A 144,179-nucleotide genomic window follows, 5' to 3' on the forward strand; every position below is an offset into this window, starting at 1 on the left:
TACATAAGTGCACCAGTGTGCCTTCCGTCCCCTGTCCAATTGTTTTTTTTATCTCATTTATCTTTTCTTCCTTTCAAATTTGTTCACCTATACTTTTATATCTTTTCTTCTATTCGTTTCTTTAGTTATATTACTACATATTTATTCTCTTCAATGTGTATTATGTATTGGAATGAATAAATAAATAAATAAATAAATAAATAGGTAGGTAGGTAGGTGTTGTGATTCTGTCTGAGGCTCCTCAGGGAACGGCTGAACCTCTGCCGGCTCCATGCTCAGAGGGGGAGGATGAGGAACAGGAGGAGGAGGCCCAGGCAGACGGGGAGGAGGAATATCAGGCCGAGGGAGAGGGAGAACAGCCTGAGTCCCCCAGGGTGGAGCTCTCCCCAGCAAGCAGCCTGGAGTCCTTGGATGAAAATGCACAAGCCATCATCGATCTCAGGCAGAGAAGAGCAACACAACGAAGGGGACAATTAGGCAGGTATTTCCAGCCCTAAATAGGCAACAGCTGGGTTTGGGTGTAGTTCTCCCCAGAAAGGCTGAAAAGGCAGACCCACCCTTCTTGTATTGTGGAGTATTATCTTTGGGAGTCCTGGGACCTAGCTGTAATCTTTGGCGTTTCTGGCTTGTGGCCCTGAAGGCTGAAACCTTGGGGGGAAAGACGTGGGTCTTATTCTCTACAGTGGTGTGTGTGCCAGCAAGAAGTCTGCTGTATTGTCTGGCCGTCATGACTCTGCTGTGAAGCCTCCTAGCCTGTCTGTTGGGAAGAACAGGTTTTTCTCTGTGTTTGTTTTTCCAACGATAAAGTGCCTTTGCTTTTACCAGCGTGTCTGGCTGCTTTTTTCAGTTGGTGTTGAAGTCTGGGGGCACCCAGACAGAACAGTAGGTAAGTAAGTAAGTAAGTAAGTAAGTAAGTAAGTAAGTAAGTAAGTAAGTAAGTAAGTAAGTAAGTAAGTAAGTAAATAAATAAATAAATAAATAACAGAGGAATAGAAACAAGAGCACATGATGTGATAATACTACTTTATAATGCTTTGTAGGACCACGCTTGGATTACTGCAGTGGTTCTCAACCTGGGGGTCAGGACCCCTTTGGGAGTCAAATGAACGTTTCACAGGGGTCGCCTAAGATCATGGGCAAAAGACAAATTTCCCTTGGTGCTACGAACTAAAGCTTCTCTTCTGGCGCCTTAGAACATATTTTTACAACCGACCAATCAGGAATTTACAATGGGGGCGTCCCTCCGACCTTCCTGCCAGTGCTGTTTCCACACATGACTTCTGCTTGTGCCTCAAGCAGGAGGTGGCCGCGTGAGGCTGGAGGGGACCTGGGCAGGAGAGAGGGAAGCTCGTCCGAGGCCAGGAAGGAGGAAAGAGGAAAAAAGCAAGGAGCGCAGACGCAGCAGCAGCATCAGGGACTGAGACCGGTAATCCAGGAAGTGACAGCTGCCAATCAGCTGGAGATGCGCACGCATCTTCATTTCCACTCTTGGAACTGTGTTCCACTCTATCCTGTCTGCTGCCCACCCCTGATCTCACCCCTTCAAGGACTGAATGGTAAAGACTATAATGATGAAACAGTTGAATCTCTGTACAAGTAGCAAAGGCAAGTGAAACTCATTACTGGAGTGAACCTCTTCTCCAAAGCACTTGAGCGTAGGACAAGAAGCAATGGGTGGAAACTAATCAAGGAGAGAAGCAACCTAGAACTAAGGAGAAATTTCCTGACAGTGCAAACAATAGATCCATTGTTTGGTCCCGTCAACCAAACAATGTTGCTTGGCGGGACCCAGAGGAAGAGCCTTCTCTGTGGCCGTCCTGGCCCTCTGGAACCAACTCCCCCCAGAGATTAGAATTGCCCCCACCCTCCTTGCCTTTCGAAAGCTGCTTAAAACGCACCTCTGCCGCCAGGCATGGGGGAACTGAGATACACTTCTCCCTAGGCCTTTACAATTTTATGCATGGTATGTCTGTATGTATGTTTGGTTTTTATATAATGGGTTTTTAACTGTTTTTAGTATTGGATTTTGTTATATACTGTTTTATTGCTGTTGTTAGCCGCCCTGAGTCTGCGGAGAGGGGCGGCATACAAATAAATAGATAGATAGATAGATAGATAGATAGATAGATAGATAGATAGATAGATAGATAGATAAATAAATAAATAAATAAATAAAATAAAATATAAATAAACAAACAAACAAACAAACAAACAAACAAACAAACAAACAAACAAACAAACAAACTACCTGCCTCCAGAAGTTGTGAATGTTCCAGCACTGTAAAGTTTTAAGAAGAGATTGGACCACCATTTGTCTGAAATGATATAAGGGTTCTTGTCTCAGCAGTGGGTTGGACTATAAGACCTCCAAGGTCCCTTCCAAATCTTGCTATTCTCTTATTCTGTTAATGTGCTTATCAGTCCTCCCCCCCTTTGTTGATCAACAATGAAATGCTTTAATTACTTGTTTTAAAACAGCATTGTGTTGATGGATTAGCAATAAACAGGTATATTTAACCATTTGAAGGGAGTTTATTTGCATGTATTAACAGGGGTAAGAAAATGTGCCAGAGAATAAGATGGAACACTGATTGGATGTTTTCTGAAAATCATTAAAAACAAAAGGCTCTCAATTGCAGAGACCCCCCCTTACAACAGAACCCATTCTTATAGCATCTAAGCCATTTGCGAACAAATTCCTCCGCTGAATTTTATGATGTGTGAAGAATTGCTGTATTTTTTTTTAATCTGGCTTGAATTTCCCACTAGGGTTGATGGATGGTTGGTTAATTCATATTCTGGGAGACAGGGAGGGAGGGAGGAGGAATGATCTCTACCCATTGCTATTACACCATTCATAATTTTTTGGAGCTCGATCATCGCATTCATTGTTATCTCCTGCAAATCCGTCTCAAATAATGGATCTCTTTTTCTCCTCGGGGAAATGAATGAGAGTTTAAACGAAGGAGAGCCATTCTGATTTAGTGGTTACGGAGCTAGTTTAGAAACCAGGAGACTCAATTCTGTCTTAGGTATGAAAACTAAGCTGGGTTACTTTGGACCAACCAGGGAAGTCTTAATACCACTCTACTACGCCCTGGTCCGACCACACCTGGAGTACTGTGTTCAGTTCTGGTCACCACACTTCAAAAAAGACATTGAAACTCTGGAGAAGGTGCAGAAAAGAGCAACCAAAATGATCAGGGGTCTAGAAACCAAGACTTACGAAGAGAGACTGTGGGAACTGGGCATGGATAGCCTAGAGAAAAGGAGGGCCAGAGCGGACATGATAGCAGTCTACAGGTATACGAGGGGTTGCCACAGAGAGGAGGGGATCACTTTATTCTCCAGGGCACCGGAGGGCCGGACAAGGAACAACGGCTGGAAGCTGACCAAGGAGAGATTCAACCTGGAAATAAGGAAGAACTTCCTGACGGTCAGAACGATCAACCAGTGGAACAACCTACCAGTGGACGTTGTGAACTCCAATATTCTGGACATTTTTAAGAGGAAATTGGACTGCCATTTGGCTGGGATGCTATAGGGTTCCTGCTTAGGCAGGGGGTTGGACTTGATGACCTGCATGGTCCCTTCCAACTCTAACAATCAATCAATCAATCAATCAATCAATCAATCAATAAATAAATAAATAAATAAATAAATAAATAAATAAATAAATAAATAAATAAATAAATAAATAAATAAATAAATAAATAAATAAATAAATAAACAAACAAACAAACAATCAATCAATCAATCAATCAATCAATCAATAAACTACCAGGAGACTCTAGTCCCACCTTAGTTCTGAAAACCTGCTTGATGGGTGGGGAATTCTGGGAGTTGAAGTCCACAGGGCTTAATGTTCCAAGATTGGATGCCCCTAGTTTATAACCTTTAGTATGGACCAGGGTTAGGCAAAGTTGGCTCTTCTATGACTTGTGGACCTCAACTCCCAAAATTCCTGAGACAATCATGCTAGCTGAGGAATTCTGGGATTTGAAGTCCACATGTCATAGAAAAGCCAACTTTGCCTAACCCTTGTCTAGACCAGAGGTGTCAAACTGGTGTTGTCATGGTGGCATATATGATGTATTGTCAATATATAAGAAATTATGAACTGGGATGGTCATAACAAGTCAACCAATAGAACTGTTGGGTGACTAAGAAACAGGATTTGTTGTGAGCCATGTGAGACAGTCCAGAGCCTGGGCATAGCTTAGCTTAACTAGTTATATGATTTGGAGGTGGGCCTGTAGCACAGAGGTTAATATCCTACTTTGCATGGAGCACGCTATGGGTTCAAATTCCAGTAAGGGTATGTCTAGCTGACAAGACCATAACAAGATCGAAATAGATCTATACTAGGCTCCTTTCCTTTTCACTTATCAGCAAAAATATGTAAATATATACATATATACACTGTGCTTCTGGGTTCTGGTCATTCTGGTTCTGGCTTCTGCTTCTACATTGCAAAAGCTGCATGGGTATGTATGTATGTATGTATGTATGTATGTACGTACGTACGTACTTACTTACTTACTTACTTACTTACTTACTTACTTACTTACTTACTTATTGGATTTGTATGCCGCCCCTCTCCGTAGACTCAGGGCGGCTAACAACAATGATAAAAACAGCATGTAATAATCCAATTAATAAAACAATTAAAACCCTTATTATAAAACCAAACATACACACAAACATACTATGCATAACTTGTAATGGCCTAGGGGGAAGGAATATCTTAACTCCTCCATGCCTGGCGGCATAAATGAGTCTTGAGTAGTTTACGAAAGACAGGGAGGGTGGGGGCAGTTCTAATCTCCAGGGGGAGTAGGTTCCAGAGGGCCGGGGCCACCACAGAGAAGGCTCTTCCCCTGGGGCCCGCCAAACGACATTGTTTAGTCGACGGGACCCGGAGATTACCAGAGGTAATCTGGTCCAATGCTATGTAGGGCTTTAAAGGTCATGACCAACACTTTGAATTGTGACCAGAAACTGATCGGCAGCCAATGCAAGCCACGGAGTGTTGAGGAAACGTGGGCGAATCTTGGAAGCCCCACGATGGCTCTCGTGGCTGCGTTCTGCATGATCTGAAGTTTCCGAACACTTTTCAAAGGTATTGTATAAACACATCATTTTTTTATATTATTGCATATGAATAAGTTTCTTCTGTAAATGAATCCTGCTGAATTATTGGTGCTGGTTGGATTGATGCAAACAACTCTGATACGTACCACGACCCCCCCCCCCCCCTTTGCTAAACTGAGCATGATGTTGCCAGCATGTGATACATCTGGTCCTTGGGCTGTGAATTTGATCTAAATCACTGTTTTTCAACCTTGGCCACTTTAAGATGTGTGCATGTCAAGTCCCAGAATTCCCCAGCCACCCAGCTGGCTTTCATATCTAAAATGGGACTAAACTCCCAGTCTCCTGGTGATTGGCTCAAAGTCACCCAGCACGTTTTCAAGCCTAAGACAGGGAATTCTGGGACTTGAAGTCCTAAAGTGGCCAAAGTTGAGAAATACTCTCCTAGAAGGTTACATTGACTAAAAGGTGAAGAAAACATAGAATGGCGCTGGTGATCAGTTAATATAAGAGGAAGGAAACCAATTGACTTCTTTTTAATAGCTTAAAATTATTCGTCAATAGGCTTACTGCATTCTCCAGTGTATCCGTAGCCAATCAATACTTGCCTATTTTGAATTTTGATTTTGAGCAAGCTCAGTTACTTCAACGGAGTATCTATAATACTATTGATGCTTTCATTCTCTGGCCTCAAATTGTTCCTAATCCTATTTCTCAGACAGATGGAAGTTTCTACTAAACCAAATGTGGTCTCACCAGCGCTCTATACAGTGGGATCACAATCTCCCTCTTCCTGCTTGTTATACCTCTGGCTATGCAGCCAAGCATTCTACTCGCTTTCCCTGCCGCCTGACTGCAATTAGTCCGTGGAACAGCTTGCCTCCAGAAGTTGTGAATGCTCCAACACTGGAAGTTTTAAAGAAGATATTGGATGACCATCTGTCTGAAGTAGTGTAGAGCCTCTTGTCTTTTCTTCTCTCTTTCTTTGTTTCTTTGTTTCTCTCTTTGTTTCTTTCTTACTTTGTTTGTTTGTTTCTTTGTTTCTCTCTCTCTTTCTTTATTTGTTTCTTTGTTTGTTTGTTTCTTCTTCCTTCCTTCTTTCTTTCCTTTTCCCTTCCTTCCTTTCCTTCTTTTTCTCTCTCTCCTTCCTTCCTTCCTTCTTTCCTTCCTTCCTTCCTTCCTCTTTTTCTTTTTCTTTCTTTCTTTCTTTCTTTTCATCTCCCACATCTTGTTTTCCAACAGCCAGATTACAAGGGCCCTTCCAACTCTGTTGTTGTTATTATTATTATTGTTGTTGTTGTTGTTGTTATTATTATTATTATTATTATTATTATTATTATTATTATTATTACCTGTTGTGATTCCGTCTGAGGCCCCTCAGGGAACGGCTGATCCTCTGCCGGCTTCCTGCTCAGAGGGGGAGGATGAGGAACAGGAGGTTCAGGCAGACGGGGAGGAGGAATCTCAGGCTGAGGGAGAGGGAGGACAGCCAGAGTCCCCCGAGAGGGAGCTCTCCCCAGCAAGCAGCCTGGATTCCTTAGATGAAAATGCACAAGCAATAATCGATCTCCGGCAGAGAAGAGCAACACAACGAAGGGGACAATTAGCCAGGTACTTTCAGCACTAAAGAGGCAACAGCTGGGTTTGGGTGTGGTGCTCTCTGGAAAGGCTGAAAAGGCAGACCCACCCTTCCTGGCTTGTGGAGTATTATCTTTGGGAGTCCTGGGACCTGGCTGTGATCTTTGGTGTCTTGGAATTCTGGTTTGTGACTTTGAATACTGAAACCTTGGGGGAAAAAGGTGTGGGTCTTATTCTCTACAGTGGTGGGTGTGCCAGCAAGAAGTCTGCTGTATTGTCTGGCCATCAGGACTCTGCTGTGAAGTCTCATAGCCTGCCTGTTGGGAAGAACAAGTTTTTCTCTGTGTTTATTTTTCAAACTATAAAGTGCTTTGATTTTACCAGCGTGTCTGGCTGCTTTTTCCAGTTGGTGTTGAAGTCTGGGGGCACCCAGACAGAACATTACCCCACTGCTTACTTCCCTCCATTTAAAAGAAACCCATACAAATTTCTTATGAGAGTAATTGTGGATTAAGGCTTTGGCAAGAAGCTCTGCTGAAATGGCTAAAGTTGTGAGCATTTGTGTGTCCACTCGAATGGAGAAGATTGAGATGATCTGTTCATCCCCAGGTATTGTATCGTAGAACAGTTTTCAGTCTGTTTTCCCGCGCATGAATTGCTAGGGGAGCAAGATGCAAATGCAGAGCCGTGTTAGTTGCATCCCTGCGTTACATACCCCATTGACTGCAGGCGATGTTTAACGAGTCATTGCATGTTAAACACACCTACACACATGCACAATCATTCAGGTTGGGGTACACAAAGAAGGGGGAGTCCGCAAATGTCAAATGAATTTCTTTAGAATGGAGACTCGGCGTCACTTTTCCAAGCTGGCGAAACAGAAATTTCCACCAGTTCTGTGGACATGGCTGGGGAGGGGGCATGTGACTGAGTGGGTGTGGGTGCGAGTGACATGACCCAGTCACATGACCATCAAACCACACCCACAAAACAAGCCACGCCCACATAACCATTAGTAAAAAAAAATAGAACCCACCCCTGCCTGAGACAGGTAAGTCTGGTAAGATGATAAAATAAAATAGGTCAACTCTTTTTAAGTTTCCCTGTTAAAAGGGATTTAATGATTCTGTTTTAATTTCAAATCCCCCGAAGCACATTTAACATTGTGAAAGATGTTCTGCTATTGGAGGTTCCAGTTCTTTAATCCATGAATCATAAACATCCTTAATGTCAACTTTAAAATGTTCATACAAAAAGGATGTAATTTCAAACATTGACTTTTCCAAGTACAGTATATTACAACCTCAAGTTCCTCGGATGCAGCCAAAGTAGGTTGAATTGATTATATTGCCATTGCTGTGAATTAGGGAGACAAAATTCCACTTGAAGTTGAGAAAAATTAGAATAGAAATAAGAAAGTAATTGAGTTATTAGCCCTTTTATCACATCTTCATTCACTTGTGTTTGCACTAATAAATTCTGTAGATAAACTCCACTATCCATAATCATAGGTGAGAGAAATCTTCCTCTCTCTTCTCTCCCTTTCCCCTCCTTTCCCTTCCTCTTTCTTTCTTTCTTTCTTTTTCTTTCTTTCTATTTCTTTCTTTTTCTTTCTCTTTCTTTCTTTTCTCTTTCTTTCTTTCTTTCTTTCATTCTTTCATTCATTCTTTCTTTCTTTTTGTTTCTTTTTTTCTCTTTCCTTCCGTCCACCCTTCCATCCCTTCCTTCTTTTCTCTCTACTTCCTTCCTTCCTTTTTTCTTTCTTTCTTCTCTCCCTCCCTCCCTCCTTTACTTCTTTCTTCTTTTTCTCTTTCTTTCTTTTTTCTTTTTTCTCTTTCTTTCTTTCTTTCTTTCTTCTTTTTCTTTCATTCTTCCTTTTTTTGTTTCTTTATTTCTCTTTCCTTCCTTCCTTCCATCCTTCCATCCCTTCCTTCTTTTCTCTCTCCTTCCTTCCTTCCTTTTTTCTTTCTTTCTTCTCTCCCTCCCTCCTTTACGTCTTTCTTTCTTTCTTTCTTTCTTTCTTTCTTTCTTTCTTTCTTCTTTCTTCTCTTTCTTTCTTTCTTTCTTTTTTGTTTCTTTCTTTCTCTTTCCTTCCTTCCATCCTTCCATCCATTCCTTCTTTTCTCTCTCTCTCCTTCCTTCCTTCCTTCCTTCCTTTTTTCTTTCTTTCTTCTCTCCCTCCCTCCTTTCTTCCTTTCTTCCTTCCTTCCTTCCTTCCTTTCTTTCCATCTCCCACATCTTGTTTTCCAACAGCCAGATTAATCTTAACCTGGAAGGTGAGTTGTATATTCCTGGAACGTGAGTTGTATGCACTTCCACAAAATATAGGGATGAGGAATTCGCCCCTGCAAAGAGTTTACGCAGTTTAAGATTGTGGGAACTATAGACTAGCATTTCACAGTACTTGGCATCAGTTGGATAAAACGGCAGTGAAGCTGCAATGCATGTAATACTCTGCTTGCAATCGCTGATGAAAAATTTAGAACAAAAAGGAAGCCAAGTAGTTTCTGATGGTCATCTAAAGTCAATTGATGGTTCAGATATTCAGCATTTTTCAAAGTCCATTCTAAAACAGCCGCTGCTTGCTAATGTAACTGTGCCGTGTTTTATGGCAAGATACCAACGAGGTGCATTAAATAGAATCTCTGGCAAGGTGAGTCTTGTCTATATTCTGCAGCATGGCAATCAATAAAAGAGATTCGGCCATATCTGGATTTGATGGAGGTCGAACTTCCACTGATGCCCCTAAGTTGTTTGCATTAAATCTGCAACATCATTTTTCCCATAGCAAGCCAACCAACTTGTGATATGGTCAAAGGAAGCATCAGCTGGCTTGCAACCCTGGATCAGAATAATAGAATCAGGGAATTCAATTCAATTCAATTCAATTTATTAGATTTGTATGCCGCCCCTCTGCGAAGACTCGGGGCGGCTCACAACAATGGTAAAAATAATATTATAGTGGCACAAATCTAATATTAAAAGAAATAACTAAAACCCTATCATATTAAAACCAGACAACATATACATACCAAACATAAATTATAAGGAGCCTGGGGGAAAGATGTCTCAAATTCCTCATGCCTGGCGGTATAGGTGGGTCTTGAGTAGTTTACAGAAGACAAGGAGGGTGGGAGCAGTTCTAATCTCCGGGGGGAGTTGGTTCCAGAGGGCCCAGGCCGCCACAGAGAAGGCTCTTCCCCTGGGGCCCGCCAGATGACATTGTTTAGTCAATGGGACTCGGAGAAGGCCAACTCTGTGGGACCTTATTGGTCGCTGGGATTCGTGCGGTAGCAGGCGGTTCCGGAGGTACTCTGGTCCAATGCCATGTAGGGCTTTAAAGGTCATAACCAATGGAAGGGACCTTGGAGGTCTTCTAGTCCAACCCCCTGCTTGGGCAGAAGACCGTACACTACTTCAGAAAAATGGTTATCCAACATCTTCTTAAAAACTTCCAGTGTTGGAGCATTCAGAAATTCTGGAGGCAGGTTTATTTATTATTTATTTAGTGGATTTGTATGCCACCCCTCTGCATAGACTCGGGGTGGCTAACAACAGTAATAAAAACAGCATATAAACAATCCAATATTAAAACAGTTTAAAACCCTTATTATAAAACCAAACATACATACAGACATACCATGCATAAAATTGTAGGGGGAAAGAGTATCTCAGTTCCCCCATGCCTGATGGCAGAGGTGGGTTTTAAGAAGCTTACGAAAGGCAAGGAGGGTGGGGGCTATTCTAATCTCTGGAGGGAGTTGGTTCCAGAGGGCTGGGGCCGCCACAGAGAAGTCTCTTTCCCTAGGTCCTGCTAAATGACATTGTCTAGTTGGATCTGGAGAAGGCTGATTCTGTGGGACCTGACCAGGCGCTGGGATTCATGTGGCAGAAGGCAGTCCTGCAAGTATTCTAGCCCGATGCCTGTAGGGCTTTATAAGTCATAATTAGTGATGGGCGAACTGAACCCGCACAATTCGGGTCCATACCGAATTTTGAGGTGTTCGGTATGCCGAACACGAACACAAAATTTTTTCAAAGTTCGGGGTCATGTTCGGCATTCGGAGCTTTGACGTCATCGGCAGGTTGCTAAGGACGCCAAGGCGATCACTTCCTGGATTCCATGGAATCCAGGAAGTGATCACCTTGGCGTCCTTAGCAACCTGCCGGTGACGTCAAAGCTCCACCCCCGGAATCTCTTTGTGGGAGGGATTCCCAAGCTCCTTCAAAGGGAGGTCTTCACGTAAAAATAGTTATTTTTATGAAAAAGGATGCCGCAGTGGCACTGCAGGCAAAGGGCGGTCCTTTCACGTAAAAATAAACATGACGTCAAAGCTCCACCCCGGAATCTCTTTGTGGGAGGGATTCCCCATTCGGGTTTGAGTTCAGGTTCGGTTCGGGTTCAGCCGAATTTTGCGTAAAGTTCGTCCAAACTTGCCGAACCTGAACACCGTTGGGTTCACCCATCACTAGTCATAACCAACACTTTGAATTGAGTCTGAAAACCAATTGACAGCCAGTACAGACCGCGGAGTGTTGGCAAGAGATGTGTGTGTCTGGGGAAGCCCATGATTGCTCGTTCGGCTGCATTCTGTACAATTTGCAGTTTCCAAGAGCTCCTCAAAGGAAGCCCCATGTAGAGAGCATTGCAGTAGTCGAACCTCGAGGTGGTAAGTGCATGAGTGACCGTTTTTAGACTTGATTTCCTGGAAATCCAATGTCCTCCTACGCTGGCATCCTCCAGAAATGTGAATTGGACTATAACTCCCAGAATTCTCAGCAAAATTCATGCTCCTGAGGAATTATGGGAGTTAAAGTCCATCATTTCCAGATGCTCAGTTAAAGAATGCTATTCTTGGTATTTTTAAAAGATGGCTTAGATCCAAGAAGTATGATAGCTCCCACGTCATAGAGACAGAATTTCGTGTCTCCTTAGAGAACACTGTGGTCTGCATTCCTCCAAACTTTTTTCTTCATCTTTTATCCTCGTGTTCTTAAATTTATGACCTATAAAGCCCTTCATGGCACCGGACCAGAATATCTTTGGGACCGCCTCCTGCCGCACGAATCCCAGCAACCGGTTAGGTCCCACAGAGTTGGCCTTCTTCGGGTCCCGTCGACTAAACAATGTCGTCTGGCGGGACCCAGGGGAAGAGCCTTCTCTGTGGGGGCTCTGACCCTCTGGAACCAGCTCCCCCCTGAGATTAGGATTGCCCCCACACTCCCTGCCTTTTGTAAACTCCTTAAAACCCACCTCTGTCGTCAAGCATGGGGGAACTAAAACATCTCCCCCTTGCCCATGTTGTTTTGCCATTTGATTGACTGACTGCGTGCCTGTTTTTTATATATATTGGGACTGTTTTATGAATTTATGAATTTTAAATTGTAATTAGATTGGTGGGAATTGGATTTGTTACTATGTACTGTTTTTATTATTGTTGTGAGCCGCCCCGAGTTTGCGGAGAGGGGCGGCATATAAATCCAATAAATCTAATCTAATCTAATCTTTATACATCTCCTTTCAATTTATATTTCCTTACATATTTAACAATGAATCAGAGACTGAAATAAAGGGGGAAAAATAAATAGTTCCTGGCAAGGTTATTAATATCAACAATATTTGACGCAAATGCAGATGTAGCACAACTGGCTCGCAGAATTTTAAACATGAACATGAATAAAACATTTCTAAAAATGAAGAAAGGATTTTTTAAAAAAGTATTAATGTAAATATTGCAAACTAAAAATTAAAATAAAAAACCCCTCTCAAAATGTAATCCTGGGATCTAAAGCAAAGCTCAGTTAAAAAATATTTTGAGCAGCTTAAGAAAAAAATCCCCCTCCCTTCTTAAAAAAAAAAAATCAGTGATTGCTTTGAAAGGATTTAAAATATTTGATTATTCAGGTTGATTATTCTCATTCTGAATTGTATTTGTTTGTCCTTGGTGACATCGGCATTCAATCAAAAGTGATCGGCTATGCATTATCAATATGTCTTAAGGGCCAATCTATTTTGTGATTTTTCAGTTATTATTATGCATATAATCTGTATACGTGCATACAATATATTGCTATGTATTATAGAACTATATAGGACCTCGGGATACTAATAACTAAAGATCTAAGTACCAAAGCCCACTGCAACAACGTCGCTAAGAAGGTCTCAAGAGTTGTTAATCTAATACTACGTAGCTTCTGCTCTGGAAATCTCACCCTACTTACCAGAGCTTACAAAACTTTCGCCAGACCCATCCTCGAATACAGCTCATCTGTTTGGAACCCATATCGCATCTCAGACATTAACACCCTTGAAAATGTCCAAAGATACTTCACAAGAAGAGCCCTTCATTCCTCCACTCGAAACAGAATACCCTATGAAACCAGACTCACAATCCTGGGTCTTGAAAGCTTAGAACTACGACGCCTTAAACATGATCTAAGTATTGCCCACAAGATCATATGTTGCAATGTCCTGCCTGTCAAAGACTACTTCAGCTTCAACCACAACAACACAAGAGCACACAACAGATTCAAGCTTAACATTAACCGCTCCAAACTTGACTGTAAAAAAATATGTTGAAGCGTGGAACTCATTACCAGACTCTGTAGTGTCATCCCCTAACCCCCAACATTTTACCCTTAGACTATCCATGGTTGACCTCTCCAGATTCCTAAGAGGTCAGTAAGGGGCGTACATAAGCGCACTAGAGTGCCTTCCGTCCCCTGTCCTATAGTCTCTCCTATATTTTGTATTTCTTCTCTACTATATCCTCTATAACCTTCATTGTGTATTATTGTGTATTGGACTGACTAACTAACTAACTAACTAACTAACTAACTAACTAACTAACTAACTAACTAAATAAATAAATAAATAAATAAATAAATAAATAAATAAATAAATAAATAAATAAATAAAATTAAAAACCTAATATATAGCAGTGCATATTAAATGCTGCTTTTGTGTGTGTTTGTATTAGGCTTCATTATAGGCATATGATTAATTTACTATTACTATGTGGCAGATATTGAATCTTTCATGAGGACTATGTCAAAATCATGGGGGGGGGGGGGGGAAATGCCATGAAAGAAAAGGTGCTTCTTCCAAAAGTAAACTGGACTTGTTTGGGTTTTTTGAAAACATTTTGTTTCTTATCCAAGAGGCTTCTTCATGGCTGGCTGATGGATTCTGAGTTTTAGTCATAGTAATAGCTGTTCTGTCGGGCTCTCTGGTAGAATCCCCCCAAAATTCACAGATACAAATTTCAGACACACACACGTTTGAAAATTCAAAACAATGTTCTTTATAAGGAAAATTCAAATAAACTAAGCCCTCTTTTTGTATAGCAAAGAGCACTCGTCTCCAAACAAACTGGTAATTTGTACAACTCGATTATCAGTTCTGAGATACTTAGCTTGCAGCTATGAGGTTATTCACAGTCCTTCTTCTTTCACAAAGTGAAACACACTTTGCTCTGGTTTAGTTTCAAAGCGGGGGAAAATCAGCACACAAAGGTCAAAGTCAGCAAGGCAGGCACGAAACACAACGATCAGATAATCCTCCACAATGGCCAAACCCACAGGCTGCTATTTATAGCAGCCTCATTAATTACCACAGCCCCACTCCACTACAGATGGCCTCATTTTCTTTGATAATAATCTCTCAGTTGTTGTTGCTTGTGCATCGCTCTCCGCATGCGTGGCTGTATCATTAACTCTTGTTCTGAATCCAAGGAGGAGCTAGATAATTGATCTCCTTCTGAGCTGTCTGCCACACTCTCCTCCTCCCTGTCACTCATGTCATCCTGATCAGAGGAGTCATCATCAGCAGATTCCACTGGGAGCAAAACAGGCCTGCGGCATGTGGATGGCTCCCCCACATCCACAGTCCTTGGGGCAGGAGCTGGGCCAGAGCCAACCACAACAAATAGCAATAGGATTTAGACATATATTCCACTTCATAGTGCTTTTACAGCCCTCTCTAAGCAGTTTACAGAATCAGCGTATTGCCCCCAACAATCTGGGTCCTCATTTGACCCATCTCGGAAGGATAGAAGGTTGGGTCAACCTTGAGGCGGTGGTGAGATTTGAACTGCTGAACTACAGCTAGTAGCTTGTAGTGATGCACTCTAAACACTGTGCCACCCCCTGCCTTAGTCATGAAAGCTAACCAGGTGACTTTGAGCCAATCACCAAGAGAATGGGATTCTAGTCCCATCTTAGGCAATCAAGCCAACTGGGTGACTTTGGGCCAATCACCAGAAGACTGTGAGTTTTAGTCCCGCCTTAGGCAGGAAAGCCGACTGGGCGACTTTGAGCCCATCACCAGAAGACTGGGAGTTCTTGACCCGACTTAGGCAGAAAAATGGACTGGGCAACTTTGGGCCAATTACCAACTGGGATACTAGTCCTGCCTTAGGCATGAAAGCTAACTGGGTGACTTTGGGCCAATCACCAGCAAACAGTGAGTTCTGGTCCTGCCTTAGGTAGGAAAACTGACTGGGTGACTTTGGACCAATCACCAGGAGACTGGGAGTTCTAGTCCCGCCTCAGGTATGAAAGGTGGCTGGGTGACTGGGCCAATCACCAGGGGACTGGGACTTTTAGTCCCACCTTAGGCATGCAAGCCAATTGCCAGAATATTGTGAGTTTTAGTCCCGCCTTAGGCAAGAAAGCCAACTGTGTGACTTTGGCCCAATCACCAGGGGACTGGGAGTTCTAGTCCCGCCTTAGGCACGAAAGATGGCTGGGTGACTGGGCCAATCACTGCTAGTCCCATCTTAGGCAGACAAGCCAATTGCGTGATTTTGGACCAATCGCTCTCTCTCTCTCAGCCCAGCCCAGCCCACCTCCCCTCACAGGATTGTTATTGCAGAGAAAAAAATAGAAGTTGGAGGATTAGTTATGTTTCTTGCCTTTCATTATAAAAATAATAAAAATAAATAATAATAAATAATAAAGACGGGATAGAAATAGATAAATAAAAGTGGAGAACTGTGCTTTCTTACATCCAGTATGAAAAAGAAACATCAGAGTTTTGTGCCTAAAATGGCCGCAGACGAAGCGCCAGTTGCCGCGCCCCGATCTTGGCTCTTCAGGGAATAAGTCTAAATGTGAACAAACGCTCATTCATCTGGGTGATTTTCCTACTGGAAACACTGATACCATCTTAATAGGGTGCAGCACACAAAACACATTTGCTAGATGAAGCTGTTCTCAGAAACAGAGCTATTGACCAGATTCCCCACAAGTGTGAAAAATTGTATTTGCCAGGAAACGGTAAATCATGATCGTTAGAACATGACAAGCCATTCCCTCAACCATTTGCTGTGTGGAAACGGCATCGGTGGGTAGTTGTGTCGCATTATGATACAAGAAAAGGGTCACCACAGAACAGAGGCAGGTCGACTCCAGCAATTCAGAGGGCAGAACGGATCGTTTCTGTTTTCTCCTGCATACATTTACTCACAACTCCGAGCTAATCTTTACTTCTGTTTTGTAAAATTTCTCTCAAAACATTATATAAATAAGGCCAGTTATTCTAGTGCAGAGGTAGGCAAAGTTGGCTCTCCTATGACATGTGGACTTCAACTCCCAGAATTCCTGAGCTAGCATGATTGGCTCAGGAATTCTGGGAGTTGAAGTCCACGTGTCATAGAAGAGCCAACTTTGCCTACTTCTGGTCTAGTGGTTAAGGCATCAGATTAGAAATGGAAGAGAATGAGTTCTAGTTGTCCCACATTAGGCATCAAAGCCAGCTGGGTGATTTGGGGCCAATGAGTTCTAGTCCCACTATAGCAGGGATGGGTTCGATCTTACCTCGCTGCCTGTTTGCTTCCTCCTATTCCTTGTGGCTGTGCCTTGTGGCTGTGCATGCACTTTGTGCACAAACACACTTGTGCAGTGGCAAAAAAAGATTTTTTTTAAAAAAAAAGCCAAAAACAAGATGGCAATCACATGCACACTTCTGGGAACTCGGCGTGTGCAGGTGCAGAAGGAAAAAAATCCCAGAAAAAAAATAGAAAAATAAAATAAAATTCAGAAAAAATACCCACCCACCCCCAAAAAACCAAGATGGCGACTGTTCTGCAGGCGTGTCCCAACTACCCGTAATTACAGGGTAATTAGTCCAAAAAGACAAACACCACATGATAGAAGGGGAAAAAAAGGTCTTTATCAACAGAAAAGCAGAAAAAACTCCCTTTTTAAATGTCAAAGGGATTTTCTGGTACACACAAGACACAGGTTAAATGCAATCCAATTGCTCACCCAGTAACTGGGAAATTGAGTCCAATTCCAAAGTCCAGAAATTACACACACAGTCTTGAACAGGGAAACAGCAAACCACGATCTTGACAAAACTATGAATCAGATAAACTTCCACCAGGCTAAACCAGCACGCTGCTCTTTTTATTTGTAGCATTAATTACAGCGGCCCCACCCAACCACAGGTGGCCTCACTTATCTCCTGTAATAATCCTTCAGTTGTTCTCTCCTATGCATCACTCTACGCATGCGTGGATCTGTCATAACATAAGTTCTTGTTCAGAATCCAGGGATGATAAGGATGATTGATCTCCTCCTGGGCTGTCTGCCAAACTCCCCTCTTCCCTGTCACTCACGCCTCCTTCGTCAGAGGAGACTTCGTCGGCAGATTCTATTGGGAGCAAAACAGGCCTGGGGCAGGAGCTGGGCCAGAGCTAACCACAACAGCGACCACATGCACTGTGCCAGAAACTCAACTTCTGTGCATGTGCAGAAGGAAAAAAATACCAGGAAAAAATTACCCCCTCAAAATTAATTATTATTATTATTATTATTATTATTATTATTATTATTATTATTATTTTTAAAAAAGAGATGGTGGTGCCCACAGACCAGCACCAACCAAAACTGGCTCTGTGACATAATCATGATGTCACCAGTGGGTCGCTACCAGTTCATACAAATCTGCACTATAGGCCTGAAAGTGGCTACTAGGTGATTGAGGACCAACCCACAGGAGGTTATGAATTCTAGACCTGCCTTAGATATGAAAACTGACTGACCTGCTTTGGGCCACTCCCTTCTTTTCAGCCCAACCTACCTCACATGGTTGTTGTAGGGAAAAGAGGAGGAAGGAGGTGTGTAGGATAGTTTCACTGCCTTGAATTATTTGTTAAAGTAATTAAGTCAGGATACAAACAAACGAATTATGCAACCCTATGTGAGGTCTTAGGACCTCACATTCAGGCGGTCAGACCCTGCAGTCAGGCGGTAGGGAAAGCAAGTAGGATGCTTGGCAGCATAGCTAGAGGTATAACAAGCAGGAAGAGGGAGATTGTGATCCCGCTGCATAGAGTGCTGGTGAGACCACATTTGGAATACTGTGTTCAGTTCTGGAGACCTCACCTACAAAAAGATATTGACAAAATTGAACGGGTCCAAAGACGGGCTACAAGAATGGTGGAAGGTCTTAAGCATAAAATGTATCAGGAAAGACTTAATGAACTCAATCTGTATAGTCTGGAGGACAGAAGGGAAAGGGGGGACATGATTGAAAATTTAAATATGTTAAAGGGTTAAATAAGATCCAGGAGGGAAGTGTTTTTAATAGGAAACTCAAAAGAAACATCGAAATAAAATATCAAGAAATCTAAACGTAATTAGAAGACAATGTCGATAGGAATGTATATATGATGTAGATTCATCTGTAAATATGATTATGTACTTTTTTTAAAAAATAGAAAAATTTAATAAATATATATGGGGGGGGGGGGAAAGGTCCAGGAGGGAAGTGTTTTTAATAGGAAAGTGAACACAAGAACAAGGGGACACAATCTGAAGTTAGTTGGGGGAAAGATCAAAAGCAACATGAGAAAATATTATTTTACTGAAAGAGTAGTAGATCCTTGGAAAAAACATCCAGCAGACATGATAGATAAATCCACAGTAAGTGAATTTAAACATGCCTGGGATAAACATATCCATCCTAAGATAAAATACAGGAAATAGTATAAGGGCAGACTAGATGGACCATGAGGTCTTTTTCTGCCGTCGGACGTCTATGTTTCTATGTCTTCAGACATAACTGGGACAACAAGGCTTAGCACTGGCTAGGAATTTCAATCCGATACATGAAATTCAATATTTTTCCCTACCAGTTCTGTGGGCATGGTTTGGTGGGTGTTAAGTCGGGATTTGAACATATATGAAGTCCATGTTTCATTTTCAGAGTTGAAGAAATCGGGAGCTTGAGCCATAGATGATTGCATGGTGAGTCTGGTCTTGCAAGAGTCGGAACACCCTCGTTGCCATTGTTAAGTCGGGACCACAAGAGATTGTTGTAGTTCTGTGAATATTGAAAGCAGGAACTGGAACGGTAACACACACCAATTACACTAGAGCCCAACAAAGGCAACGGCTCCTCCGTTGCCTTATTTATAGTCTTGCAAAATGGCGGCAAAACGGCAGACAGCCCTTTAATTTTGGCGGCTTCTTTCTGCTTGCCGCATGGGAACCAATCGCAACAAACCTTTCATTTGAATTGATGGACATAACAGTGGGTGTGACCGGGGAAGGACACTGCAAAATCTCCATTCCCACCCCACTATGGGGCCAACCAGAGGTGATATTTGTCAGTTCTCTGAACTACTCAAAATTTCCACTACTGGTTCTCCAGAACTGGTCAGAACCTGCTCAATTTCACTGCTGGGTTTGAGGGTCCTAAGTCTGATCCTGCACCTAGGCAAAAAAAACCCAAAACATGAATACAAATTAGGCGAAACCACACTCACCATAAGTGACTGTGAAAGGGATCTTGGAGTCTTGGTGGATAACCAGCTAAACATGGGCCAGCAATGTGCAGCAGTGGCTAAAAAAGCCAACACAATCCTAAGCTGCATGAACAGGGGGATACACTCCAAGACCAGAGAGGTAATAATACCACTCTATAAGGCCCTGGTCAGACAGCACCTGGAGTATTGCATCCAGTTCTGGTCACCACACTTCAAAAAAGATATAGAGACTCTGGAAAGGGTGCAGAAAAGAGCAACTAAAATGATAAGGGGACTAGAGACCAGGTCATACGAGGAAAGGTTGCTGGAACTGGGCATGGATAGTCTAGTAAAAAGAAGGGCTAGTGGGGACATGATAGCTGTATACAGGTACTTAAGGGGTTGCCACGGAGAGGAGGGGGACACACTGTTTTCCAGGGCCACCAGAGGGCTGGACAAGGAACAACGGTTGGAAACTGACCAAGGAAAGATTCAACCTGGAGATAAGAAAGAATTTCCTGACAGTGAGAGCGATCAACCAGTGGAACGGCCTGCCAGCGGAGGTTGTGGACTCCCCAACTTTGGACATTTTCAAGAGGAGATTGGACTGCCATTTGGCTGGGGTGCCGTAGGATTTCCTGCTCAGGCAGGGGGTTGAACTCGATGACCTGGAAGGACCCTTTCAACTATAATAATAATAATAATAATAATAATAATAATAATAATAATAATAATAATCTCTCCATCCAAGGAATTTCAGAATTGCTGTTGAAAAACAATATGCCAGTTCCATGACAAAGCTTTCTTCTAAAGAGCAGTGGCCAATCCCTGAAACAGGTTTCAGTACAAACTACAACTCACTGCCCCCAAATGAGAACATCTGGGGCATAATACATGAAGTTTAAAAAGCAAGACGGGAAGAAAATCAACTCGTTGGAGCTGTGGTGTTGTAAAAGGCTGCTGTGTATTCCTTGGATATCAAAGGTGACTAACTGGCAAGTCGCATTGCTTGTTAGCGCATAACACCAGGCATGTTACTGGAAGGCAAACTCACCAAGCAACAGTGTCACTATTTTGGCCATGTCGTGCAGGGGAATTCACTAAAGAAAGCAATTATGTTTGGAAGAGTTAGCGGTAAAAAGAAACCAGGCTACTCAAAAAAACCCATGTTGACTGGACATCATCAAAGCTAGTTCTCGATTTACAATGGTTCATTTAGTCACTGTTTGAAGTTATAATGGCACTGAAAAAGTAAGATATGTGTAGGAGATGACCAGACTGAGCTCAAGGGAAGGTTCAAAGGCATCATAAGCAATGAGGAGTCCCTGCAATGCCAATAAGAGATCTAGGTCCAGCCCACTTCATTCATTCATTCACTCACTCACTCACTCACTCACTCACTCACTCACTCACTCACTCACTCATGTTGAAAGGGACCTTGCAGGTCATCTAGTCCAACCCCCTACTCAAGCATCGTTCAAGTGAACTGTTAAGTCCTCAACTTACAACCTCACCAGTGTCACTTTCTGGGGTGACAATTTGCTTTGCGTTTACCCCGCTCTCCTTCCTGGGTCGACCCCCGCATCAGGCTGGGTAGCTAGGTGAATGGGTGCTGGTCAGCTGTTGAGAAAAGAAGGCGGAGGAAATGGTCCCCCTGCTACTTCTACCGGTGCTGGTCTCCCTGCCGTTTTCCGAGGAGGAGGAGGAGGATGGGACAGGAGGATAGAAACATAGAAACATAGAAGTCTGACGGCAGAAAAAGACCTCATGGTCCATCTAGTCTGTCTTTATACTATTTTCTGTATTTTATCTTAGGATGGATCTATGTTTATCCCAGGCATGTTTAAATTCAGTTACTGTGGATTTACCAACCACGTCTGCTGGAAGTTTGTTCCAAGGATCTACTACTCTTTCAGTAAAATAATATTTTCTCATGTTGCTTTTGATCTTTCCCCCAACTAACTTCAGATTTTGTCCCCTTGATCTTGTGTTCACTTTCCTATTAAAAACACTTCCCTCCTGGACCTTATTTATTTATTTATTTATTATTTAGATTTGTATGCCGCCCCTCTCCGTGAACTCGGGGCGGCATACCCTTTAACATATTTAAATGTTTCGATCATGTCCCTCCTTTTCCTTCTGTCCTCCAGACTATACTGATTGAGTTCATGAAGTCTTTCCTGATACGTTTTATGCTTAAGACCTTCCACCATTCTTGTAGCCTGTCTTTGGACCCGTTCAATTTGATCCATATCTTTTTGTAGGTGAGGTCTCCAGAACTGAACACAGTATTCCAAATATGGTCTTACCAGCGCTCTATATAAGGGGATCATAATCTCCCTCTTCCTGCTTGTTATACATCTAGCTATGCAGCCAAGCATCCTATCTGCTTTCCCTACCGCCTGACTGCACTAGTTAGCTGGAGCTGCGCACACAGTTTCATTTCTCCACCTCGTCCTGCTTGCTGCCCACCCCTGCCTGTAACCTCCCCAACTCTGGTGGATTATTGACTGTGGTTCCCTGAAAACCAGAGCCGGCTTGATGAAAAGAGTTGGGTGGGTTTTTTTTCTTTCCAGTGAGTCTCTTTGCTGCCTCAGCAAGTAAATTATAGAGTTGGAAAGAGGCAGTGTCACCCAGTGGGAAAAATGCAAATCGTCCCAGCCTCGTAGCAAGATTTATAACCTTCCTCTAAGTGGGATATTTATTATTTAACCTAACGCGGAGACCATGAAAAGAAGTTTGCAAAGGCTGGCAGTCCGGCAGCCAAACAGGCGATTCCGGTGGTGGTAGGAGTGTTAAAAACCACCAGTGCCGAGAAGATCACTTGTGTGATCAGCCCTATCATCGCATTAGTGATGAATGCTCCCCGAGGAACCACAATTCAACCCCATTATATTTATGTTTTTTTCCCTTTCTGGGTTTTTGCGCCAACCGAAGCCAGCAGAAGCTGCCTTACACCGAGGAACTACCGAGGCCCATCTGTAGCTTGCATGCATAGACGTCACAGTAAATACCTGTGCACCTTCTCTACGGTTTCTCGGGTTATGTATATTTCATGCCCTCCTTCTTTGAAACATCTCAGGCTACAGAGCTTCAGTTGCAGGCTCAGCAGAAACCATGCTTTGCCCAATGCAGGCATCTCTCTCTCTTTTCTCCCTCCTCTCTGCTTGTCTCTGTCATCTCTCTCTCTCTCTCCTCGCTTCCTCTCTCTCTCTATTCCCTCCCTCTCCTCTCTCTCTCCTCCTCTCCTCTCCTCCCTCCCTCTCTCTTCCTCTCTCCCCTGGCTCTTTATGTCTCTCCTCTCTGTCTGTCTCTATCATCTGTCATCCCTCCTCCCTCCACCCTCTCTCCTTCCTCTCTTTCCTCCCCCTCTCTGTCATGTCATCTCCCTCTCTGACCCTTTCTGTTTCATCTCCTCTCCCTCTCCTACCTCCCTCTCTCCTCCTTCTCTCTTCCCTCCTCTGTCTCTCTTCTCCCCCTCTCTCCTCCCTCTCCCCTGTCTCTCTCCTTCCCCCTCTCTGTCATGTCTTCTGTTTCCCCCTCCCTCCTCCCTCTCCCTCTCTCTCCTCCTCCTTTCTCTCTGACATGTTGTCTCTCTCCCTTTCTCTCTTCTTCCCCGTCTCCTCCCTGTCTCTCTCCTGTCATGTCCTCTGTCTCTCTCCCTCTCTCTCTCCCCCCTCTCTGTCTCTGTCTCTCTTCCTCCTCTGTCATCATATATCTCTCTCCCTTTCCTCCCTCTCTCCTCTATGTCTCTTCCTCTCTCTCCTGTCTCTCTCTGTCTCTCCTCTCTTCCTCTCTTCCTCTTTCCTCCCTCCTCCTTTCTCCTCTCCTCCTCCTCTTTGTCTCTCTCCTCAGCCTCTCTCCCTCTCCTTCCTCCACTCCCTCCTCCTCCCTCCCTCCTCCTCCCCCTCTCCTCCCTCCCCTCTCTCCCTGTCTATCCTCCCTTTCTCCTCCCTCCCCTTCTCTCTCCTCTCTGTCTCTGTCTCTCTCCTCCCCCTCTCTCTGTCATCATGTCTCTCCTCCTCCCCTCTGTCTCTCTTCTCAGCCTCTCTCCTCCTCTCTCCTCCCTCCTCCTCCCAACTCCTCCCTCTGTGTCTCTCCTCCCTCTCTCCCTCCCTCTCTCTCCCTTTCTTCCTGCAACTTACACAAGTAAGTCTTCTATCATTTTTCAAATGTCCTTAATTCTCTTTTAAGTATGCTCACTGAGAGGCCCTTCCAGCCATGGGCCTCCTTGGCAGGCGTGAGTAAGTGAAAAAGCCTCTGCTTTAGCTGTAGCGACTTTAGTTTTCTTTGGAATCCCCCTTTTCCATTGTTGAATGAATGGGGTTTCCCTAAAAGAAATCAGCATGCATGGACAGGCTTGGATGTTGTCTTTCCTGAGACACCCAAAGGCACTTTTTTTTCTTTAAAAAAAAGGGGGGGTGGTACTTAAGCAATGCATCGGAATTAAATCACTGCAAAATTGCTGCAACAGAGAGGGTGGGGAGAAGGGAAGAAGGGGGAGAAGGACAGATTGGAAAAGGGAGAGGGAGGAAGAGGGGGGAGGATGAGAGAGGAGGAAAGAGATGGAGAGAGGGAGGGGAGGAAAAAAGGGGGAGAGGGAAAGAGAGGGGGAGAGAAAGAAAGGGGGAGAGGGAAAGAGATGGAGAGAGGGAAGGGAAAGAGAAAGAGGGAAAGGGAGAGGGAAAGGGAAAGAGAAGAGAGAGAGAAAGAAAGGGGGAGAGAGAAAGAGAGGGAGAGAGGGAGGGGAAAGAGAAAGGGGGAGAGGGAAAGAGAAAGAGAGGGGAGAGAGAAAGAAAGGGGAGAGAGAAAGAGAGGGAGGGGGAAGAGAAAGGGGGAGAGGGACAGGGAAAGAGAGAGGAGTGAGAAAGAAAGGGGGAGAGAGAAAGAAAGGGGGAGAGAGAAAGAGAGGGAGAGGGAGGGGAAAGAGAAAGGGGGACAGGGAGAAAGAGAAGGAGGGGGGAAGGAAAGGGGGAGAGGGAGAGAGAAAGAGAGAGTGGGGATGGGTGGTGGAGGAGAAAGAGAGGGGGAAGCTATAGTGATGCTTTCAGATTTTTAGGGTCTCTACCTGTTATCCTGGAAACATACCACCTGTCAGGCTGAAACCATGGTTTGAGTTGGAGACTTTGGCCTGCCACAAGTAGTATTGGGGACGGGTGGTTGCATGAGATACTAGCCACAACAAATTCTTTCCAGTGATTCAAGGTCATTCTTTGTTCAGCACCAGCCAGAAGTACAAGGGAGGATCGTGGATGTTGAGATAACCAGGGTAGTCCATGTAATGAACTTGTAGCTATGGGGACGAGAAATGAACCTTAACCTGGGTGGAGAACTGTAGGGAAAGTTAGTATCAGGTTGACTACAGTTCGTAACCAACGTGGCTATGTTAATAAATTGGAACTTGGAAGGCGGCCAAGGTTTGGACTCTGATTTATTTCTTGGATGTTGTTTGGAACGCTGAACATGATCAGATCCACAGGTAATCCTTGATTTACAACCATTTGTAAATTCATCCCAACTTTTCTGTAGCTAAACGACGCAAGTTGTAAAATGAGCTTTGCCCCATTTGCTGACAACTCTTGCTGCAGTGAATTACTGCAGTTATTAAAGTTAACAACACGGGTTGTTAAGTGAATCTGGCTGCTCAAGAGACTTTTGCTTCTCAGAAGGTTGCAAAAGGTTCCATGATTCCGGGACCCAGCAACCGTCACAAATGTGAGTCAGTGAGTCAAGCATCTGAATGTAAAATCACATGACAAAGAGATGCCACAATGTTTGTATGAAAAACGGTCGTAAGTCACTTTTTTTCAGTATTGTAAGTTTGAGCCCCATGGGATAGGGTGGCATAGAAGTCAATTAAATTAAATCAAATCAAATCAAATTTTAAATTAAATTAAATTTTAATTAAATTAAATTTTAATTGAATTAAATTTTAATTAAATTAAATTAAATTAAATTAATTTTTTAATTAAATTAAATTTTTAATTAAATTAAATTATTTTTTAATTAAATTAAATTAAATTTTTAATTAAATTAAATTAATTTTTAATTAAATTGAATTAATTTTTTAATTAAATTAAATTAATTTTAATTAAATTAAATTAAATTTTAAATAAATTAAATTTTTAATTAAATTAAATTAAATTTTTAATTTAATTAAATTATTTTTTAATTTAATTAAATTACTTTTTAATTAAATTAAATTACTTTTTAATTAAATTAAATTAAATTAAAATTTTAATTAAATTAAATTAATTTTTTAATTAAATTAAATTAATTTTTTAATTAAATTAAATTAAATTTTTAATTAAATTAAATTAAATTTTTAATTAAATTAAATTAAATTTTTAATTAAATTAAACCAAATTTTAAATTAAATTAAATTAAATTTTTAATTAAATTAAATTAAATTTTTAATTAAATTAAACCAAATTTTAAATTAAATTAAATTAAATTTTTAATTAAATTAAATTAAATTAAAATTAAATTAAAGTGTCACTAAAAGGATGGCTCTAAAGTTGAGGACCACCTGCAATCAAGTGTAAGAAAAATCTTTGATAGGAATTCCTTGATGGAATTCAGTGCACAGTGCAACTCCTTTGGAAGAAAAGCAGCATAAAATTGCACATATGTAGATATAAATACATAAATAAATGCAGATGCCTTTCTAGCTCAGAATTGCCTGGAAAAGTAGCAGGTAGAAAAGGGCAGAGATTCAGAGCCCAGAACTGTGCCTTAAACTGCCCATCAATTGCCACTGTGAGGAAAATGAGGAAGGGAACCCTCAGATTACTATCACAATTCAGCCCAAAATTTATGTTGTTAAGTGAGTTTTCCTCCATTTTGTGATATTTCTTGCCATTAAATGTATCACTGCAAGTGTTACATAGAAACATAGAAACATAGAAGTCTGACGGCAGAAAAAGACCTCATGGTCCATCTAGTCTGCCCTTATACTATTTTCTGTATTTTATCTTAGGATGGATATATGTTTATCCCAGGCATGTTTAAATTCAGTTACTGTGGATTTATCTACCATGTCTGCTGGAAGTTTGTTCCAAGGATCTACTACTCTTTCAGTAAAATAATATTTTCTCACGTTGCTTTTGATCTTACCCCCAACTAACTTCAGATTGTGTCCCCTTGTTCTTGTGTTCACTTTCCTATTAAAAACACTTCCCTCTTGGACCTTATTTAACCCTTTAATATATTTAAATGTTTCGATCATGTCCCCCCCTTTTCCTTCTGTCCTCCAGACTATACAGATTGAGTTCATTAAGTCTTTCCTGATATGTTTTATGCTTAAGACCTTCGACCATTCTTGTAGCCCATCTTTGGACCCGTTCAATTTTGTCAATATCTTTTTGTAGGTGAGGTCTCCAGAATTGAACACAGTATTCCAAATGTGGTCTCACCAGCATTCTATATAGCGGGATCATAATCTCCCTCTTCCTGCTTGTTATACCTCTAGCTATGCAGCCAAGCATCCTACTTGCTTTCCCTACCGCCTGACTGCACTGTTCACCCATTTTGAGACTGTCAGAAATCACTACCCCTAAATCCTTTTCTTTTGAAGTATTTGCTAACACAGAACTGCCAATACAATACTCAGATTGAGGATTCCTTTTCCCCAAGTGCATTATTTTACATTTGGAAACATTAAACTGCAGTTTCCATTGCTTTGACCATTTATCTAGTAAAGCTAAATCATTTACCATATTACAGACGCCTCCAGGAATATCAACCCTATTGCACACTTTAGAGTCATCGGCAAATAGGCAAACCTTCCCTACCAAACCTTCCCCTATGTCACTCACAAACATATTAAAAAGAATAGGACCCAGAACAGACCCTTGTGGCACACCGCTTGTAACCTGACTCTGCTCAGAATACTCGCCATTAACAATAACTCTCTGATGTCTATGCTTCAGCCAGCTGCAAATCCATTGAACTATCCAGGGATTAAGTCCAATCTTCACTAATTTATCTATCAGCTCTTTATGTGGAACCGTATCAAAGGCTTTGCTGAAGTCCAGGTAGGCAATATCCACGGCACCACCTTCATCCAACACCTTTGTGACATAGTCAAAGAAATCAATGAGATTAGTCTGACATGATTTGCCTTCAGTAAAGCCATGCTGATTTGGGTCCAATAAGTTATTGTTTTTTAGGTGCTGATTTATCCTCTTTTTGAGTAGAGTCTCCATCATTTTAACTACAACTGTTGTTAAGTGAATCAAGTTTTCCCCTTGACTTTGCTTGTCAGAAGGTTGCCCAAGGGCAAGGAGATCACATGACCTTGGGACACAGCAACCATCATAAGACAACAAGCCTGTGAGGTGGGATGGCCTGGTGTGATTGGCCCACAGTTGCTCATGTGTTGCTTTTATGCCGAAGGCGGGACTAGAACTCACTGTCTCCTGGTGATTGGCTGGTCACCCAGCCTGAGTTTCATGCCTAAGGAGGGACTAGAACTCACCGTCTCTTGGTGATTGGCAAGTCACCTAGCCTGCTTTCATGCCAAAGGTGGGACTAGAACTCACCATCTCCTGGTGATTGGCCCAAAGTTAATCAGTCTGGTTTCATGTCAAAAGCGGGACTAGAACACACTGTGTCCTCGTGATTGGTCCGAAGTCAGTTTTCAAGATGGGATGGGACTTGATATTATGGTCTCCTGCTTTCTAACCTTAAGATACTGACTAGGTCAATATTCACAGCAATATCTTCTAAAAGTAGAATTAATGCATTTTTTACACGGTTGGTGGATAGAACCTTTCATCCGAAAAAAGCAAACTCTTACAATTCCGTATGACTCTTCATTAGCGGGATGATTGAATTAATTTTAATTCATCACTAAATATTTTAATGTCTTGCAGGATTAGCTTGGCCTTCCTCTCCAAAATGTGCTCTGGTTTAGTCATTATATCCCCTCCAATTTTCAGAAGCAGAATTCTTTAATCCATATACAGTGGTACCTCATGATACGAAATCCTCGTGATACGAACCCCTCGAGATACGAACCCCTCGTGATACGAACTCGGGGCTTTGACGTCACAAAGACATCCTTCCTGGAGGCCGAAACGTGGCCTCCAGGAAGGACGTCTTCATGACGTCAAAGCTCTGCCCATGGAATTCCCTATTGGGATTCTCCACCTCCTTTCCAGCCTCCAGATCGGCTGAAAACGCCACCACCGATTGTAAAAACGGTGCTCCGCTGGGCGGCGCTGCCCGTCTGTAACCTTCTGAAACAGCCGAGCGCTTCTCGGTGGCCTCCGGAACCCGAACCTGAACCCGAACTTCTGGGTTTGGCATTTGGGAGAACGCCAAGAAGCCCCCCGGCTGTTTTAAAAGGTGACAGCTGGGTGGCGGGATCCAGCGGAGCGGCATTTTGCGAATTTTTTTCCCCTTTGCACGCATTAATCCCATAGGAAACAATGTTTCATCTTACGAACTTTTCACCTTACGAACCTACTTCCAGAACCAATTAATAGCGAGAGCTATTATGGGCTTCTCTAAGTATGCCGATATTACTCCAACACTCCGCAGTCTGCATTGGTTGCCGATCAGTTTCCGGTCACAATTCAAAGTGTTGGTTATGACCTATAAAGCCCTTCATGGCACCGGACCAGAATATCTTCGGGACCGCCTCCTGCCGCATGAATCCCAGCGACCGGTTAGGTCCCACAGAGTCGGCCTTCTTCGGGTCCTGTCGACTAAACAATGCCATCTGGTGGGACCCAGGGGAAGAGCCTTCTCTGTGGGGGCCCCGACCCTCTGGAACCAGCTCCCCCCTGAGATTAGGATTGCCCCCACACTCCCTGCCTTTCGTAAACTCCTTAAGACCCACCTCTGCCGTCAGGCATGGGGGAACTAAAACATCTCCCCCTTGCCCATGTTGTTTTTGCCATTTGACTGATTGACTGTGTGCCTGTTTTTTATATTTATTGGGACTGTTTTTATGAATTTATTAATTTTAAATTGTAATTAGATTGGTGGGCATTGGATTTGTTATTATGTACTGTTTTTTATTATTGTTGTGAGCCGCCCAGAGTTTGCGGAGAGGGTCGGCATATAAATCCAATAAATCTAATCTCATCTAATCTAAGTTCGTAAGACGAGGTATTACTGTATTAAAAAACTGATTTCTGCTAGGCTTATTATTTACTCATAAACGCAGGCTGAAGTTTGGTAGTGAATGCGGTTGCAGGTAGAAGTGCTTTGCTTAAGCACACAAGCAGAGGATTTTTTTTTTAAAAAAATATTTTCATCTAGATAGGAGCATCCTGAAGGAGGTTGCTGAAGGAGCTGCAGGTGTGCAGACTGCAGAAAAAATTAGGGCAGTTCTTGATGGCTAAATATAGGCATGGAGTGCTCTAATTTAGGGACCTCAGTGAAAGCAAGACGTCAGGTTTTATGATATCGTACATATTTTACTTAAGGGTTTTTGTGTGTGCCTTACTAAACTTAGATAAACGATTCTGGAAGTGTAGGCATGATGGCCTTGTCTACAGAATTAGTAACGATATTAGGACAATTCAATATTCTCTGCTTCCCACTGTTTGTAGCTGAGCTGAATCCAGTTTTGGATTTAAAAGATTATGAGAGTTCAAAGTGCAAAAAAGAGCGACTAAGACCGTCAGGCGGTAGGGAAAGCGAGTAGAATGCTTGGCTGCATAGCTGGAGGTATAACAAGCAGAAAGGGGGAGATTGTGATCCTGCTGTATGAAGAGCTGGTGAGACCACATTTGGAATACTGTGTTCAGTTCTGGAGACCTCACCTACAAAAAGATATGGATAAAATTCAATGGGTCCAAAGACGGGCTATAAAAATGGTGGAAGGTCTTAAGCATAAAACGTATCAGCAAAGACTTCATGAACTCAATCTGTATAGTCTGGAGGACAGAAGGAAAAGGGGGGACATGATCGAAACATTTAAATATATTAAAGGGTTAAATAAGGTTCAGGAGGGAAGTGTTTTTAATAGGAAAGTGAGCACAAGAACAAGGGGGCACAATCTGAGGTTAGTTGGGGGAAAGATCAGAAGCAAAGTGAGAAAATATTAGTAGTAGATGCTTGGAAAAAACTTTCAGCAGACGTGGTTGGTCAATCCACAGCAACTGAATTTAAACATGCCTGGGATAAACATATATCCATCCTAAGATAAAATACAGGGAATAGTATAAGGGCAGATTAGATGGACCATGAGTTCTTTCTCTGTCGTCAATCTTCTATGTTTCTATGATTAAAGGCTGGAAAGTAAAAAATATGAAGAATAGTGGCAGGATTTGGGTTTGGCCCAGGGAAGAGCCGCTCATCTTTGCGGCTACCGGTGTGCCTCTGAGGCCGTTGCGAGTAGGCACGCATCTGGTGGGCGCACACACGCCCGCCTGTGCAAAATTTGGCTTCTGTGCATGTGCAGAAAGAAAAATTGGATATCTCATACAAGGATGCATATATAAGCGAGATTTTTGCAATTTACGTTATGACTGCTTCCACGTATGCGCAGAAACATAAAATTGGCAAAAATCCCCCAAATCTCACTCACACGAGTGTCCTGACACAAGATTTCACTTCCTGCGCATGCACAGAAGTCAAATCTCATGCAGGGTTGCATGGGGGCGCATTGAGGACATGCAGATGTGTGCGCATCGTGGAATTTCCTACTGGGACTGTGTACCAGACCGTGTAACCAGCAGCCCATTACTGGTTTGGCCAGTCTAGAAAAAAGAATGACCAGAGGTGAAACGATAGCAGTATTTCAATATTTGAGGGGCTGCCAGAAAGAAAGGGTCAACTCAGGGGTGGGCAGCAGGCAGGATGGAGTGGAATGTAGTTCCACTGGCGGAAATGAAGATGTGTGTGCAGCTCCAGCTGATTGGTGGCTGTCACTTCCTGGATTACTGGTCTCGGCTCGGCTCTCCTTTTTTCCCCTGCTGCTGTTGCTGAGTCTGAGCTCCTTGCTTTTTTCCTCTTTCCTCCTTCCTGGCCTCGGACGAGCTTCCCTCTCTCCTGCCTGGCTCCCCTCCAGCCTCATACAGCCACCTCCTGCCTGAAGTGCAAGCAGAAGACATGGGTGGAAGCGGTGCTGGCAGCATTTAACGGGACTTAACAATTCACTTGAACTATGATCATACAAGCCACTCCCACCAGATCACATGGCCGGCAATCATTCCTACCCAGTCACGTGACCATTAAGCCACACCCACAAAATAAGCTGCACCCACAGCAGTGTTCCCTCTAATTTTTTTTTGGGGGGGGGGCGGAAAAGTATAGTGTCTGAGCGGCAGTCCCTTTGGGACTGGGCGGCACAGAAATAATAAATAAACAAACAAACAAACAAACAAACAAATAAATTAAAAACCCACCCTGTTTTGCCTCAGAGAATTTCAAAATAAAATACTGTACTGTGTGTCTATAACAGTGAGCTCATAATAGGGCAACTCTATCAATATCAAAATGCCACTTAAATAGTTGAGCTAGTTTCAAACTAGATTTTGATTTTCTTTCTCTCTTCCTTACTCCCATTCTTTTTCTTTCTCTTTTCCTTCCTCTCTTTTTTCTCTCTGTTTCTCTCTGTTCCTCTCTCTCTCCTTCCCTCTCACTCTTTCCCTCTCGGCTTCTGGGCAGGTTTGGAAAACTCTGAGTTGATGATGATTTTTAAGTGAGCGATTGCTCAGTGCTCAGCTTAGAGGGAACTATGACCCACAGTGGCAGTAAAAATTTTGTCTGCCCATTACTGGGTCAACCTATTTTCCAAAGCACCAGAAGGCCAGACCAGAGTCAATAGATGCGTCCTTCAATGACATCAAGTTTGACACCCCTGAGCTATATGGACTTCAGCTCCCAGCATTCACATAATTTCTTCATAGGACCGGGAATTCTGGGAGTTGAAGTCCCCACCTCATAAAATGGCCAAGGTTAAAAAAACAACAACGCTGTGTCATTAAGTTTCTGGCGATGAGCTGTGATGCAGCCAATGACCTCCTCCTCAGAAATGAGCTATTCCCAGGGGTAGGCAAAGTTGGCTCTTCTATGACTTGTGGACTTCAACACCCAGAATTCCTGAGCTAGCAAAATTGGCTCAGGAATTCTGGGAGTTGAAGTCCACAAGTCATAGAAGAGCCAACTTTTCCTACCCCTGGTTATTCCACAATCAATAAATGATAAATAAGATCTCTGTGGGTATTCCAAAGGATTGGTATTATACCAACAAGCATTTGTAGCTTGTGATACGTATATAGATTTACAATAAAGTTAAGAAAAGATGACACTCGGTTTACTTTCCCCCAATCATTATAACATGGGAAAGCGAGTGATTTTCTTTAAGCCATTAACATAACATCAATGCTTATTACAGCCAAACGGAGTGGGGGACTTTTGCCAAGATCCTTTTATAGAATGAAGAGCGGGGTATCAAGCATGATTTCATGGAGGGCCACATCAGGGTTGTGTTTGACCTTGGAGGGCCAGGGGTGGGTGTGGCCAGCATGGGTGTGGCCAGCTCGATGTCACTCCTGTCAGGAGCAACTGAGATGGCCTAGGTGCGGCTGCAGGAAATCCTCCTGTAGTCCTCTGCCAGCGAAAAATGGAGCTTGGGAGGTGTTGTGGTTAGCTCTGGCCCAGCTCCTGCCCCAAGGACTGTGGATGTGGGGGAGACAGCCACATGCTGCAGGCCTGTTTTGCCCCTGGTGGAATCTGATGATGAAGGCTCCTCTGACCAAGAAGACATGAGTGACAGGGAGGAAGAGAGTGGGGCAGACAGCTCAGAAGGAGATCAATTATCTAGCTCCTCCTTGGATTCAGAACAAGAGTTAATGATACAGCCACACATGCGGAGAGCGATGCATAGGCAACAACAACTGAGAGATTATTATCAAAGAAAATGAGGCCACCTGTGGTTGGGTGGGGCTGTGGTAATTAGTGAGGCTGCTATAAATAGCAGCCTGTGGGTTTGGCCATTGTGGAGGATTATCTGATCGTTGTGTTTCGTGACTGCTTTTCTGACTTTGATCTTTTGTGTGCTGATTTTTCCCCGCTTTGAAACTAAACCAGGGCAAAGTGTGTTTCACTTTGTGAAAGAAGAAGGACTGTGAATTGCCTCACAGCTGCAAGCTAAGTATCACAGAACTGATAAGGGACTTGTACAAATTACCAGTTTGTTTGGAGACGAGGGCTCTTTGCTATACCAAAAGAGGGCTTGGTTTAAGTGAATTTTCATTATAAAGAACATTGTTTTGAATTTTCAAATGTGTGTGTGTGTCTGAAGTTTGTACCTGTGAATTTTTGGGAGGATTCTACCAGAGAGCCCGACAGAACAGGAGGGGGTTCCATTTTCTCCTGCAGAGCACCTTCCTTGCTCTTAACTTGCAGGTTCTTTCATTGTTACTCTTTGCAAAGAATGTTTTCCAAGCCCTAAGTCTTTGCAGGTTTTTTTTTTCATTGCTCTACTTGCTCAGAATGTTTCTTTCCAGCCCTAACCAGGTGCTAATGATTTTCCCAGCTCTTACTGGCTTGCAAGCTCTTTCATTGTTGCTCTCTCTGAATAAGGTTTTTTTAAAAGCCCTAACCAGGGGATAAAATAATATGCTGAAGCTGACCAGACTAAGGACGCTAGCCAGATGAATATTATTTTCCCTATTTTCCTTCACAAAAACTAAGGCGTGTCTTATACTCTAAAAAATACAATAGATGGATGGATGGATGGATGGATGGATGATAGATAGAGAGAGAGAGAGAGAGAGAGAGAGAGAGATGATAGATAGATAGATAGATAGATAGATGATAGATAGATGATAGATAGATAGATGATAGATAGAGAGAGAGAGATGATAGATAGATAGATAGATGATAGATAGATAAATAGAAGATAGATAGATAGATAGATAGATAGATATATAGATAGATATAGATAGATAGATGATAGATAGAGATAGAGAGAGAGAGATGATAGATAGATGGATAGATAGATAGATAGATAGATAGATAGATAGAGAGAGAGAGAGAGAGAGAGACAGACAGACAGACAGACAGACAGACAGACAGACAGACAGACAGACAGACAGACAGACAGACAGACAGACAGACAGCATGAAGTTTGTGACTGGGAAGATATTTTCTTTAGCTGCATCATCACTCTGCAACCCATTAATTCATTGGTCCAAGTAAAGAGTGGTCCTAAAACCAGCCCAAGATATTTTGAGAGAGATATTTAATCCTGGGTCATTAGAAAAACACAAATTCTGCAGAGATCTATCTATCTCACTGTGATCCATGGAAGATAGGAAGTAGCTTATAGATGCTTCAAGCAAGCCACCTAATATATAGAATAATGAGAGCTGAAACAGACCTTGGAAGTCTTCTAGTCTCTTGCTGGAGCAGGAGACCCTACATCATTCCAGACAAATGATTGTCCCACCACTTCTGAAGGCAAGTTGTTCTTCCATTGGTTGATTGTTCTCATTCTCATGAAATCTGACCTTAGTTCTAGGTTGCTTCTCTCTTTAGGTTAATTTCCAACCCTTGTTTCTTATCTTATATTTTGGTGCTTTGGAAAATAATTTTTAGGAGCCCCTCAAATAATTTATTTATTTATTAGAGTTGGAAGGGACCTTGTAGGCCATCTGGTCTGACCCTCTGCTCAAGCAGGAGATCCTATACCATTTCGGAATGCTGGCTGGAGAATTCTGAGAGTTGAAGTCCAGATACCTTCAAGTTGCCAAGGTTGGGAAACACTGCTTCAAACAACTCAAAGTTTCCACTACCGGTTCTCCAGAACCTGTTGAATTTCACCCAGTGAAGAGATACCAAAATTTTTACTACCACACTGTGGGTGTGGCTTATGCAAGACACCCTACATTTTCTTTCAGTGCAAATTGGGTGCTCTGGGGTGGAGCTCCATTTTTACTACCCCATTGTGTCCCCACCCCCCACCCCCCATTGTGTCCCCACCCGATTTCACCCCTGCACGGCTGGTACCTTTTTACTGCCCCCACATCTGGTTCCATCTCTGAACATGGGAGTTAGAAGGTAACCAGTTTGTAAGATGAGCAGCTGCTGCTGATCACCAATCTTCATTAAGTGGAATGAAGATTTTAAAGACAGTGATGCCAAGTTTAGAGGGGCAAGTTTAGAGATGCCCTGGGGTGCTGCAGTCATTAGTTTGCAGCATTGTAGGCAAACTCTGCCCAGAATATCTCCGGGACTGCCTTCTGCCGCATGAATCCCAGCGACTGGTTAGGTCCCACAGAGTTGGCCTTCTCCAGGTCCCGTCGACTAAACAATGTTGTTTGGCGGGACCCAGGAGAAGAGCCTTCTCTGTGACGGCCCTGACCCTCTGGAACCAGCTCCCCCCAGAGATCAGAACTGCCCCCACCCTCCTTGCCTTTCGTAAAGTTCTTAAGACCTATCTCTGCCGTCAGGCATGGGGGAACTGAGACATCTCCTCCGGGCCTATACATTTTATACATGGTATGTTTGTGTGTATGCTTGCTTTTAATAATGGGGTTTTTAGTGTTTTTTAAATTATTAGATTTGTTCTTACATTGTACTTGTTATTGTTGTGAGCCGCCCCGAGTCTACGGAGAGGGGCGGCATACAAATCTAATAAATGAATGAATGAATGAATGAATGAATGAATAAACAAACAAACAAACAAACAAACAAACAAATAAATAAATAAATAAATAGATAGCCTGGAGTGGGATCCTGACAGCGCTCGATGTTGACTCAGTCGTCCATTCTTCCAATGTTGGTAAAATGAGAACCCAGGTTGTTGGGGGGTGATATGCAAATAATGCTTTGACGTTGCAAACTACCCAGGGAGTGCTGTAAAACACTTTGTGGCAGTATATATATATAAGAACTGTGGTGGTGCAGTGCGGAGTGTGCAGTTCTGCAGGTTCTTTCTGCTGATTGCCAGCCGACTGCAGTTTGACAGTTCAAATCTCACCAGGCTCAAGGTTGACTCTGCCTTCCATCCTTCCAAGGTTGATAAAATGAGGACGCAGATTGTTGGGGTCCATAGGCTGACTCTGAAAACCACTTAGGGAGGCCTGGAAAGCACTGTGAAGTGGTATATAAATCTAAATGCTATTGCGATATAAGTCTGAATCCTAAATGCTATTTCCCTTTTTTTTTAAAAAAATCTAAATATCCAAAACAGGGAGACTGATTGGTTGAGTTAAATAATTCAAAGCCTGGGTTTAATTTCTAGTGTAAATGGTGTTTTGGGTTTTTTTAGCGTAAAAGTGAATGGAGCTCAAAATCTCTGCTTTTTTCTGTGTTTCTCTGTTTTTCTATCTCTCTCAATCATGTTTTGTTTAGTTTTGGTAAAATGAACTTGTTAAGTTCTCTTTAAAAAAAAAATCCTAATATCCAAGAAATGGAAACTGATAGCCTAAATGAAATAATTCAAAGTTTTAATTTTTACTGTAAAAAGCGAATTGAATCTGTACCTCTCTCTCCCACCCCCCTCTGTAAGTTATAATCTTGGTCACCCGTCCCCATTGTTTGAGTGGTGTTTTTGTTTTTATTTCATTTTGGTAAGATCCAACACAGCCCTGTTATTCTGCAGCTAAAAATTGGGAACTTACAGATCTTGATTTACTGTGTGCAAGGTAAATTCCTTGCAGATCCAAAGAACGGTCCAAATGAATCCTTGTGATTACAATTTTGGGCAATGAATTTTCCCTGTGCATGCTGGGAAGTTAATTTACTGGCAAGTTAATTATTGCATGCTTTGTGGAAGTAGAAACATTTCTTCTTCTTCTTCTTTTTTTGTCCATAAAATAGACTTTCCTCTTAAATAATTACTCCTCAACGAAAACTTTCTAAACCCAATTGGCTCTTGAAATGGGATTCTGCTTGTAACTGCTCCTTTGTGTTGTGGTTAGCTCTGGCCCAGCTCCTGCCACAAGGACTGTGGATGTGGGGGAGACAGCCACATGCTGCAGGCCTGTTTTGCCCCCCCCCCCGTGGAATCTGCTGATGAAGGATCCTCTGACCAAGAAGACATGAGTGACAGGGAGGAGGAGAGTGGGGCAGACAGCTCAGAAGGAGATCAATTATCTAGCTCCTCCTCGGATTCAGAACAAGAGTTAATGATACAGCCACGCATGCGGAGAGCGATGCATAGGCAACAACAACTGAGAGATTATTATCAAAGAAAATGAGGCCACCTGTGGTTGGGTGGGGCTGTGGTAATTAGTGAGGCTGCTATAAATAGCAGCCTGTGGGTTTGGCCATTGTGGAGGATTATCTGATTGTGTTTCGTGACTGCTTTACTGACTTTGACCTTTTGTGTGCTGATTTTTCCCCACTTTGAAACTAAACCAGAGCAAAGGGTGTTTCACTTTGTGAAAGAAGGACTGTGAATTGCCTCACAGCTGCAAGCTACAGAACTAATAAGGGACTTGTACCAATTACCAGTTTGTTTGGAGATGAGTGCTCTTTGCTATACCAAAAGAGGGCTTAGGTTAAGGGAATTTTCCTTATAAAGAACATTGTTTTGAATTTTCAAACGTGTGTGTGTCTGAAATTTGTAGCTGTGAATTTTGGGGAGGATTCTACCAGAGAGCCCGACAGAACACTTTGTATATACCATTTCTAGCTCAATCCGTTTTTCAACACTGCAGATGCCCTGTATAGGTTTTGCAATACTTGCTGTTTTAAAATTGTCTCCTTTCCAGCATGACGTTTGTACGTTTTCTGGCATGGTCACAAAGTTTATTTAAGAAAATAACAGCTAAGGAGAACACTCTACCCTTATTGAAGTACTTTCCCTGTAAATTTCACTCTGTCAATTTAGGTCCTTGTCAGTTATCGGAGTAAAGTCAGTTTTGTTTTATTCCGCATCTCATGGTACTTCCGCAGAACCTCTTCAGTGGAATTGCTGGTCTCGAAGCAAAGGGCTTTATTGTTTTGCTTTTCAAAATAAATAAATAAAACAAAACCAGTTTGCAGAAAAGAGAGCACTGAATGAAAAGTGTTTCTTTATTAATCACTGCAACAGACATAGACAACAATGCAGGGCCCTCTTCGGAGAAGAGCTTCATAGAAACTTGCAAGCTTCTGAGGTAAAATATACAGTTCTAAATTACCACTTAGATCAATAAGAGTAAGGAAGATGGAGATTATCAATCCTGGAGTATACCGAGAATTGACTGGCAAGCACATAATGACTTTGGGCCCAGCCCACCAGTTTAAAGCCGGGGCGATAGATCTCCAGGTGTCAATCATTATAATTTCTTTATCGACAATGTCCAGAGGGCTATTTGTCTTCCCGAAGTCTTGGTCCACTTGGAGCATTTATCCTTCAGGGCCGTCTCTGGGAGTGCGATCAATGCACAGCTACAGCTGGTTGAAGGGGACCAAATCCATTGAACACTTGATTTGGTTCCATTTTACCAGCTTTAGCAAAGCATTTTAGGCCTCGTCACTGTTGGCAGAAAGCTACAGAGGAGAGCAAAAAAGCAAGATGGCCCCCATGCCGGCAACCAAGATTGGGTGAGGAGAAAATAGGCCTCCTATAGTCAGAAATAACATACATTGTGCATATATATGTATATAGACTAGCCTAGTTTCCCTTAATTTTCAAATTCAGCAAAAGCATGTTACACATACAGAATATATTGTGTTGGCTATTAACAAATTAATTAACTGTTTTGGAAATGGCCCTGGTTTGGGCTGTGAGGCCAAAGGAAGCATTGAGCTCCTCCCATAATTGATTATACCAGGGTGATTCGACAGAATAAACATATAACCCTTCCCTGGTACAAATAGAATAGAATAGAATAGAATTTTTTATTGGCCAAGTGTGATTGGACACACAAGGAATTTGTCTTGGTGCATATGCTCTCAGTGTACATAAAATAAAATATACATTTGTCAAGAATCATGTGGTACAACACTTAATGATTGTCATAGGGGTCAAATAAGCAATGAAGAAGCAATATTAATAAAAATCTTAGGATATAAGCAACAAGTTACAGTCATACAGTCAACATGGGAGGAAATGGATGAAAGGAATGATGAGAAAAACTAGTAGAAGAGAAGTGCAGATTTAGTAGAAAGTCTGACAGTGTTGAGGGAATTATTTGTTTAGTAGAGTGATGGCGTTCGGAAAAAAATGATTAAATACTATAGCCTATAGGTTAATTCTCTGCCTTAAAAGGCAAGGGCTGCTAGTTCAAATCCCAGTGAGGGTATGGCTAGCTGATGAGGCCACAACAAGGCCAAAATAAATCTATCCTAATTCATTTAATTTTCAAATTCAGCAAAAACATGTTACACGTACACACATCAAGAATTGTCCTAAAAATGTGAGTTCCAGGTGTATTTATAAATGAAGAGGCAACAGCCATCACGATCTCCAGAACATTTAAAATGTATTTGGAAACTACTAAAATTACTAAGCTTTCGTTAGTCCTCTACTAACGTCGTCAGAGTATTAAAATTCCCATTGAAGGTGTAGTTGGCTTATATCATGTTGCTCAATTTGCTCATTGCTAGTGATGGACAAACCCAACGGTGTTCGGGTTCGGCAAGTTTGGACAAACTTTACGCAAAATTCAGCCGAATCCGAACCGAACCCGAACGGTGAATCCCACCAAGAGATTCAGGGGGCAGAGCTTTGACGTCACGTATACCGGCAGGTTGCTAAGGACACCAAACTGATCACTTCCTGGATTTCATGGAATCCAGGAAGTGATCACCTTGGCATCCTTAGCAACTTGCCGGTGACGTCAAGGCTCCGCCCCCGGAATCTCTTCGTGGGAGGGATTCCCCAGCTCCTTCAAAGGGAGGTCATCACGTAAAAATAAACATTGTTATTTTTATGAAAAAGGACGCCGCAGCGGCACTGCAAGCAAAGGGCGGTCCTTTCACATAAAAATAAACATGTTTATTCCATGGAATCTAGGAAGTGATCACCTTGGCGTCCTTAGCAACCTGCCGGTGGCGTCAAAGATCTGAACGCCAAACGCGACCCTGAACTTTGCCCGAAGTTTCAAAAAATTTCGGGTTCGGGTTTGGCATACCGAACAACGCAAAATTCGGTATGGACCCGAATTGTGTGGGTTCGGTTCGCCCATCACTCCTCATTGCCCGTGTGTGGCAAGGGTGTGGACCTGTGATGCGGGCAATGGGCAAATTGAACAGCATTATATAAGCCAACTACGTCTTCAATGGGGATTTTAATATTCTAACAATGTTAGTAATTTCGGTAAGATATTTGTTGAGAACCCGGCCAATTTAGAACATAAGTCATTCTGTTATAGATCATCCTGTTGATTGTTCAACTGTTATTAGAGTCAATTCCAGCTCTACTTCTTAAAAAATTAGTATAACTCAAGATGCTACTTCAAAAGGCTCCTTTCCCAGTTCCAGTTTAGCTGCGGCAGTACAAGATGTTCCAACAAAATTCCATTATATTTATTAATAAGACCGAAATGCCAACAATGATTTAGAACAAACTCAGCTTTGTAGGTGGGTAATTTTGCAATACTCCAGAAATCAACCGAGGATGATATCACTAGAAGATGGTTTTGCTTGAGGTCATTTCAAAATATTTATGTGTTTGTAGGTAAGATGGATAAATTCACCACTTCTGCATTCGTTCAGTTTCTTATTTTATAGATTACATGTAATAATTTGTTCCGATTTTGCAATTTGGGAGGGACAAATAAGGTAGCATTTATATATTATTTCATAGACATTTCTTTTCAAATAGAGAATGTGTAAAATTCCAGGTTTTAGGCTATTTGTATGTTCTGGTTTACATACAGATTCATAAAATATAAATTAGACATATCTGGGTACAATGTTGGGTGCAACAAACATGATAGGTATTTGGGATTTTTGACTTCTTCTGACACTGAGAACATAGTCATGTTTAAAAATAAAAAGGGTATTAGAAAACAGAGCAGAAATGGCAAAGAGAAAGAGAAATTTCTACTCTAAGGGGAGTAGATAATACAGCTGACCAAGGCAAAGTGCTTTGAATCTAAATTGACATTCGTTTGGCCATAGGTTAACATTCATCCTATCATCAGTATTGATTATTGTGATTGTGAAGATATGAGTATGTCATACAATCATAATCTGATGTTGTAATCATTAGGTAATAAACCTGAAATGCTTTTCTCCACTGAACCTTGGATGATAGTCGTTCTTACTTAATTTAACTATTGCCAAATGGATTATTTATAAAATTACACCCACATTTTAACTGAATATTTGTGATAGATGGTAGTTTGCCTTCTATAGACCTAGTAAGGCAAAGGAGAATAACGATGGAAGGAAGGAAGGAAGGAATGAAGGGAGGGAGGGAGAGAGATTTTTATGAGGAAGAAAGGGAGGGGAAAAGATTTTTTTATGAAGGAAGGGAAGGGAGGGAGGGAGGAAGGAAGGACATTTTTTATGAGGAAGAAAGATGATTTTTATGAGGAAGAGAGAGAGGGAGGAAGTAAGAAAGAAATATTTTTATGAGGGAGGGAGGAAGAAAGGGAGAAATATTTTTATGAAAGAAGGGAGGGAGGGAGGAAGGAAGGAAGGATTTTAAGAGGAAGAAAGGGAGAAATATTTTTCGGAGGGAGGAAGGAAGGAAGGAAGGAAGGAAGGAAGGAAGGTTTTTATGAGGGAGGAAGGAAGGGAGAAATATTTTTATGAAAGAAGGGAGGGAGGGAAAGGAGGGAGGGAGGGAGGGAGGATTTTAAGAGAAAGGGAGAAATATTTTTAGGAGGAAGGAAGGAAGGAAGATTTTTATGAGGGAGGAAGGAAGGGAGAAATATTTTTATGAAAGAAGGGAGGGAGGGAAGGGAGGGAGGGAGGAAGGAAGGATTTTAAGAGGAAGAAATGGAGAAATATCTTTAGGAGGAAGGAAGGAAGGAAGGAAACCAGCTGAATCTTGACATCAACCTCTTCCTTTCTCTGTTGTATCTCCAAGGGACATGAGAAGGAATCAAGATGTGATTAATCATACATAAATCACAGATGTTTAAAATGTAAGATACATGAGCTGCCCTAAGCACAATATGATACATTGCACATTACTCAGTTCAAGCTTCTGAAACTGCAGTCAGGGCAGGTTTCTATTGTCTTTCATTCCTTGCTACTTGAAGAAAAACTTCCGTCTCAGAGCTCCGTCTAGTTAAACCCCATTACTGGAAGTCAACCTCTCCATCATCTCTTCCATATCCCTCTTCCACACTCCAGCACACACAAAAACGCAAAACCAGCAACTCATCATTTCAGTCATGATGTTCAATTAAAATCAGTCTTAGTTTATTCGGTACTGTCAACACTCAGGTGATGGGATTCTTAGGAGCTCAAGCACAGGAAGAAAACGATGGCTTAACATAATACAGTGGTACCTCTACTTACGAACTTAATTCATTCCATGACCAGGTTCTTAAGTTGAAAAGTTTGTAAGAAGAAGCAATTTTCCCCATAGGAATCGATTTAAAAGCAAATAATGTGTGCAATTGGGGAAACCACAGGGAGCGTGGAGGCCCTGTTTCCTCCCAGGAGATTCCTAGAGAGGCCCCACAGAGGCTTCTCCTCATCTTTTCCGACACTGTTTCCTCCCAGGAGATTCCTAGAGAGGCCCCACGAAGGCTTCTCCCTGCCTTTTCTAGCCCTGTTTCCTCCCAGAAGATTCCTAGAAAGGCCTCACGGAGGCTTCTCCCTGCCTTTTCCGGTTAGAGTTTCGGAGGCTTGGGTTTATAAATGGAAATTGGTTCCTGAGAAGAGGCAAAAAAAATCTTGAACATTCGATTCTAATCTAGAAAAGTTTGTTAAGTAGAGGCGTTCTTAGGTAGAGCTACCACTGTATAACCAGAAGGGGAAATCATTTTCAAGATGGTAATTGGATGGAACATAAGATTTATAAAGCTGGAAGGGACTTCAGAGGTCTTCTAGTCCAACCCCCGGCTTAAGGAAGTTATACCATCCCAATGGTTGTCTAGTCTATTTTTGAAAACCTCCAGTGTTGGAGCAGGAGCCACTGACGGGTAGCAACTGGAGCGCCTAGGTGAGCAGTTCCGGTAGGAAAATCCCAGATGCGTTTGCAGCTGTGCGCCCCTAACATGCCCCCATGCGAGATTTGGCTTCTGTATATGCACAGCAAGCCAAATCTCATGCGAGGATGCAAGAGAGAGTGAGATTTCGGCTACTTTTACCCAATTTTTGCTTCTGCGCATGTGCAGAAGCAAAAATGTTGGCAAAAATAGCCAAAATCTGTGCACCCTGACCCTTATTTATTTATTTTTTGATTTGATTTGATTTGATTTGATTTGATTTGATTTGATTTGATTTGATTTGAGTTGATTTGAGTTGATTTGAGTTGAGTTGATTTGTATGCCGCCCCTCTCCAAAGACTCGGAGCAGCTCACAAAAGGAATGCAAAATACAAATCCAATGATTAAAAAAGCAGAACAGTTAAAAATCCTTGATTAAAAGCACTCATACAACCCAAACAAACCATACATAAAACGGAGCAGCCGAGGAGAATCAATTTCCCCATGAAAAATGGAAGGCTGAGTCAACCTTGAAGTGGTCAGGATTGAACTCCTGGCAGTGGGCCGAGACAGCCTGCATTCTAAACACTGTACCGCCACCATACAACTCAAGTTGGTATTCTTCAAACTTTGAATATGTTAGTTAGGGATTCAGGAAGCAGCACTCCAAATAATAATAATAATAATAATAATTATTATTATTATTATTATTATTATTATTATTATTATTATTATTATTTATTAGATTTGTATGCCGCCTCTCTCCGAAGACTCGGGGTGGCTCACAACAGTAATACAAAAACAATATAACAGTGAGACAAATCTAATATTAAAATAAAACATATCTAAAATCCCAACAATTTAAAACCATACAACACATACATATCAAACATAAAATATAAAAGCCTGGGGGAGGATGTCTCAGTTCCCCCATGCCTGGCGATATAGGTGGGTCTTGAGTAATTTACAAAAGACAAGGAGAATAGAAGCAGTTCTGATCTCCGGGGGGAGTTGATTCCAGAGGGCCGGGGCCGCCACAGAGAAGGCTCTTCCCCTGGGGCCCGCCAAACGACATTGTTTTGTCAACAGAACCCAGAGAAGGCCAACTCTGTGGGACCTTATCGGCCGCTGGGATTCGTGCGGTAGCAGGCGGTTCCGGAGATACTCTGGTCCAGTGGATCCCATGAATATGAAGAAAGGAATATATGGGACAGAAGAGATGCCATCTCCCAACCCATGATTGGATTTACACTGAGAGGAACAACAGTTTAAGGGCAACAGAGCTAAACAAACAAAGAAAATCTAAGGAAGTCCAGTTGCCTCCTTTAAAAAAGCACCTTTGGGTCAGCTGTGACCTAGATCAGGGGTCTCCAACCTTGTCAACTTTAAGACTCATGGACTCCAAGTGTTCAATGTTGGTTATGATCTATAAAGCCCTTCATGGCATCGGACCAGAATATCTCCGAGACCGCCTTCTGCTGCACGAATCCCAGTGAGTGATTAGGTCCCACAGAGTCGGCCTTCTCCGGGTCCCGTCAACTAAACAATGTCGGTTGGCGGCCTCCAGGGGAAGAGCCTTCTCTGTGGTGGCCCCGACTCTCTGGAACCAGCTCCCTCCAGAGATTAGAACTGCCCCGCAAAATTCACCTTTGTCGTCAGGCATGGGGGAATTGAGATATGTCCCCCGGGCCTATATAATTTATGTATGGTATGTTTGTAGGTATGTCTGCTTAATAATGGGGTTTTTTTAATATTTTAAATTGTAAATTATTAGATTTGTCATGAACTGTTTTTTTGTGTTGTGAGCCGCCCCGAGTCTATGGAGAGGGGCGACATAGAAATCTAATAGATAGATAGATAGATAGATAGATAGATAGAGAGAGAGAGAGAGAGAGAGAGAGAGAGAGAGAGAAAGAGAAAGTGCAGGGCGACGTTGTAACATTTGCTTAGCTTCCAACCCTGAGTTATATAGTTGGAGACTCACTTTTCTGGGGGGGGGGGGGGGGGGAGAAGTTTTCGCTGGCTGTCCACCGTTAATCAAAAATAATACAGTGGAACCCCGACATAAGAGCTGCTCTACTTAAGAGCAACTCGAGATAAGAGCTGGGAGGGGAGAGATATTTTTGTTCTACTTACAAGCCCAAATTCGAGATACAAGCGCCAAGGAGCTGTCTCCTGAAGCCAAACGCTAACTTCCGCGTTCGGCTTCAGGAGACAGCTGCGAAGCGGCGCGCGTGTTTTAAAAGGTTGCAGCCGGCCTGGGGGGCTCGGGGGGGTGCTTGCAGCTTTCTTTCTTGCTCTTTTTCTTTCTCTCTTTTACCTTCCCTTCTATTTCTTCTTTTCTTTCTCCTTCCCACCTTCTTCCCTCCCTCCCTCCCTTCACTCATTCCTCTCTTACTCTCCCCTTTCATAAGTTTCCTTGCTTCCTTCCTCTGTTCCTGTCCCTTCCCCCTTTCTTTCTTTCTTTCTTTCTTTCTTGCTCTTTTTCTTTCTCTCTTTTACCTTCCCTTCCTCTATTTCTTCTTTTCTTTCTCCTTCCCACCTTCTTCCCTCCCTCCCTTCACTCATTCCTCTCTTACTCTCCCCTTTCATAAGTTTCCTTGCTTCCTTCCTCTGTTCCTGTCCCTTCCCCCTTTCTTTCTTTCTTTCTTTCTTTCTTTCTTTCTTTCTTTCTTTCTTTCTTTCTTTCTTTCTTGCTCTTTTTCTTTCTCTCTTTTACCTTCCATTCCTCTATTTCTTCTTTTCTTTCTCCTTCCCACCTTCTTCCCTCCCTCCCTCCCTTCACTCATTCCTCTCTTACTCTCCCCTTTCATAAGTTTCCTTGCTTCCTTCCTCTGTTCCTGTCCCTTCCCTCTTTCCTTCCTTCCTTCCCACCCTCCGTCCATTCATTCACCCATTCCTCTCTTGATCGCTTAAAGCCGGTCCCTGGTGCAAAAAGGGTTGGGGACCTCTGTCCTACAGGATTGGGTGGCAGAGAAGTTGAACATATGTAAATTTAAAAGTTTAAGAAAGTTTACAAGTTAAGTGAAAGAAACTTCATTATTCATTTATATGTACATGTACATTTCTTCATTAAAAACATGTCTTTCTGCATAATTTAGACTAACTTTGTGAGTTTTTTGAGGGCTGGAACCAATTAAAATTATTTACATTAATTCCTATGGGGAAAAGTCGTTCGAGATAAGAGCTGCTCGACTTAAGAGCCCAGGTCCGGAACGAATTAAACTCGTATCTCGAGGTACCACTGTAATGTGTTTTCCACCAGAGAGGTTTTACTGGGAGACTTGCAATCAACTGCCATCGGCTTGCTAAGACTTTTGCCTGCTGGCTAGATTGTTTGATGTGGAAATGTTCCTTTGGGGCAACTCGTTTCATGCTAAGGTTTCTGGGTTTCGAGGCTCAGGATAGGCTAAGTTAATCAGGATAGAGTTGGAAGGGACCTTGGAGGTCTTCTAGTTTAACCCCCCTGTTTGAGCAAGTATGTATCATTTCAGATATGTGGGTATTCAGTCTCTTGTAAAAAATCTCCAGTGATGAAGAACCTACAACCTCTGGAGGCAAGTTGTTCCACTAGCTAATTGGTATTAAAGACAATAAATTTCACCTTAATTCTGTAGATTTAAGTATAGAGCTGTACAGAGCGCTGGTGAGTCCACATTTGGAATACTGTATTCAGTTCTGGAGACCTCACCTACAAAAAGATATTGATCAAATTGAACGGGTCCAAAGACGGGCTGCAAAAATGGTGGAAGGTTTTAAGCATGAAACGTATCAGGAAAGACTTAATAAACTCAATCTGTATAGTCTGGAGGACAGAAGGGAAAGGGGGGACATGATTGAAACATTTAAATATGTTAGAGGGTTAAATAAGGTTCAGGAGGGAAGTGTTTTTAATAGGAAAGTGAGCACAAGAACAAGGGGACACAATCTGCAGTTAGTTGGGGGAAAGATCAAAAGCAATGTGAGAAAATATTATTTCACTGAAAGAATAGTAGATCCTTGGAACAAACTTCCAGCAGACGTGGTTGGTAAATCCACAGTAACTGAATTTAAACATGCTTGGGATAAACATATATCCATTGTAAGATAAAATACAGGAAATAGTATAAGGGCAGACTAGATGGACCATGAGGTCTTTTTCTGCCGTCAGTCTTCTATGTTTCTATCTATCTATCTATCTATCTATCTATCTATCTATCTATCTATCTATCTATCTATCTATCTATCCTATTTCTAGGTCACCCTTCTCTGGAGACTCAGGGCGGCTTGCAACATAAAATGGATAGTTATTTAACTTGCGTACAAATAGACAATAGAAATACAAAATTAAAACTAAGAGTGTAAAACTAAATCCCTTGAACATGCTAACAACTAATTTTCCAAACCTAAAAACACCTAATTTTCCTCATTATGGTTCCCCCCCCCCTTTTTCTTCAAGCAATACATTTGAAACTTTGTTTTTGTATGGATATGTCTTTTTACAAGGACTCTCTTCCCCCCCGCTCTGAAAGTTATTCTTTCAAAGCGGTACTCTACAAAATTCACAGCCTTTCAAAAACGACAAGATTGTTCATCGTTGGTGCATTAGCTGAAAATGCAGAACTGGAAGAGTTCCCATTTCGAGGCAAACTAAATTAATTTCCCACTGGTTCTGCTGCGCTACCCATCCTTCACCGGGTGTCCTAGGTCCTTATTTAAATGCATTTGAAGGTATCTTGGCAAGGTGTTCCTTATTTTATTTAACCTGGCAGTAAAATATAAAGTGGCTCCTTCTGAAATCTGTAGTTAAAGCATTTCCAGTTCCTGCTTATCTAATCTTTTAGGGAGATCTTGCATCTTTCTCTGCCAGTCATACTGTAGGAGCGGAAAATATATTGCCTTAGCTGTTTCGTTTCTTTGCAAAGACAACATCTATTTTGAACAGAAATGAGAAACTTGGTTAGTTCCGAGTATCTCATTGGAAATCTATAAGGAGCTTGATGAGAGCACCTGATTTGCACATTGTGGCTCTATGCCGTCAGCATAATTTGCACACTGTTTTCACAAACACCGGGGTGGGTGGGGGCATGCCAAGTTTTAGTTAGCGAACACATTATGCTTAACCTACAGAATTTCACCGTTTTACCACACTCTGATGGAAAAGCTCTCTCCGGATTAACAAAATCAAATCTTTGAAGACTTTTTCTTGTTCTGCAAATGTGTGAATGCTCACGTTTCTTAGGAAAACAGAGAGCAATGCGAACACATGCTTAAAGTGGGATTGCTGCTAGTTGATATGCAATACATATAGGCAGTCTTTGACTTACAACAGTTCACTTAGTGGCCATTCGAAGTTCCCACGGCACTGAAAAAAAGTGATGTATGTCCATTTTTCATGCTTATGAACATAGAAACATAGAAGACTGATGGCAGAAAAAGACCTCATGGTCCATCTAGTCTGCCCTTATACTATTTCCTGTATCTTATCTTACAATGGATATATGTTTATCCCAGGCATGTTTAAATTCATTTACTGTGGATTTACCAACAACGTCTGCTGGAAGTTTGTTCCAAGGATCTACTACTCTTTCAGTAAAATAATATTTTCTCATGTTGCCTTTGATCTTTCCCCCAACTAACTTCAGATTGGGTCCCCTTGTTCTTGTGTTCACTTTCCTATTAAAAACACTTTCCTGACTGCTTATTTGTACCCTATGACAATCATTAAGCGTTGTACATTATGATCCCGGACAAATATATCTTTTCTTTTATGTACACTATACCAAAGACAAATTCCTTGTGTGTCCAATCACACTTGGCCAATAAAGAATTCTATTCTATTCTATTCTATTCTATTCTACTCTATTCCATTCCTTTCCTTTTTCTATTCTGTCCTGTCCTATCCTATCCTACGCTATCTATTCCTTATTTTATTCTATTCTATTCCATTCTCTTCTGTTCCATTCTATTCCTTATTTTATTCTATTCCTATTCTATTATTTTCTATTTTCTATTCTAATTCTCTTCTGCAGCATCCCCATGGTCCCGTGATTTTACATTAGGATGCTTGACAATTGAATTCATATTTATAACAGTTGCAATGTCCCGGGTTTACGAGATCTCCTTTTGAGATCTTCAGACAAACAAAGTTAGATTCACTTAACAACCAGGTCACTCATTTAAGAATTGCAGGGATTCTCTGTACAATGTGGCAAGAAAAATTCCCTTCACCAATTTCTTACCTGGCAACATTAATTTTTGGGCTCAATTGTGGTCATAGGTTGCGGACAGCCTGTATTTTCATTATTTCTCACCTCCGTGAGATCATTACAGGTACAACCCAATCGTGGGACCAGAATTCCCATTGCTAAACAAAGTGGTTACACTTAATTTCACAAATTTTCCTCACCAGGCTTATTAAACCCACCTCTGCCGCCAGGCATGGGGGAATTGAGATACTTTACAATTTTATGCATGGTATGTCTGTATGTATGTTTGGTTTTTATAATAATGGGTTTTTAACTGTTTTTAGTATTGGATTATTATTATATGCTGTTTTATTATTGCTGTTAGCTGCCCCGAGTCTCCGGAGAGGGGCGGCATACAAATCCAATCAATCAATCAATCAATCAATCAATCAATCAATCAATCTATCAATCAATAAATGAGTCATGCAGTCATTAAGAGAATCCAGCTTTCCCCACTGACTTTGCTTGTTGGAAGCCAGCTGGATAGGTCGCAGAGGGTGATCACATGAGCCCAGAATATTACAACGATCATAAAAGACCTTGGAATACTAATATCAAATGACCTAAGTGCTAAAGCCCACTGCAACAATATCGCCAAAAAGGCTTCCGGAGTTGTTAACCTGATCCTACGTAGCTTCTGCTCTGGCAATCTCTCACTACTGACTAGAGCCTACAAAACCTATGCCAGACCCATTCTCGAATACAGCTCATCTGTCTGGAACCCACACCACATCTCAGACATCAACACTCTCGAAAACGTCCAAAGATATTTCACCAGAAGAGCCCTTCACTCCTCCACTCGAAACAGAATACCTTATGAAAATAGACTAACTATCCTGGATCTTGAAAGCTTAGAACTGCGGCGCCTAAAACACGATTTAAGTATTGCCCACAAGATCATATGCTGCAACGTCCTTCCGGTCAACGACTACTTCAGCTTCAACAGCAACAACACAAGAGCACGCAACAGATTCAAACTTAATATGAACCGCGCCAAACTTGACTGTAAAAAATATGATTTCAACAATCGAGTTATCGAAGCGTGGAACTCATTACCGGACTCAATAGTGTCAACCCCTAGCCCCCAACACTTCTCCCTTAGACTCTCCACGATTGACCTCTCCAGGTTCCTAAGAAGCCAGTAAGGGGCGTACATAAGTGCACTGATGTGCCTATCGTCCCCTGTCCAATTGTCTTTCCTTATCTCATATATCATATATTTTCTCTCCTTTCCTTCTACTTCTCTTCTTTCTTACTTTCAATCTTTATATATATTACTTAATGTCTATTCTCTTTCATATGTATTGTATATTGGACAAAGAATAAAATAAAATAAAAATAAATAAATAACTAAAAATACATGCTGGTTGCTAAGACTTGAACACTGGAACCCTCTATCTAAAAAAAAAGAAATTCAATGCTGAGAAATGCAAAGTCCTACACTTAGGTAAGAAAAACCAAAGATGCACATAGAAATTGGGTGAAACCAGACTCAACAGCAGTGACTGCGAGAAGGAATCTTGGGAGTCTTAGTAGACGACCAACTCGTGTTTCACCCTCCCCAGGCTCCAAAGGCTTCCCTAGAGCAGTGTTTCCCAACCTTGGCCACTTGAAGATATCTGGACTTCAGCTCCCAGAATTCCCCAGCCAGCATTTGTGTTCAGTTCTGGAGACCTCACCTACAAAAAGATATTGACAAAATTGAACGGGTCCAAAGACGGGCTACAAGAATGGTGGAAGGTCTTAAGCATAAAATGTATCAGGAAAGACTTAATGAACTCAATCTGTATAGTCTGGAGGACAGAAGGAAAAGGGGGGACATGATCGAAACATTTAAATATATTAAAGGGTTAAATAAGGTCCAGGAGGGAAGTGTTTTTAATAGGAAAGTGAACACAAGAACAAGGGGACCCAATCTGAAGTTAGTTGGGGGAAAGATCAAGAGCAACATGAGAAAATATTATTTTACTGAAAGAGTAGTAGATCCTTGGAACAAACTTCCAGCAGACGTGGTTGGTCAATCCACAATAACTGAATGTAAACATGCCTGGGATAAACATATATCCATCCTAAGATAAAATACAGAAAATAGTATAAGGGCAGACTAGATGGACCATGAGGTCTTTTTCTGCCGTCAGACTTCTATGTTTCTATGTTTCTAATTCTGGGAGTTGAAGTCCAAATATCTTCAAGTGGCCAAGGTTGAGAAACACTGCCCTAGAGTCATGGGAGGGCAAAAATGTCCTCCCTTAGGCATGAAAGCCGGCTGGGTGACTTTGGTCCAGTCCCTTTGGACTAGAGAGGGAGAGATTTTAAAACCTCCAAGCGTGGTCACCCCAAATACCCAGCGACCCCCATTTCAGGCAGTCCCGATACTCTTCATTTGAATAAAGAAACGCTTTGGTGTAGAGGGGAGGTGAACCCACCTGTGAGCAGTTTATCATTGGGGAAATCCAATCAAAACAACGTTAAATATTGATTTTTTTTTTACAGCTTTATCTTAATGAGGTACATGTTCCTCCAGTAATTAGCTTTTGGAAATTTTCTCCAAGTTAATGTAGTTGTTTGATGTTGTTAAATCTTAAAGGGCTCCTTCCAGAGATGAGACAATCTTTGATAACCTAGGCGGCCTCTTATCTTTCTTGTCCAACAAAAAAATATATAAAAGGCAAATGTAATGTAGATCGTACAAGCAAATTGCGATTGCGGGTTAAAACAAAAAGCCCTGCTCTATATAAGCTACAGACTCTACAACCGAGAAATGCAATACTTTACGGATCTGACTCACCGACATCAACTTTGAGTGTAATATTAGATCTAATAACATGGTACATTTGTTTTCATCTAAAACGGCACATATATGCATACGAAACATGCAGACATATGCAGAAATAAGAGTGAAATTGGTCAAAACCTCTCAATGCAGTTTAGTTGCAGGGCCGACTAAAATCTGGTTTTGCTCCAAGACTTCCAATTGTACTCTAAGAAAGCTAAGTTAATCAGGATAGAGTTGGAAGGGACCTTGGAGGTCTTCTAGTTTAACCCCCCTGTTTGAGCGAGTATGTATCATTTCAGATACGTGGGTATTCAGTCTCTTCCAAAAAATCTCCAGTGATGAAGAACCTACAACCTCTGGAGGCAAGATGTTCCACTAGATAATTGGTATTAAAGACAATAAATTTCTCCTTAATTCTGTAGAATTAAGTATAGAGCTGTATAGAACGCTGGTGAGTCCACATTTGGAATATTGTATTCAGCCCTGGAGACCTCACCTACAAAAAGATATTGATCAAATTGAACGGGTCCAAAGACGGGCTGCAAAAATGGTGGAAGGTCTTAAGCTTAAAACTTATCAGGAAAGACTTAATGAACTCGATCTGTATAGTCTGTAGGACAGAAGGGAAAGGGGGGACATGATCGAAACATTTAAATATGTGAAAGGGTTAAATAAGGTTCAGGGGGGAAGTGTTTTTAATAGGAAAGTGAACACAAGAACAAGGGGGCACAATCTGAAGTTAGTTGGGGGAAAGATCAAAAGCAACATGAGAAAATATTATTTTACTGAAAGAGTAATAGATCCTTGGAACAAACTTCCAGCAGACGTGGTTGGTAAATCCACAGTAACCCAATTCCTGCTACTGTTCTTACCATACTAGAATAGAATGGAATAGTTCTCCATAATGTTGCTTATTTTAAAATGGAATGACAAGACGGGTAAATATGGAGGATATACAAGGAGAACTGGGCTTAAAAACAAGAAAAGGAATGGATTTATGAAAGGATGCTGTGGAACATCAAGTTTTATTTATTTCTTTTTAAACTTTGTTTTAAATAAGCAATTAAAAACACCAGACTTTCCTAAATGTGTTTTTGAAATTGTCACAGAAAAGTGTAGTTCTTTTTAGTTCAGATTTGTCTGGTCCAGCTAGGAGTTCCCAATAAAATAAAAGAATGGGGTTTTTCCCCCCTCCAAATACACCAAGGGGTCAGTGAAAGGCTGCAAAATTTTTTACTAGCACAGTGTGGCCGTGGCTTATTTGGTGGGAGTGGCTTGACAATCATGTGATGGAGTGGCTTAAAGGTCATGTGACTGGCTTAAAGGTGGACAACTTGACGTCCTCGCCTCAGAGAGATACACTTTCCTTTACTATTACTGAACATCCAAAATATACTATTTAATTCTATGTATATACAGTGTTCCCTCGATTTTCGCAGGTTCGAACTTCGCGAAAAGTCTATACCACGGTTTTTCAAAAATATTAATTAAAAAAATACTTTGCTGTTTTTTCCCCTATACCACGGTTTTTCCCGCCCGATGACATCATATGTCATCACCAAACTTTCGTCCCCCTTTAATAAATATTTTTTTTAATAAACTTTAATAAATAAACATGGTGAGTAATAATCTAAATAGTTGCTAAGGGAATCGGAAATTGTAATTTAGGGGTTTAAAGTGTTAAGGGAAGGCTTGTGATACTGTTCATAGCCAAAAATAGTGTATTTACTTCCGCATCTCTACTTCGCGGAAATTCGACTTTCGTGGGAGATCTCAGAACGCATCCCCCACGAAAATTGAGGGAACCCTGTATGCCATATGTCTACATACATATTACACACAGGCACACAAAAATATATATTATCTATTATATAAACACAAACACACGCACAGCTTTTCTAAAATTCAACCTCATTTATTGCCATAGGAAAAAAAATACCCAGAGCCCAGAAGGGGAAAAAAATAAAAAATTCATTTTTTTCCTACCGTTTCTGCGTACCTGACCAGCACTGCAAGGGGTTAAATACACAGTATCGCAAAGGACTTACACGTGCATCTGAGCAATTAGATGATGATTTAACATTTGTGTGCTTGACAAATCATCATTTGCATGATAGGGCCTATTAGGATCAAGAAATTGTCATCACAAAGCTAAAAGTGAGCTAAATAACAAGCATTTCAAGTGGATACATCTTACCCTGGCCTCTTATCTGCATCCACATTTGCTTCAATTATAATTAATTGGACACATACTGCATTTTTTCCTAGCGTCTAATTTTGTATTGATTTAAGTGGGCGTTGGTGCTGGGTTGAATAGAGCTGTGTCTAGTATCGTTCAGAAATGCTGAGTGTGGTTTCTCTAGTTGGATAATGCAGTTTAGCAGATGTTTGAAACCCATCTAATTGTTAGCTCGAACAACTACACTATGCAAGTCACAGGGCAGAGCCGCTAGTTTGGCTTTTAAAATTCACAAGGAGTAATGGGTGGAGAGTCTGAATTATGGTTAATGTAAAATAAGTCAGACCTCCTTTTGTCCCTGGGTTTCCCTTGATTACTAGCTGGAAACGGGCACATTCCCGAGGCTGTCCTGGGAAGGAAAAACCATGGTATAGGAATAAAGCTAACCTGATTCCGGTTTTGTGGAAATTGTTCCTTTTTAATAGGATTTCTCCCACCATTTTTTTTTTACTACACGTAAGAGAATCCAAACTTTCTTTCTTTTTCCTGCTTGATACACTCCAAGAGAAATATTTTTAAATCTTTAATGACAGTTTTTAAAATATATATTTTTATACTGTCTTAATTATTTTTATAAATAACTTCTATTACTACTAGTTTTTCTCATCATTTCTATCTCCCTTTTCCTCCCACTAATGACTGTATGACTGTAACATGTTGCTTGTATCCTAAGATTTTTATTAATATTGTTTCTTTATTGCTTATTTATTTTATTTATTTATTTATTTATTTATTTATTTATTTATTTATTGGATTTGTATGCCGCCCCTCTCCGTAGACTCGGGGCGGCTAACAACAGTAATAAAAAACAGCATGTAAATCCAATACTAAAACAACTAAAAAATCCTTATTGTAAAACCAAATATACATACAAACAAACATACCATGCATAAATTGTAAAGGCCTAGGGGGAAAGAATATCTCACAGAGGTGGGTTTTAAGGAGCTTGCTTGCTTGCTTGCTTGCTTGCTTGCTTGCTTGCTTGCTTGCTTGCTTGCTTGCTTGCTTGCTTGCTTGCTTGCTTGCTTGCTTGCTTGCTTGCTTGCTTGCTTGCTTGCTTGCTTGTTTGTTTGTTTGTTTGTTTGTTTATTTATTTATTACTTAGATTTGTATGCCGCCCCTCTCCGAAGACTCGGGGCGGCTTACGAAAAGCGAGGAGGGTGGGGGCAATTCTAATCTCCGGGGGGGAGTTCGTTCCAGAGGGCCGGGGCCGCCACAGAGAAGGCTCTTCCGCTGGGCCCTGCCAAACAACATTGTTTTGTTGACGGGACCCGGAGAAGGCCCACTCTGTGGGACCTAACTGGTCGCTGGGATTCGTGCGGCAGAAGGCGGTCTCGTAGATACCCTGGTCCGGTGCCATGAAGGGCTTTATAGGTGATGACCAACACTTTGAATTGTGACCGGAAACTTGTCGGCAACCAATGCAGACTGCGGAGTGTTGGTGTGACATGGGCATATTTAGGGAAGCCCATGATTGCTCTCGCAGCTGCATTCTGCACGATCTGAAGTTTCCGAACACTTTTCAAAGGTAGCCCCATGTAGAGAGCATTACAGTAGTCGAGCCTCGAGGTTATTTGACTCCTATGACAATCATTAAGTGTTGTACCTCATGATTCTTGACAAATGTATGTTTTCTTTTATGTACACTGAGAGCATAGGCACCAAAGATAAGTTGCTTGTGTGCCCAATTACACTTGGCCAATAAAGGATATTCTGTTCTCAAGGAAGCAAGGAATACCTTCCCCTTCCTAGTTTTTCCATAACAACAATTCTGTAAGGTGGGTGGGCTGAGAGAGAGAGGGGGAATGACTGGCCCCAAATCATCCAGCTGGCCTTCATGCCTAAGGCTGAACTAGAATTCACAGTCTCCTAGTGATTGGCCTAGTCACCCATCGGCTTTCATGCCTAAGTGAGACTAGAACTCCCAGTCTCCTGGAAATTGGCCCACAGTCACCCATGGGCTTTCATGCTTAAGGTGAGACTAGAACTCACAGTCTTTTGTCCGGCCCCAAATCACCCAGTGCCATTCAACCCGAAGGAGGGACTGGAAATCACCCTAATCACGAAACCAAACTGAATCTTCCTCTATCAAGTTATCTTTTATACATGATTGTTAAAGATAGGATGTTCTTCGTTCTCAATGTGTCCAAATTCGGGCTCCAACACTTTTAAGCGTGTGTATTTATGTCTGAATTTGTGTACATACACAACCGACATAGACACACACACCCTGTGGGAATCTAAGGTCGGTTTACAGACGTGTATTAAAGCATTCTTCCTACTATGTTAATGTTAAGTGCCAAAAGATGAAAGGAATAAATAGAGGTTATTAAATATCTGCTTGCGTTGCTGAGCCCAGCCTGTGGGCCACATCACTGCAGTTAACATTTGAGAAGAGATACTTCTCCGTCTAAGCTCGTTTCACTGGAGTTGTACAAACCATAGACAGGCAAGTAATTTCTTAAAGCTGTACAGTTGGCAGTTATATTGCCGCAGAAGACATCTGCATGGTTGAAAACTCCAAGCAAAACTTTAAAGTTAAAGGGGAAAAGCTTAGCGCACGGTCTCGGTGAGGTTGCTTGAGTTATGTTACAAAAAGAAGAAATGGACTGTAAAAATTTGTTTTTTAAGTTTTAGGTAAAACAATACTTTTGAGTTTCACTCCTCTAATCTATGCTCTATCAGCTTTATTTGCCCCAAGGCCTCTCCCATGAATGTTCTCTATTTATTCTCTCTTTTTTATAAATGAATCTCATTGCCAAAATACATGGAAAGGTACCAGCTGTTCTTCCATTACTTCAAATTCTCCCTAAAACTCCTGTACAATAACAATATTCCTTTTTACCTCTTCCTTGGCTGCAGCCGCTTGTAAATTCTACACATTCCTTTAGGAACTTCCTTCCTTCCTTCCTTCCCTTCTCTCCCTCCCTCCCTTCTTCCTTCCTTCCCTTTCCTTCCTTCCATTCTTCCTTCCTTCCCTCCCTTCTTCCTTCCTTCCTTTTCTTTCCTTCCATCCCACCCTTCTTCCTTCCCTTCCCTCCCTCCCATCCTTCTTCCTTCCCTTTCCTTCCCTCCCTTCTTCCTTCTTTCCCTTTCCTTCCCTCACTTCTTCCTTCCTTCTTTCCTTTTCTTTCCCTCCCACCCTTCCTTCCTTCCTTCCCTTTCCTCCCTTCTTCCTTCCTTCCTTCACGTTAACCCTTAGAGCCATTGACTCTAACCTGGATGGGGAGATGACACCCCAATAACATTCAGATGCCCAGATACTGTCAATTTTTAATTTAGATTATAAACCCTGTAGGTGGAATCCTGTGTTTCTCCTTCCACTCTCTGTATCATGTTTGATGAAAGACCCTGCAGGAGTCATTTCGCAACAAGTTAATCTTGGCCCAATTAATTCAACCACATCCAAACCTAGAGACTCGTTTCAGAAGCTCTCTTGTTTAATATTCCAATGATTATTAATTGTTTGTGAAGCCTTTAAAAAAAATAAGTAGGGTCCTTTACCGCAATTATCTGCAGTTTTTAAATGTAAATGATTTCCTGCTGATTATATCAGAATGACTTTTTAAGAAGCAGTGATTTGCCACCTGATGAATTTTTAATCCCATCATTTCAGTTAAGTATTAAGATGAATAATAAAATAAAGAGAGAGGTTCGTACTTAAGCAACGCTGAATAACGGATTGATCCTCTAACGGTGCCAATGGGTAAACTCTTCACAAAACATGGGATCAGTAATGGGTTGCTGATGGTAAAGCTGGGATCGGAGTTCCGGTGGTGGAAATTGAGAGGCAATGTCCCCATTGCAAAATCTCACGCAAGGACGTTGTCTCGCACAAGATTTCACCTGTTTTCGGTGGGTTTTTTGCTTCCGGGCATGTGCGGAAGCCAAGGAAATCCCTGAAAATGTATTTTTTATTATTATTATTTTTATTATTATTTTTATTATTATTTTTATTATTATTTTTATTATTATTTTTATTATTATTTTTATTGTTGTTGTTGTTGTTGTTGCTATTATTATTATTATTATTATTATTATTATTATTATTATTATTTAAATTTGTATGCCGCCCCTCTCCGCAGACTCGGGGCGGCTCACAGCAGTGACAAAAACAATATACATTGACAAACCTAATAATTCAAAATCTAAAATAACACTTGCACATTTAAAAAATCTAAAAGCAAGGAACCCCAATATAAAAAACATACATACAGTCATATCATGCACTAAAACTACATAGGCAGGGGGAGATGTCTCAGTTCCCCCACGCTTGACGACAGAGGTGGGTTTTAAGGAGTTTACGAAAGGCAAGGAGGTTAGGGGCAGTTCTAATCTCTGGAGGGAGCAGATTCCAGAGGGTCAGGGCCACCACAGAGAAGGCTCTTCCCCTGGGTCCCACCAGACGACATTGCTTAGTCGACGGGACCCGGAGAAGACCAACTCTGTGGGACCTGACCGGTCGCTGGGATTTTTATTTATTTGTGTGTTTATTAATTAATTTATTAGATTTCTATGCCGCCCTTCTCGAGGCAACTCAGGGCGGTGTACAACATTATAAATGCAACGATATGTAAATAAAACTAAATTACTATAAAAGATTAATACAAGTTATATTTGTATTAAAATAATACAAATTATTAACGGTAGGCACAAAGGTGCATAAGTAGGTACTTTGTGCCTACCGTTCCTGTCCTAATGTCTTTTTATCTTTTCCATCTCTACTTTATACTTATATTATGTTAAACATACTACAATACAATACTATATTTGCATGACAAATGAATAAATTAAAATTTAATTTAAAAATTACTAAAAAATATTTTAAAACCCCATATACATTCATCCAATTCAATCATACATAGCGTCGGCCGGAGGCAGTCTGATCACTCATGGCCCCCACACCCGAGGTAGGCCTTAAGAACTTTACGAAAGACCAAGAGGGAAGGGGCGGTATGTATCTCTGGAGGGAATTCATTCCAGAGGGCCGGGGCCGCCACAGAGAAGGCTCTTCCCCTAGGCCCCGCCAGCTGAAATTGCATGCGCAAAGCCAATTCTCATGCCAATGGGTGCACCTGCTTGACACGTGTGCCCCCGTGATGATCCCAGTAAGTGGAACCTCCACTTGCATGAAATGTTACTATGTTAGTAAACTCTGTGTATGATACAGATGTTGGAATAAGGCTATCATGTTAGTAAGAACAGTACAAGTAGTCCTTCCTTAACCATCCTAACAGAGCTCAGAATTTTGGTCATCATTGCATTGTCTTTAAACGGCTCACTGCATGACTTAACTTGATTTTATTACCAATGTTATGATTTTATTCAATTTTTTAATGCCGCCCTTCTCCTTAGACTCAGGGCAGCTTACAACATGTTAGCAATAGCACTTTTTAACAGACCCAGCCTATTGCCCCCACAATCCAGGTCCTCATTTTACCCACCTCGGAAGGATGGAAGGCTGAGTCAACCTTGAGCCGGTGATGAGATTTGAACTGCTGACCTACAGATCTACAGTCAGCTTCAGTGGCCTGCAGTACCGCACTCTACCCGCTGCGCTACCTCGGCTCATGATGGTTGTGAAGTGAACTATCTGGTCCTTAAGTGAACTGTGCGGTCACTAAGTGAATCCATTTTTCTCGAGAAAAAGCTATAAAGATTGATATCATTATACGGTAGAAAGACAACAAAATGTAAACTACGTAATTCATGAAATACAAGTCTGAAATCGATGCAGACTGATATAAGTAGGCTGTAAAGAACAAGGGTCAACAAGACAGTTAAATGATTTAAGTTCTGATAGAAAAATAATATACATTTTGTATATCTTTGTGAGTACTGTGTGTTTATGTCTTTTTTATATGTAAATATTTAATAAAGATATTTTTTTAAAATAAAAATTTAAAAAACAGGTTATGCCTTGCTTTTTTCACTGCTGTTGTAACTTTGAAATGAACTAAATGAACTGTTATAAGTCGAGGGCTGCCTGTATTAATCTACCATTCTGGCTCAGATTCTATTTTGGGCAAAGGGACAAGGAGCTAAAGAACCTCTTCAACACCACCAATAACACAACTACTCTCCAAAAAGACCTTGACGCTGTTTCTGAGTGGTAACTCCAAATCTCAACTAGCAAATGCTCTGTCCTACACATTGGGAAGAAGAATCTGAACTCCAAATACGAACTGAATAATCAAATTATCACAGATAATCCCCACTCGGTTAAAGACCTTGGTATACTAATAACAAAAGATTTAAGTGCAAAAGCCCACTGCAACAATATAGCCAAGAAGGCTTCAAGAGTTGTAAACCTAATCCTACGTAGCTTCTGCTCTGGCAATCTCACATTACTTACCAGAGCTTACAAAACTTTTGCCAGACCCATCCTCGAATACAACTCATCTGTTTGGAACCTATATCGCATCTCAGACATTAACACCCTTGAAAATGTCCAAAGATACTTCACCAGAAGAGCCCTTCACTCCTCCACGCGAAATAGAATACACTACGAGACTAGATTTTCAATCCTGGGTCTAGAAAGTTTAGAACTAAGACGCCTTAAACAAGATCTAAGTATTGCCCACAAGATCATATGCTGCAACGTCCTGCCTGTCGGGGACTACTTCAGCTTCAACCACAACAACACAAGAGCACACAACAGATTTAAACTTAATATTAACCGCTCCAAACTTGACTATAAAAAATATGACTTCAGTAACCGAGTTGTCGAAGCGTGGAACTCATTACCGGACTCCATAGTGTCATCCCCAAACCCTTAGATTAGCTACGGCTGACCTATCCAGATTCCTAAGAGGTCAGTAAGGGGCAAGTACAAGTGCACTAGAGTGCCTTCCGTCCCCTGTCCTATTGCTCTCCTATACCTTTCTTCTATTCCTATATCTCTTCTTCTATTCTTTCATTGATATGTTCTATTACTACACCTTCTTTTCTATTACTTCTTAGATATATTATACTATGAGTATCTTCTCTATAACCTTCATCATGTATTTTACTATGTGTATATAGATATATATACCCACTAAAACCCTCATTGTGTATTGGACAAAATAAATAAATAAATAAATAAATAATAAATAGATAGATAAATAAATAGATAAATAAATAAATAAATAAATAAATAAATAAATAAATAAATAAATAAATAAATAAATAAATAAATAAATAAATAAATAAATAAATAAAACCTTGCCGACATTTACGGCTGACACAATCCTGAACCAAAGTTTTGGGCAACCGATCTGAGAGGTTTCTCTCACTGTCCAATTGACTCTCTCGCTGATTTATTCTTTCTCAGTGCATTGCAGGCAGGCAGGCAAGCCGAGACAAAACTGGAGTGCATTGTTCTTCTTCTTCCCATCTGACATCTAAAGACAAAGTCATGCCCACCACGAGACCCGTCTTGCAAATCCCCAGCATTAAAACAACCTCTTCCTACCTTGCTATCCAACTGCCAATGCTGACTCAGCTGCCAAACTTAATTTCTGAAGGCAACCTTTGGGCCGCTGTCTTTTCCCAAAGGAGTTGCCCAGTGCTATCAGCAACCACCCAATTTGCAACAGAGTGAAAATGTACTTCTTACTTGTATGAAAAATGAGGCGGGTGGGGGGGGGGAGTATTATAGGGTGTGTGTTTGTTTTTGAATAAATCCTTCCTTCAATGGGATTTGAAGCTCAGGTTTCCTGCTCAGCTGTGTTTTGCAAAGGCGGTAAAAATGGCTTTATTTTTTTACCCATAACTTGTTTTGGGTTTGCTAATTGGACAGTTGACAGTCAATAAGCAAAGGTCTTGGTCGTAAAGTGAACTAATTGTTCAGTTTGGGCACAATTTTTGCCAAAAGAGAGAAATAAAATGCTTGTTTTTAACAAAACTATCATAAAAGACAAAACTGAGTCTTCGGAGAAGGACGGCATACAAATCTAAATAATAATAATAATAATAATAATAATAATAATAATAATAATAATAATAATAATAATAATAATAATAATATGCTGACTGTTGGACACTGCAAACGTCCATAATCGCAGGGTGTTTTTGCCGAATGCAGTCAAATGACCGTGGGGAAGGCCTAACCATTGGAACTCCAGGTTGTTAAGTATCAGCCAGGTAAATCTGCCAGAAGTTCCAAGGGTCACCAAGCAACAAGTCTAGTAGTGTGATGCTCCTGGTCTGGCCCAGTTCTGAGAACCAGTCGTGGTGACGGGAGGCTCCGCCCATCCACTTCTGCACATGTGTTTGCACACATGTGTGCGCAGGAACTGGTAGCAACCCCCTAATGTACCAGTCGTAACTCAAGGACTACCTGCGTGCAAATTAAAGCAGACTGTAATTTTGTGTTCCTTACATTCCTGCAAAGGATACTAGTCATTCAGAATAGCTTGACTGTAAAAAATATGACTTTAGCAATCGAGTTGTCGAAGCGTGTGGAACTCATTACCGGACTCAGTTGTGTAACCCCTAACCCCCAACATTTCTCCCTTAGACTATCCACGATTGACCTCTCCAGGTTCCTAAGAGGTCAGTAAGGGGCGTACATAAGTGCACTAGTGTGCCTTTTGTCCCCTGTCCAATTGTCTCTCCTTATCTCATATATCATATATCTTTTCTTCCTTTCATATATCTTCTCCTCTATTTTGATATTTTTTCTTTATATATAATACTTCATGTCTATCCTCTTCAATATAGAAACATAGAAACATAGAAACATAGAAGTGTGACGGCAGAAAAAGACCTCATGGTCCATCTAGTCTGCCCTTATACTATTTTCTGTATTTTATCTTAGGATGGATATATGTTTATCCCAGGCATGTTTAAATTCAGTTACTGTGGATTTATCTACCACGTCTGCTGGAAGTTTGTTCCAAGGATCTACTACTCTTTCAGTAAAATAATATGTATTGTGTATTGGAATAAATGAATGAATGAATGAATGAATAAAGAAAGAAAGAAAGAAAGAAAGAAAGAAAGAAATTTCCCCCAAGTCATCCTCCTTCGTTTGAGAGAGGATTTGAGGCGGGGAGTGGAAGGGATTCCTATTACTGCTGCTACCGGTGCGCTGCACGCACAGCTTCAATTAGCTTATATGTGCGTTTGTGCATCCCAGCGTGTTTTAATGAGGGTTTTAGTGGGTATATATCTATATGCACATAGTAAAATACATGATGAAGGTTATGGAGGATATATTCATAGTAAAATATATCTAAGAAAGAATAGAAAAGAAGATATAGGAATAGAACATAACAATGAAAAAATAGAAGAAGAGATATGGGAATAGAAGAAAGGAATAGGAGATATAAGAGAGCAACAGGACAGGGGACGGAAGGCACTCTAGTGCACTTGTACTCGCCCCTTACTGACCTCTTAGGAATCTGGATAGGTCAACCGTGGATAATCTAAGGGTAAAGTGTTGGGGGTTTGGGGATGACACTATGGAGTCCGGGGTAATGAGTTCCACACTTCGACAACTCGGTTACTGAAGTCATATTTTTTACAGTCAAGTTTGGAGCGGTTAATATTAAGTTTAAATCTGTTGTGTGCTCTTGTGTTGTTGTGGTTGAAGTTGAAGTAGTCACCGACTACCTGCGCATGCTCAAAAGCAAAAAATACACATGCAAGCTAACCAAAGCTGTGCACGCAGCACAAGTTTCGCTACCAATGTGGCCTCCTCATTCGTACCGATAGCAGCCCACAGAGAAGGCTCTTCCTCTAAGTCCCGCCAAACGACATTGTCTAGTTGACCGGACCTGGAGAAGGCTGACTCTGTGGGACCTAACTGTCCACTGGGATTCTTGACTTCCCGATGACCTGTTTTTGCTTAGGGACAAATGTCGGAGTGCGCGAAAGAGACAGAAACGGAGCGGGCGCAAAGGGGAAGGAATTTAAGAGGGTCCCTTTTTTTAACTGCTGATTCAGCCATGCAAAGAGCTTGAGACCTGACTCATAACTACTGAATCTCTTCAAACGGCATATTTTTCCCCTCCAACGCTGATAAAACCTTAATGCCAAGTTGCTTGGCTTTTTAATCAACGTGTCAACAAAAGAGCAAAGCAAATTGATGGGGCCTTCCCGAAAGAATAAATTTCTTTCCAAATGGTCTAACACAGCCGCCGCCGAGCATGGAGAGCCGAGAGGGAGGCTTCCGCTGCTCTTTGCAAAAATAGCATAATTTTAAAGCAAATTTGGAAACTTCACCCAAGGCATCTCGGAGGAAAATTCAGTTACTTTTAATAAAGAAAATGACAGGTCTTATTCTATAGATACATAGCTCGTTTTTGGAATAGTTAGCAGACAGAGATTGCCCACAGACGGGATGCAGAAAATAGATTTCTATTGGGTTTTCTTCCAATCTGCTTCCTCCAGTGCGCAATTAATTACTGGTGGTCATTGACTTAGGACCATAATTGGAACTGAGACCTTAGCGGCTGTGCCGCTAACAAGTTAACCTGCAGTACCGCCTTCTGCCACATGAATCCCAGCGACCAATTAGGTCCCACAGAGTTGGCCTTCTCCAGGTCCTGTCCACTAGACAATGTCGCTTGGTGGGGCCTAGGGGAAGAGCCTTCTCTGTGGGGGCCCCGGCCCCCTGGAATCAGCTCCCCCAAGAGATTCACACTGCCCCCACCCTCCTCGCCTTTTGTAAGAGTCTAAAGACTCATCTATGCCGCCAAGCCTGGGGTCATTACACCCTAGCCCCCTGGCCGACAAATGTAGTATGTTTTGGGATGTGAATGGGAATGAATGATTTTAAATGTTAGTAGAGTTTTAAAGTTTTTCTACAAGTGCAGTGATTCGCTTGACAAGAAAGGTGGTTGAGTTGAGGCAAAACTCTCAGCAGCAGAAAATTTGGGCTCAATTGTGATCATAGGTTGAGGACTACCGTGGATGTACCACCTACTCATAAGAGCACCATGTTACAAGATTAGAATGGAGAATAACTACTTTGAGACTGTACGTTTTAAACTTTGGGTTGTGACTCTCCCAATACATAAGAACATAAGGACATAAGAACATCCATGCTGAATCAGGCCAAAGCCCATCGAGTCCAGCATTCTGTGTCACACAGTGGCCCACCAGTTGTCCGTGGGGATCCTGAGCAGAAAGAGAAGGCCAACCCCCCCTTTCCATTGACCCCCAACAAATGATACCCAAGAGAATCTTGCCTGCCTCAACCAACATAGAGACGGCACTTGGACATACATTTCAATAACCACCGATACACTTGGCATCCATGAATCTGTCTAATCCTGCCTTGAAGCTATCAAGGCTGACAGCTGTCATGACTTCTTCTGGAAGTGAATTCCATAAACCAAGGACCCTCTGGGTAAAGAAATATTTCCCTTGATTTGTCCTCACTTTCTTACCTATGAGCTTTAGGGAGGGCCCCCTCGTCCTAGTATTGTGTGATAGAGAAAATAATTTTTCTCTATCCACCTTTTCTATCCCATGCCTGATTTTATTCACTTCGATCAAGTCACCCCTTAAACGCCGTCTTTCAAGGCTGAAGAGACCAAGGCGTTGCAACCTGGTTTCATAAGGCAGGGGCTCCATTTCCTTCATCATACCTGTTGCCCTTTTTTGCAGCTTTTCCAGTTCCATTATATCCTTCTTGAGGTATGGTGACCAGAACTGTACATAGTACTCCAAGTGTGGTCTCACGATCAATAAATCATGAGCGAATTTTTTTTGGGGGGGAGGCTTGCCATCTTCGGTGCTAGCAATGTGCCCTCCAATGCCATCGCAGGTATACAGGCTCCTGATGGGCATGCACACACCCCTCTGTGTGAGATTTCACTTCTGTGCATGCGCAACCAGTGAACTCTTGTGTGAAGATGCTTGTGCGAGCGAGATTTCAGTGATTTTCACCAATACTTTTGCTTCCGCACTAGAAGCAAAAAATTGGCAAAAGTCGACAAAAACTCACTTATGCGAGTGTCTTCACGCAAGAGTTCACTTGCCGTGCATGCGCAGAAACAAAATTTTGTGTGGGGCACCGATGTGCATATAAGGAGCGCAAAGCTGTGCATGCATCCTCAAAATTGCTACCAGAACGGAGCACCTTGCCATTCTGGTAACAGTTCTTCACTGAGTGTCACACATTGGGAGGGGGTCTAATACATGCAGAATTCCTTTTTATATTTTATTGACCTTTAAAAATATATAAACGCATAATACCGCAAACTGCTAATTTTTTTCTGAAACGTTGCATTACATGTAATCGCACTGAAATGCAATGCATCTTCTTTAAAAATAAATTGGTAGTTTGTGGTATGATATACAAATTAAAGAACAATAAGACTGTATCACTATATTACTAACGCATTAACATATATTAAAAAATGAAACTGAGCTGCTATATTTTTGTAAAAGCAACTTAGTGAAAAGAGAAAAAAAGTGAAACCCTATATTATGTTTATCTAGAGATGAATCAAGACAAGGAAAAAAAGCTTTTCAAAATATCGTGAAAAATAAATCACTATAAATTAAAGAAAGAAAAGCAGCTACAAACTAACTTAAAACTGTAACGAAGTTACATGGCATCTACGGTAATTTGGAAGGAAGGAAGGAAGGAAGGAAGGAAGGAAGGAAGGAAGGAAGGAAGGAAGGAAGGAAGGAAGGAAGGAAGGAAGGAAGGGGGAAGGGAGGGAGGGATATTATAACTGTTTTTAGTGCTGTGACTCAGTTTTTAAATAATAAATTGAGTCTAGACCATTCAGAATCACACTCTGCTTGCACAAGCCAATAGCAAAAATCAAGATTGTCTATAGTTGCTACTATATTGAACAACAATCAATCCTAAATAATTGTGGAATGAAAAATAAGCAAGTTAGCCTTGAAGCCTAACTTAGATTTTGGGAAAGATGCAAATTCAAGCAAACCTATGTTTCCCATTACATGCATTAAATGCAGCTTTAATTGCAAACGGTTTGACTTTATAAAGTTGTAAGGTTCTATTCACATTCTATATATATATACTGTATATATTTAAAGTATTTCTCGTCCAACCCTAATGAAACCATTCGTTTTATTCATGGGTGGGTTGTGAAAATTCATTTATCACTTAAGACAATGCTTCTTAGCCTTACCAAGGTTAAGATCTTAGCCCTTTTAAGAGCATGACTTGGCTGAAGAATTTTGGGAGTTGAAATCACAGTTCTTAAAAATTGCTAGAGTTGAAAAACACTGACTTAAGAGGCTTTAAGCTCTCCAAAGCTGAGAACTCCAATTGGGGGGGGGGGAGAAAGAGATGTAAGAAGAAGGGGATTCCCACATATTCAAATCCAGTGCTCAAATCCATTTCTTAGCCAAGGGAGCCAGCATTGTCCGAAGACGCTTCCATGCTCGACTATACGACGAGCATATGGAACTGTTGTTACCATCCCGCCAAAGTGGTACCTATTTATCTACTTGCATTTGAACTGCCAGGTTGGGACGAGCTGGATCAAGTAACGGGAGCTTACTCCATCACGCAAGCACTTGGGTCTCGAACGTGGGTTATCATGTTTTCCAGGTGACCAAGTCAGTGTCTCTAACTTTTGAGTCATCCTATCTCCCACCACGGGGTCTAAAAGACTCAAAAAGTCTGTGCAAAATCATAATGTTTCTATAGTTCTTAGACTTCAGATTTTTCCTTCCCTTTTCATTTTAGAATAGAGTAGAATAGAATTCTTTATTGGCCAAGTGTGATTAGACACACAAAGAATTTGTTTTTGATGCATATGCTCTCACTGTCTTCAGTAGAAAAGATACATTTGTCAAGAATCATGAGGTACAACACTTAATTATTGTCATAGGGGTCAAATAAACAAAGAAGAAACAATCAATATTAATAAAAATCTTAAGAATACAAGCAACAAGTTACAGTCATACAGTCGTAAGTGGGAAGAAATGAGTGATAGGAATGATGAGGGAAAAAAGTAGTAGTAATAGTAGTGCAGACTTAGTACATAGTTTGACAGTGTTGAGGGAATTATTTGTTTAGCAGAGTGATGGTGTTTGGGGAAAAAACTGTTCTTGTGTCTAGTTGTCTTGGTGTGCAGTGCTTTGTAGTGACATTTTCAGGGTAGGAGTTGAAACAGTTTATGTCCAGGATGTGAGGGGTCAGTAAATATTTTCACCGCCTTCTTTTTGACTCGTGCAGTATACAGGTCCTCAATGGAAGGCAGGTTGGCAGCAATTCTTTTTTCTGCAGTTCTGATTTCAAATCCTTCTTTCCTCCCTCTCTGCTGCTTTAGATTAAGTTCCTGCCAGATTAAGATAATCTTTTGCCCAACAATCTGAGTGAAACTTTCTACACCCTAAAAGGATGCATTGTGCCAATCAGAAAGGCACCCAGGATTGGTTCCTTTCAGGGACAATTCCTTCTTCCAAAGTTCTTGTGCAAAATTTCTGTGCCAAGAAAGCTCTGGGATGCATTCCTTAATCTGTTTTTTTTTCTTACTAGGTTTCAAAATGGAACTCTGATGTGCATTATGAGAACAGCTGATGCTCAACAGCTGATGTTCAGGCACAGACACCCAAGTTTAAATAAGAACGCACGTAACATACGTCAAAGCATCCCAAATATTTTGACTTAAACTTAGGCCTCAAACTGAGATCATCTGGGTTTCAGATAGTATTTCAGGGATCTGCAATTAGAACCATGTGATTGAGCTCTAGTGGGGACAGCAAAACCTCTACTTTGGCATAATACAGTAATTAATGAGTTATTATCTAAATTATTATTATTATTATTATTATTATTATTATTATTATTATTAATTGGATTTGATGCCACCCCTCTCTGCAGACTCGGGGCAGCTAACAACAATGATAAAAAACAACATGTAACAATCCAATTTAATAAGACAACTAAAAACCCTTATTATAAAAACCAAACATACACACAAACATACCATACATAACTTGTAATGGCCTAGGGGAAGGAATATCCTAACTCCCCCATGGCTGGCGACAAAGGTGGGTCTTGAGTAATTTGCGAAAGACAAGGAGGGTGGGGGCCGTTCTAATCTCTGGGGGGAGATGATTCCAGAGGGCCGGGGCTGCCACAGAAAAGGCTCTCCCCCTGGGGCCCACCAAAATTGACCAGCAAAGGGTCTTCGCAGCTTTAGTTGGGCTCTTTCTTGTGCTTCATAGCATAAAACAGTCTTTCTTTCTCAATATGCTTCCCTTGATGGAACCATGGATAAGAACGTTCAGGTTTTAGGAAATCCTTGCATAAAATGTATTCTATCTGCAGCTGGCACTGTGCAATGCATAAAATTTAAACATTGTTTAATGAACAGTGTTTATGGAAAGTAACCCAGGAGAGAAGCAACCTAGAAATAAGGAGAAATTTCCTGATAGGAAAACAATTACCCAGTGGGACAATTTGTTTTCAGAAGTTGTGAGGAGCTCCAACATTGGAGGTTTTTAAGAAGAGATTGGATAACCATTTGTCGGGAATGGTATAGGTTCCCCTGCTTGGATGGCAGGTTGGACTGGGGGACCTCTGGTATCCCATCCAACTCTGTTATTCTGTTCCATTATTCTGTTATCTTTTTTCTACGATCCTGTGTATCCATCTCATCAAGCCCAAAGAAAGTCCAGAATGGTATCGGCAGGAGGTTGGACTAGAAGATCTCCAAAGTCCCGTCCATCCCTATTTTTCTGTGGGGGTTTTTCAAAGTACTAATTATTTTTCATAGAACCACTAAATATAAAACCCTTCACATCCTGGACTTAAATTGTTTCAACTCCTACCCTCAAAATGACACTATAGAGCACTGCACACCAAAACAACTAGACACAAGGACAGTTTTTTCCTGAATGCCGTCCCTCTACTAAACAAATAATTTCCTCATCATTGTCAAACTATTTACTAAGACGGTATTACTATTATTATTCTCATCCTTCCTACTACCTATCTCCTTCCACTTATGACTACTAAGCTTCTTGCTTGTATCTTTACATTTTATGTTGCTTTATTTAAGTTTCCTAGTATGATTTTTATTCCTCATTTAGAAACTTGTGATTATCACTTAGCGTTGCATCTTAGGATTCTTGATGAATGTATTTTTTTAATGTACACAGCAAGCATATGCACCAAAGACAAATTCCTTATGTGTCCAATCACACTTGGCCAATAAAGTACAGTAATACCTCATCTTACGAACTTAATTGGTTCCGGAAGTAGGTTTATAAGGCGAAAAGTTCGTAAGACGAAACATTGTTTCCTATAGGAAACAATGTAAAAGGGATTAATGCGTGTAAAAAGAAAAAAATCGCAAAATGGCCATCTGCTGGGCTGTCATGTTTTAAAACAGCCGGGGGGCTTCTTGGCGTTCTCCCGAACCTGAACCCGAACTTTTTGGGGTCGGGAGGCCGCCAAGAAGCGTCGCCGCTTGCCTGTCACCTTCTGAAACAGCCAGGGGGCTTCTTGGCATTCTCCTGAACGCTGAACCCGGAAGTTCGGGTTCAGGTTCCGGAGGCCACTGAGAAGCGCCCCGCTGTTTCAGAAGGTTACAGCCGGGCAGTGCCGCTTGGCGGAGTGCCATTTTTCCGATCGGCAGTGGCGTTTTCGGCCGATCTGGAGGCTGGAAAGGAGGTGGGGAATCCCAATAGGGAATTCCATGGGTGGAGCTTTGACGTCACGAAGATCGCCATTTTGCGATCTGCGGTGGGTTCGTCAGCCGAAAAAAGTTCGTAAGAGGAGGCAAAAAATTTCTGAACCCCGGGTTCGTATCACGAGGGGTTCATATCACGAGGTACCACTGTATTCTGTTCTGTTCTATTATATCCCTAATTCTAATTCTATTATTATTCTGTTCTATTCTATTTTATTGACTTATAGCAATAACATTTTGCAATAGCATTTAGACTTCACAGTGTAGCGATTCACAGTGCTTTACAGATCCCTCTAAGCGGTTTACAGAGAGTCAGCCTATTGCCCCCAACAATCTGGGTCCTCATTTTACCGACCTTGGAATGATGGAAGGCTGAGTCAACCTTGAGCCTACTAAGATTAGACCTGCCAAACTGCTGATCAGAAGTAGCTTGCAGTACTGCACCCTAACCACTGCACCACCAAGCCTTCTCCAGAACCCAGTTGAGAAAGTTTTGCATAAAATACCACAAATCTGGTCTAGTCCTCTACCTCTTTTTTAATATAATTCTATCAATCTTAAACCATCTGCCCCCTAGCCTCAACCCAGAAGGCCAAACAGACTTTGAATGAGGAACCAGGAACAATGCATTCTTTAGATTCTACCGGTAGGATGAGTCTTGGAAGTTCACCAGATCATGATGTGGTCTCTTGAGGGGAAACTTTTTAACAGTGCGCTGTGAGATAACTGCAGAAAACAAAGAATGTTTCCTGGGTCTCACTCCAGCCTGATTCATTCATCTAGATGAGGGGTAGGCAATGTTGGCTCTTCTATGAAAGGTGGACTTCAACTCCCAGAATTCCTGAGCTAGCATGATTGGCTCAGGAATTCTGGGAGTTGAAGTCCACATGTCATAGAAGAGCCAATTTTGCCTACGCCGGGGTTGCAAAGCAGCAAAACCTTCATAGATATATGCCAATTTCCTAGCGGCTGAATTTTAACTCAGGCTCCAACACGTGAGATTTTCAAGAAAAGACTGGATTGCTATTGGACTAGTGGGAGGTAGGGTCACCTGTACTAGTAAGGGGTTGGACTAGATGACCTGCAAGGTCCCTTCCGATAATGATAATGATGATGATGATAATAATAACAACAAAACAACAACAGCAACAACAGCAAAACAACAACAATAACAACTAAATATGCCCAAGTTACACCAACACTCCGCAGTCTGCATTGGTTGCCGATCAGTTTCCGGTCACAATTCAAAGTGTTGGTTATGACCTATAAAGTCCTTCATGGCATCAGACCAGAATATCTCCAGGACCGCCTTCTGCCGCACAAATCCCAGCGACCAGTTAGGTTCCACAGAGTTGGCCTTCTCTGGATCCCGTCAACTAAACAATGTCGTTTGGTGGGACCCACGGAAAGAGCCTTCTCTGTGGCGGCCCCGGCCCTCTGGAACCAACTCCCCCCAGAGATTAGAATAGCCCCCACCCTTCTTGCCTTTTGTAAGCTTCTTAAAACCCACCTCTGTCGTCAGGTATGGGGGAACTGAGATATTCTTTCCCCCTAGGCTTTTACAATTTATGTATGGTATGTTTGTATGTATGATTGGTTTTTAAAATAAGGGTTTTTAGCTGTTTTAGTTTTGGATTGTCGCATGTTGTTTTTACCACTGTTGTTAGCCGCCCCGAGTCTACGGAGAGGGGCGGCATACAAATCCAATAAATAAATAAATAAATAAATAAACTACAACAACAACAACAACAACAACAACAACAACAACAACAATAATAATAATAATAATAATAATAATAATAATGTGATGATGGTGACATTGCCATGCTAATAAGTATGAGAACTGGTCATAAGTCACTTTTTTCAGTGGTCACTAAATGAAGAGTTTAAGTGACAATATAAATTTAAGTAAATTTAGTGCCATCTCTGTTGCAGTTATGACTCTGCTCTCTGGAACAGCTCTGTGTCTCTTCAGGTCTGGCACTTTACCCATTTTAGCAATGTTTCTCAGTCTCGGCAGCATTCAATGTATGGACTTCAACTCCCAGAATCCAAGCATGCTAGTTCGGGGGAATTCTGGGAGTTGAAGTCTGAAAGCTGCCAAGGTTGGGAAACACTGCGTTATAGAACTTTTGTGTGTGTCTATTTCCTGTGTATTGCTATTGTTAAGTGGGCAAAATGATACAGTATTTTTAAAAAGCGTGTGTTTTAAAAGTTGCAAGTTGTTTAGAGTCTTTTTGGAGCCAGGCAGCCTCCTGGAAAAAAAAATCTAATAAATAAATAAGCATGTTGATGGTCTCACACTCCAAACTACTGGCTGACCTCTCTCGCCAGCTTTAAATAGATGTGGAACAGCAGAAAAGAAAGAACAAGTCCCTATGACATCCCTCAAGAGGACGTTTTAGTTTTAAAAGCGCATCCAGACCAGATCTCACATCGATACCAGTTTTATAACAACAAGCACAAAATTGATTCACTGAGATACTCCTAAAAAGCCAACTTAATCTGTTGTTGTTTTTTTAGTGAATTCGGATGGTTTGGAGCGATCATATCTACTGTAATGAACACTACAGCTCAAAAAAGCTTCCAAAAAATCCAAAAACCCCTCATACTTGGGGAAGATGGATGAACTATTGTCTATCTATCTTCCATAATGCTCCAAAATCAGTCCAGGGCTTTACAAGAAAAAAATAAAGGGAGAGGGGAGAGATAGTTGTGGGAAAGAGTAGAAACTCACGACATAGGATTTTACATCTTTAAACGGAGGGGCCCTTCTTAAGTCTCACTCCAAAATAATAAAGGCTTAAGGCATTTTGATGTCTGATGCATCAAAGAAGAATACAATAATTAATTTTATCATTTGTTGTAAAACAGTCCTAAAAAGTAGGGCTGGACCCGAAAGTATAGAAAGAATATTTAAAAGGGGATTTTTAAAGGGCAGATAAATAGGATTAGAATATCAGAACTTTGCAAGGTCAGATTCCAACAATTTCGTCCTAATCGTTTTAGCCAGTAGGGATTTTTTTTAAATGGGTGGGGGCACAGGGGTAATATTCCCAGAATATGAAGGGAGCAAGTTTCTTTTTTTCTCTCTCTTAAAAAACTGTGAATAGTGATGCCCTCTCTGAATGTAGAATTGGCAAGCATAATCTTAACAGATTCTCATAATATGCTACCATAATGGTTATGACACAGAAGCAGATAACCCTGTCATAAAAGATTAGGAGACTGCAATTTTATATGATTTTGCCACGAGTTACCTCTTCCTTCCCCATGCACCTACTTTCTTTCTTTCTTTCTTTCTTTCTTTCTTCCCTCCTTCCTTTCTCTTTCTCTCTTCTTTTTTATCTCATACTTTCTCTTCCTTCCTTCCTTCCTTCCTCTTTCTCTCTTCTTTTTTATCTCATACTTTCTTTCTTTCCCTCTTCCTTCCTTCCCTCCTTCCTTTCTCTTTCTCTCTTCTTTTTTATCTCATACTTTCTCTTTCTTTCCCTCTTCCTTCCTTCCTCTTTCTTTCTCTCTTCTTTTTTATCTCATACTTTCTTTCTTTCCCTCTTCCTTCCTTCCTTCCTTTTCTTTCTCTTCCTTCTTACCTTTCTTCCATCAATCTCTCTTGTTCTTTTTCTTTCTTGTTCTTTTTCTTCCTTCCTTCCTCTTCCTTCCTTTTTCTTTCTCTTTCTTCTTTTCTTCCATCATTCTCTCTTCTAGTTCTTTCTCTTTTTCTTTCTCCTTCCTTCCATTTTTTCTTTTCTCACCATTTTGTCCCTTTTCTCCTTCCTTCCTTCCTTCCTTCTCCTTTCCCCCCTTCTTTTTCTTTTTTTCTTCCTACCTTCCTCTTCTCTCTTCCTTCTTTTTTCCTCTTTCTTCCTTTTCTCCTTTCCCTCCCTCCCTCCTTTCTGAACTATTCCGAAAAGGGTTTACCTCTAACTTCTGGCTTCAACCACAGTTAAAAAAAGAACAGCTAGTCATTTACAGGCTCCAAAGGAGATCGTGTGACTTTCATAATTAGTCTCTGGTGTCCTGTTCTTTTGGAAATGAACTTTATCCTCGGTCGCGGTTAGCTCTCTGAATTCCTCGGCCCCTGAAATGCCTGCTGTGGATGTGCCTATCTACGGTCTTTGCAGCAGTAACTCTGGTCCCTACAGCTGTTTGCGAAGTGATCACGTTGCACTTCTACACTCGGCTATCAAGAGGAGGCCTTGTGCCTCTTGATTGCCCAGATACCTTCCAAATACAGTTTCAGGGCAGCTGAGAATGAAGACTATTTATATCAACTGTTCTACAGTCCTTTTGGCTTGGGCGAGGGGTCTCTATGGGCTTCTCTAGATAGGGGGAAGCACTCAAGCCACATACTGGCCTTATGTGGACATACAGAGCAGCTCATGTCTCCAACACCAGGGTCATTTAACCGACCCCCCCCCCCAAAAAACAAAAATCACACGTACACAAAAACGCACACTCACACCCTACATCTGTTCAGGATATATCAGATATCTTAGCATTGCAATCTTTTAAGATATATACTGCATGCATTTCTTCCACTCTCCCACAAAAAAAAAGTAAAAATTACACAAAAACTTTATCACATTTCCCCAACTCATAATGCTGGTTAATCCATTTTTTTTCCACTACCTAAACAGAATTCATATGCATATAGGCATAAACACGCATAAAACAGCATGCTTATAAAGAAACTCTGTGACATACTTAGAGAGAGAGAAAAAAAGGACAAGATGAAAAAAAAATGAAAGAGAGACATATAATTAAAACAGAACACCAGCAAATAGCCCAAATCTGCAGCAATGAAGTCGGGAAAGCAAGACTTACAACAGATAATAATAATAATAATAATAATAATAATAATAATAATAATAACAACAACAACAACAACAACAATAACAAAAACAATAACAACAACAACAACAACAACAACAATAATAATAATAATAATAATAATATAGCCAGAATTGAAAAATCAACAGACGATCCAAAGTGCAGACTCTGTAAAGAATTAGATGAAACAATCGATCACATACTCAGCTGCTGCTAAAAGATCGCACAGACTGACTACAAGCATAGACATGATGCTGTGGCACAGATGATCCACTGGAACTTGTGCTGGAACTACCGTTTACCAGTGGCAAAGAACTGGTGGGATCATAAGCCCGAAAAAGTGGTCAAAAATGAGCAAGCAAAACTACTGTGGGACTTCCGACTTCAGACTGACTGAATTCTGAAGCATAACACACCAGACATCCTGATTGTGGAGAAAAAGAAAGCATGGATCATCGACATCGCAATCCCAGGAGACAGGAGAATTGAGGACAAGCAGCTAGAGAAATTAGTGAAATACGAAGATCTAAAAATCGAGCTGCAACGACTCTGGCATAAGCCAGTGAAAGTGGTCCCAGTGGTACTTGGCACGCAGGGCGCAGTGCCAAAGGATCTCAACGGACATTTGAAAACCATCGGAATTGACAAAATCTCCACCTGTCAATTGCAAAAGGCCGCTTTACTGGGATCGGCACACATAATTTGCCTCTACATCACGCAGTCCTAGGTGCTTGGGAAGCGCCCGACTGGTGATGAAATACGGAATCCAGCATAGTGATCTCGTTTGCTGTGTTGTGTTGACATAATAATAATAATAATAATAATAATAATAATAATAATAATAATAATAATAATAATATAACAACAACTAGAAGGAGGGGGATGATGATAATGGTGAGGTGGTGGTGGTGGTGGTGTTTCCTTCAACTTATAAGAAATAAGAAAGAAGTCAAGGAAATGATCTATCCAATAACAGGAGAGGATGTCAAGGAGTCTCGGTCATCCAGGTCACAGTTGTCCCAAAGGTCCTTTTTCAAAAAGGCAACTAGATATTCTTAGTTTTTCCTTGAAGATATTTCGCTTCTCATCCAAGAAATTTCTTCAGTTTCGGCTTCAGTGAGAGCCAAAGAAGCTTCTTGGAATAAAAGTGATATTTCTTTAAGGAAAAAACAAGGAAGTCCACTTGCCTTTTGAAAAAAAAAACCCAACAACTTTGAGACAAGCCGGCAAGGAGGTGATAGGTAGCAGGGAGAAAACAGGGCTGCTTAATATATTCTTTGCCACTGTCTTGATGCGAAAGGAGGAAAAAAAATAGCCGAAGTAAGCTACCACCTCCTCAAATAATTTAATTATTGAAGTGCAAGCCTACAGATTGGAAAGTGAAAGTGGGGATCTGCTTAAAGAAGAGTTTGCAGAAATGTACTTGGTGCTGGAACAAACAAAAAATGCTTAGATCTAAGGCCAGATAAAAATAAGATATGGATCGAGCGGCATTTGTGTCTAGAGTGCCAATCGGATTGCGTATCCTATAGACAGAGAAAGAGAGAGAGAGAGGCTGCATTATTCCATTAGCTTGGCTTTCAGAATGACACGGGATGGATTGGGGGGGGGGGGGTGTTGGGAAAGCAGCTATTGTATTGTGCATAAGTGAGCAAAACGAGATTGCACACGTGGCTAGACTGTATCCTGCTGACTTAGGCAAGTACGAGACAGCGTTCCCTGCATGATAATCCACCTGCTTTGCAAATTTTCCAACCCCTTTTGGATGGATATCTAAATCTATACAGTGGTACCTCTACCTAAGAACGCTTCTACTTATGAATTTTTCTAGATAAGAACCGGGTGTTCAAGATTTTTTTTTGCTTCTTCTCAAGAACCATTTTCCAGTTAGAAACCCCAGCCTCCGAAACTGTAACTGGAAAAGGCAGGGAGAAGCCTCCATGGGGCCTCTCTAGGAATCTCCTGGGAGGAAACAGAGCCGGAAAAGGCGGGGAGAAGCTTCTGTGGCACTACTCTAGGAATTTCCTGGGAGGAAAAAGGGCCGGAAAAGGTGGGGAGAAGACTCTGTGGGGCCTCCCTAGGAATCTCCTGGGAGGAAATAGGGCCGGAAAAGGCGAGTAGAAGCCTTGTGGGGCTTCTCTAGGAATCTCCTGGGAGGAAACAGGGCCAGAAAAGGCGGGGAGAAGCTTCATTGGGTCCTCTCTAGGAATCTCCTGTGAGGAAATAGGGCCGGAAAAGGCAGGGAGAAGCCTCCGTGGGGCCTCTCTGGGAATCTCCTGGGAGGAAACAGGGCCGTAAAAGGCAGGGAGGAGCCTCCGTGGAGCCTCTCTGAGAATCTCCTGGGAGGAAACAGGGCCGGAAAAGGCAGGGAGGAGCCTCCGTGGGGCCTCTCTGGGAATCTCCTGGGAGGAAACAGGGCTTCCACCCTCCCTGTGGTTTCCCCAATCGCACACATTATTTGCTTTTACATTGATTCCTATGGGAAAAATTGCTTCTTCTTACAAAATTTTCTACTTAAGAACCTGGTCACGGAACAAATTAAGTTTGTAAATAGAGGTACCACTGTATATTTGCAAAGAAGCTTCCTATCCATACCCAGGGAGACAACGTACCCCTTAAAAATACCAATTTTTCTGCATCTTCCTTTTTCTCCCCTGCCTGTGAAAAAGTGAAGGGATATTCAGGCCTTTATAAAGTCAGAATATAAAGTCTGGCAGTCTCAAAATGGGTGAACAGTGCAGTCAGGCGGTAGGGAAAGCAAGTAGAATGCTTGGCTGCATAGCTAGAGGTATAACAAGCAGGAAGAGGGAGATTGTGATCCCACTGTATAGAGCACTGGTGAGACCAAATTTGCAATACTGTGTTCAGTTCTAGAGACCTCACCTACAAAAAGATATGGATAACATTGAACGGGTCCAAGAATGGTGGAAGGTCTTAAGCATAAAACGTATCAGGAAAGACTTCATGAACTCAATCTGTATAGTCTGGAGGACAGAAGGGAAAGTGGGGACATGATCGAAACATTTAAATCTGTTAAAGGGTTAAATAGGGAAGTGTTTTTAATGGGAAAGTGAACACAAGAATAAGGGGGCACAATCTGAGGTTAGTTGGGGGAAAGATCAGAAGCAACATGAGAAAATATTATTTTATTATTAAGAGTAGTAGATGCCTGGAACGAACTTCCAGCAGATGTGGTTGGTAAATCCACAGTAACTGAATTTAAACATGCCTGGGATAAACCGCTCCGAGTCTCTGGAGAGGGGCGGCATACAAATCGAATAAATCTAATCTAATCATCTATAAACACAGATCCATCCTAAGATAAAATACAGGAAATAGTATAAGGGCAGACTAGATGGTCCATGAGGTCTTTTTCTACCGTGGTATAATAAAAGTGGTATAATAAAAACCCGCTGTGGAAAATTTCAGTGGCATATCTGGTCTCCCACTTTAACCTTTAGCAAAGGAAAATTATTAACAGGAGGCCACCCCAGTGGCTATATTCAAACAATACTCTTAAATGGATCTTTTAAAAAGTAGAAGCTGCATCTATTACATAGATTGCATAGAGTTGCATCTTCTTAAATATGTTAAAGGGTTAAATAAGGTCCAGGTGGGAAGTGTTTTTAATAGGAAAGTGAACACAAGAACAAGGGGACACAATCTGAAGTTAGTTGGGGGAAAGATCAAAAGCAACATGAGAAAATATTATTTTACTGAAAGAGTAGTAGATCCTTGGAACAAACTTCCAGCAGACATGGTTGGTAAATCCACAGTAACTGAATTTAAACATGCCTGGGATAAACACCATTCTTGTAGCCCATCTTTGGACCCATTCAATTTGAACTAGAGATTCCCAACAACAGCATGCCATGAATTTCTTGCTTAGTCCCTTCTTGTCTCATTTTGTATTGAACTCACAGGGCTGTAATTTATCATAGTTCTACTTTTGTTTATCGCCACCAGGAGCATATGCACCAAAGACAAATTCCTTGCATATCCAATCACTCTTGGCCAATAAAAAAAATCTATTCTATCTATTCAATATGCACTTGACTGAAAAGGTCACACAATGGATATTAGAATGTGACATATTTTGGAATATTTATGTAGACTTCATTTGTTCAATGGATTAGATAGATGGATGGATGGATGGATGGATGGATGGATGGATAGATAGATAGATAGATAGATAGATAGATAGATAGATAGATAGATAGATAAGATAAGATAGGTATGTAGGTAGGTATGTAGGTATGTATGTATGTAGGTAGGTAGGTAGATAGATAGATAGATAGATAGATAGATAGATAGATAGATAGATAGATAGATAGATAGATAGATAGATAGATAGATAGATAGATATAGATAGGGAGGGAGGGAGGGAGGGATAGATAGATAGATAGATAAGATAGATAGATAGATAGATAGATAGATAGATAGATAGATAGATAGATGATAGATAGATAGATAGATAGATAGATAGATAGATAGATAGATAGGGAGGGAGGGAGGGAGGGAGGGAGGGATGAGGGGGAGGAAGAGGAAAAGGAAGGGAGTTGGTGACAGAGGAGGAGGAGGAGAAAGGAAACAAAAAAGAGAGATGGAGTCATAGGAGAAGGAACTGGAGATTGAGACAGAGAAGGGAAGGGCAAGGAGGAGAAGGAAGAGGAAGAGGAAGAAGCAGAGGAAGAGGAAGGAGAGGGAGGAGAAGGAGAGGAGGAGGAGGAAGAGGAAGAAAAGGAAGGAGGAGGAGGAGGAGGAGGAGGAGGAGGAGAAGAAGAAGAAGAAGACAAAATCACTCTTGAGATAAGTTTGACTTTTGAAGACCACATGGGCCTATCCATATACTTTAGAAACGATATTAAAATTATTGCTGATTGCCTTCTTTCAAACTTCATTTCCTGGTTAGCTTTTTCAAAGTTAGCCAGGGCTAGCTAGCCAGGTGAGAAGTCTGTACCTAAGAGTTTGGGGCTGGGAGGGATTGCCATACCTTTGGGCAAACCATCCACAGAATCCAGCTCAACATGGGCTGGAGAACAGGAGGTATTCCCTGCCCACTTAACCCAAACTCTGTAGCAAGAGATAAGGCGCTGCAGTGCAGATCTGCTCTGCAATTGAACGTGCCCCGTTGCCTAAACCCTGAATAAGCACATTTTCCTGTTTAACTTTTGAATCAGTTGATCGGAATCCATACTTTCCACTGCTGCTAAAATGGCAATGGTAATACTTTCCCCAGGATAATAAAATAAAATATTTCAGATTTTAAGATTTTTATTGGATTTGTTTGCTGCTCCTCTCCGAATACTCGGGGCGGCTCACAGCATGTACAGAAAAACACGAAACAGTAACAACAATCCAATTAGTAGTACATTAAAAACAATATTTAAAATATTAATTAAAAAAACTATCAATTCCATTCATTCAACAATCATCCTAAAAAATAAAATATAACAAAATGAAATAAAAATAGGCATCCAGAGTGTGGAAATAATAAAGAGAAGAGGGGGAAAAAAATCAAAAATAATAAGAGAAAAAAGAGAAACCTTCCCTCTTTTTAAATTTTGCTTTCTGTTTTTGTTTAAGTTTTTTTCTTTTTTCTCTGTTTTGTTATTATTGTTAAGTTTATGTATTGTGATTCTGATATTGTACATGTTTCTTTTAAATTCTCAATAAAAATTATTTTGAAAGAAATAATAATAATAATAATGAAACAAGGGTACCCCTTTTGAATGGACCCAAATTAAAAATGAAAGGCACCTGGAATAGTTGGTTAATCTCTCTCCTTCTCTCTTTCTCTCTCCCTCTCCCCAATCCAAATGTTCCTTTTGATTGACTTATACTGCAGCAGCTAAAACACTGTCCTGCAGTCTAATCATACTTAATAGCAGTTTATTCTCAATGCAACATTTTTCAGAATGGGTCAATGGTTTTAAATAACACTGCTGATGTACTCCTTTCTCCTGCATTAAAAAAACAAAAGAAAACCAGAACCAGTACATGCATCTTGTGTGACAAAATGCTTTGCTGCTTTTGATGCATGCGTCACTAAACTTAAATTACAACACAGATAAAAAAAGCTGTTATGGAATTTGATGATTATTTATTCAAAACCAGGCATAGAAACATAGAAGTCTGACGGCAGAAAAAGACCTCATGGTCCATCTAGTCTGCCCTTATACTATTTTCTGTATTTTATCTTAGGATGGATATATGTTTATCCCAGGCATGTTTAAATTCAGTTACTGTGGATTTATCTACCACGTCTGCTGGAAGTTTGTTCCAAGGATCTACTACTCTTTCAGTAAAATAATATTTTCTCATGTTGCTTTTGATCTTCCCCCCAATTAACTTCAGATTGTGTCCCCTTGTTCTTGTGTTCACTTTCCTATTAAAAACACTTCCCTCCTGAACCTTATTTAACCCTTTAACATATTTAAATGTTTCAATCCTGTTCCCCCTTTTCCTTCTGTCTTCCAGACTATACAGATTGAGTTCATGAAGTCTTTCCTGATACGTTTTATGCTTAAGACCTTCCACCATTCTTGTAACCCGTCTTTGGACTCGTTCAATTTTGTCAGTATCTTTTTGTAGGTGAGGTCTCCAGAACTGAACACAGTACTCCAAATGTGGTCTCACCAGCGCTCTATATAAGGGGATCACAATCTCCCTCTTCCTGCTTGTTATACCTCTAGCTATGCAGCCAAGCATCCTACTTGCTTTTCCTACCGCCCGACCACACTGCTCACCCATTTTGAGACTGTCAGAAATCACTACCCCTAAATCCAACGTATGGGCATGGTTAGTTTAATAAAAAGAAGGACTAGGGGAGACATGATAGCAGTGTTCCAATATCTCAGGGGTCGCCACAAAGAAGAGGGAGTCAAACTATTCTCCGAAGCACCTGAACAAGAAGCAATGGGTGGAAACTAATCAAGGAGAGAAGCAACTTAGAACTAGGGAGAAATTTCCTGACAGTTAGAACAATTAATCCAAGGAACAGCTTTGCCTCCAGAAGTTGTGAATGCTCCAACACTGGGTGTTTTAAAGATGATGTTGGATAACCATTTGTCTGAAGTAGTGTAGTGCTTCCTGCCCAAGCAGGAGGTTGGACTAAAAGACCTCCAAGGTCCCTTCCAACTCTGTTCGGTAAAGTAGAATAATATTCAGGACTTTTGTCAAGCACAAGAAAAGCATTCATTTATGTGTGTGCGAAAAATTGGAATGGAGAAAGAAGAAATTTTGTGGAGAATGTAAAATAGAAAAAATGTAACTAATTTGGCTCACCAGATTTACAGCTTTTACAATCCTCTGAGCTATTGTTTCAACAACTGGCAGTTAAAACAAATCCTCAGCTATCTGTGTGGAAGACGGTTCTTGAATTTTTCAATGTTTTTTTGGCTGAATGATTTGGTACGCTGGAATAAAGACAAATTCCTTGTGTGTCCAATCACACTTGGCCAATAAAATTCTATTCTATTCTATTCTATTTATTCAATTTTTATGCTGCCCTTCTCCTTAGACTCGGAGCGGCTCACAACAAGAAAAAAGTACAAATCCAATAGTTAAAAACAATTTAAAATCCCTTAATATAAAAAACAGTCATACATCTCAGACAAACCATACATAAAACAAAAAACGGCCCAGGGGAATCAATTTCCCCATGCCTGACGGCAGAGGTGGGTTTTAAGGAGTTTGCGAAAGGCAAGGAGGGTGGAAGCAATCCTAATCTTGGGGGGGGGGGAGGTGATTCTAGAGGGTCGGGGCCACCACAGAGAAGGCTATTCCCCTGGGCCCTGCCAGATGACATTGTTTCGTTGACGGGACCCGGAGAAGGCCAACTCTGTAGGACCTAACCGGTCGTTGGGATTCGTGCGGCAGATATTCTGGTCCGATGCCATGAAGGGCTTTATAAGTCATAACCAACACTTTGAATTGTGACCGGAAACTGATCGGCAACCAATGCAGACTGCGGAGTGTTGGTGTAACATGGGCATACCTGGGGAAGCCCATGATTGCTCTCGCAGCTGCATTCTGCACGATCTGAAGTTTCCGAACACTGCCAGGCAGCGCAAGCTGTTTGGGTTTTTTTACATGATTTTCTCTTGAATTTTAAACATTTTAATACAGTTTGGTTTTTCCCCCTGATTTATTCTGTGTTTTTTTTTCATGAATTCCCTGATATTTCCCAAACCGCCAATTTCCCTGATAATTCCCCAATTTCCCTGTTTGCTGGACACCCTGTTATTTTCTATTCCTTTCAGAGGCAAAAGGGTTTGGAAATCATATCTATTCTGAATGACAGAGGGAGGGGGAAGACGATTGGGTGAGATCAGTGTAAATATAAATGCCGTCATTAAAATAAAAGTTATTAAGGATCATTAAAGTCAATGTTAAAGTTTAAAGCCATCCATTCTGAGCGTTTTAAATTTACTACGCATTTTTCTGTATCATCCTGATACATCATTTCTGTAGAAAAGTACTTATTGCTTGGATCCACCCCAAAAATGGACTTTTAAATTACATTTAGATCACTTCCACCAAACTATTTCAGCTCCCTTTTCCAGCACACACTTTAATTGCTACTAACCTGCCCTTCCTTTTCATTTTTTAGCTCTTTTTTGTTAAAGCATCGTAAAGCCAAGCCATCCCCCAATTTAGAACCACTTAAATATTTACATAAAATTTTCATTCTGCATGGTTTGCTCACATTCTAATGTAATTCCTTTTAATTAACAAGAATATTAATTCATAGGGGAGGGGAAAATTAGAAGAAATCAAAATAGCATGAAAAAATGCATTTCGTTAATATAAACCGGTGCTGGAATCTAGCAACCCTTGTAACAAAATAAGCAAACAGGATTACAATCCAAATTGAAAAAAGAAAACATATTAAAGAAGTGGCTGAAAGAATTGTCTCTGGTTTGGGAATAAAGTGCTTTATGCAAAAAAAAAAAAAAAGGAAAAAAAGACCCCAACAATTGCAATTTTGTTCTTCAAAAAGAAAATAAATTAATTAATTTCCCCTAAATTTGTAACAATAGACAAAAAATTAAGAGATAACCAAGTAATTAGCATCTTACTTAACAGCAAAGACAGTGAATTTCTTTGTTCAATTTTGGAATAGAGTATGTTCTGGGCAAAAAAAAGATCTATTTAAAGAAAAAGAAAATCTCTTAAATTTAGGAAATAAATATAATTTTACACACAGCCAAGGTTAATTTCTGAATACTCATGGTGTGATTTTTAAAGGTTGCATCATGTTATAAAGTGTTAATAGTAAGTAGGGATTTGAGATCTTTTTATCACTCTGGAAATATTGTAGCATGTTCTTGTGCTGCTTCATCAGTGGTAGGTGACTTGGCATAAAATCTGACTTTTAGAATAACAAAAACTGTTGTTCAGGAGTTACAATAGGGAGTCACACCACATTATAAGAGTATACCGATCGGTTTCTGGCATTGGACCAGAATACATCCGGCACCGCCTTCTACCGCACGAATCCCAGCGGCCGATAAGGTCCCACAGAGTTGGCCTTCTCCGGGTCCCATTGACCAAACAATGTCATTTGGCGGGCCCCAGGGGAAGAGCCTTCTCTGTGGCGGCCCCGGCCCTCTGGAATCAACTCCCCCCAGATATTAGAACGGCCCCCACCCTCCTTGTCTTTCGCAAATTACTCAAGACCCACCTTTATCGCCAGGCATGGGGGAACTGAGGCATCCTCCCCCAGGCTTTTATATTTTATGTTTGATATGTATGTGTTGTATGGTTTTAAACTGTTTGGGTTTTAGATATGTTTTATTTTAATATTAGATTTGTCTCACTGTTATATTGTTTTTGTATTACTGTCGTGAGCCGCCCCGAGTCTTCGGAGAGGGGCGGCATACAAATCTAAATAATAATAATAATAATAATAATAATAATAATAATAATAATAATAATAATAATAATACAGATTGAATCTAACCACGTTTAGCTGAATTACATCCTAGTCTTGCCTGCATTTCATTGAGGCTAGCAAACCAACGTGTTATTTAAAACCCAGGCCATAATGCTAGTTCTAGAATAAACCAATGTTAAAGTTGAGCTGTATTCTTTTCTTTTTTTTTAAAGAAGCACATTATTACCATTTGCAGAAAGAGGAAAGCATCTTTTCAAAGCTGCAGTGAAGATGCCTACCTAGCCAATTCTTGGCTGCAGACAGAATAATAAATCAAAGCTGAATCCAGACAAGATGGAGAGGCTAATTTGAGTGGTGCGAACACAACCCAAAGGATGTGGTCATTATCACCCACTGCAATGCACTGTTGTCCTTTCTCTCCATTGGACAAGGGCTTCCCCATCCGACTCAAATTCTAGCCTCCCAAAGTCAGGGGTGGGGACCTATGGCCCTGTTATGACTTGTGGACTTTAATTCCCCAAATCCTGGAGATTTAACAGAAAGTAAGTAGATGCAAAAGTAATACACCCTTTTATTTTTGCTTGCATTTTATAGTTCAAAACACTAGCTTCCCTTTCTAGAACTTAAATCTGACACAATATGCGCAGTAAATTTGCCCCTTGTAATCAAACCTTAAGCATTATGTTTCCAAATCTTCTTTCGTTTTGGTCTCTATTTATTTAACTGAGATTATATGGCTCATTTTAAGTGTTAGAAGTAACTGAGAAAGAAGATGAGGAACATGGCTAATTTCCATTGCGTGTCTCAGTTCCAAAACAACACACACACACACACTAAATTCGGAAGTTCAAATAAGTAATACTATTTACTTGACATTGCTGCTATGTGCTAAGGCTAGTTAGTAATTCTGGATCAACTTGCTGGTTTCCAATAGCCAAATCGCACACTGTATTCCTCTAACCTAAAAATTCATGGTTGTTAAAAATCATTTGTATTTATAGAGGAAGAAATCTAAACCTAACTTTTTGCACTATTGTCAAAGATGGGAAGGAGACTTTTTTTTTAACCCAATATACTTGCATAATTGACATATATGAGTGTTTTTCAAACACAGTAACATTGAAGATGTGCGGACATCAACTTCCAGAATTCCTCGAATAGCCATCCTGGCTCAGGAATTCTGGGAGCTGAAGTCCACAAGTCATAAGAGCGCCATAGTTCACTCCTGAAGATGGAGGCAAAATTCAATTCAATTCAATTCAATTTATTAGATTTGTATGCCGCCCCTCCCCGAAGACTCGGGGCAGCTCACAACAACAATAAAAACAGTATAACAATGGAACAAATCTAATAATAAAATTACATTAAAAAACCCCAACAATTTAAAAACCATAAAACATATACATACCAAACAAAAAATATAAGAAAGCCTGGGGGAGATGTCTTAATTCCCCCATGCCTGGCGATATAGGTGGGTCTTGAATAACTTGCAAAAGACAAGGAGGGTGGGGGCCGTTCTAATCTCCGGGGGGAGTTGATTCCAGAGGGCCGGGGCCACCACAGAGAAGGCTCTTCCCCTGGGGCCTGCTAAATGACATTGTTTGGTCAACGGGACCTGGAGAAGGCCAACTCTGTGGGACCTTATAGGCCACTGGGATTTGTGGGGTAGAAGGTGGTTCCAGAGGTATTCTGGTCCAATGCCATGAAGGGCTTTAAAGGTCATTACCATTGCCAAAATCCAATGTCCCCCAATTGATATTTAATTAATTCAATTTCTAGGCCACCCATCTCATCTAAGTGACTCTGGATGGCTCACAACCTTATATGCCAATTGTAGATAGTCCTCAACATACGGATACAACTGAGACCTGAATTTCCATTGTTAAGTTGATTTGCGTCTAATTGTACGACCTTTTTTGCCACATTTGTTATGTGAATCAATGTGGTTAAGCTAATCATGCAGTCGTGGGGCAAATCCAGCATCCATCATTGACTTTATCTGTGAGAAGCTGGCTGGGAAGGCTGGGAATAGCAATTGTCAGGATACTACAACTGTCCAATTGCTAATTTTGATCATTTTGTGAGGATGCTACAATGGTTATAAGTGTGAGTACCGCAAGCCATATTTTCAGTGCTGTCGTAACTTCAGTCACTAATTGAATGTTTGTAAGTCGAAGACTGCGTACACATTCCCTCTACCCACTTGGTAGAAAATGATTTCAAAATACATGCAATGCTTAATTCCCAAACTTGATCACTTGGGCCTGTTTTTGAGTTTCTCCTTGGAAAGTTGGTTAAAATCAAATTTCCACAGTGAGAGGGGGATCTAGAATGATTGAGAACCCATGTCATACCCCAAAACACAATATACCTAATGTTGCCCATCTTGACCGCAGCAAAGTTAGTCTTCACCCAAAAAATGGAAAAATAAAGATACCCCCACAGATGAAGAAATCCAACATAAAATACTATCACGTGCAGAAACTAAAGTTAAAGTTGAAAAACAAAACTGAAACAGACTATTTTGAAATCTGGGAAAACTATACCAGAATACCTCCGGAATCGCCTTCTACCGCACGAATCCAAGCGGCCAATAAGGTCCTACAGAGTTGGCCTTCTCCGGGTCCCATCGACCAAACAATGTCGTTTGGCGGGCCCCAGGGGAAGAGCCTTCTCTGTGGCAGCCCCGGCCCTCTGGAATCAACTCCCCCCAGAGATTAGAATGGCCCCCACCCTCCCTGTCTTTCGCAAATTACTTAAGACCCACCTATATCGTCAGGCATGGGGGAACTAAGGCATCCTCCCCCAGGCTTTTATTTTTTATGTTTGGTATGTATGTGCTGTATGGTTTTAATTGCTGAGGTTTTATATATGTTTTTTAATATTGGATTTGTTTTACTGCTATATTATTTTATTATTGTTGTGAGCCGCCCCGAGTCTTCGGAGAGGGGCGGCATACAAGTCCAATAAATTATTATTATTATTAATTATTGGTGGGGAAAAGGGAAATCCAGGATTAGAAATTAGTGGAAATGTTGGAGGTTAGAAATTTAATTAAATTTAGTTCTATATTCTTAATAAGATAATGGGAAAAGCAGCAAACAAATATAAAAAGCTAAATTGGATAATCTGTCATGTACTCATTCCTTATGTTTTATGGTCTTTGTTTTGTGTTTGTATGTTTTGTCTTTTTAATTGTATTATAAATTAAAAAAAACTTTTTAATTTAAAAAAAAGAAACCGTGTCATACTGTGTTAAATGGCTTATAAACTAAATATAAATGTTTCCCCATTCGGTCGGGGTCTGATTCTAGGCAGCGGTTCTCATATCCACTTCTTAGCTTAGGGAACCAGCATTGTCCGAAAACATTTTTGTGGTCATGTTGCCCATCATGATTATACACCAAGACACACAGAACTCCATTACCTTCCCATCAAAGTGGTACCTATTTATCTACTCACATGCTTTCAAATTGCGAGGTGGGCAAAAAACGGAAGCTTGCCCGATCCCACAGTGCTGTTGTCAGATTTCCAGCTGATAAGTTCAGCTTCTTAACCACTCAGTCTTCACGCCCCCCAAGATTGCTTATACTGGCTGCTAATTTGTCCCTAGAGAAGATTCAGGATGCTTTCTGCGCAATTTGTGCCTAGGATCTTTTGAGAGGCGGCCTATTTTTCGAGGTGATACCCTTCACCGCCGACTGAAATCCCCTGAGGAAATTGGCCCATAGATGCTGTGAGCTTGGCCCGCAGCAATTTGGCACTCAGCCTCTCCAAATTGCTGAGGTGCACAATTTCGTGCTACGTTACAGACCCTAAACTCTTTGTGCCCTTGCGGAAAAAAAATAATATGATTTTAAGAAGGATAACTTTTAAAGCGAAACCGTAATTGCTCTTGGCTTAAAATGTTTATTACTTTTGGTTTTAAGTGCAAACTACGAGGGTTTAATAAGTCTAAATTAATACGCAAACACACACATGCAGTGTTTCCAAATCTTCCTGCTCTATATAAAAATTATTATTATTATTATTATTATTATTATTATTATTATTATTATTATTATTATTATTATTATTATTATTATTATAGAAACATAGAAACATAGAAGACTGACGGCAGAAAAAGACCTCATCGTCCATCTAGTCTGCCCTTATACTATTTCCTGTATTTTATCTTACAATGGATATATGTTTATCCCAGGCATGTTTAAATGCAGTTACTGTGGATTTACCAACCACGTCTGCTGGAAGTTTGTTCCAAGGATCTACTGGTCTTTCAGTAAAATAATATTTTCTCATGTTGCCTTTGATCTTTCCCCCAACTAACTTCAAATTGTGTCCCCTTTTTCTTGTGTTCACTTTCCTATTAAAAACACTTCCCTCCTGAAACTTATTTAACCCTTTGACATATTTAAATGTTTCAATCATGTCCCCCCTTTTCCTTCTGTCCTCCAGACTATACAGATTGAGTTCATTAAGTCTTTCCTGATACGTTTTATGCTTAAGACCTTCCACCATTCTTGTAGCCCGTCTTTGGACCTGTTCAATTTTGTCAATATCTTTTTGTAGGTGAGGTCTCCAGAACTGAACACAGTACTGTACTCCAAATGTGGTCTCACCAGCGCTCTATATAAGGGGATCACTTAATATTATTATTATTATTATTATTATTATTATTATTATTATTATTATTATTCATCCTAAGCATGTTGCATAGCAAAGATTTTGCTCAATTAATTAGTTCTCATTTGGACTTCATGGGAGGACAAAAAGTCAGAGAAAGTTAAGGACTTTCGATGCTGCAATCTAAAAAAAAAAAGAAAAAGCCCTGATGATGTACCCAAGTTGGGTAATGAAACATGTGCAAGAAAACGATCAAGCTCAGAAAACACCAAGGACAACACAAAACCCCAACAACCCTGAGATTAAAATTTCTCAAAACAGGGCCTTGCTATTTGTGGTTCAAGGTTTCCTACCTAAGCAGGGGGTTGGACTAGAAGACTTCCAAGGTCCCTTTCCAACTCTGTTATTCTATTCTATTCTAATTTACCATATACCGAGCTGGGTGCAGTTTGCCAGCCATATAAAGCAGGGTTACTCATTTTTTTCCCCTTCGTGCCACATTTCAAACAATGCCAGGCATCTCGTACTTAATAGGTCACTGTGCCAATCTGGTGAACCACATTTAGCAATAGTGATTAGGATGGCCATATGGCCCTGTTGAAACAGGGAACATGTCATATTGAAATACGTGCAGGTCGAATCGTATAAATAGGGGGGGGAACAGGGTTGTGATTTAAATAGGAATAAAACTGCATAGCTAGAGGTATAACAAGCAGGAAGAGGGAGATTACGATCCCGCTGTATAGAGTGCTGGTGAGACCACATTTGGAATACTGTGTTCAGTTCTGGAGACCTCACCTACAAAAAGATATAGACAAAATTGAACAGGTCCAAATACGGGCTACAAGAATGATGGAAGATCTTAAGCATAAAACGTATCAGGAAAGACTTAATGAACTCAATCTGTCTAGTCTGGAGGACAGAAGGAAAAGGAGGGACGTGATCGAAACATTTAAATATGTTAAAGGGTTAAATAAGGTCCAGGAGGGAAGTGTTTTTAATAGGAAAGTGAACACAAGAACAAGGGGACACAATCTGAAGTGAGTTGGGGGGAAGATCAAAAGCAACGTGAGAAAATATTATTTTACTGAAAGAGTAGTAGATCCTTGGAACAAACTTCCAGCAGACGTGGTAGATAAATCCACAGTAGCTGAATTTAAACATGCCTGGGATAAACATAGATCCATCCTAAGATAAAATACAGAAAATAGTATAAGGGCAGACTAGATGGATCATGAGTTCTTTTTCTGCCGTCAGACTTCTATGTTTCTATGTTTCTAAAACGTGTCTCCAATGAAAAAGGCACCAGAATCGGCAGGTTTCAGTGGCAGAACTGATTATGGGTAGGGAACTTCTAAACAGCCCCCTCCCATCTTCAAGGATTATCTCTGAATTAGATTGGAGCCAACCTTACAAATAATATGTAAGTTCTTGAGAGATAGCCAGAGAAATATTCGACTAGGGGCAGGGAAATTCAGATTCTGGACCCCGCTCCCAACCACAGAAATTCAGCGAGTGATTTTATGTGATTTTTTTTTTTAGCTCAGCACATCACCTACGGTTTATTTATTTTATTTATTTATCCAAATACTCATTAAATACATAAAAAAACTATCTTTATTTATTTATTTGTTTGTTTGTTTGTTTGTTTAGTCCAAGACACAATGAGGGTTTTAATGGGTATATATCTATATACACATAGTAAAATGCATGATGAAGGTTATAGAGGAGATACTCATAGTAAAATATATCTAAGAAATAATAGAAAAGAAGATATAGTAATAGAACATATCAATGAAAGAATAGAAGAAGAGATATAGGAATAGAAGAAAGGAATAGGAGATATAGGAGAGCAGTAGGACAGGGGACAGAAGGCACTCTAGTGCACTTGTACTCGCCCCTTACTGACCTCTTAGGAATCTGGATAGGTCAACCGTAAATAATCTAAGGGTAAAGTGTTGGGGGTTTGAGGATGACACTATGGAGTCCGGTAATGAGTTCCACGCTTCGACAACTCGGTTACTGAAGTCATATTTTTTACAGTCAAGTTTAGAGCGGTTAATATTAAGTTTAAATCTGTTGTGTGCTCTTGTGTTGTTGTGGTTGAAGCTGAAGTAGTCACCGACAGGCAGGACGTTGCAGCATATGATCTTGTGGGCAATACTTAGATCTTGTTTAAGGCGTCTTAGTTCTAAACTTTCTAGGCCCAGGATTGAAAGTCTAGTCTCATAGGGTATTCTATTTCGAGTGGAGGAGTGAAGGGCTCTTCTGGTGAAGTATCTTTGGACATTTTCAAGGGTGTTAATGTCTGAGATGCGATATGGGTTCCAAACAGATGAGCTGTATTCGAGGATGGGTCTGGCAAAAGTTTTGTAAGCTCTGGTAAGTAGTGTGAGATTGCCAGAGCAGAAGCTACATAGGATTAGGTTTACAATCCTGGTGCTTTCTGAGCTTGGTTGGGTTTTTTTTTTTGCAGATGTTTCACTACCCTGTTTCCCCAAAAATAAGTCACCCCCGAAAGTATAGGAGAGGTTTCTTTTCGCAGCATTCCCGAACAGAACATACATAACACTGCTGTCCATAAATTGCATCCCAAAACGCTGCGTCAATCAGATTTAAAACACATCCAACACACATCCAAAATGTGGCGGCATGATAGGATGTGTTTTTGCTGCAGCAGGATACAGGATACAATTCATTGAAAAAAAACAAGACTTGTATTTCTATATATGTTTTTATAAACTTTTAGATGTGTTTTTAATTACTATGTTATAATTGTTAAACAACAATAAGATCTTTCCTTTTTTCTTTTTTAATACAATGATGACTTCTATTATGAGCGGAGCGGATGTAGCTCCACTAAATGTTATATGTTATGTTTGTTATGTTTGTCTATGCAAATTAATAAAAAATACTTTTAAAAAGAAAATAAGAAAAAAAATAAGACATCCCCTGAAAATAAGGCGCAGCACATCATTGGGAGCAAAATTTAATATAAGACGCTGTCTTATTTTTGGGGAAACACGGTACCTGTCCAGGTAACATCATCAGTGCTGGGTATCATCATAATCATTTAGCACTGATGATGTTATCTAGCTGGGTAATGAAATGTCAGTAGGAGAACTACCAAGATGAGAGAACAAGGACCGCCACAGTTCAACTCTGATTATTTGTTTGTTTGTTTGTTTGTTTGTTTGTTTGTTTGTTTGTTTTTCTATGCCACCCTTCTCCTGAGACTCAGGGCAACTTACAACCAGATAAATATAACATATGAGAAATCTAACAATTTAAAATACTAATAAGAACAAATCTAAAAACCATACAAAACTAAGAAATATCACATTCTAAAAACCCAATTCATTTAAAAACCAATCATGCCCACATTCATATAAACATACTTCTTTCACTTTAGCCATAGAGCAGGGGAGATAATAAAATCCATTGTTGGCAAAGGTGTATTTTTAAGGCTTTACAAAAGGCTGGGAGGGTGGGAGCAGTACCAACCTCCAGGGGGAGTTGATCCCAAAGGGCTGGGGCTGCCACAGAGAAGGCCCCGCTAGGCGGCATTGCCTGATTGACAGGACATGAAGAGGGCCAAGTCTGTGGGACCTGAGCGGCCGCTGGGATACATGAGGCAGAAGACGGTCTCGTAAGTAATCCATCTTGGATGAGATCTGAGTTTAAATGCAATGTATAACAACAATTCAGCAGATCTATTTTTAATGAGCTTAGGCTCCTTGTGGAAAAAGAAGTAGCAATGATTTCAGCTGGACTCCACAAATGCCCTTTAGATTTAATGGACTGAGACCCGAGATGGGTTCCGCGTTCCCAAACCAGCCAGTAGGGTACATTGCACTTTTGAATATGGAAGGGGTTGGGTGACCTCCAGGGTTCTAAAAAGACAATTTTATTTTATTTATTTATTTATTTATTTATTTATTTATTTATTTATTTATTTATTTATTTATTAGATTTGTATGCCGCCCCTCTCCGTAGACTCGGGGCGGCTCACAACAAACAATGAAACAATTCATAACAAATCTAATAAATTTAAAAAACTTTTTAAAAAACCATTACTAAAACAGGCATACACACAAACATACCATACATAAATTGTATAGGCCCGGGGTGTGTGTGTGCCTCAATTCCCCCATGACTGACGGCAGAGGTGGGTTTTAAGGAGTTTACGAAAGGCAAGGAGGGTGGGGACAATTCTAATCTCCGGAGGGAGCTGGTTCCAGAGAGTTGGGGCCGCCACAGAGAAGGCTCTTCCCCTGGGACCCACCAGACGACATTGTTTAGTCGACGGGACCCGGAGAAGGCCAACTCTGTGGGACCAATCCACGCTTCTACAAAGAAGCATACCATCTCCATGCAACTTTAGACCAAATGACTGCAGAGGCAGCCCAGGGAAACGAGAAAGGTTCCAAGTGATAGAAATGATTCATGATTCAGTGGTGGAAATGTCCCACGCATGAGTTATCCAACCTTGGCGACTTTGAAACTTATGGACTTCAAACTCCCAGAATTTTCCCAGCCAGCTTGTCTGAAGAATTCTGGGAATTCAAAGCCAAAAGCCTTAAGTTTGCCAAGCTTCTACCCCCTCCTGCCTTGGACATTTCCACCGCTGAATCATGAATCATCTCTCTCTCACTTTGAACCCTTCTCGTTTCCCTGGGCTGCTTCTGCAGTCATTTGCTATACTTAGAGAGGGCACCTGCTGTTGAAGCCAAAGATCACTGCTATTGGCAGCTAGGCTTTAACCCAGATTATTTCTCTTACACCTGTTGTAGCCTCCCCAAAGCCTGCCCTTGCAGTAAGTCTCTCCTAAAGAGCAGAGGTTATCTGGGATCAATAGGTCCATGGGGCGAGTTAGCGGGCGGCACTTGTATAAAAATACACTTGCTAGAACTCTGCAGCGGCTTCCAAATTTGGTCCGTGACCTTAAATCGTTTTCTCAAACTCACACTGACCCGTGTTAAGCAAAATCTGATGGCCCGCCCTCAAACTCTTTTTGCAAGGTCGAATTTGGAAGGGGGAAAATGGTACAGTAAGATTTATTCATTTGTTTATTTATTGGACTTATGTGCCGCCCCTCTCCGTGAACTCTGGGCGGCTCATAACATATCAATAAAAAACTCAGTATATAAAACACAACTAAATCCAATTAACATAAATACAGTGGTATCTCTACTTAAGAACGTAATTTGTTCTGTGACCAGGTTCTTAAGTAGAAAAGTTTGTAAGTAGAAGCAATTTTTCTCATAGCAATCAATGTAAAAGCAAATAATGCGTGCAAACCCATTAGGAAAGAAATAAAAGCTCGGAATTTGGGTGGGAGGAGGAGGAAGAAGAAGAGGAGGAGGACAGTCGGTGCCCAGAGCGAAGGGAGCGTTTCTTTTCTCTGGGCGCTGACAGAGATTTATTCCCTCTCCAAGCACCCAAAGAAAGGAAAATGCTCCGTTCGCTCTGGACTGCCAAAGTCTCCTTAAGCGCCACGGAAAGGCTCCTCTGGCAGCCCAGAAAAGCCAAGATGGCCGGGATAAAGGGGGAATGGCAGGAAACTGGCCGGGCTTTTGTGCCGCTCTCAAATTTCCTGCGAAATTTTTCCAGGCTCGTGTTCTTAAGAGGAAAATGGTCCTTAAGTAGAGGCAAAAAAAATCTTGAACACCCGATTCTTATCTAGAAAAGTTCTTAAGTAGCGATGTTCTTAAGTAGAGGTACCACTGTAATTAGTATAAAATATTCTGAAAAAAAGCTATATATTTAAAAATCAATCATTCAAATACACACTGCAAACATCCTGCACATTCACTGGGCAGAAGCTGGGGTCTAGTGACACCAAGCCTGGTGGCATTACTAAGTTTTCAGACTCTTACGAAAGGCGAGGAGGGTGGGAGCAGAGCGAATCTCTGGGGGGAGCTGATTCCAGAGTGCCGGGGCCCCCACAGAGGAGGCTCTTCCCCTAGGCCCCGCCAAGTGACATTGTCTAGTTGAGAAGGCCGACTCTGTGGGACCTAACCGGACATTGGGATTCATGCAGCAGAAGGCGGTCCTGTAAATAATCTGGTCCATTGCCATGTAGGGCTTTCCTGTGCAGTCCGCGGAGTGCTGGAGAAACATGGGCATACCTTGGTAGAGCCATGACTGCTCATGCAGCTGCATTCTGCACAATTTGTAATTTCCAAACACTTTTCAGAGGTCGCCCCATGTACAGAGCATTGCAGTAGTCGAATCTTGAGGTGATAAGGCAGGGGTCCCCAAACTTTTTACACAGGGGGCCAGTTCACTGTCCCTCGGACTGTTGGAGAGCCGGACTATAAAAAAAACCTATGGACAAATCCCTATGCACACTGCACATACCTTATTTTAAAGTAAAAAACAAAATGGGAATGTACTATTTAGAGGGGGGGGAAGAAGTCTGAAATTCATATATGTTTATGTTTTGTTTTTTAATTTTCTTTTGTTAACATCTGATTGGCTATACAAGGTTTTCTTGGCTTATAGAAAAATGTATAAAGAAAGAAGGAAGCACTTTGGCATAATGGTTAATAAGTTAGAAATATAATTGGTGTTGTACTTTTTTGAGGAGGGAATGTAATTAAAAGAAAATGAATGAAACCGGATGACAAAATTAGAAAAAAAAACTTTTGCAACTTTTTTGATGGTTGATATTAGTTACTAACAAAATACCGCATTTTATTCATGGAAAATTAGATGTGCTCCTGTCACTCACCCGCGGGCCGGATAAATGGCCTCAGCAGGCCGCATGTGGCCCGCGGGCCATAGTTTGGGGGCCACTGTGATAAGGGCATGAGGGACCGTGAGCAGAGACTCCCTGTCCAAATAGGGCCGCAACTGGTGCACCAGGCAAACATGGGCAAACATATCTTTTTCAGCAAGGGCAAACCAAGCTACGATTCGCAAAGAGAACAGCTGCTGTTGGCAGACCAGCTATTCAAGGCATGAGAGGTCAACACATCAAGAACTCTTACAGCTTATCAGGCATCCTGGCAACATGCAGCTTTCTTGGCCACTTCAGAAAACCTGCAGGTATTCCGTTTGGGAATACTGTACTGCATTCACCAGTGAGTAAAGTTCAGGAAGAGTTAATGCGCCGAGCAGGAACGAGGGGCGGGGGGGAAATCCCTGCCATTGAAATGAATCAAAAATATAGGCGTCCTTTTCATGATGAAGGCATGGAACCAATAAAAAATTCGTGGTTTGCAAGACCAGTAGGCCCCGTTTAATTGCAGTGAAGTTAAGACGGATTATGTTCACGTTATGTTTCTATAATAGAAACATAGAAATATAGAAGTCTGACAGCAGAAAACGACCACATGGTCCATCTAGTCTGCCCTTATACTATTTTCTGTATTTTATCTTAGGATGGATATATGTTTATCCCAGGCATGTTTAAATTCAGTTATTGTGGATTTACCAACCACGTCTGCTGGAAGTTTGTTCCAAGGATCTACTACTCTTTCAGTAAAATAATATTTTCTCATGTTGCTTTTGATCTTTCCCCCAACTAACTTCAGATTGTGCCCCCTTGTTCTTGTGTTCACTTTCCTATTAAAAACACTTCCCTCCTGGACCTTATTTAACCCTTTGACATATTTAAATGTTTCGATCATGTCCCCCCCTTTTCCTTCTGTCCTCCAGACTATACAGATTGAGTTCATGAAGTCTTTCCTGATACGTTTTATGCTTAAGACCTTCCACCATTCTTGTAGCCCGTCTTTGGACCTGTTCAATTTTGTCAATATCTTTTTGTAGGTGAGGTCTCCAGAACTGAACACAGTATTCCAAATGTGGTCTCACCAGCGCTCTGTATAAGGGGATCACAATCTCCCTCTTCCTGCTTGTTATACCTCTAGCTATGCAGCCAAGCATCCTACTTGCTTTCCCTACCGCCTGACTGCACTGTTCACCCATTTTGAGACAAAATTAGATAATGTTCAGACTAGCTTTAAGAGGGGCGGGTTAGTGAGTTATGAGAACCTAAGCCAGTGCTGCCGTTTTATGATTCAGTGTCTTTTGCACACACCGAAAAATGAGTTAATTCAGTAACTAAGTCAAATATATTCCACGCAAGAAATGGATGTACAAGAAGTCTATGCCGCTGATGCCATCAGAAATCAGTAAACTGAAAAGACTTTCTGAAACACAACCTCTTAAAAAAAAAAAAACCTCTCATATATATATGCTCACTTTTTTAAGCAGAAGAATTGGATCCTTGACTGCGTGTAACATTTTAACAGATTTCACAGCATTTCCCCTTGCATTTAAAATCCCCAAGTAAAAAGCTACATTGAATCCCAGAGTCATTGAGATTGGGAAGATCTGTCGGTACTGTTAAGATATATATATATATATATAGTATATGACAATCATTAAGTGTTGCACCACATGATTCTTGACAAATGTATTTTTTTCTTTTATGTACGCTGAGAGCATATGCACCAAGACAAATTCCTTGTGTGTCCAATCACACTTGGCCAATAAAATTCTATTTTCTATTCTATTCTATTGTACTCTACTCTACTCTACGCTACTCTATTCTATTCTATGTATATGTGTGTATAACTTTTCAACATGGCAAAAACTCCCAAGAGGGCTGGAGGAGTGTGTTAAAAAACCATCTCAGCCTACAAAACGCTATGTAGAGTTTCCTGGGCCTCGGGAATCTCTCTTTCCATCTCATTTTACGAGATGGAAATCTGTACATCACAAATGTACAGACTTCTTTCTCTCTCTCTTTTTAAGGACTGCAGGTCAACCCATCTGCATTACAGGCAAAAATGTTCTCTAGTTTAGAAAAAGGAAAGGATTTCACACACACACACACAGAGAGAGAGGCCCTAACCTCTGTTAGCGTGACAGAGAGAAAGAAAAGAAAGAAAAGGCTGGAAATGAGGAGTAAAATTTCCTCTGTGTTGCCTTTCAAAGCCCATACCGCAGTCAGCATACTGAATATTTAATGTCCTGATGAGCCGTTTCACCTGCTGACACAGGGAAAGTGACAGAACAATACATGTGCTGGGACTCAGTCATCAATTGACTCCCTGATCTGCTGTGTCAGGCGTTAAATAATAATATTTTTTTAAAAAAAACAAAAATTCTTCTTTTTTAAGGGTGGTTTCCCCACTCACCCACCCCCGCTTCCACTATGCGTAGGAGAGCACCATCGCGAAGATCCGTACCTGAAATACATACTTCTTTACATTCCATAGTTTGCCAGGTTCATATGGGCATATAAAGAAGTATGTTGCTCAAGCAGGCAAGTTTGGGAAGAAGACATGCTCCAGAGAACATCAGCTTAAGGAAGCTACAGACCAAAGTGGGTTTCGTTTGTGGAAAAAAAGGAAGAGGTGGTGTTTTGGGGTTGTTGTCTTCATCCACCTACCTACTCCCTTGGCTGTATAATTCACACCATCCGACTAGAGACACAGCCGTTGAGATGCTCAAACCCACCTTAGCCCTCCAGACACTACACAACTCTTTACCAAGCACCTTCTCTTCCCCAGTTTAACAGAAGAAGGCAGGATGGATTTGTAGGGATATGAACAGTTCACCCAATTCATTATTCAGAAAACAAGTGTCATTTTCACAGGAAAGCTCATTGAATGACCCCCAAAAAGAACAAGAAAAAGAACATTTTTAAGGTTGCCCTCCCCACCCAACTAGAATGGATTTGTGAATTCTCAATACAAGTGGACTGGGTTTCAAAATCAGAGACTTTTATAGCAGTTGAAACTTTCAGCTATGTTAAATAAAGCCAGAATGTATTATACAGAATTGGGGGGGGGGAAGAGGTTTAATTTCTTCATACATGTAGGATATGACTAACTCCCCAGTCAAACAAGACAGACAATGCTTCTTTCCCCCATGCTTTTTAGAAGTCAAATATTCATTACATCCAGAGAAAAATCAAGGGTTTATTCTATGCGAACTAAACATGATCCATTGGCTATTGGGAAAAAAACAAACCCTACATGCCTGCACATCTATATGCTCCCTCCCCCTTCAGTTTAATTATTTTAAAAACATAAAATAAAGGGAAGCTCCTTACCTTAAATGTCCACTGTTAAAAAAAAAAATCACACACACAGCCCATTTTCTGTAAAGCACCATTGCTGACACAGCCCGATGGAAACAGCAGAAGGGAAAATCTTGCCTCTTTTTTTCTTTCTCTTTTACAAGGGATGAGTTGTTAAGGCAGGTGGGAATTTCAAAGAGGAATGGGATTTTTCTTTTTTTTTAAAAAAAAAAAATCTCCGGGAGGAACTCTGCAGGATTCCTGAAACAGAACAGCCACCCCGAACAGCATGGGACACAGCCAGGAATGAATGGACAATATAGGCCAGAGGAGAGACTGAGTCTTCCTGGTTTGTTGAGGGTGTGCGTGGATGAGGGTGAGCGTGTAAGTAGTATCCATGTGTGTGAATTCCTGAATCTTCCTTCTCCTTGCACCAGTTTCTCTCTTTTTTTCCCCCCTCTCTCTCTCCTCTCTCTTTTCCATCTCTTCCCACTGGTCACTTCACAGCCATTCTGAGCCTTTAAAGCTCCCCTAACAATGAGGTCCCCAATAACATCACCGGGAATGGTAGGGGTGCTGAATAGCAACTATTATGAGCAGGGTTTAAACATCTAGCAAGCCAGGAGATAACACTTGGTGCATAAATGCCTCGTTCAGCACTGCTGTGTAGGGTGGTTTGCGGGTCCACTCACTGCTCCATCTGATGGTTCCCTCCTCTCTCTCCCTCTCTCTCTCTCTCTGCCCCTCCTCTCCCCCCATCCTTGCTCCCACCAGTCTGAGCCATGCAGATCAATACCAATTTACAGGCAAATGCAGAACGCCTGCCTTAATGTTAATGAATTTCACCATTTCTCACAGGCTTCTAATGAACCCTTTAAAAAGGGTTTAAGTAAACTTAGCAAGTGGCAAACCTAAGCACTTTGAGATAGTTAAATCATATTGACCAGTCCTACAGCTCCGCCCTCCAACTCCCAGATTGCATTTTGAAATGCTAACTGGGAAGTAAGCCCCGTTCCCAATTTGTTTTCAAATCCCTATTGCAAATGCTAAGAACTCATTACGGTTCTTCCTGCGGGTGTCATTGCTCCAAAACTGTCCCAGCAGTTCAGAAGTTTCACTTAATCGCTCAACACATCGCACTCCATTTTTTGTGTTACTCAAACTAATGAGGCTAAGTTACTTTCTTTTCCCCCCACAAAGGATAATATGGTAATTAAAAATCTCTTGATTTTTTCCAGCACCCAGTCCTGATTTATAAAATCTGTTTCAACCGCAGCTGAAATCTCAGTTAAGAGGAGTAGGGAAAGCGAAATGGGGGGATTAGTCTGAGCAAAATCAAATCAGGTTAAGGAATTTGAGCATATTGTTGCTTGTTAGGCTCACACCCACATCCTTAGAAGGGAGGTTAGAAAAATGCCATGCCCAAAACTCATCAGCAAAGTTCAGAAAGAACAGATCTGATGGGCATCTCTAAAGGCCTCAGATAGTTTCCCCTAATTCTGATAAAGTTATTTCCAAAGTACCACAAGTGCATGGATACAATTCGTTTCATTTTTTTTTTGTTTCCAGATTTCTAAATTATTTTAGAGAACGCTTGAGGGTAGCCAGGTCTCCTGACATTTTCCAGATGTCCTTGCTAATTATTATTTTTTTGCCAAAACCTATTCAATTGGCACTCACAGGGATCCTCAATATCAAAATGTAAAGACGAAGAACATAATCCTATCCATGCGAAAGAATTTAAGAAACCGCACGAGATAGAAAAAGTCATCTCAAAGTTTCTAAGTTTGGCTACAGATTAAGGTTTTTTGCTTTTTTCGTTTGTGTTCCTTTGTTTTTCATGCTATTTGGGAAAAGTGCTTTTGTGTGTGTGTGTGTGCGTGTGTGTGTGTGTGTTACATTTGCTTTGTGTGGTTGTGCTGGGTTTAAGATTGCCAAAGGTGAGATTCCTGGCTCTAACCAGCCTCCTTTTGCCTTTTCTTGTAGCACAGCAGAATTATATAGCTCAGCTGCTGCTTTTACATTTAGTCAGGGTTATTTATCATTTTCACACCCTCAAGGATAACAGAGGACAATTCAAGATCCTTGTCTTCATCTGGAATGATTGGTTTATTCCTGGTTGGGAGAGGAAAATCCTGCGTGATTTAGAAATTGTGCACAGGTAGAAAGCTATAGAAGGGTGGGTGGGTTTTATTTTCAAAGTTCCAAGGAGGCCAAATGTTGAAGATGAAAAAAAAGAGAGTTTATTTCTCCTGGGTGTGGTATTTCATGCTATGCCTTTATGCTTAATCCACACAGCTTCTTTCTTTATCCTGCAGTGACAACTTTTGAGGGTTGGCAACACAACCTTCAGGATATGAAGGTGTACCAAGCAAGAAAGACCAGCAATAAAAGGCCCCCCTCCAAGAACAAGTCACAGATAGGAAAGTTGGAGCGGAAAGAGAGGCTGACTTAAGCTGCCACAAATTCTTATTTAATTGACTCCATGTTCCAACTAACAAACCATGTACATGACACGGCTGAGCCGGATCTAAAGAAATGCAGCAATTACCACGGCAATTTCTCTGACTGTGCAACTGGATGGTCCCTACTAAGGGTTGGGACTTCATCCTTACTAAGATGCCCATGCACAGCACACTATTAAGGAAGAATAAAACTCAAGGGATCGAGGGATGGAAATTCTTGGCGCATTTGACCTAGAGGAGATCTGCTTGAATGAATGGGTCTACTTCACAAGGATCATAAAAACCACCCTAATCCTAACCTATATTGCAAGAAACATATGTAGCCATGCATTTCGGAGCTAGAGGGACACAGCTACAAATGTATAAACATGCTTTGCACCTATGTGATATCTGCATAACAGGGCGGAAAAAAACCCCTTCCATATTCAGCCCTTTGGAAGTAATTTGAATAAATGGCACTTTATATTAGATAGTAAATATGCCTTTAGGAAGGAAGGTAAGCATGCTAGCACACAGACACCCAGCTCGCATCTAATCCAAATTCGTTCTTGGTTATTGCATGGCTTTAGAAGTCTGAATGAAGCCACCATATAAAGAGATCCTCAAAGGCCAAAAAAGAGCAAGACTCCTCTAAGAAGTGTTCTTAAGTATAAGTTCCTTTTTCCTAATTTTAAATATTTATGGTGTCTGTTTCTTTTTCACCTTCATCTTTTGGTTACTGATAAATCACACAGATTATAGGTAATTAATGCTCCTTGGGCTGGCATTTCACTGGTTAATCACCGCAGCATTGCAATCAAGGCAACTTAAGCTAAGTTTAACTCTCTCGCATGTGTTCTAACCCCCCCTCCTCCTGCTCCCCTTTCAATACCATTTGAGCTTTTTCAGACAGCAACTAATATCCAACATTTCTCCCTTTGGCCCCCACCCCCCTCTTCACAGCTGTCATTACCAGCTCATATCTGAACGAGGCATTTAAAAGGTTGGTTTAACCTTGTAAAAGGATCTGGACAGTCAAAAGTTCTAGCATTTCAATTCAGATTATTCTAGTCCACTGCTTGCTTTGCAGGTTTTTTGTGTTTTTTATAATTCTCTCCCCCCCCCTTTTTTTTTTTCAAAAAATGCGGAGTGTGTTCTACAGCAACAGAATGACAACAGGAGGAAAGAGGAAGGGGGGGGGAAAGAGAATATCCGGATTCCCCCCCACCCCAACATTTTTTTAAAAAGGAAAGCATGCTGCATTGATGCCCCCTCCTCTGCTGGGTCCAGAAGCATGCATTTTAAGTGCATGCATATACCCACAAACACCCAGTGAGGGAAGTTGGTCGCATGCCCATTAACAAAAGGTCCTTTCAGGAGGTCACTTTAAAACAAAGCTAAGCTGGTGCAATTGAGAAGGGGGGGGAGGAGAGAGAGAGAGAAGGAAGAGAGTACAGAGGGATAGGGAGAGAGGAAGGGAGGGAAGAAGGAAGAAGGGAGAAAGGAAGGGAGAGGAAAGGAGGGAGGGAGGGGGAGGGGGAGGGAGAGGAAGGAAGGAAGAGAAAGCGAAAGGGAGGGAGAGGAAGGGAGGGAGGGAGGGGGGAGAGAGGAAGGAAGGGAGAGAGAGGAAGGAAGAGGAAGGAAGGGAGACAAGGAAGGAAGGAAAGGAAAGGAAGGAAGAACGAAAGTAAAGGAAGGAAGGAAAGGGGGAAAAAAGGAAGAAAAAAAAGACATACCAGTTAGAAGAATGCTTTTTTTCCCCCCCTGTTGCAGCAGTGGTAGTCAACCGGCTTTAAAGCTGAATCAGCTTTCCAGAGTTAGGGATGCATAGAGGAGGGTCAAGGAATCACAAGGTAATAACGCGTTGCATGCAGCAGCCGTCAGCCTCCCCCCCCAAAAAAGCTAATCTCTAACGGGGGGGAGAGAGAGCGAGAGAGCAGGCCCACTAATGGAATTAGCCCTCCACTCGGGGAATGAATGAGAGAGGGAAGGAGGGAGAAAGAGAGAGAGAGAGAGAGAGAAGGGAATTCAGGCAACCCCACCCCTCTCCCTCCTCCCTCACAGACATCCCTACACAAACACACACACACCTCAACCTCCCTCACTTCTCCCCCCCACCATCACCAAAAAATAAAGCCGGGCATCACTACCTCGCTCAGCTCTCCCTGCAGCATCTCGGCTAAGGTGGAAGGAGGGGGGGAGATATAAAGAAGGGGGGGTTCCTCCATAGCGCCGGAGGACCCCGGGAAAAAGCCGGGTAGGAGTTGAGGAAAAAGTGCCGGGTTCCCGGGGAAGCCGCTTCGAAAAGCCCTTCGGAGGAGGAGGAGGGGGAGGAAGAGGGGGAGGAGGCGTTTGGGAGTGGAGGGGGGGTCGTAAAAGGGCGGCAGTAGTACTTCATAGGAGCTTGTGTGTAGTGGGGGGGGAGGAAATATATTTTTTCCTCGCCTCCCCGCCGCCAAAAAAAAAAAAAGTCCTTCTCCGCGTCCGCCTAACTAGCCCCCCCCCCATCCTCACCCCCAAATACTGCTGTAATTTTTTTTAAAAAAAAATTCATAGCTTGCCCCCCCAAAAGAATTCCCTTCCTCTCTACGCCCGACTAACTGCCCCCCCATCCTCAAATGCTGCTGTAATTTTTTTTTTAAAAAAATCTATTTTTCCCTCGCCCCCCCCCCTTTTCGTGCCCTTCCGTCCCGCAAAGGTCAACCTGAGGGAAAAGGAGCGAAAGGAAAAAGGAGGGAATGGGAAAAGGGAGAAAGAAGATGAGGGGAATTTGAGGAGTGGGTGAGGGAAGAAAAAAAAGGGGGGGTCTCTCCCCGCACGGAGGCGCGGGGCGAAGCGGCTGGTTCAAGGGACGGCGTCCCCCTTCCCGAGGCTTTTATACGCGGCCCAGCTATCCGAAACACGCGCCCCGAGCCAAGTGGCCTCTTTCGGTCGTCGTCTTCGTCCCCCTCCCTCCCTCGCCGATCCCTCCCTGACCATATTTAGTCAACCAGGGCAAAAAATAGCCCGGGCAGCTGGAGATAGTTGGGCTTCAGTTCGCCTCTCCCTCAGCTGAGCTCCCATTGAGTCTTATTAGCCCCTGCAGGGTTCTGACTCGCGCCACACACACACACCCCGCTCTTTTTTTCTTCTCCCTTCAGGTCTCTCTCTCTCTCCCCCCTTTCTTCTTTTTCTTCTTCTTCTTTTTCTTCTTCTTCTTTTTTTTTTCCTCCTTAGTTACTTTTAGCCGGACGGAAACCAGAGTGGCTTCTTCTATCGCTCTGGTCCTTAGCTTGCTTGGCTTGGCGTGGCCTGGCTAGGCCTTTGGCTGGGTCTGGTCACCAACCGAGAAAGGAGAAATAACAGGGAGTCCCGTGAATTAGAATGCAATAAGAAGGTTCGCACAATATCTGAAGCCCGAAATGACTGCAGGATTGTCGCTGTAGGGTTTCCTGCCTAAGGAGGGGGGGTTGGACTAGAAGACCTCCAAGGTCCCTTCCAACTCTGTTGTTGTTATTTTTATATTATTATTATTATTATTATTATTATTATTATTATTATTATTATTATTATTATTATTATTATTATTATTATGTCAATACAACACAGCAACCAAGATCACTGCTGGATTTCGTATTTCATCACAAGTCGGGCGCTTCCCAAGCACCTAGGACTGTGTGATGTAGTGGCGAATTATGTTTGCCGATCCCAGCAAAGCGGCCTTTTGCAATTGACAGGTGGAGATTTTGTCTAATAATAATAATAATAATAATAATAATAATAATAATAATAATAACAACAACAGCTATTATTATTATTATTAATTATTTACTATTATTATTAATTTTTATTTTTATTTATTATTATTATTATTATTATTATTGTTGTTGTTGTTGTTGTTGTTGACAAAATCTCCACCTGTCAATTGCAAAAGGCCGCTTTGCTGGGATAGGCAAACATAATTCGCCGCTACATCACGCAGTCTTTGTGGGAAACCCAGTCTATAGACCTCGAATTGCGGCCGCCGGCATTTCGGTGGATAAGCAAGTCATTGGTTAAGCATCTTCTGCCACATATCTCCCAATTAGAACCCACAGGTTTGGCCTTCTCCAGTTGGTCAAACAATGTTTGTTTGTTTGTTGTCAAACATGTACAGGATAGTAGTTTTTATAAACATAACATAATCATAAATAAAAAGTGATGATAAAAGAGGACAATAGGACAGGGACGGTAGGCACAATGGTGCGCTTATGCACGCCCTCCTTAAAGACCTCTAAGATACGGGAAGATGTTGACTGTAGACAATCTAAGGTTAAAGTTTTTGGGGGGTTTGGGGAAGAAACCACAGAGTCAGGTAGTGAATTTCAGGCGTTGATCACTCTATGGCTGAAGTTGTATTTTCCGCAGTCGAGTTTAGAGCAGTTTACATTTAGTTCGAATCTATTACGAGCTCCTGTATTGCTGCGGTTGAAATAATCATTAACAGGAAGGATATTATTATTATTATTATTATTATTATTATTATTATTATTATTATTAGTCTTCAAAGAGGGGCGGCATACAAATCTAATAAATTGAATTGAATTGAATTGAATTTTGGGGTATGACTGGCGGGGCCGCGTGGGAGGGCCTTCTCTGTGGCTGCTCCAGTTCTGGTACCAACTATCCCCCAGAGACCCGTACCGCTCCCCCCCTCCTAGCCTTCCGGAAGACGGTGAAAACATGGCTCTGCCAGCAGGCCTGGGGGCCATTGAGTAAGACCATCTAGTTCCGGCCGAGAAGATATGAATGTTTATAAATTATTGTTTTATTTCTGGGGTTTTAACCATTTTTTATTTGCTGTTTGCTGAGTCCAAAAGGAGTTGGGCGGCTTATAAATTAATTTAATTTAATTTTAATTTAATTTAATGCCTATGGAGATTCTCAGTCATCCAGGTCATGGTTGCGCCAAAGGGGCTTTTTCAAGGGGAAAGTGGGATTTCTTGGGTTTTTTTTTCTTTGAAGACATTTCGCTTGTCATCTAAGAAGCTTCTTCAGTTCTGACTAGAATCCTTCCATTCCCCCCAACATCCGGTCAGAGCTGAAGAAGCTTCTGGGATGAGAAGCAAAATGTCTTTAAAGAAAAACCAGGGAGTCCTCTTGGGGAGGAAAAAAAAGGCACCTTTGGGATTTGTTCAGCAGGTTTTGCCTTCGTTTGCGACCTTTCTTGACACCATTGTTGTGGGAATGGCTGCAATTTGTCTATTTATTTATTTATTTATTTATTTGATTTTAATAATAATAATAATAGTAATAGTAATAATAATTTATTAGATTAGTTCGAGTCTGCGGAGAGGGGCGGCATACAAATCCAATAAATGAATGAATGAATGAATGAATGAATGAATGAATGAATGAATAAATAAATAAATAAATAAATAAATAAATTTTTATGCCACCCTTCTCCTTAGACTCAGGGCGGCTGACAACATGTTAGCAATAGCACTTTTTTAACAGAGCCGGCCTATTGCCCCCACAATCCGGGTCCTCATTTTACCCACCTCAGAAGGATGGAAGGCTGAGTCAACCTTGAGCCGGTGATGAGATTTGAACCGCTGACCTACATATCTACACAGTCAGCTTCAGTAGCCTGCAGTACAGCACTCTATCTGCTGCGCCACCCCGGCTCCTTTGTTAAGCAAGGAGCATGGCTGTGAAGAGAATCTGGCATCCCCATTGAGATTGCTTGTTAGAAAGGTCGCAAAATTACCCCAGGACACTGCAAACCATCATAAATAGGTGTCAACTGCCAAGCGTCCTAATTTTGATCATGTGACTTGGGATGCGGCAACGGTCGTAAGTGAAAAATGGTCATCGGTCACTTTTTATCAGTAACATGGTTAGGTTTGTACAGTCACTATCAGTGGTTCCCAACCTTCCTAATGCCGTGACCCCCTAATACAGTTCCTCATGTTGTGGTGACCCCCAACCATAAGTCTAGCGCCAATTCTCCCAACAGAGCTTCAAGCTGATTGGCAGGAAGGTCAGAGGGACATTGGTCGGCTTGTAAAAATATGTTTCAAGGCACCAGAATAGAAGGTTTGGGAAATTTGTCTTTTATTTATTTATTTATTTATTTATTTATTTATTGATTGATTGATTGATTGATTGGATTTGTATGCCGCCCCTCTCCATAGACTTGGGGTGGCTAACAACAGTAATAAAAAACAACATGCAAATCCAATACTAAAAACAACTAAAATACCCTTATTATAAAACAAACATCCATACAACAAACATACCATGCATAAATTATAAAGGCTTAGGGGGAAAGTCAACCCCTGTGAAACAGTCTTTCGATCCCCAAAGGGGTCCCGACCCCCAGGTTGAAAGCCACTGCTAAATGAACAAGAGCCTCAGTGGCACAGATTAGAGTGCAGTACTGCAAGCTACTACTTCTTCTGATCACTGGCTGCCAGCAGTTTGGCAGATCGAATCTCACCAGTGTTCTGTCAGGCTCTCTGGTAGAATCCTCCCAAAAATTCACAGGTACAAATTTCAGACACACACACATTTGAAAATTCAAAACAATGTTCTTTATAATGAAAATTCACTTAACCTAAGCCCTCTTTTGGTATAGCAAAGAGCACTCATTTCCAAACAAACTGGTAATCTGTACAAGTCCCTTATCTGTTCTGTGATACTTAGGTTGCAGCTGTGAGGCAATTCACAGTCCTTCTTCTTTCACAAAGTGAAACACACTTTGCTCTGGTTTAGTTTCAAAGTGGGGAAAAATCAGCACACAAAAAGTTAAAGTCAGTAAAGCAGTCACGAAACACAACGATCAGATAATCCTCCACAATGGCCAAACCCACAGGCTGCTATTTATAGCAGCCTCACTAATCACCACAGCCCCACCCAACCACAGGTGGCCTCATTTTCTTTGATAATAATCTCTCAGTTGTTGTTGCCTATGCATCGCTCTCTGCATGCATGGCTGTATCACTAACTCTTGTTCTGAATCCAAGGAGGAGCTAGATAATTGATCTCCTTCTGAGCTGTCTGACACACTCTCCTCCCTGTCACTCATGTCTTGTTGGTCAGAGGAGCCTTCATCAGCAGATTCCACCGGGGGCAAAACAGGCCTGCAGCATGTGGATGTCTCCCCCACATCTACAGTCCTTGGGGCAGGAGCTGGGCCAGAGCTAACCACAACAACCAGGCTCAAGGTTGACTCAGCCTTCCATCCTTCCCAGGTGGGTAAAATGAGGACCCAGATTGTTGGGGAAAAGAGGCTGACTCTTTCTGTAAACCGTTTAGAGAAGGCTGTAAAGCACTGTGAAGCTGTACATAAGTCTAAATGTTAAATGCTAAATATTGTAAGTCGAAGACCATCTGTACTAGCTCTGCTGGGTTTTATTTGGCCCTTTTTTTCCCTTTTGTGTTCCCACCCATTCCTCCATCTCCTCCTCCTCTTCCTCTTCTTCTGCTGTTTTTAGCTGGACCAAAACCAGAGTCCGCCTGTATTTTCTTTTGCTCTAGTGTCTGGCCACCCCCAGGCTAGGCCTAATGGCTACGCCTCGGCTATGTATGGTCACCAGTAAAGGAGAATATTTGAAGCTCAGGGTTGGAATAAGGGGTCTTTCGTGCTCTCTGAGCTTGCCTATGTTCTTGCATAGAAGACTGACGGCAGAAAAAGACCTCATGGTCCATCTAGTCTGCCCTTATACTATTTCCTGTATTTTATCTTACAATGGATATATGTTTATCCCAGGCATGTTTAAATTCGGTTACTGTGGATTTACCAACCACGTCTGCTGGAAGTTTGTTCCAAGGATCTACTACTCTTTCAGTAAAATAATATTTTCTCATGTTGCCTTTGATCTTTCCCCCAACTAACTTCAGATTGTGTCCCCTTGTTCTTGTGTTCACTTTCCTATTAAAAACACTTCCCTCCTGAACCCTATTTAACCCTTTAACATATTTAAATGTTTCGATCATGTCCCCCCTTTTCCTTCTGTCTTCCAGACTATACAGATTGAGTTCATTAAGTCTTTCCTGATTAATATTATTATTATTATTATTATTATTATTATTATTATTATTATTATTAACATAGAAGACTGACGGCAGAAAAAGACTTCCTGGTCCATCTAGTCTGCCCTTATACTATTTCCTGTATTTTATCTTACAATGGATATATGTTTATTCCAGGCATGTTTCAATTCAGTTACTGTGGATTTACCAACTACGTCTGCTGGAAGTTTGTTCCAAGGATCTACTACTCTTTCAGTCAAATAATATTCGAGGACCATCATCTTTCGGCGGTGATGAGGGGGGCATTTGCTCAGGCTCACCTGGTGCACTACTTGCGGCCCTGTCTGGATAGGGAGTCTCTGCTCACAGTCACTCATGCTCTTATCACTTCAAGGTTCGATTACTGCAATGCTCTCTACATGGGGATACCACACTGTGGGTATGGCTTATGTTATGGGTGTGGCTTAATTGTCATGTGACTGGGTAGGAGTGGCTTGCTGGCTATGTGACCAGGTGGGAGTGGCTTGAATGGTCATCATCGTTCAAGTGAACTGTTATGTCCTCGACTTACAAGCGTACCAGTGTCGCTCGCTGGGGTGACAATTTGCTTTGCGTTACCCGCGCTGCCCTTCCTGGGTCGCCCCCTCTCCTCAGGCTGGGTAGCTAGGCGAACGGGTGCTGTCAGAAGCATAAATGTTGCCAGCGCCGCTTCCAACCACGCCTTCTGCTTGCACCCCAGACAGGAGGTGGCTGTGTGAGGCTGGAGGGGAGCTGGGCAGGAGAGAGGGAAGCTCGTCCGAGGCCAGGAAGGAGGAAAGAGGAAAAAAGCAATGAGCACAGACGCAGCAGCAGGGGAAAAAAGGAGAGCTGAGCTAAGACCGGTAATCCAGGAAGTGACAGCTGCCGATCAGCTGGAGCTGCGCACACATCTTCATTTCCACCGGTGGAACTGCGTTCCACCCTGTCCTGCCTGCTGCCCATCCTTGCTGGTATGTCACATTATAGCTTCTTGTGTCCTTCCTGCTCTTTAAAAAGAGCATCTAACAATGGAACTAAGGAAAAGAAAGGGGGGGAAATACACTGCATTCCCATCATATTCTGAAGTTTTATTTCTCACTTAATCCATTTTCTGGCTTCACGAAATACATTAAAATTGTTAACCATCCAGACAGGCTGAGTTCAGATAACCGACTAAGCTACGCACACATTCACACATACAAAACGATTCAAGACTCAGAGTAGCCAAGCTTCCTTCCCCTCCTGGGTGAATGTGGCTGCTAGGATATTAATCATCAGATTTTGTTTTGTTGTGTGAATAGAGCCAACGACACCAGTGCTTTTTAATTCCTTCCACAGACAATCCTTGAACTTGAACTTGAGGAGGGCAGCCATACAAACTGGAATAATATAAAACAACAATTTTCTATGCATAGAAAACACCACTTTCACCTTATCCCTTTCAGAAACAAATGACACAAGGCGCTTCTTTTTTTCTAGAAAAAAAATGAAATAAGGAAAGTATTTTTCAGTAAGGAATAGTCACCAATTTGAGCATATTGGGATTATATGTTGCATGCTAAACACATTATTATTATTATTATTATTATTATTATTATTATTATTATTATTATCATTATCATTATCATTATCATTATCATTATCATTATCATTATTATCATTATTATCATTATTATTATTATTAATTAGATTTGTATGCCGCCCCTCTCCGCAGGACTCGGGGCGGCTCACAACAGTGACAAAAACAATATACAGAGTATATTGACAAATCTAATAATTAAAATCTAAGATAACAATTACACATTTAAAAATCTAAAAGCAAGGAACCCCAATATAAAAAACATACATACAGTCATATCATGCACTAGAACTACATAGGCAGGGGAAGATGTCTCAGTTCCCCCACGCTTGACGACAGAGGTGGGTTTTAAGGAGTTTACGAAAGGCTAGGAGCGTGGGGGCAATTCTAATCTCCGGGGGGAGTTGGTTCCAGAGGGCCAGGGCCGCCACAGAGGAGGCTAGTCCCCTGGGCCCCGCCAAACAACATTGTTTTGTTGACGGGACCCGGAGAAGGCCCCATAGGCTTTAGCTTGTGATCAAAAATTAGACTTTATGTTGTTAAGAAATTTGTTAACTTGAGTCACATCCAGGTGTGGGCTACTGCCAGACGGGGGGGGGGGGGACATGGGGTAGCAAAAATGGAGCTCTACCCCATTGCACCCAATTTGCACTGAAAGATGTTGAAAGAAAATGTATGGCGTCCTGCATAAGCCACACCCACAGTGTGGTAGTAAAAAATTTTGGTAGCCCTTCCCTGGTCACACCCAATTTTAGGCCTCAGTTGTTAAGCAAATCACTGCGGTTGTGACATGGGATAGTTCAGCAAATCTCATAAACTTTTCTCATTGACTTTGCTTTGTTGGAAGCCAAAAGATGAAAAGTGCCAAGTAGCCGAATTTTGATCATATGACTTTAGGGATGCTGCATCGGTTGTAAGAGCGAGGATTGGTTGTCAATCATTTGCAGCTTTGAATGGTTAGTAAATGACCGGTTTAAGTCAAGGGCTACCTGTATTATAAACTGCACCAATGTTGCAGGTTTATTGCTGAAGATCTAAATCCACTTTCTGAAGAGGACAATTGGTGGTTGCTACTGGAAGGAAAAAGAGTTTTTTTTGTTCACGTTCCCCAATTGACCTGTCTTTCAGGTGAATTAACCAATAGATTGATCTGCCTAAGGAAGGCAACTTTATTTTATTTATATATATATTGGTCAAACAATTATAGGATGGTAATTTGTATAAACATAACATTAGAAAAGTAATGATAAAATGTAGGCACAATGATGTGCTTATACATGCCCCTTACAGACTTCTTAGAAAGGGGAAGAGGCCAATTGTAGATAATCTAAGGTTAAAGGTTTTGGGGTTAGGAGTAGAAACCACCGAGTCAGGTAGTGCATTCCAGGCATTGAAGTTGTATTGCTGAAGTTGTATTTTTTGCAGTCTAGTTTAGAGCGGCTGACATTTAGTTTAAATCTATTACGTACATGTGTGTTGTTGCGGTTGAAGGTGAAGTCATCACTAACAGGAAGGACATTTTGGTATATGATTTTATGACGTAAAGTCGGAACATAGGCAACAGAGTTGTAAGTTGTCTAATCGAAGAATTTCCAGTCTGGTGGAGTAAGGTAATTTGTTGCGGGAAGAGGAGTGAAGGACCCTTCTTGTGAAATATTTCTGGACTCTCTCAATTGTGTTGATATCAGATATGCAATGTGGGTTCCATACAGCTGTATTCTAGGATTGGTCCGACAAATGTTTTGTATGCTCTGGTTAGCAGATCAATGTTACCGGAGAAGAAGCTACGAAGGATTAAGTTAACAACTCTTAAAGCTTTTTGGCAATGTTGTTACAGTGGGTTCTAGGACTTAAGTCATTGGATATGAGTACTCCAAGATCTTTGACAGAGTGAGGATCATCTAGAACAGTGTTTCCCAACCTTCGCTGGCTGGGGAATTCTGGGAATTTATTTGTTTGTTTATTTGTTTGTTTGTTTGTTTGTTTGTTTGTTTGTTTGTTGATTGATTGATTGATTGATTGGATTTGTATGCCGCCCCTGTCCGTGTAGTTGAAGTCCAAATATCTTCAATTTGCTAAGGTTGGGAAACACTGATCAAGAAGTTCATTTCCTCCAAGTATATATGTATATATAGTATTCTTATTTTTTGTACCAATGTGTAAGACAGAGAATTTAGTGGTAGATATTTGAAGTTGCCAGTTTTTTGACCATTCCGAACTGAAGAAGCTTCTTGGATGAAAAACAAAGCATCTTCAAGAGAGAAAAAAACATAGAAAGTCCATTTGACTTGAAAAAAGGCACCATTGGGACTTCCAGCCTGTCGTTTTTGGACTGGTTCCCTTCCATAGGCAGATCAATACTATTCAGATTGCTGCTTGGGGTAGATTTCCATCAGTCCTACCAGCTTCTACACCAGATACTGCCTCTGATGTCACCAGTTATGTAGCACCCAACCCTTGCCAGGACTCCTCTGTCATCCTAACTTCTCTGCTAGGCTGGTTAAGGGGAGAGTGACATGGCAGCTGAAACAGTCTGATTGCTAAGCAAATACAGAGAAGTTGTTTGAAACTTCAAACCTGACATTGGGAAAGTTCTGATAGACTCGTCAGCGATTTCTTTCCAACCCTATCAGAGTCTCAGCATTTGCTTGCTGGGAAGTTTTGATTCTTTCTGCATAGAAGACCCAAAGTGCAATCTCATTGGAGGCGGTAATGGGCTACTGCCCCCACAGGGGGAGAGGGGACGCAGTGGGGGATAGTAAGTTTATGCACTATTTATTGAATACTTAATAGGGTTTTTTATTGTCCTTCTTTCCCTAGTACCTTGGTATGATCCTTAATTACTTTTAAAATAGGAAATAAATAGTATATTTTTACCCATGAATGTTTAATCATTTTAATCATTATCTACAACTGAAATTTTATAGCAAATTTAAAAAAATTGAGCTACTTGCCTAATCCGTTATCCTACTGAACCTTGTGGGTTCCGTACAAAACCTTAAAATGTTACTGTGCTCCTCAACAAATAATGCTGTTGGTCATTTGTCCTTTTTGTGGCTATTCAAATAATGTGACTTAATCCACTGGAAAAGAGTCCAAGCACCTATTTGAAAACTTATCTTGGTCGGTAAGCCACTCCCACCCAGTCACATGGCCTTTAAGCCACCCCCTCGGTCACATGGCCATCAAGCCACACCCACAAAATAAGTCACGCCCACAGCATGGCAGCAAACATTTTGACAGCCCATCACTGATTGGAGGTGATGACTTCCAGCTCTATTGCTTTGAGAATTGTTCCAACTCTCGTGCTTTGTGGTGGAATTAAGCACATCATCAGCCTAGAGTCATTGCATTCCCACAAGTACTCCAAGTCCTGTTCCTCCTAAATTCTGTTGAGTCTTCTCTAATGCCAATTTGGTATTGAATTTTGACCAGTTTCGTGTGTAAAGGTTTCTCCTATCCTGCTATCTTCTATCCTACAATCTAACCTATGGCTCTGATTTTTTACCTCTAGCAACTTGTATTCCAAGATGGACAACCTATGAATCTTTTAAATAAATAAATTGCCAACCAACTAGATACATCATGAAGATCACTTATAGAGAATCTACTCCCTTATTTTTGCTCCTTGATGTTGTGATTCAGCCTGAGGTTGCTCAGGGACCAGCTGCGTCTCTGCTGGCTCCATGCCCAGAGGAGGATGACAGCGCAGAGGAGGGGCTGAACAGTCGGACGGGGGAGAGGAAAATCAGGAATGGGATGAAGGAGAACAGCATGAGAGCCCCGGGGGGGGGGGGGCCTCTCCCCAGCCAGTAACTTGGAGTCATTAGGTGATGACGCACAAGCTGTTATTGACATGAGACAGCGACGTTCAGAGCAACGAAAGGAGCAGTTAAAAAGTTATTATCAGCATTGAATTAGAAACAGCTGGGTTTGGGTGTGGTCCTCATCAGCAGGGTTTAAAAGGCAGGCAAGCCCTTGAAGCCATGTGGAGTGTTATCAGCTTGGCGTGGTGTTATCCTGTCTTGTTTCTCGGCGTCTCTGTTCCTGGCTTGTGGCCCAGCAGCTTTGGAAGACCTGTGGGAGGTGTAGGTCTGCTATCTACACCCTTGGCTTGGCAGCAAGAATTCTGTATTGCTGCATGGACTTTTGGCCTTCGTGAATATTTATTTATTTATTTATTTATTTATTTATTATTTGGATTTGTATGCCGCCCCTCTCCGAATATATATCTGAAGATACAGCATTTTCCTGTTTGTAAGGACATTTTCTGTTACCTGTGTTTTTCTTGACTTTGATAAAACTGCCTTTGCCTTTTACCAGTGTGTCTGGCTTCTCTTTTTGGGTTGGTATTGGCTTCTGGAGTGACCCAGACAGAACACTTGATAAATTAAGTTGAGATGTTGACCATTGAATACAGATGTTGACCTTGGATACAGCTCATTTGTCTGGAACCCACACCACATTTTGGAGATAAACACTCTAGAAAATATCCAGAGATACTTTACTAGAAGAGCCCTCCACTCCTCTACTCGCAACAGAATACTCTACACGACTAGACTTACAATGCTAGGTTTAGAAAGCTTACAACTATGTTGCCTTAAGCACAACCTAAGCATAGCCCATAAAATCATCTGCTACAACATCCTTCCTGTCAATGACTACTTCAGCTTCAACCACAACAACAGTCGAGCACACAACAGATACAAATTTAAAGTAAACTGCTCAAAACTCGACTGCATGAAATACATTAGTAACTGAGTAGTTGATGCATGGAGCTCACTACCAGACTCTCTAGTATCATCACCTAACCCCCAAAACTTTACCACTGTTTGACCTCACCCGATTCCTAAGAGGTCAGTAAGGGGCGTGCATAAGTGTACCAGGGTGCCTTCCATCCCCTGCCCTAATGTTTCTCTCTTACTAGTATCATCTATGTAATTTATACTGTATCTTTGTATACCACCAATTACATACTAGACAAAATAAATAAATAACAAATAACATTATGGAGGAGACAATAAACAGTCATGAAGACTAGTAGCCATTGATAGTCCAATCCCTATGATTTTGTCCAGTCTCTTTTTAAAACCGTTTTAAGTTGATGCCAATAGTGGTTTCTGATGACTTTGAATTCCACAGTTAAATTCTGTGTTGTGTGAAAAAGTACTTCCTTTTATTGATTGTGAATCTACCAGAGTGTAGCTTTAATAGATGAAGCTGGGTTTTCACACAGTAAGAGAGAAAATAAGCTCTCTAGCTCTCTCTAATTTCTATATAATGCTTAATTTTATTTTTCTCCATAATGCCATTTTCCCTGCCTTTATTGCAAACTAAGCAGCAAAAATACGGTAAACCAGGAATGTCCAACCTTGACAACTTTAAAATCAGAAGTGGGTTACTGCTGGTTTGGATTGGTTCTATAGAACCATTAGTAACTTGGCGGCTGGGACATTGGAACCAGCCTGTCACACCCCTGAGCTAGTTCCCTGGGCAGAGCCATAGGTGCCGCCATTTTGTTTTTTGATTCTGTGCATTGTAGAAGCTATTTTTTAGTACATGCACACATGTCCATGCAATGTGTCCCTGAATCAGCCAGCAGTAGAAGAATCCAGAATCTACCTTTGTTTAAGATCTGTGGACTTCAACTCTCAGTATTCTGTGAATTGAAGTCCACAGGTCTTAAAGTTTCCAACATTGGAAAACCATGCTGTAAACATTAATCTTCTGAGATCTAATAGGACTTATTCAAAATGCTAGAATCTAAATGGGTCCTTATGATTTGGAGCTACAGGTTGGTAAATTTTGATTTTTTTTTAAAAAAGAGCAATTTTATTTATTTATTTATTTATTTTGTCCAATACACAATACATATTGAAGAGAATAGACATGTAGTATTATATATAAAGAAAAGGATAGAAGAAAAGATATAAAAATAGAGGAGAAGATATATGAAAGGAAGAAAAGATATATGATATATGAGATAAAGAGAGACAATTGGACAGGGGACGGAAGGCACACTACTGAATTTATGTACGCCCCTTACTGACCTCTTAGGAACCTGGAGAGGTCAATCGTGGATAGTCTAAGGGAGAAATGTTGGGGGTTAGGGGTTGACACTACTGAGTCCGGTAATGAGTTCCACACTTCGACAACTCGATTGCTAAAGTCATATTTTTTACAGTCAAATTAAACAAAGGCACTAATTCCTAGAAATGGTTGGTTTTTCTGAATCTGAAGGCTTCAATTAGATGATGGGTAGTCCCATAGCTCTGAATTTCCTTGATTAAACGGGCAGGATGAGTTAGGGAGGTCGCATAAGATGCATGACAAGCAGGTGCAAAAATGCACATGTCAGATTAAGCTACAATTCGTTTGTCTGGTTTTCGCTTCAGATGTTGTGTGAATCTCAACATTATGGATTCAAATTCATAATTCATGAGCTAGAATGCTATGTGAACAATGTTGTACAATTTTTTTAATGCCATACATTTTTGTGCATTTTTAATACCATGTATTTTTTGTGCATTTTTTTAATACCATGCATTTGTTTTTTAATACAGTGCATGACTTTTTATGAAACTTAGGTCCTGAAGGTGGAACAAAATATTCATTTTAATACTCCTCCTCCATTTATTGCTTGCTGCATAATTTCCCAAATTGGTTTTCACCAATGAAGTCAATAGCCTAATAATTAGGCTTTGGGCACAGAAATCCAAGATCCTAAAATAATCTTAATTTTTAAAAGATTATTTTTGCTCCTACAAAGAGAAAATTGGGGGGGAGGGGTGTTCTGTCGGGCTCTCTGGTAGAATCCTCCCAAAAATTCACAGGTACAAATTTCAGACACACACACCTTTGAAAATTCAAAACAATGTTCTTTATAATGAAAATTCAATTAAGCCAAGCGCTCTTTTCGTATAGCAAAGACCACTCGTCTCCAAACAAACTGGTAATTTGTACAAGTTCCTTATCGGTTCTGTGATACTTAACTTGCAGCTGTGAGCCAATTCACAGTCCTTCTTTCACAAAGTGAAACACACTTTGCTCTGGTTTAGTTTCAAAGCGGGGAAAAATCAGCACACAAAAGGTCAAAGTCAGTAAAGCAGACAGGAAACACAGGATCAGATAATCCTCCACAATGGCCAAACCCACAGGCTGCTCTTTATAGCAGCCTCACTAATTACCACAGCCCAACCCAACCACAGGTGGCCTCATTTTCTTTGATAATAATCTCTCAGTTGTTGCTGCCTATGCATCGCTCTCCGCATGCGTGGCTGTATCATTAACTCTTGTTCTGAATCCAAGGAGGAGATAGATAATTGATCTCCTTCTGAGCTGTCTGCCCCACTCTCCTCCTCCCTGTCACTCATGTCTTCTTGGTCAGAGGAGCCTTCATCAGCAGATTCCACCGGGGGGGGGGGGGGGGGGGGCAAAACAGGCCTGCAGCATGTGGATGTCTCCCCCACATCCACAGTCCTTGGGGCAGGAGCTGGGCCAGAGCTAACCACCGGGGGGAGGGGGTTGCCTCATTAGAAACACTGAATGATATTTCAAATAGGATCCCTTTTCTAAAGTGACTAGGGCTTTAAAAACACCTGAAACCAATGATGAAAACATTTAAATCTAATTTAATGCACTTTGCCTCTAAAGGTATGCTAGCATCATTGGGGTATTCTTGCTCTATTATAGTATCTATTTATATACTTTGGGAGCCTTCATTGTGTGGCCTGTTTCTCTGTTTGTACCCTCAAGTGAGCTCAAATGGTGCATTATACTGCAACCATTTTTGAGTCAAGGTGCATAAAATCCACTGAATTAAAGGATGTGTAAAAAGACCTGGGAGCCATTAATCCCGTGGAACCGAAACTTCCACAATGCCCAGACTAGTTTTATTTGCAAAGTGGTGACTGTTTAAGCGTCTCTGTGGCCACATGATCATGATTTCTGATGCTTCCAGCCAGATTCCCACAACCAGAGGAAATTCCCACAGAATCAATGAGGAAGCTGGCAGGAAATCCCACATTACTGTTTTGCCCACCTGGGAACGTTCTGTTTACTGTGTTTAGGAAATTAAATATTCTCATGGAAGTTTATTTGCCACTACAATTATTTCTCAATTTATGCTCTTTTTAGGACTGCCCAGCATTGGGTTCACAGAAATACGGGCATCCTAAAACTTAATGTTCATTCTGGTCACTTCAAACTATTCTCTCAAAGGATGATCCAACAACTGTCTGTCTATCATTCGTTCGTTCATTCATTCATTCATTCATTCATTCATTCATTCATTCAAGTTGAAAGGGACCTTGCAGGTCATCTAGTCCAACCCCCTGCTCAAGCAGGAATCCTACACCACCCCCGTCAGATGGCAGTCCAATCCCCTATCTATCTATCTATCTATCTATCTATCTATCTATCTATCTATCATCTATCCATCCATCCATCCATCCATTCATTCATTCCAGTTGAAAGGGACCTTGCAGGTCATCTAGTCCAACCCCCTGCTCAAGCAGGAATCCTACACCACCCCAGTCAGATGGCAGTCCAATCCCCTATCTATCTATCTATCTATCTATCTATCTATCTATCTATCTATCTATCTATCTATCTATCATCTATCTATCTATCTATCTATCTATCTATCTATCTATCTATCTATCTATCTATCTATCTATCTATTGTTAGAGTTGGAAGGGACCATGCAGGTCATCAAGTCCAACCCCCTGCCTAAGCAGGAACCCTATAGCATCCTAGCCAAATGGCAGTCCAATTTCCTCTTAAAAATGTCCAGAGTATTGGAGTTCACAATACTCTTGAATATGTCGAGTGTTTGGGGCATTCACAAGCTCCACTGGCAGGCCATTCCATTGGTTCATCGCCCTCACCATCAGAACGTTCATCCTTATTTCAAGGTTGAATCTCTCCTTGGTCAGTTTCCATCTGTTGCTCCTGGTCTGGCCTACTGATGCCCCGGAAAACAGTGTGACTTCCTCCTCTCTGTGGCAACCCTTCAAGTACCTGTATACTGCTATCATGTTCCCCCTAGCCCTCCTTTTCACTAGATTATCCATGCCCAGTTCCAATGTGTCTTGGTTTTTAGTTACTTTATCATTTTGGTTGCTCTCTTCTGTACCTTTTCCAGAGTTTCTATGTCCTTTTTGTAATGAGGTGAACAGAATTTAATTCAATACTCCAGGTGTGGTCTGACTAGGGCATTATAGAGTGGTATTAGTACCTCCTTTGTCTTGGAGTGTATCCAGGAGTGGGCTACTGCCCGGATGGGAAGGAACGCAGTGAGATAGCAAAAATGGAGCTCCACCCCAGAGCACCCAATTTGCACTGAGAGATGTTGAAGAAAATGCAGGGCGTCCTGCATAAGTCATACCCACAGTGTGGTGGTAGTGAAAATTTTGGTAGCCCTTCACTGAGTGTATCCCCCTGTTGATGCATCTGAAGATTGTGTTGGATTTTTCAGCCGCTGCTACACATTGCTGGCTTATATTTAGTTGGTTATCCACCAAGACTCAGAGATCTCTTTCATAGTCACTGCTGCTAAGTGTGATTCCTCTCAGTTTGTATGTGTGTCTTGGATTTTTTTTGCCTAGATGTAGGACTTTTATTTTATTTTATTTGTCAATCAAATATAGTAGTTTATATATATATATATATATACAGTGATCCCTCGAGTTTCGCGATCTCGATCTTTGCGAAACGCTATATCGCGATTTAAAAAAAAATATTAATTAAACAAAAAACCACTTCCGCGTTTGGCTTCGGGAGTCAGCTGGGAAGCGGCGCGGCTGTTTTAAAAGGTCGCAGCCGGCCTGGGGGGCTTCCCAGCACCCCCCCAAACCCCCAACCTGGGTCTTCCCGGCCGCCCATGCAAAGGGGAAACCCCGGCTCCTCGCTGATGCCCGCCGCTCGCCCGCTTGCCAGCAAGAGGGGGAAGACCCAGGGAAGGTTCCTTCGGCCGCCCAGCAGCTGATCTGCTCGGTAGCGCAGCAGCAGCGAGGAGCCGAATCGGGGTTTCCCCTTTGCGTGGGCGGCGGGGAACGCAAACTCCACCATCTATGCATGCGCTGCCATAGAAAAAAAGGGCACGCATGCGCAGATGGTGTTTTTACTTCCGCAACCCTACATCGCGAAAAATCGATTATCGCGAGGGGTCTTGGAACGGAACCCTCGCGATAATAGAGGGATCACTGTATATATATATATATATAACATAGAAAGTAATGATAAAATACTTTGTAATAAATAGAAATAGAAATATAGTGGTACCTCTACTTAAGAACTTAATTCATTCGGTGACCAGGTTCTTAAGTAGAAAATTTGTAAGTAGAAGCAATTTTTCCCATAGGAAAATGTAAAAGCAAATAATGCATGCAAAACCATTAGCAAAGAAATAAAAGCTCGGATATTGGGTGGGAGGAAGAGTGGGAGAAAGAGGAGGAAGAAGAGGAGTAGGAGGACAGTGGCTGCCCAGTGTGAAGGGAGCGTTTATTTTCTCTGGGGGCTGGCAGATGTTTATTCCACGTACAAGTGCCCAGGGAAAGGAAAATGCTTCGATTGCTCTGGACTGCCAAAGCCTCCTTAAGCGCCACCGAAAGGCTCCTCTGGCAGCCCAGAAAAGCCCAAGATGGCCGGGATTAAAGGGGGAATGGCAGAAAACTGTCCGGGCCTTTGTGCCGCTCTCAAATTTCCTGGGAAATTTTTCCAGGCTCGGGTTCTTAAGTAGAAAATGGTTCTTAAGAAGAGGCAAAAAAATATTCTTATCTAGAAATTCTTAAGTAGAGGCGTTCTTAAGTAGAGGTACCACTGTATAAATATAAATATTTGTAATAAAGTAATGATAAAAAAACCTTTGCTTTGCTCAACGTTGAACATCATTTTGTCAGTTTGGGCCCACAGTGTTAATCTATCAAGATCTTTCTGTATTTTGAGCCTATCCTCTGGGGTGTCTCTGTCAGTCTCTCTCTCTCTCTCTCTCTCTCTCTCTTTGGGTGGGTGCGTGCATTGTGCATGTTCTTGGAGCCTTTTAACTTTTTAGCCTTTCTACTTTCTCAAATTCTTCACCCTGGGGAGGTGGTCCATTTCACCTCTTTTCTGCAGCCTCTTGAGCTATTTTGCTTTTGTTATGTTGAAGATGCATTTTGCATCCTCTACAATATTGTTGAATCCTGATTTTTATTATTTTTCATACATAACTCAAGGCCGCAAACGTAACTAACATTCTTTCTCCCTCTTAGTTTTCTCATCACGACAACACTGTAAGGTGAGTTGGGCTAAGAGAGGGTCAGGGGTGGGTTTTAAATTACATCATTGCTGATTCACTTCCTCCTGCGCCGCGTGGCCGCACCTCATTGGCGCACTCATACTTTGCACCAAGTACATGCGCAGCGCCAAAAATATCCCTCCATTCCACCCAGAAGAAGCTGAAAACAAGATGACGACCGCATGCAAAGTGCCAGAAACTCAGCTTCGCTGGATGCTTAGAAGAAATTTTAAAAAATTAAAAAATAAAATTAAAAATTAAAAAAAAGATGATGGCGCCCACCGACTGGCACCAACCAAACGAGTTCCATGATGTCATCATGACATCACCAGCGGGTCGCTACTGGTTCGGGCAAACTGTCCAAACTGGGAGGAACCTACCTATGGAGAGAGTGATTGAACGAAAGTTGGCTTTCATGCCTTAAAGCAGAAGTTCTCAACCTCGGGGATACAGAGTGGGTCTTCTCCGGGTCCCGTCAACTAAACAATGTCGCTTGGCGGGACCCAGGGGAAGAGCCTTCTCTGTGGTGGCCCCGGCCCTCTGGAACCAATTCCCCCCAGAGATTAGAATTGCCCCCACCCTCCTTGCCTTTTGTAAGCTTCTTAAAACCCACCTCTGCCGCCAGGCATGGGGGAACTGAGATACTCTTTCCCCCTAGGCCTTTACAATTTTATGCATGGTATGTCTGTATGTATGTTTGGGTTTTATAATAAGGGTTTTAACTGTTTTAATATTGGATTTTTATATGCTGTTTTTATTACTGTTGTTAGTCGCCCCAAGTCTACGGAGAGGGGCAGCATACAAAACCAATAAATAAGTACGTAAGTAAGTAAGTAAGTAAGTAAGTAAGTAAGTAAGTAAGTAAGTAAGTAAGTAAGTAAGTAAGTAAGTAAGTAAGTAAGAAAGACAGGACCCCTTTGGGGGGTTGAATGACCATTTCACAGGGGTCGCCTAAGACCATGGGAAAGGACAAATTTCCCATGGTGTTAGGAACTAAAGCTTCTATTCTGGCACCTTGGAACATATTTTTACAATCCAACCAATCAGGCGTTTACAGTGGGGGCGCCCCTCTGACCTTTCTGCCAATCAGCTTAAAGCTCTGTTGGGAGAATTGACGCTAGACTTATGGTTGGAGGTCACCACAACCTGAAGCACTGTATTAAGGGGTTGCAGCATTAGAAAGGTTGAGAACCATTACCTTAAAGGTAGGATTGGAACCCTCCATCTCCTGGTGATTGGCCCAGTTTGCTTTCATACTTATGTACACTGGCAGGACCCGCACAAGAATAAAATATTTTGAGAAATATTTAAAAAGCCGGAATATTATATTTCTCTAAAAGAGTAATGTGTTTTTAAAGACAGAAAGCAGCCCCCAAGTCTTTCTGAATTGCCACAGCAGGGCTGAGCCCGTGTACAAATTGGAAGACGAAAGACCATCAGCTCCAGGGTGATGGGATTAAGACATGGACCTTCGGGACATATGAGGGTTGCCCAGAAAGCAATGCACCACATTTTTTTCTCAGCCTACAGTAATGGTACAAATGCAAAACTTTAGATATACATTGTCTGAATGGCCAGGAGTGCATGTATAAATTTTGTGTTTCTTCAGACAGGTAGTGTAGCTGCAGTAGTGTTTTGAAATGGCATCTGTAAGTGATGTACATTACAAGCAGCATGTCATTGAACTGCAGAGAAAGAAACTGTTGAGAACATTCACAAACGTTTGAGTACAGTTTATGGAGAATCTGCAGTCGACAGAAGTACGGTTAGTCGCTGGGCACAGAGGGTGAGGCCATTAGAAGTGATTCACACAGGGCAGAAATGGCTTCATGACCAGAACAAGGAGTGGTACCGACAGGGCATACACGCCCTTGTGTCTCGCTGGAGGAAGGTCACAGAATGGGATGGAGATTACGTGGAAAAATAGGGAGTGTAGAAGAAACAGCATTCTTTCTTGTGTGTAAGTAAATAAATGAATGAATGAATGAATGAATAAATAAATAAATAAATAAATACAAACATATGTAAATAAAATAAAATAAAATAAAATAAAATAAAATAAAATAAAATAAAATAAAATAAAATAAAATAAAATAAAATAAAATAAAATAAAATAAAATAAAATAAAATAAAATAAAATAAAATAAAATAAAATAAAATAAAATAAAATAAAATAAAATAAAATAAAATAAAATAAAATAAAATAAAATAAAAATTTCTCCCACCTTGGAATTGAATCATATGGAGATTGATTGATTGATTGATTGATTGACAGGTTTAGTTTTGGATTTGGATTTAGATTTAGATTCTGCCCCACTCCTGAAGGACTCGGGGCAGCTTTCATTTCTTCCAACATCTAAGATGGACTAGAACTCACTAATTCCTGATTTCAGAGCTGGGGTGGTGCAGTAGTTACAGTGTAGCACTGCAGGCTACTTCAGTTAACTGCTAGTTGTAGTTCAGCAGTTCACATCTCACCACCAGCTCAAGGTTGACTCAGTCTTCCATCCTTCCGAGGTGGGTAAAATGAGGACCCAGATTGTTGGGGGCAAGATGCTGATTCTGCAAACCGTTTAGAGAGGGCTGTAAAAGCATTATGAAGAGGTATATAAGTCTAAATGCTATTGCTATTCTAGCTTGGTGGCTTAAACTACTACACCAAGCTGGCTCTATAATGCCTAAAGCTGGGATCGCTCAAGGGATAAAATGAAGAGTTAGATAATCAAAACACAGAAAACAACACCCTTGAAGACAGGCTCAAATTACAGAAAGACCTGGACAGACTAACACAGTGGGCCCACACCAACAAAATGATGTTCAACATCAACAAGAGCAAAGTCCATCACCTAGGTAAAAAAAAACCTGGACACACATACAGCCTGGGAGAAACCCCTCTCAGCAGTAGCGATGGCAAAAGAGATCTCGGAGTCTTGGTGGATAATCAACTAAACTTGAGCCAACAATGTGCAGGAGCAGCCAAAAAAGCCAATACAATCCTAAGCTGCATCAACAGGGGAATACACTCCAAGACCAGGGAAGTCTTAATACCACCCTACTACGCCCTGGTCAGACACTGTACTGTGTTCAGTTCTGGTCACCACACTTCAAAAGAGACATTGAAACTCTGGAGAAGGTGCAGAAAAGAGCAACCAAAATGATCAGGGGTCTAGAAACCAAGACTTATGAAGAGAGACTGCGGGAACTGGGCATGGATAGCCTAGAGAAAAGGAGGGCCAGAGCGGACATGATAGCAGTCTACAGGTATACGAGGGGTTGCCACAGAGAGGAGGGGATCACTTTATTCTCCAGGGCACCGGAGGGCCGGACAAGGAACAATGGCTGGAAGCTGACCAAAAAGAGATTCAACCTGGAAATAAGGAAGAACTTCCTGACGGTCAGAACGATCAACCAGTGGAACAACCTACCAGCGGACGTTGTGAACTCCAATAATCTGGACATTTTTAAGAGGAAATTGGACTGCCATTTGGCTGGAATGCTATAGGGTTCCTGCTTAGGCAGGGGGTTGGACTTGATGACCCGCATGGTCCCTTCCAACTCTAACAATAAATAAAATAAAATAAATAAAATACATAAATTAAGTTTGTTTTGGGACTCTCAACAATCGGCATAATTATGTGCATATCCCTGTTTTTCTTTTTTTTTAAATAACATCTTTCCCTTTTTCTTCTTCTCATCAAAGACCGAGTTATAGTATCTGCAGTAGATCAAAGGAACAGCCGAGTTCAGCTCTCTCACACACTATGCAAAACAGGAGCCTTGTTTGCTGAGATGGTAATCCTACCACATTTTACTTGTCAGGGTGCTGAGATTTTAGCCTTTACAAACAGATTCTGCAAGGCCTTTTCTTCCCTTTGAACTCCCTAGTGGCATTGGTTTACCAAATTCAGCTGAGCCAGGAAGATGCAAAAGGAGAACAATACTATATCTATCATTTTATATTGAAGCTTTGGCAGTAAGGAAATACAGTGATACCTTGTCTGACAAACTTAATTGGTTCCGGGACGAGGTTCTTAAGGTGAAAAGTTTGTAAGACGAAACGATGTTTCCCATAGGAATCAATGGAAAAATGATTAATGTGTGCAAGCCCAAAACTCAACCCTTTTGCCAGCCGAAGCACCCGTTTTTGCGCTGCTGGGATTTCCCCGAGGCTCCCCTCCATGGGAAAACCCACCTATGGACTTCTGTGTTTTTGCAATGCTGCAGGGGAATCCCAGCATCGCAAAAACAAGCACTTCGCTGGCAACAGAAGTCCGGAGGTGGGGTTTCCCAGCGAAGGGAGCATTAGGGGAATCCCAGCAGCACAAAAACACAGAAGTCCTTGAAACCCCACCTCCAGACCTCTGTGTTTTTGCGATGATGCGATTTCACTGAGGCTCCCCTCGCTGGGAAACCCCACCTCCGGACTTCCGTTGCCAGCGAAGTGCCCGGTTTTGCGCTGCTGGGATTCCCCTGCAGCATCACAAAAACACGGAAGTCCAGAGGTGGGGTTTCCCATGGGGGGGAGCCTCAGGGGAATCCCAGCATCGCAATCCCAGCAGTGCAAAAACGGGCGCTTCAGTGGCAATGGAAGCCGGGAGGCGGGGCGCTGGGTTTGTAAGGTGAAAATAGTTTGTAAGAAGAGGCAAAAAAATCTTAAACCACGGGTTTGTATCTCGAAAAGTTTGTATGACGAGGCGTTTGTAAGATGAGGTATCACTGTAATTCCAATTTGGTCTAGTGGTTCAGGGGAGGGTTTAGAAACCAGGAGATGGTGAATTCTAGTCATGCCTTAGACATGAAAGGAAACTTGGTGACTTTGGGCCAGTTTCTCTCTCAGTCAAGCCTACTTCACATGGCTGCTGTTGTGTCAAAAATTGGAGGAAGAAGGAATATTAAGTATGTTCACTGTCTTGAGACATTTATAAAACTAATAAAAGAAGAACATAGGTAGGTAGGTGTTGTGGTTAGCTCTGGCCCAGCTCCTGCCCCAAGGACTGTGGATGTGGGGGAGACATCCACATGCCGCAGGCCTGTTTTGCTCCCGGTGGAATCTGCTGATGAAGGCTCCTCTGACCAAGAAGACATGAGTGACAGGGAGGAGGAGAGTGTAGCAGACAGCTCAGAAGGAGATCAATTATCTCTCTCCTCCTTGGATTCAGAACAAGAGTTAATGATACAGCCACGCCTGCGGAGAGCAATGCATGGGCAGCAACAACTGAGAGATTATTATCAAAGAAAATGAGGCCACCTGTGGTTGGGTGGGGCTGTGGTAATTAGTGAGGCTGCTATAAAGAGCAGCGTGTGGGTTTGGCCATTGTGGAGGATTACCTGATCATTGTGTTTCGTGCCTGCTTTGCTGACTTCGACCTTGGTGTGTTGCTTTTCCCCCGCTTTGAAACTAAAGCAGAGCAAAGTGTGTTTCAATTTGTGAAAGAAGAAGGACAGCTGCAAGCTAAGTATCTCAGAACTGATAAGGGACTTGTACCAATTACCAGTTTGTTTGGAGATGAGTGCTCTTTGCTATACCAAAAGAGGGCTTAGTTTAAGTGAATTTTCATTATAAAGAACATTGTTTAGAATTTTCAAACGTGTATGTGTCTGAAATTTGTATCTGACCTTTCGGGAAGATTCTACCAGAGAGCTCGACTGAACAGTAGGTAGGTTGGGTGGGTTTTTAAGAATTAAAGAAAAAGTTTTCTAGTCAGTAGTCTTTTACTTTCTTCTTCCTGTTCCTGTCTCAGGTTTCTGTTGAGAATAATCATAATAATATTGGCTGCCAGTGGATGTCACATTGGAACAGCACCTTCGGAGCTGGGAGAACATCATCTTTAATGCAGGCTAAAAATAATTATAAATCAATCAGTCAATAAAGCGCTCCTTGAAGATAAGGCAAATTGACATACTGAGTTTGCTTATGTTCTCCAACACATGAGACTCGATTAAAGTAGATAATGAGAGGTATAAGTAGCTGCCTGTGATCTATCAATCTGACCTTATCTTGAATTTGTTAAGCCGGAGAGAGCTTGCCAGGGTTAGGAAGCTTAAGTCAGTCCCCAGAATTATTTATTCCAAAATTCTCAAAGCAATTTCCCCCTTTTTCACATGATGTTATAATACTTATCGGAGTTCTGGTAGGCAACCAACTAAACATGAGCCAACAATGTGCAGTGGCAGCTAAAGGAGCCAACACAATCTTGAGCTGCATCAACAGGGGGATACAATCTGTTCTATCGGGCTCTCTGGTAGACTCCTCCCGAAAATTCACAGGTAAAAATTTCAGACACACACACGTTTGAAAATTCAAAACAATGTTCTTTATAACGAAAATTCACTTAAACTAAGCCCTCTTTTGGTATAGCAAAGAGCACTCGTCTCCAAACAAACTGGTAATTGGTACAAGTCCCTTATCAGTTCTGTGATACTTAGCTTGCAGCTGTTTGGCAATTCACAGTCCTTCTTTCACAAAGTGAAACACATTTTGTTCTGGTTTAGTTTCAAAGCGGGGGAAAATCAACACACAAAAAGTCAAAGTCAGTAAAGCAGTCACGAAACACAACCATCAGATAATCCTCCACAATGGCCAAACCCATGGGCTGCTATTTATAGCAGCCTCACTAATTATCAGAGCCCCACCCAACCACAGGTGGCCACATTTTCTTTGATAATAATCTCTCAGTTGTTGTTGCCTATGCATCGCTCTCCGCATGTGTGGCTGTATCATTAACTCTTGTTCTGAATCCAAGGAGGAGAGAGATAATTGATATCCTTCTGAGCTGTCTGCTACACTCTCCTCCTCCCTGTCACTCATGTCTTCTTGGTCAGAGGAGCCTTCATCAGCAGATTCCCCTGGGGGGGGGGCAAAACAGGCCTGCAGCATTTGGATGTCTCCCCCACATCCACAGTCCTTGGGGCAGGAGCTGGGCCAGAGCTAACCACAACACAATCTAGGACCAAGGAGATAAAAATACCACTCTATAATACCCTAGTCAGAACACACCTGTAGTACTGTATTCAATTTTGGGCCCCACGCCACAAAAAATATTAAGCAGTAATGGTCTGCTGCTCCCATGAGGGAGAGGGGGACCCAGTGGAGGTAGTAAGTTTATGCACTATTTATTGAATACTTAATATTTTTTTTATTGTCCTTCCTTCTCTAGTACCTTAATATGTATGATCCTTAATTACTTTTAAATCATACATAATATGTATGATCCTTAATTACTTTTAAAATAGGAAATAATTAAATAGTATGTTTTTACCCATAAACGCTTTTATCATTTTAATCATTATCTACAACTGAAATTTTATAGCAAAGTTTTAAAAATTGAGCTACTTGCCTAATCTGTTATCCTACTGTTGATATGTCTCGGTATAGCTAGGCTATGAGATCTTCGACATACACTGAGCAGAGATTATGGAAGAGTGTGGATGTGTGATACAGCCAATAATGACACAGACTTAGTATGCTGAATAAGTATTATTTACATATATACATAAAGCATAAATAATCTACAAACTGCACATAGCAAGCACTAAGCAAAATACACTCTCCCCTCAAGGTAAAGGCAAAAGATGAATGAGCAATCCAGCATCATCGACAGGAGAGAGTACTGGCGCCCTCTTATGGCTAGCCAGCCAAAGTCCTTAAAGTGATGTTACAACTGTAAATATATTAACTATAATAGGAAGTTTAACAGACATGGCAATCCCAAATAACAGTATGTACCTTGTACTAACATGAACTTTTATAGCAATTAACCTTGAGGTTCGACTACTGTAATGCTCTTTACATGGGGCTACCTTTGAAAAGTGTTCGGAAACTTCAGATCGTGCAGAATGCAGCTGCGAGAGCAGTCATTATTATTATTATTATTATTATTATTAATTCGATTTGTATGCCGCCCCTCTCCGAAGACTCGGGGCGGCTCACAACATGTAACAACAAATCATAAATAATCTAACAATTTTTAAAATGTTTAAAGATTTAAAAAACCCCATATACTAACAGACATACACACACGCATACCATATATAAATTAAACATGCCCAGGGGGAGATGTTTCAATTCCCCCATGCCTGACGACAAAGGTGGGTTTTAAGGAGTTTACGGAAGGCAGGAAGAGTAGGGGCAATCCTAATCTCCGGGGGGAGTTGGTTCCAGAGGGCCGGTGCCGCCACAGAGAAGGCTCTTCCCCTGGGGCCCGCCAACCGACATTGTTTAGTTGACGGGACCCGGAGAAGGCCCACTCTGTGGGACCTAATCGGTCGCTGGGATTCGTGCGGCAGTAGGCGGTCTCGGAGATATTCTGGTCCAGTGCCATGAAGGGCTTTAAAGGTCATAACCAACACTTTGAATTGTGACCGGAAATTGATCGGCAGCCAATGCAGACTGCGGAGTGATGGAGAAACATGGGCATACCTAGGTAAGCCCATGACTGCTCTCGCAGCTGCATTCTGCACGATCTGAAGTTTCCGAACACTTTTCAAGGGTAGCCCCATGTAGAGAGCATTACAGTAGTCGAACCTCGAGGTGATGAGGGCATGAGTGACTGTGAGCAGTGAGTCCCGGTCCAGATAGGGCCGCAACTGGTGCACCAGTCATGAGCTTTCCCAAATATGCCCATGTTACACCAACACTCGGCAGTCTGCATTGGTTGCCGATCAGTTTCCGTTCACAATTCAAAGTGTTGGTTATGACCTATAAAGCCTATAAAGCCCTTCATGGCACTGGACTAGATTATCTTAGGGACCGCCTTCTGCTGCACGAATCCCAGCGACCAATTAGGTCTCCAGGTCCCGTCAACTAAACAATGTCATTTGGCGGGATCCATGGGGAAGAGCCTTCTCTGTGGCGGCCCCAGCCCTTTGGAACCAACTCCTCCCAGAGATTAGAATTGCCCCCAACCTCCTTGCCTTTCGTAAGCTCCTTAAAACCCACCTGTCTAATCCTGCCTTGAAGCTATCCAGGCTGACAGCTGTCACGACCTCTTCTGGAAGGGAATTCCATAAACCAAGGACCCTCTGGGTGAAGAAATATTCCCCTTTATTTGTTCTCGCTTTCTTACCTATGAGCTTTAGTGAGTGCCCCCTCATCCTAGTATTGTGTGATAGAGAAAATAATTTTCCTCTATCCACCTTTTCTATCCCATGCATGATTTTATACACTTCGATCAAGTCACCTTTTAAACGCCGTCTTTCAAGGCTGAAGAGACCAAGGGGTTGCAACCTGGTTTCATAAGGGAGGGGCTCCATTTCTTTGATCATTCTTGTTGCCCTTTTTTGCACCTTTTCCAGTTCCATTATATCCTTCTTGAAGTGAGGTGACCAGAACTGTACACAGTACTCCAAGTGTGGTTTCATTGAGAAACACCTTCAGATGTTTTGGAGAATTATTTGACTCCTCGCTTCTTTGTGGCAGCCCCTCAAATACTGGAACACCGCTATCATAGAAACATAGAAGTCTGACGGCAGAAAAAGACCTCATGGTCCATCTAGTCTGCCCTTATACTATTTTCTGTATTTTATCTTAGGATGGATATATGTTTATCCCAGGCATGTTTAAATTCAGTTACTGTGGATTTATCTACCACGTCTGCTGGAAGTTTGTTCCAAGGATCTACTACTCTTTCAGTAAAATAATATTTTCTCATGTTGCTTTTGATCTTTCCCCCAACTAACTTCAGATTGTGTCCCCTTGTTCTTGTGTTCACTTTCCTATTAAAAACACTTCCCTCCTGGACCTTATTTAACCCTTTAACATATTTAAATCTTTCGATCATGTCCCCCCTTTTCCTTCTGTCCTCCAGACTATACAGATTGAGTTCATGAAGTCTTTCCTGATACGTTTTATGCTTAAGACCTTCCACCATTCTTGTAGCTCGTCTTTGGACCCGTTCAATTTTGTCAATATCTTTTTGTAGGTGACTCTCCTAGTCCTTCTCTTCTCAAGCTAAACCCAAAACCTACAGCCGTTCTTCGTATGATCATCTTAATTGCTCTTCTCTGAACTTTTTCCTAAGTCTCAACATCATTTTTGTAGTATGGTAACCAGAATTGGTTGCAGGGGTGGACTGCCTGTAGATATAAAGTGTTGGTTATGACCTTTAAAGCCCTTCATGGCATCGGACCAGAATATCTCCGAGACCGCCTCCTGCCGCACGAATCCCAACGACCGATTAGGTCCCACAGAGTGGGCCTTCTCCGGGTCCCGTCAACTAAACAATGCCGGTTGGCGGGTCCCAGGGGAAGAGCCTTCTCTGTGGCGGCGACAGCTCTCTGGAACCAACTCCCCCTGGAGATTAGAACTGCCCCTACTCTTCCTGCCTTCCGAAAACTCCTTAAGACTCACCTTTGCCGTCAGGCATGGGGAAACTAAACATCTCCCCTGGGCATGTTAATTTATACATGGTATGCTTGTGTGTGTGTTAGCTATTATATGGGGTTTTTCTTAAATCGTTAAATATTTTAATTAATTGGATTGTTGTGACTGTTTTTACTTGTTGTGAGCCGCCCCGAGTCTTCGGAGAGGGGCGGCATACAAGTCCAACTAATAAATAAATAAATAAATAAATAAATAAATAAATAAATAAATAAATAAATAAATAAATAAATAAATAAATAAATAAATAAATAAATAAATAAATAAATAAATAAATAAATAAATAAATAAATAAATAAATAAATAAATACGGTTGGTACAGCTCCTTTTTGAAACTCTGGGGTCCTTGGTGCTCTCTGTTTTTTGGTTGTTTTCTTGCAAACATTTTGCCACCCTACTAGATAACATCATTAGTGAATGAACATCCTCATATACCATATTTTTCGCACCTTTTTCCTCCCTGAAAGAGGCTGATAATTAGGGTGCATCTTATACTCTGAATGTAGCCCCCCCAACCCTAACTAGCTGCTAACGATCTTCCCAGCTCTTACCTTGCAGGCTCTTTCAATGTTTATCTCTGTGAAGAATGTTTTCCAAGCTCTAAGTCTTTGCAGGAGTTGTTACATTACTCTTACTTGCTCTGAGTAAGTTTCTTTCCAGCCCTAACCAGGTGCTAACAATGTTCCCAGCTCTTACTTGCTTGCAAGCCCTTTCATTGTTACTCCCTGCAAAGAAGAATGTTTTCCAAGCACTAAGTCTTTGCAGGGTTCTTTCCAGGTGCTAATGATGTTCCCAGCTCTTACTGGCTTGCAAGCTCTTTCATTGTTACTCTCTCAGAATAATTTTTTAAGCCCTTAATCATGGGATAAAATAATGTGCTAAGCTGACCAGACTAAGGACGCTAGGTAGATGAATACCTGGTAAGCAGATTATTATCCCTATTTTCCTCTCCCAAAACTAAGGTGTGCTTTATATTCTGGTGTGTCTTATACTCTGAAAAATATGGTAAATACTCTCTTCTATCAGTATTCTATTTGTATTGTAACCTAACCCACCCCAAAGTCCTTGACCGTGATGGGCAGCTCTAGAAATTGAACAAATAAATTTGTAAAATATCCCATGAATGAGAAACATTATTTACCTACAGTACTTGTACCATAATGAAGGAACTTCTTCATAGCCTACCTACAGCCCAGTAATTTAAGCCCATGTTAGGTTCTCACTTATTTTACAGCCTCCTAGCCTTCAATAATTTTATTAATGATTTGGTGAGGAGGTGAAAGGAATGTTTATCTCATTTGCAGATGACTCAAGATTGGGCAGCTGATTTAGAAGCCTGGAACACAATCGAAAATGATCTTGATAAGAGAAAGCGGTCTGAGAGTAATGGAATTTAAAAGAGGCAAATGCGCTGTAATATTTTTCTACTTACGGTAGAAAACATGAAACAAATGTAAAGACCAGGGATGAGAACATCTGATTTGATAACTTGTACATATAAAATGTATTTTGGAATTGGAGTTGATCACAGGGTGAGTGTAAATCAGCCACACAATAGGATTCTAAAAAGATAAATTCAATTACCATATTTTTCAGAGTATAAGATGTACCTTAGTTTTTGGGGAGGAAAATAGGAAAAAAACCTCTGCCAACAGGTATTCATCTGGCAGCCTTAGTCTGGTCAGCTTCAGCACATTATTTTATCCTCTGGTTAGGGCTTTAAAAAAACTTCAGTTAGAGCAATGAAAAAAACCCTGGAAAGACTTGGAAAACATTACAGTAATACCCCGGTTATTGCGTCCCCGACCATTGCGAACAGGGTAATTTGCGATTTTTCAACCCGGAAGTCAAAACACCATCTGCGCATGTGTGCCCTTTTTTTCTATGGGCACGCATGCGTAGATGGCGCCCGGCAGATCAGCTGCTGGGCGGCTTCCCTGGGTCTTCCCCCTCTTGCTGGCGGGAGGGCGAGCAGCGGGCATCAGCAAGGAGTTTCCCCACCGCCCACGCAAACTCCTCGCTGCCGCCCGCCCTTCGCCCGCCCACGCCGTTCATTCTCGCCGCTTTCGAGCTGAGTCCTGAAGCGAATTCGCTCCGGGACTCAGCTGGAAAGCGGCGAGAGCCAGCGCGGAGAAGCCGTTCGCTGGCGCTGGCTGTCGGCGCTTTTGAGCTGAGTCCTGGAGCGAATTCGCTCCAGGACTCAGCTGGAAAGCGGCGAGAGCCAGCGCAGAGAAGCCGTTCGCTGGCGCTGGCTGTCGGCGCTTTTGAGCTGAGCCCTGAAGCGAATTCGCTCCAGGACTCAGATCGAAAGCGGCGACAGCCAGCGCGGAGAAGCCGTTCGCTGGCGCTGGCTGTCGGCGCTTTTGAGCTGAGTCCTGAAGCAAATTCGCTCCAGGACTCAGCTCGAAAGCGGCGACAGCCAGCGCGGAGAAGCCGTTCGCTGGCGCTGGCTGTCGGCGCTTTTGAGCTGAGTCCTGAAGCGAATTCGCTCCAGGACTCAGATCGAAAGCGGCGACAGCCAGCGCGGAGAAGCCGTTCGCTGGTGCTGGCTGTCGGCGCTTTTGAGCTGAGTCCTGGAGTGAATTCGCTCCAGGACTCAGATCGAAAGCGGCGACAGCCAGCGCGGAGAAGCCGTTCGCTGGCGCTGGCTGTCGGCGCTTTTGAGCTGAGTCCTGAAGCGAATTCGCTCCAGGACTCAGCTCGAAAGCGGCGACAGCCAGCGACAGCGAACGGCTTGTCCGCCGCCTGCCTGCCCGCTAGCGAGGAGCCGAAGATTGGGGGCGGCGCGGCTGTTTTAAAATGTCGCCGCCGGCATGGGGGGCTTGCCAGCACCCCCCGGACCCCCAACACGGGTTTGGGGGGCTGCTAGGAAGCCCCCCATGCTGGCGGCGACGTTTTAAAACAGCCGCGCCGCCCCCAATCTTCGGCTCCTCGCTAGCGCTGCGGGAGTAAAAACACCATCTGCACATGCGCAGATGGTGTTTTTACTTCCGCAGCGCTACTTCGCGAAAACCCGCTCGTTGCGGGGGGTCCTGGAACGGAACCCTCGCAACGAGCGGGGGATCACTGTATTTGCAGAGAGTAACAATGAAAGAGCTTGCAAACCATTAAGAGCTAGGAACATTGTTAGCGGCTGGAAATAAACAATTGGAGCAAGTAGACAATGGGAAAAAACCTACAAAGACATGATTTGGAAAACATTCTTTGCAGAGAGTAACATTGAAAGAGCTTGCAAGCGGGTAAGAACTGGGAACATCGTTAGCACCTGGTTAAGGCTGGAAAGAAACTTGTTTGGAACAAATTAGAGCAATGAAAAACCCCTGCAAAGAGTTAGAGCTTGGAAAACATTCTTGGTAGAATGAAACAATGAAAGAGATTGCAAGGTAAGAACTGGGAAGATAGTTAGCAGCTAGTTAAGGTTGGGGGGGGGAAGCTACATTCAGAGTATAAGACGCACCCTAATTATCAGCCTCTTTTAGGGAGGAAAAAGGTACTTCTTATACTCCAAAAAATACGGTAATTTAAATATTTTTTCCAAATGACGGAACAAGAGCTAATGTTTCTACTCGGTTCAGAATTGGAAAGGACTGAGTTTGAATCCTTTTGAGCAATGCAGGGAGGTTCACACATACATGTATGGGTGGGCACATGGGGGGCATTGAATTATGTGTGGGCACCCAAAGGGGTGTGCAGCAGGCAGGACGGGGTGGAATACAATTCCACCAGCGGAAATGAAGATGTGTGCATAGTTCCAGCTGATCGGCGGCTGTCACTTCCTGGATTACTGGTCTCGGATTGGTGCTCTTTTTTCCCCCTGCTGTTGCATCTGTGCTCCTTGCTTTTTTCCTCTTTCCTTCTTCCTGACCTTGGACGAGCTTCCCTCTCTCCTGCCCGGCTCCCCTCCAGCCTCACGTGGCCACCTCCCACCAGAGGTGCAAGCAGAAGGCATGGTGGCACTGGCAGCATTTATGCTTCTGGCAGCACCCGTTTGCTTAGCTACCCAGCCTTAGGCGGGGGGAGCGACCCAGGAAGGAGAGCACAGGAAACACGAAGCAAATTGTCACCCCAGCGAGCGACATGGATAAGGTTGTAAGTCGAGGACTTAACAGTTCACTTGAACGATAAGGGTAGTTAAAGCCACTCCCACCTGATCACATGGCTGACAAGCCACTCCTACCCAGTCACATGACCATTAAGCCATACCCACAAAATAAGTCATACCCACAGTGTGGCAGTCAAACATTTGGTTGCTCATTACTGGGCACACATATGTGTATGATTATGCACACATACACATGCTTTCGGCACCTGGGGGAAGAAAGGTTCACCACCACTGCTGGAGGGTCTCCTGCTTGAGCAGAAGGGATTGGATTCGAAGACTGCCAATGTCTCTTATTTATTTATTTATTGGATTTGTATGCTGCCCCTCTCCGCAGACTCGGGGTGGCTAACAACAGTAATAAAACAGCATATAACAATAATCCAATACTAAAAACAGTTAAAAACCCATTATTATAAAAACCAATCATACATACAGACATACCATGCATAAAATTGTGAAGGCCTAGGGGGAAAGTGTATCTCAGTTCCCCCATGCCTGGCGGCAGAGGTGGGTTTTAAGCAGCTTACGAAAGGCAAGGAAGGTGGGGGCAATTCTAATCTCTGGGGGGAGTTGGTTCCAGAGGACCGGGGCCGCCTCTGTTATTCTGTATTCTGTAAGAGAACTGAGGGAACTGGAAAAAGTGACTAATGATAGCACACCTTGAGTATCTGCAGAGATGTCACACAGAGTAAGGTCAGGACCTGTGATCTATCACCCCAGAGGGCAAGACACAGAATAATCGTTTCCAGCTACCAGAATATAATTCTAGCTGAACGCAGGGAAGCAACTGTCTAATGATAAGAGCATTTTTGGTGGGGCAAACCATGATTAAATCAGGTAGTGAACTGCAATATGGATTCCAGCAGACGTTGGATAGATGTTCTGGATGTTTTCGTGTGGATTTTCTTATGGATCCCCGCACAAAGCATATAAATCTAATAGGGTAGACATGATAATGTAAATGTCAATTTTAATTTTATAATGCTAGAATAGAATAGACATAGAATAGAATAGAACGGAATGGAATGGAAGAGAGAAGAGGAGAGAGAGAAGAGAAGAGAGGGAAGAGAAGAGAGGGAAGAGAAGAGAGAGAAGAGAAGAGAGAGAAGAGAAGAGAGAGAAGAGAGAGAAGAAAGAGAAGAGAGAGAAGAGAAGAGAGAGAAGAGAAGAGAAGAGAGAGAAGAGAGAGAAGAGAGAGAAGAGAAGAGAGAGAAGAGAAGAGAGAGAAGAGAAGAGAGAGAAGAGAAGAGAGAGAAGAAAGAGAAGAGAGAGAAGAGAAGAGAAAGAGGAGAGAGAAGATAAGATAAGATAAGAGAGAGAAGAGAAGAGAGAAGAAAGAGAAGAGAGAGAAGAGAAGAGAGAGAAGAGAGAGAAGAGAAGAGAGAGGAGAGAAGAGAAGAGAGAGAAGAGAAGAGAGAGAAGAGAGAAAAGAGAAGAGAGAGAAGAGAGAGAAGAGAAGAGAATTCTTTATTGGCCAAGTGTGATTGGACACACAAGGAATTTGTCTTTGGTACATGTGCTCTCAGTGTACATAAAAGAAAAGATACATTTGTCAAGAATTATGAGGTACAACACTTAATGATTATCATAGGGGTCAAATAAGCAATGAAGAAATATCTGGAGGATGTAATGGCTCAGTGGTTAAAAGAACTGAGCTTTAATGGATGATGGGGGTTTCCCCCCCTTATTTGTTATGTTAATGTTTTGTCTCTCTAAGCTAAGATAAGAATTTAGAGATGTACATGAAACAAAGAAAGATATAATGAAAATTGAAAATTAGCATTGTTAAAGGTCTTTTTCGCCCCAAATTTACTAGATGTGCAAAAGTAGTGGATGAGATGTATTAGCTAATGGCGTTGCAAATTTCAATAAGGATGTTGGGAAATTTTATATTCAATGTTTCAAGTGACAAAAGAAAAGGAGGCAGCGTTTGTGAGAAGATAATACACCAAAGTAAATGGACAATTATTGTATTGTAAAATAGATGAAAAGTATACATATATGACATTGTATATGTTTTTTGAGTGGAAAAATAAAAAAAAAACCTTAATTCCTCCCCCCCCCAACCCCCCCGAGCTTGTCAGCTGGAAAACTGACAGCCTGGCTTGCGTCCTGTTCTGTCTGGGTTCCCCCAGACCTCAACACCAACTGGAAAAAACAGCCAGACACTCTGGTAAAAGCCAAAAGTATTTTATAGCTGGAAAAAATAAACACAGAGGAAAACCTGTTCTTCCCAACAGACAGGCTATAATACTTTACAGCAGAGTCCTGATGTCCAGACAATACAGCAAGCTTCTTACTGGCACACCCACCCCAAGGTTTCAGTAGTCAAAGGCACAAACCAGGATTCCAAGACGCCAAAGTTCACAGCCAGGTCCCAAGACTCTCAAAGATAAAACTCCACAAGCCAGGAAGGGTGGGTCTGCCTTTTAGCCTTTCCAAAGAGCACCACACCCAAACCCAGCTGTTGCCTCTTTAATGCTGAAAGTACTTAGCCAATTGATCCCTTCTCTGAGTAGCTCTTCTCTGTCGCAGATCAATTATGGCTTGTGCATTTTCCTCTAAGGAATCCAGGCTGCTTGCTGGGGAGAGCTCCCCCTGGTGGGACTCTGGCTGTCCTCCCTCTTCTTCAGCCTGGGATTCCTCCTCCTCGTCTGCCTGCACCTCCTGTTCCTCAGCCTCTCCCTCTGAGCTGGAAACCGACAGAAGATCAGTCGTTCCCGGAGGGGCCTCAGACGGAACCACAACACGTCCCAAGCACCATGTGATGGGACAAGCTCCAGTTACTTGCCCCAGTTCGTGCCCACCTAGCAGTGTAGCGTTAGCACATAGACTTCTATACCGCTTCATGGTGCTTTTACAGCCCTCTCTAAGTGGTTCACACAATCAGCATCTTGCTCCCAACAATCTGGATCCTCAAATTACCCACCTTGGAAGGATGGAAGGCTGAGTCAACCATGAGCCAGTAGTGAGATTTGAACTGCTGAACTACAGCTAGCAGTTAGCTGAAGTAGCCTGCACTGCTGCACTCTAAACCCTGCGCCACCCCGGCTCTTGTTGAAACTGCATGAAAGCAGGAAGCTGCAAGTAGATAAATAGGTACCATTTCAGTGGGAAGGTAATGGAATTCCATGTTTCATCGCAAGTCTTCGGAGAGGGGCGGCATACAAATCTAATAAATAAATAAATAAATAATAATAATAATAATAATAATAATAATAATAATAATAATAACTCTGTGCTGTGGCATGATGTCATGCTGGCCACATGTCTGACAATGCTGGCTCTCTTGGCTAAGAGATCGAGTCGAGCACTACCCCTTACAGCTATAGTGCCCTGCAGTACTGCACTCTACCTGCTGCGCCACCTCGGCGCTATCAGTTGAAGTCCAGCAGGCTTCAAATTACCAAGGTTGGAGACCTGTGGGCTTAGTGTAGGAGTCCCCAACCTTCAGGAACCAGAAGTGAAATCTCACGTGCATGAGTGAGATTTTGACGATTTTTAGCAATATTTTTGCTTCCATGCATCCGCAAAAGCAAAAAATTGGCAAAAAAAACACCAAAATCTCACCTGTGTGAGTGTCCTCATGCGAGATTTCACTTCCGGTGCATGAGCAGAAGGTGAATCTCATGCCAGGGAGCATGTGCGCATTTCATGAATGTGCAGCTGTGTGTGTATCCCAATTTTTCCAACCAGGAGTGCACATCGATCCATCCATGGAGCAGCCCACTACTTTTCATCACCAAGAATTGATTTCAATTTATTTGTTTGTTTGTTTGTTTGTTTTTATTCCAATACACAATGATACACAATGAAGGTAATAGAGGACACCTTCGAGGAAATAAAATTAGAGAAAGAATAGAAGAGAGAGTATAGGATAAAATAATCAATGAGAGAATAGAAGAAAGATAAAAGGATAGAAGAGAAGATATATGGGATATAGGAGAGACAATAGGATAGAGGTCGGAAGGTACTCTTGTGCACTTATGTACGCCCCTTACTGATCTCTTAGGAATCTGGAGAGGTCAACCGTGGATAGTCTAAAGGTAAAATGTTGCGGGTTAGGGGTCTATGGAGGGGTCCAAGTCTACGGAGAGGGGCGGCATACAAATCAAATCAAATCAAATCAAATCAATCCATAAATAAATAAACAAACAAACAAACAAACAAACAAATAAATAATACTATGGAGTCCGGTAATGAGTTCCACGCTTCAACAACTCTATTACTAAAGTCGTATTTTTTACAGTCAAGTTTGGAGCGGTTAATATTGAGCTTGAATCTGTTATGTGCTCTTGTGTTGTTGTGGTTGAAGCTGAAGTAGTCGTTGGCAGGCAGGACATTGCAGCATATAATCTTGTGGGCAATACTTAGATCATGTGGTATTCTCAGTAAGGGTCCCAGTACAGTGGTACCTCTACTTAAGAACTTAATTCGTTCTATGACCAGGTTCTTAAGTATAAAAGTTTGTAAGTAGAAGCAATTTTTCCCATAGGAATCAATGTAAAAGCAAATAATGCGTGCAAACCCATTAGGAAAGAAATAAAAGCTCGGAATTTGGGTGGGAGGAGGAGGAGGAGGAAGAAGAAGAGGAGCAGGACAGTTGCTGCTGAAGGAAGAAGGTGAGGGGAGGGGAATCAAAAAAATCCAAAACCTTAAGGCTTAAAAAATAAATAGGGACTGCCCAGAGCGAAGGGAGTGTTTCTTTTCTCTATGTGCTGGCAGAGGTTTATTCCCTATCCAAGCGCCCAGAGAAAGGAAAATGCTTCATTCACTCTGGGCTGCCAAAGCCTCCTTAAGCGCCACTGAAAGGCTCCTCTGGAAGCCCAGAAAAGCCCGAGCTGGCCGGATTTAAAGGGGGAATGGCAGGAAACTGGCCGGGCCTTTGTGCAGCTCTCAAATTTCCTGGGACATTTTTCCGGGCTCAGGTTCTTAAGTAGAAAACGGTTCTTAAGAAGAGGCAAAAAAATCTTGAACACCCGGTTCTTATCTAGAAAAGTTCTTAAGTAGAGACATTCTTAGATAGAGGTACCACTGTATTTTTTATATGCCAGAGGAATTTATCTATATATTCAGCGTTGTTGGATTGGAGCAGTAAGCAAACAGGCCCATAAATAAATAAATCGGCATTCAATCCTATATTTCACCCGTCTGTACTGACAAGAGTATAATTTGATGCACAGTGCATGATCTGCTGTTTGTGCTGAATTAAGAGGTGCACATATTTGCCTTGCCCCACCCCGGCATGTTTTCAGTTGTTAGACCCCCGCTTGCTAAGTTTCACATCATTCCAAAATTTAAGCCTCACGGATAAAATCAGCATTCATTTAATGCCAGCTTTTGCTAACCTGCAGTTTGTAGGTTACATCTGTTTTCCCCTACCTTGGATTGTAAGTCTACAAAACTAGACTTACAATTTATTTATTGTTAGAGTTGAAAGGGACCAAGAAGGTCATCGAGTTCAACCCCCTGCCCAAGCAGAAACCCTATAGCACACCAGTCAAGTGGCAGTTCAATCTTCTCTTAAAAATGTCCAGAGTGTTGGAGTTCACAACATCCGCTGCTAGGTTGTTCCATTGGTTGATCGCTCTGACCGTCAGGAAGTTCCTCCTTATCTCCATGTTGAATCTCTCCTTGGTCAGCTTCCAGCTGTTGTTCCTCATCCGGCCCTCTGGTGCCCT

The sequence above is a fragment of the Erythrolamprus reginae genome, chromosome 3 (assembly GCF_031021105.1).
Source record: "Erythrolamprus reginae isolate rEryReg1 chromosome 3, rEryReg1.hap1, whole genome shotgun sequence".
Lineage (NCBI taxonomy): Eukaryota > Metazoa > Chordata > Lepidosauria > Squamata > Dipsadidae > Erythrolamprus > Erythrolamprus reginae.